General features: G+C 36.2%; 1 protein-coding gene across 5 annotated transcripts; it reads right to left on the bottom strand.

Annotated features, from left to right (window-relative positions):
• Positions 1–31,015: 31,015 nt before the first annotated feature.
• Positions 31,016–120,195, bottom strand: PTBP2 (polypyrimidine tract binding protein 2). 5 transcript variants are annotated; one of them, XM_039460859.2, is made up of 14 exons: positions 120,087–120,195; positions 118,356–118,386; positions 91,535–91,610; positions 75,416–75,588; positions 74,319–74,462; positions 66,791–66,955; positions 66,594–66,704; positions 59,031–59,226; positions 40,392–40,546; positions 38,891–38,924; positions 38,380–38,472; positions 33,147–33,363; positions 32,966–33,043; positions 31,016–32,795 (listed from the first exon to the last, which is right to left on the bottom strand). In XM_039460859.2, the coding sequence occupies exons 1-14, from the start codon at positions 120,092–120,094 to the stop codon at positions 32,663–32,665; spliced, it is 1,614 nt and encodes a 537-aa protein (XP_039316793.1). In that variant the 5' UTR covers positions 120,095–120,195; the 3' UTR covers positions 31,016–32,662. The 5 variants fall into 5 exon arrangements, with proteins under 5 accessions (XP_039316793.1, XP_039316796.1, XP_039316794.1 ...); XM_039460862.2 differs by having other exon boundaries at positions 31,016–32,792; positions 40,392–40,531; positions 120,087–120,175; XM_039460860.2 differs by having other exon boundaries at positions 31,016–32,792; positions 120,087–120,175.
• Positions 120,196–144,179: the final 23,984 nt, after the last annotated feature.

The raw sequence follows: 144,179 nt of genomic DNA on the forward strand, positions 1-144,179 counted from the left end.
CTACAAATTAGGCACTATGTTGAGTCTTTTACAAAAATGCTATCATTCATCCTTATATTGTTTTCCTTTTTTAAAAAAATAAATAAATAAAAGAGATGGCCCCTAACGTTCTCATGAAGGTTTACTAGAAGGTCTAAAAGGATGATCTCTGCATTGAATCTTAAAGACTTGTATGGGTTTGAATCGCTGTCTGAAAATTCTGATGCGAAATGCACTGATTTTTAATCACTTTCTATCTCGTGTGTCCATTCTGGCAGGTGGTAGAATCTTCACCTCAGTCAGCTTGGGGTTGTATCCACATTCTAGGTGTGTATGGTAGCATTTGGGAGCTTGGCATTTATAAGGGTATCCATCATCCCACCTGCTTCTTGGCTGGTCCACGCCAATCACACCCAGATCATCCCTCACATCCCGCAAAAGGCCGATTCATATCTAGCAACTCGATTCAGATTCCCTTTCTGCTGCTGCCGCTGCACATTCAAAAACAAGGGTGCTAAAATCTCATGGCACTTGCCTTCATGAGATCCTTCTGAGAAGTCACAGCTCCCAGAACTGGGGTCTCCTGACTGGAGCTCTAGGCCCATCTGCTTGGATGGGCCACGAAACCATTCCCTCTCTGAGGCTGCTTCTCCCAGTGTGGAGACACGGCCTTCGGTGCTCTCCAATCACACACACCTCCCTAAGACACCTGCCCCTCCCTGTCCCCAACCCAACCCACCGCCCCTGCTCACTCATTCCTCACGGCTCCTCCAGCAACTCCTCCTTCCTTAGAGCAGTAGAGAATTCACCTTCGGTGCTTTCATCTGTGGTGGGGGAAAAGCTGCTTTTATGCCTCATTATTTTCTCAAATCCATGGTCTCTCCTTCCCTGAGGGCCTAAGGCTTTTGAAAACTCAAAAGTCAAGGACAGATGTCTTTGTCTTCTGCCCACTGCTTTTCTTGAGACAATAAGCAGAATAACTACCCCAGCTGACTGCATGATGGAACCCTACAGCCTAAAATGGTGAGGAGGAGAGAGGCTATATTAGCTACTCTTAAAAGAATGAGAATTGCTCAGGTAAAACACGTTAAGGAAGAGATCCCAGGCCATGTAACGTAAGGTGTAAAAAGCCATCAGAAAGCACATGGCAAAGTGGTTTGGAATAGACGTGGGTCAGCCTATGAGGGGAGGGACGAGGTGCAGGGTGGGGAGAGACAGGCAGGGAGCCGTACATGAAAGGGTTTCTAATTCCACGTGGGGATATCTTCATTGACTTGAAGCTAGGAGGTTGTTATGTGCTGAATGTTTGTGTCCCCCACTAAAATTCATATTTTGAAGCCCTAACCCGTAATGTCATGGTCTTAGGAGGTGGGGCCTTTGGGAAGTGATGAGGTTTAGATGAAGTAGGGACAGTGGAGCTCTCATGACGGGATGAGTGCCCGCTGAAGAGGAAGAAGACATGCCAGAGCTTTTGTCTCTCTGCCATGCGAGGATACAATGAAAAAGCAGCAGTCTGCAAGCCAGGAAGCGGGCCTCATCAGAGCCTGACCATGCTGACACCCTGATCTCAGATTTGCAGCCTCCAGAACTGTGAGAATGAATGCCTGCTGCATAAGCCACCCAGTCTATGGCTGTTTTTTGTTTGTTTGTTTTGTTTTGTTTTGTTTTGTTTTTCTGGGAAGCTGCTCCAGTTTGCTAGAGGGTTTAAAAGAAGCCGTGGAGGAATCTGTATTTTTGGGAAGGTTGTACTGGCACCATGAAAACAGAAACTATGGCTGCAACCTCTTCTGGTTTTCCCACATCCTCAACGCTGATGTGTGAAAGTATTCGGTCAATAAATTAAAGAAGAGAGAATAGAGTTTCACAGGTTAAAAACCCTGCCAGTAAAACAATCCTGTTACTTACTTTTACTTGATCCCTCAAAAGTAATGCAGGCCTACGGGTCTGAGTAACACTCCAGAAGGGAAACTTTGCTACCTCAAACTCCATGCTGTGTCTGTCTTCTTCACAAATGTCTGTGGTGTCTTTTAGACCTTTTATTTATAATGGCTGTTATTATCCCCAATTTGACTTTCCAAATTAAAGACATTGAAATGTAGCAAATATCTAATCAGGGATGTGATTTGTTTCAAAAGAAATTTACATGCCTAAGCACTTAAATTAGTCAATGGGTGATTCTTCCCCCAGTATCGAGCCTTAATTTTTAATTAAAAAAACAAAACCCTGATTAGCTGCCCACCACATGTACTTAACTAAATCAGAAAAGGTATAGATAGAATCATAGAAGAATTACTGAGGAGGGATCCTATGAGTATGTATGGGTTATGGTTGACATAAAACCTTGATTTTCTTTTTTCTCCTTCTCTTTTGCATCTGGTGTTATTATCTAATTCGTAACACTCCTGTGTGAAAAATTTAGTTTGTGAAAATGGGCTGAATCAAACTGTTCTTCCTATAAAGAAGGATAATTTTTAAATTTCAGGGAAATGGGCCCTTTACAGAAGAACTGTTACAGCAGTGAAGAGGAATCACTGATCTCAGCCAGCAAATTTTGCAAAGTACCGGCAGAGGAGGCTGTGAATCAACACTGCCTTTCTTTGCAATTTCCTTTTTTTTTTTTTTTAAATCATTTCAGAAAATGGTAACTCATCTCCCTACTAGATTTCAGCATCAAGCTATCTAGTTTTAAAGCAGTTACTTAGAATTACGTCTACTGGATAGAAATGCTCTTAACTCTACAGCTGAAATAAGACCCAAAAAATGCAAGCAACGCACTTTTTCTAAATATACAATGTACATTGACTTAAATTTATACTATAGAGTTCATGACTGATGCCGAATCTTTTGATGAGTGCAGACTTTGATAGGAGGGGGGAAGGAAAGCCAAGATATTGGTTACTGAAAGCAGAGAAAGTTTGACAAAGTTTGTTGTTTTTTTGTGTTAATCTGAGAAATAACTAACTGAAGCATGAAAGGCTGACCTTTTTCACCAATCTGCCTGAAACAGGCTTAATTATTAGAAACACAAAGGTGTCCACAAACTGAATTTTCCTCCAATATGGTAAGTAGTTCATGTTGAAGTGTAAGCCATTGGCTGTGTCGTTATTATCTAGAACAGTTCCTGGTACTGGAGTCATGACCCACTAGTGCCAAACAATCAATTATAAGATGTTGTAAGTAACTTGTAACCTTTAATAATAATACTAAGATATAGGAACAAACACATTTTTCATATACATGGACCAGAATCAAGATTATCCCTGTAATAACATGAATTGCACTCATGTTCTTTTGAGCGATAAAGAAAAAGGTGGATTTAGAACTAAGTTGTCAAAAATTGCAGGTAAACTGCCCCAATCTAATTCTTGCCACACTGTATAATCTGGCTATAACCGCGAAAGTGTGGTGCAGATATAAAGACCGTAAGTGATGTGAGTCGCGGCCCAAAAAACTGGAGAGCCATTCATCTAGTGTCAGCAAAATACAAAGCAATCTATACTCTGAGTTCATTCTGTTTTTCTCGAGGCAGCCTGGCCCAAATGAAGGTCAAACAGAGACCCTCAGGGGCCCATGTCCACTACTTGACCTAGTTAATAAATATGGAGGCAAAGCAAAAGGTTACATTATACTTGAAACCTGAAAGACCGCTTGGATTTTCCTCTGGCTTTGACGAATTGCATAGATATTTTCCTTAATCAAGTCCCAGGGCCTGAGAAAAGGAACTTAAAGCAAACAGAGTCTGAAGACAGGCTAACAGATTAATGGAAAGGTTGAAGAGTTGAGAGAGAATAGCATGAGATAAAGTGAATAAATAACTAAAATGTAACCGCTGGGTGCTCTCTAATAGCCTCCTGGGCTGTACGATGGCTTTCAGCTGATTGGTCATGAGGACACTGCAAATACAGGGGAATTTAATTACACCTAAAGTAAGAGCTAAAACGCTATGTTCTAAGAATTTTTAATGTTCTTGCAATATCTTTGGAATTGTGACTCTGAAAACCACATGTGGTGTCCCCAAACAAATTGGATACACAATGTTAGTTTTCATGATGCATCAGTGTGCTGGCTGAATTGAAAGGGAAATAGGGTGAGTTTGGCACAATTTATTCTTAACAAGGTTGATTCCTGTTAATTATGATTCCTTTTCTAAGTATTTGTGTGTTCTAAAAAACAAATTACATTCAGTTTAATGACAATGTCCTGCATTGCCATTAAACTCATATGCTTGTGGTTTGAAAATGGATGCTTCTCTTTTTGAAAAGCTGCATTACCTTCAGTTTGGGGGTACCTCTCCAGGACTCCTCATTTCCTCAAAAATCACTAAGTAGCATTTGAATGCTGCACCTGTCAATTCTGAGAGTGACCTGGCATGAAGTTCATCCACACCAAGACACTTGAACGTCCCCCGCTCTCTGGCCTTAATTTCCTCACGCTAATGTCTAATCTAGCATTTCTGCTAGAGAATTTTCTTTGACAGGAAAATATAATGTGAGTTTAATGCTTCTTCCCTCTATGACTCTCACAGATAGACCCAATGCACTGGTTCCTCTCATTGCTTTCTTAACCTTCTGAGAGATAAAATTGTCAGTAGAACAAGTCAAGAATTTATGTTGTAATGTTTTCTTTAAATGTGTATTTCTTCTTTTAGGCCATAAGCAATCTGAAGGTTGAAACCATTGCTTATAATTTTTCTTTCTGTCTCTGACTCATGGTACTTAGCAGTGGTTGGTACAGAAAACTCAACGAGCGTTGAGTGTATCTCTGTGATAGAATTGAGTGTGAGTGGCAAATGTCAAGGGAGATTGTCCTTGTCATTCAGATTCTGATTCCAGTTCTCCCATCCATTGTCCAGGAGGATTTTTAAAAACAGAGAAGTCGCCGGGCGCGGTGGCTCACACCTGTAATCCCAGCACTTTGGGAGGCCGAGGCGGGTGGATCACGAGGTCGAGAGATCGAGACCATCCTGGTCAACATGGTGAAACCGCGTCTCTACTAAAAATACAACAAATTAGCTGAGCATGGTGGCACGTGCCTATAATCCCAGCTACTCAGGAGGCTGAGGCAGGAGAATTGCCTGAACCCAGGAGGCGGAGGTTGCAGTGAGCCGAGATCGCGCCATTGCACTCCAGCCTGGGTAACAAGAGTGAAACTCCGTCTCAAAAAAAAAAAAAAAAAACAAAACAGAAAAGTCTTGGGCTACTGAGGATTTCTGACTCAGAGCACTGATGAGGGGAGGGTCTCTTTATCCCAAAGAAGTTGTCTAGTCTTGACATGGTTCAGTAAGTATATATCTTCTGGATTCTTATTCATATGTGCATAAAGTAGGCTTGTGCAGAGACAACATGCTGTGTTAGAGGAAGCAGAAATGTTTCTTTGGCCTTTTTCATCCTTCCTGTAGCAGCCAACTGTAGCACTTGCTTTTTCTAATGATGCCCAACACACGTTGTTAAGGTTAGACAATCTTCAAAATAAGGTGAGTTGTTGCTATTTAAGGGTGTCTCCAGTTCTAATCATCTATGCGTTCATAAAGAACTTTCAAAAGTTTTCTGCTCCTCAGGATATCCTAAGACTCCCTGCTAACTGGAAATGGCTAGGGCAAGGCGTCTGTTGCTTTGAGTGTGCAGATGGGTCTGTTAAACACACAGGCAAGTAGAATGTCATCTTCACTTGGGTGACCTACGAGCACCACCAAGGCAACATGTCCAAAACCAATCGCATTTCTTCCCTGACAAACACTCTGCTTCCTGCATTCCCATCTCAATGACTGGCACCTCCAAAAGCCAAGACACTCAAAAGAGAAATCAGAGAGCTCTTCATAATGTTTCCGTTTATCTCACTACCAACCCTGCTTGTGCTCGAGACCAATGAGTCGTCAGTTCTTGTATACTCCCTGTACTTAGTTGCCAAAATCTGTCCACTTAAATTACCTGATAACTGTCACAGCCCCGTAAGTACAGTCTTATCTCCACTTACCCTTGATGCTCCACAACTAGAACTTTAGCATTACTTCCTCCATGCTGGCATCCTTAACCCAGCAGTCTAATTTTGGTGCCCCTTATAGCTCCATATGAATAGATTTATCAGAGTACTTCTCTCACTATTTTGAACATTAATTACCTTATGTCTCCTGTTACTTCATGAGCTCTTTTAGGGCAAAACCCACGAGAATATTTTCTGGCTGAATGAATGAGGTGTTTCTTGTTTTCAGATTCTTCTTACCATAAATTCTTGCTTGTACTTGAAATCTATTCTGTTAGAAAAGCTTCCTTCCGTGACAGGTGTCTGTGGCCTCAGGGGATACTAGAAAGCCAGGCTGAAGTCAGCTCTGAGCATGCACACTGGGGGCCGCCTGTCTACCAAACACGGTCCTCAGTTCTCAGCGGCAGTGTCAAGGCCACAAAGAAGGAACTCTAGTGAAAAAATAAAATTGAGAGAGAGAGGAAGAGAGAGAACAGGCTCTTGGGCTGGGTGAGGAACACAACACTGCTTGTAGCTATAGGGACCTCATCTATTGAAGCAGGAAGCAGAGATAGCCCTTTGTTCAAGAAATAGTAGAAACAAGTAATGGTGGAGACTGAGCAGCCCTAGTTCACACCCAACACCCAGAGAGTTACTGGTTTTGACTACAAATCCTTTCTGAGAGTCATGCTGCCATTTCTGGCTGTCCTCAGATAAGCAATGACTCCCCACCAGGCGAGCGATGAGTTATCTACTGACAAAGTTGATCCCCCATGAGACAAATCCCTTTGATCAGAAATATTGTTTTGTTTCAGCTCATGGAGACAGATCACAGTGAGGCATCTGAGAGTCAATAAGAAAATGTTAATGGATTTACTCTTGCTGGGGAGGCCAGCACCAGTGTTTTCATCATCTCGTGGCTGCTTAATTAACATTTTTTGGCATTATTTCTGCTACTGTTAGCAAAATGTAAATATTTAAGTGGCATGTATTTTTCATGAAGCAGGAGAACTGTGAGCGCAGAACTTGAGGCAAAGATCTGGCCTCATCTTCATCTCAGTTCTCAGAAAATACACTCTGTAGCTTTTGGCAAGTGTCTTAACTTCCTGACTTTTCTACCTCAGTTTCTTCCCCCATAAAAGAGAGATAATAAAAACAGTTCTAAAGAAGGTTATAAGGATTAATAACCAACTGTCCAGAAAAATTCTTTGAAGATGAAAATGGGCAAACATAGTATTCTACCTGTGAGCAAAAGGACTTAGCAGAGAGAGACCAGGAAGAGCCGTGGAAATGTATACTGACATTATTCTACATACTTTGCATTCACTCTGTTGTAGCTGCTCAGGGTACTGCATATTAAGTATATGCAGACCACAGTGAGAAACAGAATATTCAAGAGGATAAACTAGAATGCTCTTAAAATAAAGTTGTTCACGGAGAAGCTGTGTATTTCAAACTGCCACTAATGCCCAGATGGAGCCTATTAAACACATCCAGCTTGGCTTTTTTGCTTTAACTTTTAGCTGCAAACTGTTTACAAGTCAGGAGAAGAGAAACTGCAGAAAATAAGAATCTTCAGTGTCAGAGAGCTGAGAGTCCTCAAGGGAAAACATTATTGTTCATGTTCCGTCTATGAGAATAAGAGTTTTTAAATATTTTGAGAAGACTGCACGGAGATTGTTCATTCTTTAAGGGACTCCTGACCCTTACATTGAGCTCATATAATGCAGTAGTTTATATTACCACAGGTTACAGGAAGATGAAAGGGGGTAGATTGTGAAGTCTGGAACTTCTTACACTGTCTCGAATAGTAAAAAACTATCTTCATGTTAAATCCATTTTTATCCCCTCCTTCAGGTTAAACAAAGCTGCTTCTTACGGCTTCCATTTTGAGTTTAGCTAAAAACAGCTAGGTTTTAAAAGGGAGATTTTATGAGGTGAAAAGAGACAAAACTATGTATGGGTTATACTTCTAGCTTCATTCTTGAACAGCAATGTTGAAACCTCTGTTTTCTTCCATACCTGTAAAACTAGAGATACTCTAGGGGTATATGGTAGAGTGGTGAGTGTGCAGACTCCAGATCAGACCACTGGGATTAACGCCTGACTCAGTCACCTCCAGCTAATGAGTTATTTAACTCAGTGTGCTAACCAACAAGCAAGAATGGTGATCATAGCTGCAACCGGATTCTCCAGAACTTAGGTTCTTGGCCTCGCTAATCCGGAAGAATGGAGAAGGGGGCCTCGCGGTCGCGGTGAATGTTATAGCTCAGATAGAACTCATGGACCCAGAGTGGGCAGTAGAGCACTTTATCAGGCAGGGCGAAAGCACAGCTTTCCCACCGCGGAAGCGGATCCGGAGGGGGTGCCGCTGCAGGCTTGGGCGGCTGGGCATTACACCCCAAAGTTATTCCTTCCCCATTCTTGTTCTTGTCCAACGAGAGGGGTGGTTTCAGCCTTTCTCTGGATTAATGGATCTTTGAATCCTTTACCGGATTGGTTACTGTTTTCTTCTCTCTCTCTCTCTCTCTCTCTTTTTTTTCATCAGTTGTTAAATGATCCTTTATTGAAATATTTCCCTTTGTGCTTCGTAACTAGCTGGGCATTCCACAGCACCACTGTTGACCTCATCTATGCTGCCACGAGGGTGGCGGCCATCCGCATTACAGCCCACAGACTGGGCGGTCCCCAGGATCTCTTTAATGGTTCCGGGGAGTTACCTGGCTAAAGATCGGTGCCGCATCGCATCTCATCGCGCCACGGTGACCATCTCATCGAAAGTGATATTCCCGCTGTGTCTAATGCTTTTGTTTCCTTCTGTCTCTTGGTGGTTCCTGGAGGGCTTCGAGGATCAGGACAGAGGCAGAATGGTCAGTTTCACTGTCATCCTCAGGTCCTTTCAGCCACCCGTTGCCTTGGCAATGTCATCACCAACCTTTTTTGGAGACAGACCCAGGGGGCTGTCTTCACCCTCGGTGCACCTCAGGTATATACTGTGGTCTCGTTGGGATCAAACTTCAGCGGCATGGTGGAGGCAGCTGGTGCAGGATGAACCCTGATTCCAGGACGACCGAAGAAAGTTGCCGCTGCTGTGCCGGAGAGCACAGGGAACCGGAGACCCACCCGACGCTCAGCCCTAGCCCTCAGCCCACCCGTGGGGAGTTTATTGCCTGGGGACCCCCCTTGCCCATGCCTCCAGCTGCAAAACAATTCAATTGCTTTTTTTTTGGGGGGGGGCGGTCCAAAATAAGATCTCAGCTTCCTCGGAAAAAAATAGAAAAAGAAAAGAAAGTTGCACCTTGGCCTGCTCCAAGCCGAAAGCGGAAAGTTTTCAAACCCCGAGTTACTGAGCCTCCGCCTAGTCACTGCCTTTGAACAAAGCCCCAAAGAGCCAGAGACGAGAAAACTGGAAACGAAGCCCCTAGGCGGCCAGAGGCAGGGCCCTCCCAACAAAGCCCCGAGCCGACCAGGGAAGTTCCTCTAACACAGTCCCTCAATAGGGGGCTTTGCGAGAATAAAATGATAATATATGTAAACCACCTAGATCTGACAGAGGTCATAGCGATAAATTAAAGCTTAGCTGCCATCATCGTTGAAGTCGTTGTCATCATCATCATCGTCCTCATTGGCTGGGCTACCTCTGAAAGTTGTGTATAAAACCTAAATGAATATAGGAATGTATTGCCAACTGCAAAGTGCTGCAGGAGGCTAACTTATAATTATATTAAATTAAAAATTTAGACCTAAGAGTCTGAGGTAGCCTGGGCAATGTAAAGCCTTACAATCTACACATGGCTTCAGAGAGTCTTCTTGGTTCAAAGATAAGAACTAGGTTCAGGAAAGCTCAGCTGCCTCTTACAGCCCTAATGTTGGCTGCTAGGGAAACTCACCATTCTGTGCCTCAGGATCCTCTTCAGCAAAACTTCTCCCAAGTGCCATAGCTTCTCCAGCGTCTCCTGGTGGTCTGCACAAGCCAGGAGGCTGTGTGGGCCCTGGGGGAGGAGGAAAAAAGCATTTCCCGAGCAGCAAAGTGTGTGGGAAGTTGAGCAAGTGGAAGAGGAGAGTGAAGCATGATGCAATGTGGAAGAGAAACCTGGAGATCTGAAAGACCAAGGCTGCTTTTTCTTGCCGCAGACCTGGGGGAGGTGAGATATACTCAGAAAAATAGATCAACAGTTGAGACAGGATGGTGGGAGGCTACGGCAGGAAGGCCAGAAAAAGAGAAAATGGTGGGCTGGCTATTTTATTGGAAGAGCAGGTACAAATTTCAGTCTCAGGTGAGAAAGAAATGTAACCGTATTTTTCTCTGATTGAACTAATTGAGGAACCTTTGTTTCTAAAGGATGAAGGTACTCTCAGGCAATTCCTAGCTCAGTCTTTGTGGCTCTCACACACCCTTCAGAATGCTGCTTAAAGGTTCCTCTACTAATGAAGCCTCTTAATCGCATTATACAGAACAGCACTCCCTAACTCTATTCCAATCTCTTTCCAAATTGTGTGTGTGTGTGTGTGTGTGTGTGTGTGTCCCCACTGCATTTTCCACTATTTGAGATTATATAGTCGATAGATGATAGATTTAGATAGACAGATGTAAGTATAATTTGTTCATTGCCTGACGTCCCTTACTAAATGAAAGCTCCATGTGGGCTGTGATGAGCATTGAGGGCATCTGTGGTATTATGATTTAGATGACAGCAGACCCACATGAACTGCTTGTTCCAGAAAAATCTTTGCAAGGAAAAGGAAAGGCTGTTAGCCAATAAATAACTTCATTGTTTTCTTTAGGAAATCCCAAGAACAATTTATTAGAGACAATGAACTGTTCACCTCAACAAACAATTCACTCATCAAACACAGTTTACTTATCAAGATTCACTTCAAAATTCTCAATTCCCCGTGTTCACTAATCCTAAAACATTTTATAATTTCAAAATGGGCAATTTTAGGCTCCCACTTTGAAAGGCCTGCCATAAACTACTTGAGCTCAAACTCAGTCATTTAACCCTTAAACTTTTGACTTCTTTCTGAGCCACTCTTGAAACTCTATCAAGGTGGTGTTCTCCTTCATTGCAGTCACTTCTAATGAATTTATCTTTGTTTCATTGACAGGTTGTCGCTGATATTTTGGGGAAGTTCAACATTGTTTAAACTTCTTACACTGTCTTTCATAGTGAAAACAAGAGAAAGTTTTGTTTTGTTTTGTTTTAAATATTGTGCTTCTCATTCTTAGATCAATTCTAGGAAGACAATATGGGTTCTCTGAGTATTTGTTAAAGGCTGAATGATGAATCAATGAAGCAATGGATATAAGTCTCCACTCTCCCATTGCTGACATTCTTCAAAGAGACTTTGTGCATTGACATGGCAAGTGGGGAGTACCTGGCCTGTGGTGTCGGTTCTTAGTCCAGGCTAGCATGTTATAACATCAGTCATCCCTTTGGGTCCCTGGCCACCGGATCGTGAGGGATACTAAAGCATAGTGAGGGGCCGTCCTTTGTTCATTTCTGTGCTGGCTCTCCCAAGCTCTGAGGATATTCTTAGTTATTTCTACATAGTCATTGTTCTGCTGCATCCACGCCGTACATAAGCGGTGAAAAACTCACCTGTCTTGTCTTAGGCTTTACTTCACTCTTTTGCCACTCTGAGTGCATGGGAAATCATTTGCCTACTATGTGCTTAGTGGTTGTGTCAAGTCCCTGCACTTAAGCACAGCAGCCATTTCTTCTGCTCTCACGCAAGACCAGACTCAACTCCCTAGGCCAGGGGCTGACAAGTGTTTCTGTAAAGGACTAGACAGTAAATATTTTGGGCCATGCAAGCCATAAGGTCTCTGTTCCAACATTCAGCTCTGCCATTGCAACATAAAAGCAACCATAGACAGTACATAAGTAAATATGTATTTACAAAAAAGGAAGGCTGGTCTGTGGACCAGCCAGTGTTTGATGACTCCTGTCCTAGGCAATACCAGGATAAGAATATACACGTAATAGGATGTTAGAGGATTACATTCACTGATACATGTAAACCATTTGCATTGTAAATTTGGCAATTAGAGGTCATTCATAATTTACTGAGAGCAGTGTCTGTGGAATGTTGGTGGCAAAAGCCAGACTGCAGCTGACTAAAAAAGGAATAAGGTATTGAAATATCGAGTACAGATTACATCTATAAGCAGTTTGAATGAGAAGAGAAGGTGAAATTTAATTGTATTTAGAAGGAGAAACAAGACCAAAGAAGGTTCGTATGTGTGTGTGATTGCTTTAGGCAATTTGAACATGTTTATAGGCTGAGACAGAATCCCAAAGGACAATTTAGAGGTAGATGAAAGAGGGTGATTGACAGAAGAGTTCTCAAAAGGGTAGGAAGAAGGGCGTTGAGAGGAGCTACCCTTGTATAGAATGGGCTCATTCTCTGAGGCTGCAGAGACTGGCATACCTGACAGTGAGGTTGGCAGAAGGAAGTTGAGAGACTTACTTGATGTTTCCTATTTAGATTACAAATCTGGGCTGGGGAGAGAGGAGGGGTGTCACAGGATCCTTTACGGAGTGGAACCATACGTGTACATATGTATTATGTGTGTGTGCATGTTTATTCAACAGCAGGTTTGAGTAACTGTGATGAGAAGGAGGGGAGTAGGAGTTCATCGAGGTCAAGTAAAATGACTGACATGGAGCACTGAGGGCCAGGTAAGTGACGGGCGCAGTCTCACAGCTGTGAGCCTATCTTCATCTCTGGATCCATAGCCCAGATATGTAAATGAAGAAGTTCGATTCTGAGACTGCATAGACGGTACAGACAAAACATGCTACCAAACAACGGACATTTGCAGTAAGTTTTGGAGAAATGTGCCACTTGGATCCTGCCTGATGTACTCTTTAACGGACCCCATCTCTCTGAAACAATTGTGGTAATATTCCAAGGAGCTCTCCTTTATCATTTTATATTAAACGAATTCTAAGTCTGTGATGATCTTTTTTTTTGAGACAGAGTCTTGCTCTGTCACCAGGCACCAAGCTGGAGTGCAGTGGCGCAATCTCGGCTCACTGCAACCTCCGCCTCCTGGGTTCAAGCAATTCTTCTGCCTCAGCCTCCTGAGTAGCTGGGACTAAGTTCTGCAGAGATCTTCCAAGCAATCATGATTTTCAAGATAGAAGCACTGCTATTCAGAGTCCTTAAACTAGTTAAGATTAGATGCTACTTAGGAGCCTAGCTCTTTCAACTACACCACAGTATGATTTTTTTCAACTATATTGTGATTTTTTTCCCACTAGAGATAAACCCTACACTTATTTTATAATTAAAAACATTATATGTTGTCGGCATTCTTTAAAAAATGTGTAGCATTTCCTAGGAACACTTTTACACTGTTGGTGGGAATGTAAATAAATTCAACCATTGTGGAAGACAGTGTGGCGATTCCTCAAGGACCTAAAAATAGAAATCCCATTTGACCCAGCAATCCCATTACTGGGTATATATCCAAAGGATTATAAATCATTCTACTACAAGGACACGTGCACACGAATGTTCATTGCAGCACTGTTTACAATAGCAAAGACCTGGAACCAACCCAAATGCCCAATGATGATAGACTGGATAGGGACAATGTGGTACATATACACCATGGAATATTACGCAGCCATAAAAAATGATGAGTTCACGTCCTTTGTAGGGACATGGATGAACCTGGAAACCATCATTCTCAGCAAACTGACACAAGAGCAGAAAATCAAACACCGTATATTCTCACTCATAGGCGGGTGTTGAACAATGAGAACACATGGACACAGGGAGGGGAGCACTGCACACTGGGGTCCGTTGGGGGGAAATGGGGGAGGGGCGGGGGGGTGGGGAGGTGGGAAGAGATAGCATGGGGAGAAATGACAGATACAGGTGAGGGGACGGAAGGCAGCAAACCACACTGCCATGTGTGTACCTATGCAACAATCTTGCATGTTCATCACATGTACCCCCAAACCTAAAATGCAATAAAAAAAAATAAAAAAAAAATAAAAAGAAAAAAGAAATGGAAAGATAGATGAAAAGATTTTTTTTTCTATGTTAAGAGATATTTTAGTTTCTCCAAAACTGTATCCATTAAATATAGTAAATCTATTCATGAGAAAATGTATCCATTAAATAAATGATTTATTCAAGGTCAGATTTAAATCACTCTCAATACTGGCTCATTCTTCTGGACTTTTAAATGTGTTCCTTTATGTATTAAGTTTTAGCTTTAAAACAACAACAACAAAATTCCATGATAAAATGGACATTTTCTAGATGAAAAAACACAATTGTACTAAATAAGTGTAATGGATCAGATGTGAGACAGTCTTTAGGTTGTCCAAGCAGGCTTCACCATCAACAAAATAAATAAATTCTTATTTTTATTTAAGAAGTGCCTATTTACTTTTAAGTTCAAGTGACGCATTTTTGAACTATATCTTAGTAATCAACTGAAAGAAAAACAGTTTAGTACAATTATCTAGGGGAAAAAGATGTTCTCATTTTTCACTCTAGCTAAAATCCCTTTCAGTCTGTCCCTTCTTCCCTATTGACTTCAGAAACGACATGTTCATTTTACACTCTAGTACTCTATTATTTCAAATAAGTAGTCTATTTAGCTCTCACAAATTCTTGCCAAGTAAAACATAAATGGAACGAAACTAGCCTGCACCTCAGAAGAAGAGGTATAGCATTGAACAAATAAAACTTACACATGCTTCCAGGTATAAAAACAATTTTTAGATGAATACACAAAGAGAAATCCTATTTTATCTGCAATACTATGGTGGTGTATATTATCTTCAGATTAAAAAAAAAAGGTTAGATTCCTCAATTTAAGAATAAGATAAATTACTTTTAGAGTAATAGGTGCTAACACAAAAATTATTTAAATAATTATGCCTTTTTAAAGAAAAGTAGTTACATTTTGAGAAATTGATAAAAATGCCTTTTGTTTTCATGAAAAGATATTTTTGGGACAATCAATGCATGAGATTTTGAGCTACAAGTGAACATTTTAAAAGAGATATGTATTTGTTCTTATTTTAATAAATGATCTATCCTAACATTGTCAGGAATGTAGCAAGTATTGAACTTGGCATCAGTAAACCATGGTTCTTATGATAATCATAACTGCCAAAGTAACATCACAGTCATGTTAATTCCAAAGTGCAAAACATTCTTGTATAGCACATAGTATGTCTCTTAACCATTAAAGAGATGACTAACAATCAGCCACAACCACAGATTTTTGAGTTAACATGTATTGTCCTTAAATCCTGCTATTACCATGCCACCAAAGTCTGTGACATGTAGAATATGGCAAACTTCATGACGTATTTATAGTTAAATAAAAGAAGACACACACATGAGAAAAGTAGCAACACACAGGGTGCTTACCCTCAGAGAATGCTAAATTTAAATGTATATTAAAAATACATATATAATAGGCAATAAAATTTCTGTGATTGAGTGAAAGGCATTTCTCAGGAGTTATATGAATAAGTCTGAACTATAGAATCAAAGCAGTATTTTAGCACTGACTGATTTCCTATGATAAAATAGGTTTCCTGAGATTTAACTTGAGAATAAATGAAATTTCTAGCAGCTTAATTACAGGAATAAGGCAACTTTAAGACAGTGCTTCTTGAAATTATAATCATGTTTGTGAATTTGAAGCAAAGCTCAAGTTCAATATGCTTCAAGGTCATGATGACATCCTTTAGAGTAATTTTAAAGAATAAATGCAAGCCTGAAAGTCTGTGACCCGAATGAGATTTGTTGCCATAATATACGTTTAACAATAGAATACCCTGAGGAAAACAGTGCTGAGAAGGACCAGTGCAAAACTTTCAAATATTTCTGAGTCAGATCATTAATAATATCAACCAGGCACTAAGCACGAGCCGTCAATAGATGTAAGAAATGTACATCTGGCCTTCTGATTGGCTGGAAAAGTATGGGGTAACTAATGACATAAAATGGTTATTACGAATTTGATAGTTATACAGCTATATATTAAGATCTGGCAGTAAAATGATGAACTGAAACATAGAAAAGAGATTTTTGAAGCAATTACTAATCAGGATAAGATTCTAATAAATCAATCAGCGTTAAGGTTGCTCTTCATCAGCTGGATTCATGGTATTGCAAATTATTTACATTTTTAAATGGCTCACCTGGCTTAGCAATGATATTCAAATAATTTTCATAATGTTGCCTGACAAGGACACCTTAGAAAATTGCTTATTTAACTCTGAGATTTTAATGGAACAAAAAGAATGTGGGGAAAAAAAGAAAAGAAGGAAAAAAAACCCACCTCACCTAAGCCAGTTAGTAGAAAATATGAAGGAAAAATGCCAAATGTAAAGGAATAAAATTGTAATCTCTATCTACAAATATAGAGTCAGCCTACTGACATAGAATAAGATGCATAGATCTAGAACTGTTTAATCTGTAACAGCATATCTGTAAGTAATTTATATCATGATAGAATAAGCAGTGATAGTCTAGGCCCCTTTTCAAACATTTGGTGAAAATGTGTTTGAAAAGATATAAATAAAATATAAATAAGCCCTATTTTATACTGTATCCATTCCAATTAGCATATATTTTAGCTTCAAAGCAGAACAATAGAAGTTACAGCATCATCACTTTACAAAAGTGACTTTTTTATGTTCTTCAAAAATCTCTAAGGTGAAAAGAAACCCTGCCTAGAGTAGGTTCCACAGAGCATTCAAATTTGTCCCTGTGGTAGAATTTCATTATATTATGCACCTTGCCAGAAATTACTTTCTAAATTACTCTGTGTTGAATTGAACAGAGAGTGCATAAACAAAGAGAAGTACTTTAAACATAAAGGAGCGAAGAGGGAAACAACTTCTTAAGCAAATGTTTATTCACGTTGAAAGTATCATTTGCTGCTGCTGCACTTTTACAGGCATATAAAATTTGACTCAATCTCAGCCCTCAAGGTGCACATAGTCTATTTGGACAGAGACAAACTGATAGAACATAAAATAGATAAAAATGCAAATATCTACTCTCTCTCTAGAGGTAATCTTATCCACTCCCACTGCTTGAACTATTATATGTATGGTATGGCCAGTCTCTCTGCTATCTTTACTCTCACCTATTCTCTGTGATTCATATCACGCTTTTATAATCCGATAGATGTTTCAAAAGCTCTTTAAACTAATGTGCAGTTCACTAGCTTCCACACTCTTAGACTACACTATAAGAACTACTTCTTTCTAATTTTTCCCTAAAAAATAATAGTTTAACCTTCTGGTAAAACCAGCTCTTCCTTCTCTTTCACATCCCCTCATTTAGTCAAACCTTCAACCCATCTAACAAGTAGTTCTCAAATTCTATCCATTCCCACTGCCTGAGCTGATAGCATTATCTTTGGCCTGCACTACTCCAAGAGTTTCTCTGACTGATCTCTATTACTGCAGGCTTTCTTCATTGTAATTCATCCTCATCATTCTTACCAGTTCCCTTTCTAATATAACTCTGACCAGATAAAGCCCTTACTTAAATATTGACTATTTCTATCTATAGAAACAAGACCTATAGCTTTCCCTCTTTTATCTCTTGCCACTTCCCATGGGCCATCAATATTGAACTACTCATATGAGCTAAACATGTTTTCCCACTACTCTGCATATATTTTTTTTTTACTGTGTCTAACCAAGATGTTCGCATTTATCCTTTTCTCCTCTGGCAAATGCTTCCCTAACCTTCAGTACCCTAAGGAATACCACTGCAGCATTCTCCTTCCTCTGCAGCATTCTCCTTCCCATGTGCTCTCGTAACACAATTTATATGAATATAAATCATACTCCCATGGTTATATATATTGGTATGGTTTGTGTTTTCTTTGCTATACCATAGGCGATTTTTGTCATTTTTACTTGAATGAATTTGGAAAGTACAGCGATACAAATAAACAGAGTTTGTTAGTAGACTGCAAATTACCAAGGCTAGGCTGAGAAGTCAGGAAGGATTCATGTAAAATAATTCAGTCTTAGGAGTACATATACATCAGCAAGCTAGGAAAGAGTGGAGGACATTCCAGCAGAAGGACAAACGTGTACAAAAGGTCATGTTCAGTAATCCGTAAGTATTTGCTAGTGGTAAAGATGCAAATATGTATATATAGGCTAAGGGAAATAGGAAAGGAGAATTGAACCTGATCTATCAAATGTTTAAATGATGTTGCTAAAGACTCAGATGAGTTGAGCTCAGCTGCAAGGATATAAGATTTTGTTCAACTGTACCTAGGCATTCAAACAAAGAATACAGAGTTTAATACCGATTTGGGTTGGGATTTGTGGGGCACGTGTGGCATAAGTGGACAAATATAGGGAATGAAGATTTTACTAATGGTTCAGATAACCTGTCGTTCATAGGAAGTACCAGATTATGTAAAAGAACTGGGAGAAATCAAGGAAGACAGACTATGTTTTCAAAAGTCAGATATACTGGAATTGAAAAATGGGAAGTTATAAATCATGGATCCAGTAGGTTATTTACTAAGCACTTCCTATGGGCCAAGTGCTGTTTCAGCACTAGAGATACAACAATAAAAGGAAAGACACAAATCCCCAAGATGTTTGCTAATGTTCCAAGTTTCCAGAGATAAACCAGTTCTGAAAACACAAAGACCATGCAGGACTCAAGTGTGGTGGAGGTCTGGGTCCCTGGAGTTTAGGAGAACAAGGAACTTTAAGGAGAACATATGCCACAATAATATGTTTAAGTGATAAACAGGAAATCAATCAGAATAATCAGGACATCAGGACTTGGATGATACGGGACAAAAGGCTAGATGCAAAAGTCTTCAATGAATGTGGAGTGAACAGGAGGTTCCTGGATTGCAGAGATGAAAATGGGCAGAAGAGATCGTAGTCAGATGTGAATGTTTCATTGAAGTAAGAATTTTTACTTGAAAGTACAATATGATGAGAAGCAGCCAATGAGAGAAAGAACACGCACTAGTTCGCGGTCCTGTGGGACGCATACAAAAGGAGCAGAACTCGGTTAATATTGGTTAAGACAAGACCAAGGAAAACACGTTTTATGAACCTTAAGGATACATTTTGTTTACCTTGGCATGAGAGTTCCACAGGCCCACTACAAAGGTCAAGGAGATAGTGGCAGTGGTGAAGTTGGTTCAGGGGAAAAAAAAAAAAAAAAAAGTGCAGAAATGTATAGGGTTGAGTGTGAGGCAGAAGATGAAAAATGACTTGAGGAACTCACATTGTGACCAGTGATCTAAGAGTGCTCTTAGCTGACTCAAGTGTTACAAAGAGCATAGTGCAGATGAGTGCAGGTTCTAGAGACAGAATCACTGTTAGAATTACAGCTTTACCACGTATAGACTGTGACTTTGGAAACTGTATAAAGTAGTTTATGTAGAGCTTGCACAAAGCAATTCTTAAATAGTAGCTATTATTAATGTGCTAAAGCCAAAGGAAGTGTTGAAAGTTGAATGGAACTAGTCACTGAAAGCCTGGTTATAAGCTAGTGTAGGCTGAAGCCCTGAGAAATCAGAGGTCTGATCTGTAGATGTTTAAGTTAGTACAAATAGGTTCCCAATGGAAATGGAGGCGAACATATTGAAAAACTCAAGAGTGGACTGAGGCTTCACTACACTGGGGTGGGTAAGAGACATAGCAGGTGATCAGAGACTCACAGCCAGCACAGATGTAAGTGTTGAAAAATAGGTGGCCTTGTTACATAAGCCAATGATTCTCGAACTTTCAAGTCCATCAGCGTCATCTGCAAGGCTTCTTAAAAAATTGCTGAGCCCCACCCCTCTTAATTTGTATTTCAGTAGATGTAGGGTGAATCTTGGGAATATGCATTTATTCTAAGTTCTCGAGTAATGTTGATACTGGTCCAAGGGCCACAAATAAGAGAATAATAAATTAGGCCCTAATTACAAATGCATTCCTGGTAATCAGCAGTTATTAATAAGTCTGTTTTGAATGAATAAAGTGATCAGCTAAATAGTAGAGAGAAAGGCATGTAGTCTCTAAACATCAGAGAGGGCTTTAATGACTCTGGAAGGATATGTGGAGATCAGAGAGCTAGAAGCAAGCAAGCTGCGGGAAGGGAGAAACACAAACAAAAACCTAGCTCCGAGGAAAAATGAGTGTATGTTGTTAGAAAGCAGCTAGCCTGGCTGAGGCAGACTATAAATATTTTACATACCCACATATACATCTGTTCGTGAACACACACACATTCCTTTCAGGCAGAACTGACATTCTGGTGTACCTACCCAACTGGAAGAGTAAATAGCAAAGAATACTATCACCTGGTCTCTGCAACTGACTCGCCTTCATTGAAAAGCGAGCCCAGCTTTGTATTTACTTGTCCCTACCCTAGAGCCTGAAATAGGCAAGGGCAATGAGACAGGATAAATAATTGTGTCCAAAGAAAATTCTGCATATGTATGGAGGCATATGATAAAGTGTTATCAGTAAAAGCTTGTGGCCTGGGATGACAGAAGGAGATAAAATACAGGTTCAGGCTTTACCACCTGCTATACGACCTTGGTAGTTAACATCTACGGAACCTGCTTTGTCTAATATGGAAGTAATATTTGCCACAGGAATTAAATCAGCAAATACATATAGAGTTCGGCATAGTGAATGTTGCTAGAAATTATTCTCTAAGCTCTGGCTCTCACTTATTAGAAGACCACGAAATCCAGACCTACTGGACATTGGATTTGTTTTCCTGCTGCCATTGCTCCATCAGGAATGTCATTTTCTGAAGATTTACTAAAGCTTCATTATCTGAAAAAGGAAAACAGATGTTCCGATGCTGGTACTTCAGGACAAAGATGGGGGACTGCTGAAAGTTCTGACTATGTATTACAAAAATGCATTTAGATCTTATGATAAAAATGTGTAAGATTTATATCTAAAAGAAGAAATGTTAATATAAAACTGTGTCAGAAATAAGACAGCAAGATAAAGGGCCAGAACCAAGAAGGATAAAATTCAAAAAACATTTTTTTCTCCATCCTCTTTTCACTGAAGGACTACCAATGGCTCACTTTTAGTGATGGTTGTATGTACAAATTAAAGGAGTATGTCCTCTTCTTGCACTGCAAATCTAACAAAGCTGGATTAAGTCCACAGGCAGGAACACCGTTTTGATTTTGTCTTCATCACAGCAAATGAAACAGTATAAATTTAGCTTTTGTACTGAACCTCAAATTTTCAGCAAATTGTCAAGTAGCTGTTATTGGTTCCTTAGAAAATACTTCTTTCAAAAGAGGAAAAGAAAAAAATTCACCATGATTCCAGACCCCAATGCATGAAGAGTTGATTGAGAGAAGCGCAGATGTAAAAGGACATATGTAACCATGTTTGTGTTATTTCAATAATCTTCTTACATGTTAAATAATGTTGCTATGTTCTTGTCTTGTTTTATAATCTCAATTGCTTCCTATAGTTTGCTTCAACAGTTCTACAAGGAACCACATACTTCATCTTTCCAACGCCAACAGAAAACAAAATTCTAGCTATTCTTGAAAATAAAAAAAACAAATGGAAACTCTTGTTACTAACAGATTTGTATTCGTGTATATTGTGTTTAGATATTGAATTTTTTTTTTTTTTTTTTTTGAGACGGAGTTTCACTTTTGTTACCCAGGCTGGAGTGCAATGGCGCGATCTCGGCTCACCGCAACCTCCGCCTCCTGGGTTCAAGCAATTCTCCTGCCTCAGCCTCCTGAGTAGCTGGGATTACAGGCACGTGCCACCATGCCCAGCTAATTTTTTGTATTTTTAGTAGAGATGGGGTTTCACCATGTTGACCAGGATGGTCTCGATCTCTTGACCTCGTGATCCACCCACCTCGGCCTCCCAAAGTGCTGGGATTACAGGCTTGAGCCACCGTGCCCGGCCTTAGATATTCAATTTAATGAAAATATATGACAAGTGAAAACAAAATTCGGACGAACTTTGCCACTTCTTTTGCATTTATTAGGGACATGTGCTTGACGAAGAGGGTCTGAGATTTATGCAGTAAATATATAAAGTATAGATTGAATAAACTGAGAGTTCTTTTAGCTGCTTGGATAGGTCAAACACTATTAAACCAATTACAACTAAATTACACCTACTCACTAACAATTCATTTAAAGTATCAAAATCTGACAGGCTTTTGGAATTTCTAAATTGGGATTTGACCTAAGATATCAACTTCATAAGTCATCCCAGTTATGACTGATTAGTAAAAAGAAAGACACAGAAAGAGAAAAAACCTGAAGGAGACTATGGTATTGCTAACCTAGATTTCTAGGTTACAGTGATTTCAGTGAAATACTAACACAATTATTTTTGGGAAAACATGTGTATCTATCATAAAGCTAAATCTTCCCATAGATATTTTGTTCACTTGATTTAAAATAATTTTCGTGGCTGGGTGTGGTGGTTCACACATGTAATGCCAGCACTTCGCAAGGCCAAGGCAGGCGGATATCTTGAGCCCAAGTTTAAGACCTGCCTGGGAAACACAGCAAAACCTCATCTCTACAAAAAAATAGAAAAACTAGCCAGACATGGTGATGCATGCCTATGGTGACTGAAGTGGGAAATCTGTTGACCCTGGGAGGTTGAGGTTGCAGTGAGCTGTGATGGTGCCATTGCACTCCAACCTGGGTGACAGGGTGAGACCCTATCTCAAGAAAAAAATAAACTCAATTACAAATGACTTATATGTAAAATAAATTGAAGTAGATAGCAGGTGGAGAGACAGAGGTAGCAATGCATGGTGAATTTTCAATCATTAATCTGTTTCTGTGTGTGGTCACAAACTCAAGAACATATTGCATGTGTAATTCTACTCAAATTATCTAAAAAATATAATTGTTGCCTGGGTGACAGAGCAACACTCTGTCTCAAGAAAAAAAAAAATTCAAATCTTACAACTTACAAGCTTTATGTTTTGCAGTTTTCTAATGATATATCCATGTTTCATTTAAAAAATACTTCAAGTTACCAAGGAAAGATAATTCAAAAACATGCATGTTTCTTCCAAGGTTTTACCTAATCTTCATCATACAGAGGAGCATGGCCATGGGTTCAAACAGCCAAAGTATAATTCAGCTTTAACGACTAAGGGTCTTTCTTTTAGCGTATTCAACAAGATTCTTTTGGAAGTCTTAATCTTGTATTTTTTTAAAGAATCTAGTATCAAGTTTTTTTGTGTACAGCTTTTAGATGGGTAAGTTTAAATAAACTTATTTGTATAATCTTTTGGAATTATAAAAACAAAATCAATTCAAAAGGGGTACTTTAATGAACATAATAAATTCACTAGTTTTGTCACATCAACCCTGTCCCTTCTACTAAGTCCAATAATTGCGTTTAGAAACCCGAGTCTAAACACCTTAGCATAGCGCATAATCTGACCTTTCTATCAAAACATATTTCTCGATTTGTTCCTTGTCTCATAATTTATGACCTAGCCATGCTGAACTTTCTCCAGGGTGCCATAATCTTGATTCTGGTCCCTTCCCCACATCCCCTTTTAAACAACTGTTCTGTTTCCAATGCGTCTTCCACTTAACTCAAACCCAGGTAATACAACTACCTTCAAGAATCCTTTTCCTAGCTCCCAAGAGTTCCTCCAGAAAACTTATCAACCCATAGAGTTGTTTACTTATCTCACACTGAACTGAAAGTACCATGATAGGATATTGTGTTTTAGTTATTTAGGTTGGTGCAAAAGTAATTGTGGTTTTTGTAATTTTAATGGCAAAAACTGCAATTACTTTTGCACCAACTTATATTTCATCCACAGCATCTAAGTTGGCACATAGCAGGTGTTGATGTTGAACACAAGAATTAAAAGACTCTCAAAAGGTTAAATGTTAGGAAGTAGGCTAGGCATGGTGGCCCACGCCTGTAGTTCCAGAACTTTGGGAGGCCAAGCCAAGTGGATCACTTGAGGTCAGGAGTTCGAAACCAGCCTGGCCATCATGGTGAAACCCTGTCTCTACTAAAAATACAAAAATTAGCTGGGCATGGTGGCGGGTGCCTGTAATCCCAGCTACACAGAAGGCTGAGGAAGGAGAACTGCCTGAACCCAGAAGGTGGAGGTTGCAGTGAGCCGAAATCAAACCACTACACTCCAGCCTGGGTGACAGAACAAGACTCTGTCTTTAAAAAAAAAAAAAAAAAAAAAAAAAGGGTGGTGGGGGGAATAAACTCTAAAATGTCAACAACTTATGTGGCTAATAATCCATATTTCTAGGAGCTACTTTCCTTGAAAGTTAGTAGTAATCCATATTTTTAGGGGCTATTTTACTTGAAAGAATAATAATGGATGTTTTACACTGACATACAATCTTTAAAACTGAAACCAATCTCTTCTTAACCATATAAAGTTAACTGCAGGTATACTCCTACAGTTAACTTTATAGACTTAAAAAATTAAATGATTGTTTTACAAAACAAAAATGGAAAGTCGAGGTAATAAATTAATCTCAATTTATGTACACTGTGTTATTCACAATGGTGTAGAGAGAGAAGAGCAAAAACTTTGAGGTCGAAAAATGTCTCATAATTATTTCACCTTAAAATTGTCCCAAAAGGTGATTTTTGTACCACTACAGATATTTCCAACCCTTCATTTCTACAGCATTTGATATTTTGTAGGCTATCTTATTTGAAACTACAAATAACACAAGTCAGAAAGACATGTACTATCACCTCCTCCATTTTACAGATGAGAAAATGGACTCAAATAAATGAAGGGCCTTGCTCAAGCTACCATTTGTAAATGGTGATATGCTCAGCCTTGTTTTCCCTGATGTCCTTATTTTGCTATACTGAATACTGTCATAATGTGAGTCAGACTAAAAGTCAGACTATTTTAAAGTACTAAGTCAGTTGTACTATAACACAAGCATTTTCAAGAATTGCCACACTATGCAAAATCATACAATAAAAACCACAGGACTTATGAGGAAAATAAGGTTAGGGCACACTACTAAAAATCTTCATCAGTAACAGTAAGAAGAATAAAAACGTTGTAAAAGGCAGCACAGTTTTACATGCTAAATGGTTAAGAAATACATAAATACTACTATAAATGACTTTATCTTGAAAAAGATCTGAAGTTTGTTTGAAAAAAAAGAGGGTGTCAGATGTCTTGAAAACAGCTATCTAAAATTGGATGGGAAGTTATTAGCACCAGATGTGGATGAGTGTGGTGGCTCCTAACTTGTGTAGAACCGAGCACACTAATAGATGCCTGAGGTATGTACATGTGTGCATACCTGATAAATATATATTTATTTTCTTACACAGCCGGTTCGGCTGGTTGTAATTTCCTGCCGTCATCTGTTTCTCAGGATGAAAATTCACATCATGCTTAAGTTGTTCCCTAATATATTAAACGTACTAGAACAAATTTGTGTTTTCAATGTCTTATAGAACCAACTGTACTGTGGTTCTGTTTATTACTGCATTCTCTACAATGTACATAGCAAATGTCCAATAAACGTCTTTTGAGGGGTCAAAATGATTTCAAAGAAAAATATTCCATAAATGACAAAAACTGCCCCCATCCCCAATCAGAGGAAAAGAATAACTAATGGAGTGGAACAGTAGCTCACATAATCCTTAGCAGTTAACACATGAAGTAGTTCTCTCCATTTTACAGATGAGGAAATTATAGTTTTCAAATGTCTCTTATGTCAATGTCTATGCTTTTTCCAGAGTAAAAGTGTATTTATAATTAGAGGTACTATATATATTTCACACTATAATACTCCAAACTTAGGGCAAAGACAACTACAGCAATGTTACTATCTCTTTCTGTAGCTAATTTCTAAGAATCGTGACTATAAGAATCGAAGTCACATTTTAGAATTCTACAGATGTCCTTTTTAAAGGAGCTCTTTAACCATAATTCTTCACCAATTTCTTTCCTCTATAGTTGCATATACCACTAATAAATACATGAATGCTTCAAGTTTCTAAAGACTACTAGTGATTCCAACCATCTGAAACCACTGCAGTCTCCGAAGTTAAGAAGCAAAACAAAACAAAAAAACAAGCACGACACACACACACACACACACACACGCGCGCGCGCACACACACACACACACACACATACAGGGGCGGTGAGCAGGGAGATTTTGAGCTGAACTAGACAAAAATAGCAAAACACATGAATAGTACACAAAATGCACTATCATTTGTCATTAACCGCAAATAAAAATAAATAATCTACCTGGTTGATTATGGTTATAAAAAGTCTATGACATTTAGTTGCAAAGAAGAGAATGATGGAAGAAAAAGAAATAAACTGTCATGTGATGGCCAGCTAAAGCAACAACAAGGTTTAGAGAAAAATGGGGGTGGTAAGCAGGAAGTAGTGAGACATGACAATAGCAAAAATTGCTAGCCATATTTTTAAATTTTGCTAAGGTTATGGGGAATAGCGCCTGAAGCCATACTTTGCACAGGTAAATGTGTATTTATAGTACAGCTCTAACTCTAAGACAGAATATCAGAGTCATCATTCCGTAAGGCTTAGGCATTTCAACGGTTAGACTGTACTATGCAATAGTAGAGAGTGTTATTGAGGAAGCATTAATAGAAAAGCTGTCTATTTACCAAATTGACCCAAGAGCATCATTTTATTAAATCACAAGATGCAATAACCAAATCAGGGATTAAGAGTATTAATTTGTGGTCTATTTAAAAAATCAATTCAAGTGGAAATTCCTTCCCTGTCAGACTAAATTTGACTCGTAATACTAAATAATCTTACTGATTTCTATTATAAGCTATCTACTTGTACATAATCATTTAAATTTATGAATAATAGCAGGCCTCTATTTCTTTTGATCAGTGTAATACAGTGAAGACTGGACTGGAAAGCCAGGGACTTGGATTCTAACTACAGGTAAGTTACAATGAATATGTTGCTAAATTATTCATTTGATCTCCAGAACTGTTTCTCTTTAATAAAAACAAGAGGTTAAAACTAGATATCTGGGTTCCTTTTCAGTTCAATTATTTCTTAGTGTTATTAACTATATATCTGCATTTAACTTAAAATTACTAATAATTTTCACTCAGGAAAAAACAAACTTTGAAGCTCATTTTTACAGAACTGAAAAAATGCGTCTTATTAAGAGTGCTTCTCCAACTTATGTTCAAATGCATCACCTGCCAATCTTGTCAAAATGCAGATTCAGCAGGGCTAGAGATTCTGAATTTCTAATAAACTCCTGGGTGATACTGATTTGCCACTCGTCTGGTGACTGCATTTTGGATAGAAAGCTTCTAGGATTTGAAGAAATGTAGTATTGACAAGCTACGCTAGTCTAGATAGTAGAGAAAGCAACTATGACCAGGACTAAAACACCACAAACAAATGCCACAGAATTTCATGATAAAGTATGTTTGGGATTTGCATTAACCGGGAGATCAGAATTGGGTGGAGGAAACGAGAACCGTCTAGTTGGTAACTGAAGCTAACCGACAGGGGTTTGTTATATTGTTTTTTGTATGTTTGAAATCCCTAAAGATGTTCAAAATTCCTTGACTCAAAAACCTATACAGTATGCCAAGACAATAAACCAAGTGAATGAAAATAGAGATGCCACATAGTCTCGTCCATTGAAACGGAGGCAAAGAAGGGAGGAAGAAAAGCAGGAAAAGTGCCAAAGGGTGGTTGTAATGTGAAGCTAGGACGGGTATGTTTGCATTTAAGGATCTTACATATAATTCAGCTTCTAAAATATCAATGATAGCTCCCTGTTTATATCTTTAAGAGAGACCTGAGGCCCAAATAACTTATTTCTTAAACACGACTGAAAACTTTTCTCAAAAATTGGTTAAATATGAGAGTTGATAAGGGGATTATCAACGTTCAAACCTTCTAATGTTAAAATTAGAGTGTGTTTTGGACAACAAAATATTGTACTACTTAAACATCCAATATTATATTATTTGGCAGAACAACAAATTTAACCTACAGAATATAGGACAAATTCCTCTTGAAAAGCAACTGATGAATAATACTAAATTGAAGGTAACCTCTGGGAAAAGAATAAGGTTGGGATTAAGATCAGAAAGAGGTTCATAGAGGATTTCAGTTCATTCTGTAACGTTTTCTTTCCTTCAAGTAATACAGAATTACATTTAAAACACAGAAAATGTTAGGTGGTGATAGAGTTTAGTGAAGTGGATAGGTGTTCGTTATGGTTTTATTTTTCCACGTATTTAAACATTTCATTTTGGTTTTAATGTGAATAATCTAATACTCCATAACTTTAAAGTGTACACTTTTATTTGCAAAATCCAAAACTAAAAATTTTTTTAAAACACTATTCAAAATAACAATAACTGGAAAATTAAGGTTTTGAAAAACCAGTGAATATTACAGTTTAAAATTAAGACTTTGAGGATGGGCAGTGGCTCATGCCTGTAATCCCAATACTTAAGGAGGCCGAGATGGGTGGATCACCAGGTCAGGAGTTCAACACCAGCCTGGCCAAGATAGTGAAACCCCCATCTCTACTAAAAATAAAAAAATCAGTTGGGCGTGGTGCCGGGCCCCTATAATCCCAGCTACCTGGGAGGTTAAGGCAGAGAAATCACACGAACCAGGGAGGCAGAGGCTGCAGTGAGATGAAATTGCACCATTGCACTCCAGCTTGGGTGACAGAGCGAGATTCCAACTCAAAAAAAAAAAAAAAAAAAAAACCACCACCACCACCACCACCACAACTTTCTGCTGAATTCTTGCCATCAGATTTTCTAGTATATTGTTTCACTTAGTTCTGTACTTTCTTCTGAATAAAAAGTTTTCACATTTAGGCTCCATTTAAATATATTAAGGCAGCCAGAAAATCCTGTTTGAAGTTCAGAGCTGCTCATGAGAGTATGTCATCTTTCTTCTTTAGCCTTGAAATTTTTGTGTTAGAATTACCTCTAAGTTTCACAGCAACTTTTTTACACATATGAAATCTCATTTTAAGTGCAGTCTATAATTAAATATAAATATGTGCATTTTATGATTGGGCTATCAAGTTTAAAAAGAAAATAATAAAGCTAAATCCATAGTTTCCTTTCATTTGGCTTTGGGATGCTCTCTATAACTGCATTTCACATATTTTTGCTTTATGAAACTAGTATTTAAATAATTTTAAAACATTAATATTTCTTTGTAGCAAGAAGACCTATTAGGATAACATGTATTGTGGATAATGAATTTTTACTGTGGGCAAATCTGGTAGTCTGGGATCTCTGGCGTAACAGTTTACTAACTGCATAGCATTCCTTCACTTATCCTATTTGAGCCTCTTAATAATCCTGTGAGGTGAGCAGAGCAGAACTTACTGCCTCCATTTTACAAATAATACTGAGGCTCTGAAAAGTGATTTGTCCTTTCCCTACTAATTATATGGTGATCCAAATAGATGTACATGAACGAATTAAGCTAATCACCATAATTTCACTCTACTAGCCTTAACTCTAGGGGCTAAAATGCCTCCAAAGTGTTAACTTAATCTCTAATATGATTCATTACACTTCCTGGTTAAGCAAAAAATTTCTTAGTTGCTTTCAAATGCTAGTATTAAATATAAACCGTAGGAATCTCTTCCTTAAATAGCTGCTTTAAAATCCATTTCCAAATACATCTTATTTAAGATCAAAAAGTCATTTTTCTCTCTGATAAAGTCATTTCTAAATATTCAAGTTAAGACTTCTATTAACAAAGCATCTGTGTCCTAAGAATAGTTCATTGTTAGGTGGTTCACTCTAAGAGGCACAGAGTGCTGAAGCTGATATTATTTTTACCTTTTAATAAGCAATTCGCTATATGCCAAAGCCTGGGTTAATGTACAGAATTAAAAATATTCTAGAACATCAAAATTCACCTTTACTGACTTGGTGCTTTGGAAGGAAGGCTGTACTGGGGCATACTGTAAGACAGTATAGATCTGCCTTAGGCAGGAAGAGCTGGTTTCCAGTTATCTCCCACTGGGAAGATTGGGAACTCTCACCAGCTTAGCAACTAGAGCAAACTCAGTTCACAGACACAGCTCAGGACTTGGTTTCTCCTTCCCCAGGCAATCCCACCCACAATGAACTACCTGAAAAGGTGACAGAACCTACTTTGAAATACTATAACCACCACCACTAATTACTGAGAAAAACTTCACCTGAAAATCTTTGTTCAATTACTGTTACACTAACCATGGTATTGGTTTTTAAGACTTTAGAAATATCTCATGTTGCGAGTTCCTCTGTGCTACGACGTTATTTTAAGAAAAAAACAAGGATCACCTAGCTTCCAAATCATTCCAAACTGTTGTCTCTAACGGGTCTTCTTCAGACGACAACAGTGACACTATTGTAAACAAAATTATTTTACTTACTATATTCTTCTTTCTTGGAGGTGACTGAATTACTGTATTTAGTACATTTAAACATATTTCATGTTCCTTCATTTACTTTTTATCTTCTGTAGGGATATTTTATAACAGAACCTAAGGAACATGCATAACTTTAAAGTTATTTGATACCAATATATCTGTTTGGAAGAAGTGACCAAAGTATTTTGAATATAAATAGCACCTTAACTGTAACTAAGAAGTGAAAGTAACTCTTCAGTTTTTAAATGTAAATTACTCTTTAAGTCTTTAAACACCTGAATGTATATCATGCTTCCCACCCAAAACAAAAGCAGATGATATGTTGCTCTTTCTTCCCAGTAACATCAAGTTCTTTTTGTTAACTCACAAGATAGTCTAAGATTAGTAAGAAATCTTTAGCAGACACAAAAGATGAAAGATGAAACTGCAGCAAGAGAGCATGGCAAATCCAAAAGATCTATTAGTGCATAAATCTACTGGAAAAGAAAAACAACAACAACAAAAGAGATAGAATTAACAAGCTACAATAAAAGTTATGTCTTTAAAGCAGTAGATTATAACAGGGTGGGAAATGTTTAATATGTGTCCTCCTGAAAAGCAGTTGCCATCTTTTAAATTAAAAAAAACCAGCTGGTATATTTTCACAGCATCTAGATTTATTTATGGTATAAAGCCATAGAATTGTAATATTATTACTCCTTTCCCACCCTGGCAGAGAATAAACATGAATTCAGAAGCACAGTGGAGTGAAAACAAAGAAGAGGAGAGAGAAAAGGCAGCAGAGAAAGACAGAAAAGGTGAATATAGAGCTACAGAAGTGTTTATTGAGCATGCTACAGAGGTAAGCAGAGTACACACAAAATGAAATTAAACAACCATCAAACCTCCCAACTTTGTTAGAAAATTAATTTTTAATTGTGCCGCTTTCAAACTATACTGAATTTTACATTTCTAAAGATGTAAAAACTCAACTAATAGAAAATATACATGACCATTCTGTCTACATAGATAACAGAATCTATGAATCTTGAAACTAAGTACATCAATTTCAAAAAGTATTGGTCATTTAAACAGAATCAACAATTCAGATTGACAAGAACTGTTCAAATTAATTTGACCTGTAGATTCTGAGCCATGTTTTTATTAAAGTCAGATCTATTCCTAAATACAAAATATTTTGAAGATTTATTAAAACTGAATATTACAATGCAAGGTAAATTAAGACTAAAGGCACATAAACTTTGGTCCCACCTGGTTGTCAGTTTTAGAAAACTGCCACAAAATTAATCTTCCTGCATATTTTCGCAGTACACTTTCTTTATCTTTGAAAAATACATGCACCAGTTCCTGAACTAGCTAGACCAGTCTGCACATGCTCAGAAATCCACAACCATATTCCAAATCTTAATTACAAACTAAGGATGGCAATATATATTTAAATGCACGTAAGTCATGTCAACTTCAAAAACATCTACGAAAAATATTCAGCCACAAACAAGACATTACTTAGTGCTGACATTTATATGATACGTCCCACAAGAGTGTGTACAAAAAGGTTAAGATTCCACAATGCTTTCCACATAGGGCTCAAACTTACAGAAATCACTTTGCTGTCTTAAGAAATTAATACTCTGCATCTTGTTAATTTTAACTAATGCCTACATTCATAACTGAATCTAGACCAGAATTGTGAAATACAAAAGGCCAATGTTTTTTTAAAGCAATAAAGCCTAAGGTAGTAAAAACTAAAAATGCTGCTTTATTCTTTCAATATCATGTATCTTATTTGAGTAAATAGAAAAAAAGGTGACAAGCCAATAATTCAAAATAAGTTTCAAGCAGGAGAAACAAAAACTTAACCTTTTTACACACCCCTGCCTAAACATATTTTAATTCCCATATAACAGTGTGCCCTAAACAACCAATTCCTTTTTTCTAGTAAATGCACAATAGCAACACTAGTTTTCCTTTTTAAGGCACGTATGTCAACTAAGTTGAAAAAAAAAAAAAAAAAAAAAAGCAAAATTAAATTGAAATTTTAAACAGACAAAAATGGCTTTCCCATACAACAGATGAAATATAGCAGTTGACAACTCTGCCTTTACATATGCCATTTCATTTTATAACCAAGGAATGATAACAGCATGGGAGGAAAAAAAAAAAAAAAAGGAAACCCCAAAAAACAGAAAAAAAAAATCAAACTCTGGTCCCCACTTTTCTGAACAGTCAATAGGTGATGACACTGAACAATGTGATTCACCCCCAATCTTCATCTTCCCCTTTTTAAATTGTTGACTTAGAGAAAGACACTCTCAGATGATGGTTTTCTCCAAGGTTATAATTATGAAGATCAATCAAGGCCTGAATAGCTTCTTCCACTGTTGCCATCTGAAGAAGAGCCATTTTGTGATCTCTTCTGAAACAAAATTATAAAATTAGATACTTCATAAAAATTAGGAAGGGCTTATTTACTACTTGAATTTTGGCCATTCCAGAATAAAACATTTTTATAAACAAAAAGAATAAAAACTCCTTAAAGAAAACTTTTATCAGGTTACTTATTTAAAGATAAGGAAGCTTGCTTACTGAAAAAACTTAAATGCTTTCACCGTGCCCCCAGTGTTAGCAAACAGTGTTCGTAGATCCTCTTCTGCCACTGATGGACTAGGAAAATTGAATGGGAAGAAAAAGTAAAGATTAATAATAAATTTCGTATTTTATCAAAATAGAATGTATCTCCTTAATCCACTCTAGCTTATGTACTTACGGGATATTAGATAGGTGAAGGGTTGCAGAAGGAGGAAAAATGTTTTGAAAATTTTTGGATCCAGGTTTCTTAAAACGATGTAATGGGGAATTACCAAAATCTTTTGTTAGCCCTTGATCATCAAGTCCCTCTCGAGGTAGTTGTACAGTCTGATGTTTGGACAGAGTAACACGAATAATTTTTCCATACATTTTCTGTCCATTAAGATGATTCATGGCTATAAAAAAAAGAGATGTCTATTAACAAACAATACCAAACCTCAAAACAAAAATACTTAAAGTAACAGTTTAAAATTTTGAATTTTCTAATGATTTTAAAATAAATCATCAATTTACCATAGCCATTCGTGACAAGACCTAAGTGTATTTTCATTTGTACTAGATAAGGCATTCTAGCAAAAAAGCCAGCTGCTTTCAAAGAATGAAAATTCAGATAACGAGTATCTATCTTCCTCAACAATCCTGCTGATAAATCATATAGTTAGCTACACAAGGAAGAAACTTAATAATAATCCCTAGCTGTTTTTCTCCCTTCTGTTCCACATCCTAATTGCTAAATCCTGTGATAGTCTTCCTCCTAATTCTCTCTCAAATTCATATTCTATTTCTCTACTTTTCACTGCCATTATTTTTTATCTGGATAACTCAGTCTCCTCATTTGTCTTCCTGTTGGATAATTCTTTTTTCCAATCCAGTTTCTATACAGTAGCATGATGACCTTCGTGAATTACAAATCTGATCATGTCAATACCTACTTAAAACCCTTAAGGACAAAGTCTAAACTCATTATTTAACATGGCTTATACCTTTCCCAGTCTGTACAAGTTGAGTATCCTTAATGCAGAAATCCAAACATACAAAATTCTAACCTTTGTCTCTATCCCAGGACATAGTGCAGTGTGTGAACACAGAACATTACACGACTATTTCTTTACATAGCTGCCGGGTCATTTTTAAATTAAATGCACTGATCTGATACTAGAAACAATGATAAGTTTTACTCACCAGTCACAACAACTGAAAAGACCATTTCTAATATGTCATGCACTTTGGCTAAACCGAAGGTCTAAATGACTATAATCAACTAGGTACAAACATCAAAGTATTAACAGTAGAGATAAATGTGGAAGATCAGGAAATTGAGATTAGAACATCCACTTTCAAAGAGTTTCTAGTTTAAATGGTATACTACAGTACATTCTGACACAGAAGATACAAAGAATTTGTTAAATCCATAAATCTCACACTTACATGTATAAACAAGCCAATTAAATACAAAACAGATCTGAAAAGGATAATGCTGTCAAAATATGAGGTACCATTCAGAAAACAAAAGTAAATTCTTATTTTATCTACAACTTCCTTATTTTTCTTATTATAACTACAAGACACTGAACTTACTTCCCTAATTTCAGTTTTTGACAAAGCTTTTGTTTTCTTTTTTACTTAAAAACTCTGGTATTCCAATTATTATTTCCTTTCCCCTTTAGATCACTTCCAATCCTACTGTCAGCAATCATCTGGCTAGACTCTCTCTCATTACCTGGCTACTTCCTGAGGTAGCTGTTTGGCTATTTTGTTTTATTTTAATCCCATTCCTTGATCATTCATCTGTTCTGTATACAGTTACTATGCCTGGGACTTTTTATTTTCTTATTCCTTCCTTCCATTATCTCAAAGCTCAGCTGTTTGTGCATCTTTTTATTTAGACAACTTTTTTTTCCTGACAACCTTAAGTCTAGACAGGTATGGTGGTGCTTGGGAGGCTGAAGTCACAGGACTGCTTGAGCCTGGAAGGTCAAGGCTGCAGTGAGCCATGAGAGCACCACTGCACTCCAGCCTGGGCAACAGGGCAAGACCCCGTCTCAAAAAACAAAAACAAACCAAAAAAACCTTTTGACTCATACAATACTGAGACTTATTTTTAAGTTTCTAGATACAGATTTTAAATGCATCCTTTTGTTATTTATCAATTCTAACTTAATTGTGCAATAGTCAGAGAATAAGGTCTGTATGACACTCTTACGAAATTAGCTGAAGCTTGCTTTATGGTTCAGTATGTCACTGATTTTTAAAAAATGTTCCATATGTGCTTAAAAACTGTGTTGGATGCATACTGTTAGACACATAATTCTGTGCAGGTAACTATGTTGTATAATTTGTATCTTTGTTGATTTTCTTTTTTTCTGGTCAGTTTGACATGTACTTCAGAAAGGTGAACTGAAATCCACCACTATAATAGATTTGCTCAAGTTTACCTGTAGTCCCATCCATTTATTATTTATATATTTTGAGGCTATTTCACTAGGCACACATATACATAAATTGTTGCATCATCCTAGTGAACCAAATCCTTTATCAATTCTATGTCTTAAGTTAACAAAGGTATTTAAGTTTTCTTTTGCTTACTATATGCCCAAAATATTACTATCTCTTTACATCCCTTTCCTTTCAATGTTTCCATAACCTTCTGCTTTACATGTCTCTTGTAAAAATGCATATAGGTAGCTTTTTAAATATTAAGTCTGCCAATCTTTTTAGCTGACAAATTTATTCCGTCACATTTTTCAACATTACTGATGTATCAGAATTTGATTCTACTATAATTTCTTATTTTTCCCTATTTTTCTCTTTTTCTATTTCCCTCTCTTTCTTTTGTTTTGGGGGAGAAGATCTCTGTTTTATGAAAACCAGCAATGCCTCAAAGTGTAGCAATTACTCATTACTCATCATAGTGTAAGTGAAAACCAGTATACACAAAAATTGTTCAAATATCATAATCGCAGAATAATATGATTTCTACTCACTTTACAGAACATTTTGATATAATTTAGTAAGTAAAGGCTTATTATGAACAAGAACTAAGTTTATTTTTGAGATGTTGGCTATATATTAAATAAAAACTGAGGCATTTAAAAAATAATTCTTGAAAACATGAACTAGAGAAACTATATTACTATGAATAAACTACTCCAGTATTTTGTTAAAATTTATTTTAATTTTTGGAGATCAATATACTATCTTTAAAGATGCGAATTTACAAGTTATACAGTATTATTACCCAATAATACTCTAAGAATGATTATTTATATAGTATTCATCTTTAAAAACATCTTAATGTTTACAACTTTTAGAACTCTGGTCTGAAACAATTGAACATGGCCTGTAAGATTTGTAACAATTCCATTCACATTTAAACATTACTGAGTATCTCTTAATTATCTGCCTATAATATAAAAGCAATGAATACCCACAAAGAGTCCCCTTGAAAACCAAAAAGAGTAAGAACAGAGTCCAGAAACAAAAAAATGTTTTGGCCTCCTTTATTTGTTCTCAATGGTACACCATAGAGTTTGGTGTGTAGGGCAGAGAGAAAGCCAAGAGTGAGTCTTTTAAAGGAAGTGATAGTGTCAGTACATAGTTTTATGGTCACACAGTTTAAGAAAGCAAAATTTACCTAGCAGCAATGAGAAATGATGAATTATTTACCACTAGATACAGTCCAAAAATTATAAGGTCTACTAGCAAGTCAAAACTTTAGTGACAATATCTTATAAAATTGGGCATAAATGATTTATAACTATAAGCACTATAAATGAGATTTTTTTCTCCCAAAATTCATATGAATTCCTAATCCCCCCAATGTTTAAAAATAAGACCTTTAACGAGGTAATTAAGGTTAAATGTGGTCATTAAGGGTGGAGCCTGGACTCAACAGGACTAGTGTCCTTATAAGAAGAGACTCTTAATGTGCCTGCACAGTGGAAAGGCCACATAGAGAGACAAAGGGAAGATGGCTGGTTGCAAACCAAGAGAGACCTCACCAGAAACAATCTGCTGGCAGTTTCATCTGGGACTTCTAGATCCCAAAGTTTTATTTCTCAAAATTTTGAGAAAATAAATTTTTGTTGTTTCATCTGCTCAGTCTTTGGTATTGTGGTTACGGCAGCCCAAGCAGACTATAAGTATGGCAAAAAATTAAAATATTACTTAAAACAGTCTTCACATAAAACAAAAACTATCCAGAAGATCTGAGGTAATTCTACCACAAGTAATTATTAACCATAAAGACTCTGTATCCCTTATTTAAATGACACATAATGCCACCCATAACTCAATTAGCGAAAAAATGACACATTTGAGAATACTCTGAAGTACTGTCAAATGCTACTTATAGTATATATGAAAACAAGAGTAATGACTATTCCCACCAGAGTACAGAAGTGTGCACAAAGAAATAGGAAAATATATACTACGTATCTTGAAATGATCAGAACTTTCTTATCTCTTTAAGACACGTACCACCATTTTAAACATGAAGAGCCAGATGGATAGTTTTATACCTCATCTGAGCTGCTAAGACTATTGGAAAGGAACACTAAACTTCAAACTTATTTTCTGTTTGAAATTCAAAATTTTCTATGTGACGCCAAAGACCAAAATTGGTCTAGTATAATAAGTTGTTCATCTCTGAGTCTCAATACGGATATAAAAGCATAAATACATTCATCCTTACATCAAAAATGACAAATTTACAAATTAACAATGTGAATACAATCAATGTGAGGTACCACTATCCTTGAATCTCAATGAACAAAATCTAAGAACATCCTGGCACTTACAGTCAATCACTAGTGTGAATGTGCAGGTGTGTTTTAGATTTATGTATCTGACTATGTACGAAGCCAAATGACATGTAAGTTTAATTAAAATAACCAATTATTTATCTAAGTAATGAAATAAAGTATAACTTAACTACAGTACCTTTTAAGATTCCCAAAGGGATTAACAACAGTGTTTTTAGCACAAGTTTTTCATTTTGTAAAAACCTGGTATCTCAGTACTTTACAAGAATTAAAATAACACAGCATTAGGTAGGATTCTATGGCCTCTATGAACAATTAATTAGCTTCTACTACAAGGAGTAGCTGGAATAAAAATCACTATTGATTTTCAACATAAATGATATAATTCTCACGTGAAACCATTACAATTTGAAAATCTTTTCCTATTAGAGCATTAGAACGCATTTGAGAAATAGGAGGAGGATAGCAGAAAAACACAAATACGTTCATTACATACAACTATTCACATTAAAATGACATTTTGAGCACTGGCCATTAAAATAAGTAATTTCTTACTGATGTAAAGGGGTTTATTTTTATTTGCAGATTCACATTATGCATTTGAAAGCAGAACTAAAGATGTATAGATAAAACATAGTTTAATCTTACCAAGTTGTGACTGGTTTCCATCAGCCATCTGTATTAGAGCACTGTCTTTCTTATTGTACAAAATCTTCACACGCTGCACATCTCCATAAACACCTTTTTTTGGAGCCACAGAGAGGTAATCCAAAAATGGAATTAATTTTATGTGAAAGTCACCTAAAGATTATTTTTCTGACATATCAATGGAACATTCAGACATCAACATGATCACTCATTCAATCTCATCATTCTCACAAATGAATAAAGAAGATCAAGATTTTGAACAGTGAATTTTGAAAAGAATAATTTTTGATAAACCCTCAAAGCTATGTGAATGATATTAAATTAAAGACCATGCAAAATAAATTAGCATGCATTAAAACAAATTTTGTGTCTATGGAGAGTTTTAAATAGCAAAGAAAAATAGCAAAAGATTTACTATTCAACTTTAAGCCAAAGTGCTAGCTACAAATAAGAATTAAGGTGAAACAAAAATCAAATCAATAATAAAAGTATAGTGCTAACAATAACATACCGAAGAGGGTAAACAGACTTTGGGGCGTAACCATCTTTAGAAGGAGAGAAGAGCAAGCAGCGTAAGACAAGAAGAGAGAAGAGTCGAGGAAGAGCGGAGATGAACAGATCATCCATAACGAAGGGTGGTTCCCGCAGAATGGTGAGGTGGTCATGGATCATGGTTCAAGGCGGTTAATTGGGGCAAGTTGGTCCGAGGAACATTTGTTCAAGCACAGAAGCATGAACATAGGGAATGGAGACAGGGAATGAAGACAAGGACAAGGAAAATAAAGGATAAGACAGGGAAGGGAATGGGCATTTGGGAAAAGACAAGGAAAGGGAGGGTGAACACACAGGGAGAAGGATGAAATGGGGAAGGGAAACAGCAATGCAGAAGAAAAAAATAAGGAATTGGGGAACAAAAACAAAATAAAATATAGGTCAGTACATAGGAAATGCAGGAATTTGGTCAGAAAATGGTTGGTTTATGTACTGTACAAGAAAAACTGAGTAAAATGTAGTCATCCAAGACAAATATGGGTAAAGTACATCTATATCAAAGAGTAAATACAGCATTTCATCTCAACATAGGGAAGGAAAGCATGCATAGGAATTTTAAACTTTGAACTTTAACTGCATAAGCATGGCTGGTTATGAAATGCAGGCAAAAGTCTTAAAATAAAAACAAAGGCACTCTGATTCAAACATTTTAGCATGCAGAACTGTGAATGATAATAGTATTAAATGATAAAATAAGCTAATGTTCATATTAACAGAGGCCAATTAAAAATGAAACAAATATTCAAATTAGACATCATAAACTGATACACTGAGCTTCCCACATTTCATACCAGCGTTCATAGCATTCAAAATAAAATATACCAGACATAAAATGTACAACTAAAGAAAACAACTTAGCAATAAATTTTATTTAACCGGGGGTGGGGGGGGAGGTCAGGGAGGGGGATAAAGTTAAAAAATATTTTTAGAAGACAATGACTAATAACTGCAAAGAAAAAAATTACTAAGAAAGACTGGAAGAGTGCCTCGTCAAGATCTTTGGAAGAACCTTCAAAGAAAAATGTATTAGAGTAGTTCACATAAAAGATTTAAAAAAAATGCAATGACATATAAGCATGAAATGAACAAGCAAATAATTAGAAAAGGCAAAGAGCAAAATTGTTTTACAGTTAAATTTGCAAATTAGATCACATTTGCCTTTGATAACAACAAAAAGATAAGCCAAACTACAGTACTTCACCATATTTTTCTTAGGAAAAATAGGTTAGGTTAAAAAATATACATATATAGATATAGATATAAAGAGACATGACTGTCTAAGGAAATAAAGTATTACCTAAACAATACGTAGAATTTATTCAGAAGTAGAAACATACAGAAAATACTTTGACTAATGAATGTACATAAAAAGAAAGGCAAGGGCAAAATGAAATAAACATGAAAAACTTTCACAAATGAAATGGAGTTAAAGAATAAACGTTAGAGATTATTTTACTAACCTCTTCATTTAAATTGCTAACCAACAGGACTGTATTGCCACCAGCTGAGACTCCAGGCATACCCACTCGGCCAGCAGCAGCTGCAGCAGCTGCTGCAGCAGCATTTGGAATAGCCAAAGGACTCAGCGCTCCTGGAACAGCTGCAACAGGAAGCCCTAATTTTAAAATAAAGCATATTTTACGAAATACACACAAGTCGTTTACAAAAACCAATCTAAGCACGAGGGCTGCATGGCTTAGGGCTGACCATTCCAAATGGTTCCTGAAAGTTAATTTTTATAGTGTTTATAAAAATTGTTTGCTGATATGTAGTAGAGAAAAATAACTGATTTCAACAAAACCATTAATTATTTGAACTAAAGTACATACCTGTATTATGTTAAAATATCAAATACATAATACTCTATTTTCTCTGGAAAAGCAAACAAAGCATGAAGAATTTAATTCCAAGTCACAGGCTTGGAAATTCACTTCCATGATTTACAGTAATAAGCCAAATGTAAAAAAGTATCACTTTGACATAATGGTAATTCACTTTTTTCTGCAAGTGCTATCTTCTTCATAAACTCACACTTGAAATTAGATAAATAATTACAGCTTATGAAACAAAGATAGTAGTCTTTCACCTCCTAGACAAATCACTCTGATCATCATTATTTAATTCATGCAAATAAAGAAAATCTTAGCAAAATGTGCTTGCCTTCTTAATTATACACTCAAGTAATTACAATGAATACAAGTTTCTTCAACACAATACTCTCCCAGTTGAATGAACAAGAAACCATCACTATACAACACAGATTTTGTTTCAGTATTTTCCTATCCTTTCCCAATCTATTTTACCATTTCCTTCTTATTTTATTGTTGTAGTTTCCAGTCTTATTGTTGTTCTACTATCTTTAAGTCACCATATCTTCAGTCACTTATTCTAGAGAGAAAACCCTTTTGTGTTAGTACCCTTCATCTACTTTTCCATTACCAATCAACCTGGAATACTTTAATCTCTTAAATTCTTACATACTATCTTATTACTCATAAATATTGGTTTATTAAAGAAACAAGCTATATGTTCTTTTTTTACCTTCCCAGCATAAAGGAACAAACAGTCAAACTAAATGAAGTTGATTTCATGACATACCTGGATAGAACGGGCCCTTACCACTCTTGTTCCATAAGTTCACATTTTATTTCTTCTTTCTTTCCAGCTTTCGGGTGCATTTCATAAGAATCTGCTGTTATCTTTGGTTTTAGAGATCTTATTCTTTTAAGTCAAGTTTTTTATCTTTTTACTTTATAGAAACTACTATGACCTTTCACTGGCAGTCTGAAGTGCTCTTTAATATTCACAATCCTTAACCTAAGTTTTTGACTTATAAAACTTTTTCCTCCAATCGCCTTTTAATTCAGCCTTTCTCTCTTCTCTCTGAGAACTGTCAGTTAGGTATGTTTCTTATTTAACACTTTTGCTCTTGATGAGTCTTTTTTCACAGCTTTTTCCCTATATCTTTTTTTTTTTTTTAAGGATCTCTTTTTCTTACTCTGCCATCTTTTTTTTACAGCTTTACCTTTTGTTTGGAAAATTTCCAACACATACAAAAGTAAAGAGACTAGAATAATGAACCTCTACGTAGCCATCACCCAGGTTTAACAATAATCAACTCATGGCCAGTCTTGTTTCATCTCCTCACCCATTTTATTCTTAAAGTACATCCCAGAAATTAGGATCTAATTTTAAAGTAGAAAATTCTTGTGTTTAATACTTACTAATGCACAATAATAGTCTTCAGTGTGTCTTTGAATATACCAGTGTGGATCTTTTCAACCAAATATTCTACTGCACTATCCTCCCCGTAAGCTGTTCTCATCTAACATTCAATGGATATGTTCATTTGTTATCAGTATACATTCCTAATTCCTTTGCATGCATTCCTATACACAACACTTTTTTCTTGCAGTATTGAAAAGTGACCTCCCCACACTGTGACACTATTCTTCAGTATTTTCAGATAACTCTGACTGAATGCATAAAATATTCAACTAAAGTTGACAATACAATTATTAGTAGCAGAAACTCCAGATGTAGTCATTATATTGTCAAATCATTCACTTATTTTCCTGCCTTTAATTAGCTACCTTTTAGGGAAAACAGTAACTTAAAATTCTATTAAATTCCATAGTCTTTATGAGATCCAACTGATGGCAAATACAAAACCATCAACTTCTACACATGGCATGCAGAAGTAGTTCAGTACCAAGCCTCAAATTCCCTTTTTAACAATAAAAAGCCTGTTTTTAAAAAGTCTGTCAAAGATATTTGGACTGGATCTGCCCCACAATAAAAAAATTAAATCACTTTAATTTCTAGTTTCATTTTTAATTCTAACAGGAAGAAGCAATTATAAGGGCCCACTAAGACAAAAAATCTTAACTGAGTAATTATAATTAGTTACCAAAATTAAAATAATCTAAAAAACCTCCTAATCACTATCATCTTCTCTGTACACCTCTTGACTCTTATAACCTTCTACTGTTTATTAAAATACTCTGTATCTCCTACTTATTTACTATAATTATCTTAAACTTTGTATCCCACAGTGAAAAAGTTTTCAAACTTTTTGGTCTCAGGCTCCCTTTAAAGTCTTAAAAACTACAGAGGATCACAAGAAGTTTTTGTTAATTTGGGTTCTATTAATGGTTATCATTTCAGAAATTAAAATCAGTAACTTTTTAAAGCACACAAACACACTTTCACACATACTATTCGCCTTCAGAGTGATACCACTGTATGCTATTAAGACAAAAAGTCAAAAAGGCAAAATACATTTTAGTATTACCATGAAAAGTTATTAGTAAACTGTGTGGGCCCTCTATGAGGATCTCAGGAACTCTCACAGATCTCTGAACAACCAACATTTGCAAAATGCTACCAAATATATGCTTTGTATATATGGAGTGCTCAAAAATTACTAAGGAATTTAAAAGACACATTTACTCACTTCAAATAAAAGAAAATGCTGTTTTATATATATATATATATATATTTGAAATGCAGTCTTGCTCTGTCACTAGGGTGGAGTGCAGTGGCGTGATTTTGGCTCACTGCAAACTCCGCCTCCCGGGTTCCAGCAATTCTCCTGCCTCAGCCTCCTCAGTAGCTGGGACTACAGGTGCACACCACCACGCCCAGCTAATTTTTGTATTGTTAGTAGAGATGGGGTTTCACCATGTTGGCCAGGATGGTCTTCACCTCTTGACCTTGTGATCTGCCTGCCCCAGCAAAAATAGTATGGTGATCAATAACTCACCTGACCCCACCAAAAGAAAGACAACTGTTTTCAAAATACACTTTTTTTTCTTGAAATCAGGGTTTTCCATGCTGGAAATATCATTTAGAATAATGTCGTTTAGAACATCAAGTCTTATCATGGAAAAATAGTAATTGAGAATTAAAATAATTAGTTAATAATTAAAATAAATTTACAATGGTAGTTGAGAAGTATAAGTCTAGGCTAATGCTCCCCAACTCTTCATTTTTTGAGAAAAGGTTTGCTCTGTCACCCAGGCTAGAATGTGGTGGCGTGATCTTGGCTCACTAGTCTTGATCTTCTGGGATCAGGCAATCCTCCCACCTTAGCCTCCTAAGTAGCTAAGACTACAGGCGCATGCCACAAGGCCTGGCTAATTTTTTTTTTAGTTTTAGTAAAGACCAAGATCTCACTACATTGCTCAGGCTGGTCTCAAACTGCTGGCCTCAAGCAATCCTCCCACCTTCATCTCTCAAAGTGCTGGAATTACAGATGTGAGCCACAATGCCTGGCCTAAAGCCCTTTTTAGTGTGACAGACCTGAGACATTAAAAAATAATAATAATAAAAAGGCTGGGTGTGGTGGCTCACACCTATAATCCCAACACTTTGGGAGGCCAAGGCAGGTGGATCACAAGTCAAGAGATGAAGATATCCTGGCCAACATGGTGAAACCCCATCTCTACTAAAAATACAAAAATGAGCTGAGTGTGGTGCCACACACCTGTGGTCCCAGCAGCTCAGGAAGCCGAGGCAGGACAATCATTTGAACCCAGAAGGCAGAGGTTGCATTGAGCTGAGATCCAGCCACTGCACTCCAGCCTGGTGACAAAGCAAGACTCCATCTGAAAATAAATAAATAAATAAATAAATAAATAAATAAATAAATAAATAAACTGGCCAGCCAGCCAGCCAGCCAGCCAGCCAGAGAACACCATATTTTACTAAACAATCTTGTACTTTAGTAAGACTACCAATCTTCTAGTGAGAAAAATCTGGGTTCAAAATGGATGAATTTACCTCTTTCTAACTAAGGATTTAGTTAACAAAAATCTTACCAAAAAGGGGAATGCAAGCTGTGAGGTCCCCACTGTCTGAATGCTAATTCAGTCTCCTCACTTGTCCATTTACTTCCACCATTCTTTGCCACCCTGTCAGGTGATCTATTATGCCAAATGATGCTTCCTTTTACAAAGTTGATAGTATGTTCCCCCATTATTAGCACCATACACTGTAAGGTGTTGAAATTTGTTAGTTGTTGCAATTAATCAACCAATACTGATAAATCAAAAGTCCATTCTTGGCTAGGTGAGGTGGTTCACACCTGTAATCCCACCACTACAGGAGGCCAAGGCGGGTGGATCACGAGATCAAGAGATCGAGACCATCCTGGCCAACATGGTGAAACCCCGTCTCTACTAAAAATACAAAAATTAGCTGGGCATGGTGGCACGCACCTGTAATCCCAGCTACTCAGGAGGCTGAGGCAGAAGAAGTGCTTGAACCAGGGAGGCAGAGGTTGCAGTGAGCCAAGAGAGTGCCACTGCACTCCAGCCTGGCACCTGACGACAAAGTAAGACTGTCTCAAAAAAAAAAAAGAGTCTATTCTTTATCAGATTTCCTCAATTTGCATCTAATGTCCCTTTTTGTTGTTCCAGTATCTCCTATCACATTTAATCATCATGCCTTACTTGGGAGAATTTAATCTATGATTTTGAAGAATGTCAAATTTATCCTTCTACTTCCCATTCTAAAACTTCCATCCAAAGTAATTTACATGATTTCTTTTGGCCTTACTTCTTTTACCTGTTCATGACATCTGGCAGTTCCTAGTCTTGTGTACTACTGAACAGAAGAGGATTAGTGGTGGGATTCCTAAGTCCCTTCTAATTCTTTTTTTCTTTTTTGAGGGAGTTTTACTCTGTCACCCAGGCTGGAGTACAATGGCATGATCTCAGCTCACTGCAACCTTCACCTCCCAGGTTCAAGTGATTCTCCTGCCTCAGTCTCCTGAGTAGCTGAGATTGCAGGCGCCTGCTATCACATTGGGCTAATTTTGTATTCTTAGTAGAGACAGGGTTTCATCATGCTGGTTTTGAACTACTGACCTCAAGTGTCATCATGCTGGTTTTTGAACTACTTGGCCTCCCAAAGTGCTGGGGTTACAGGTATGAGCCACCGCTCCTGGCCACCCCATCTAATTCTTAAAGTATAGTCAGCCCTCTATAGGTCTGGGTTCCGATTTAACCAACCTTGGATCAAAAATATTTGGTGGGAAAAACGATGGCTGCATCTGTCCTGCACACGTATAGAAAGTTGTTCTTGTCGTTTATTATCTAAACAATACAGTATAATGACCATTTACATAGCATTTATATTGTTTTGGGTAATATAAGTAATCTAGAAATGATTTAAAGTACATATAAGAGGTTGTGCATAGGTCATATGCAAACACTATACCATTTTATACAAGGTACTTGAGCATCAGTGGATTTTAGTATCCAGGGTGTTTGTGGGAGTGGAAGTGGGGGTGGGGTGGGGCTGTGTGTGTCCTAGAACCAATCTCCCATGTATACCAAGGGGTCTGGAAGGCACTTTTTATATTTTATTTTCTGATTTGAAAATAAAAATTTTACTTTTCATAAGCATGACAAATGCTGTTCTTTCCTGAAACAATTCTCTTCCTCTTCCACCAATCTTCCCTTCAGTTCTTATTTTGCCATATGGAATCCATTCTCTTCTACCATAACTTTTATTCTACCTGTTCCTCAGAAAAACATTTTAATTAAAAACTTAAACTATTCTTCCAATGAAACTTCTACAAACCCCTCAAAAACTCATTAGTCTCCCTTAACTTTTCTCCAAAGAAAAGAATAAGGATTCATCACGCATCACTTTACCTCACCATCCAATATTACTTTCAAACTGCTGTTCTACCACCACCAATGAGGGTGACTTCTTATGTCAATGCCACCTAATCATAACACACTTTCTCCCATCAAAATAACCATTGGGTCACTGGGACATCTTCACTCATTACATAAAGACTTTAGCACCTGGTTTTATTTCCTTCTTCTCCATCATCCTATGACCTTTCCAACACTCTGGCCTCACGATTTCTTAATAATGTCTACTTTGATGGTTTTTACAACATCAATCCATATTAGCAACTTCTTTTGTTACATCTTTTTTTTCCTGTGTCACTTTCTGTAATGGTATTCATGTAACACTTACATCTCCTTTCCTAACTTCATTCTTCTTGATCCTCCTATTCCCACATAACCATTAAAAACACTCTTTGGCCTTTATGGTGACCAGTCCCTTTATATGCTCCCTTGTCTTGACTTTACCATATAGCCTAAGCTTGAGCCAACATGCTGCTCATCTGCTACTATTCCTTTGATGTTCTGTAATTTCAGACTTAGATAAATCCAGTCTTACATTCTGTCTATGCTTTCATCTGGGCTTAATGAAAGAGTGAAAACACATACACCCTACAAAGGCTAATTCTAGAAATATTTTGTTACCCACTTTCAGCTGAATTTTCAGTCCATTTTTGAGAGTTCCCCCAAATCCAGTAGTCTTGTCTACTTTCCTACTTTCAACTTGTTCAGCAAGTGTCTTACAATATTCAGATAAGAATTCTCTCAAATTTTTCAACTACCTTCAAAATCCTCACTGCTTTCAGCTGTTCTTCCTTCTCCCTTTCTTCATAAAGGCACATAATGGTGAGAGGAGAGAAAAAGATTATAAAACTGATTATTTCAGTTCTGCTTCCAGCTCTGCACCGAATTTTTTTTTTTTTTTTTAAGTGGAGATGGGGCCTTGCCATGTTGTCCAGGCTGGTCTAAAAATCTTGGCCTCAAGCAATTCTGCTGCCTCAACTTTCTAAAGTGCTGGGACTGCAGGTGTGAGCCACCATGCCCAGCTAATACACCTACACTTCTAAGTGAACTTGATAAAAAAAATCCCTTCTGGTTCTAACAATGGTCCTAAAAAGTATCTCTCTATTTAAATCCTAACATGTCCATTATACTACTATCTAATGCTTACAATCAATTCTAGGACTTAAACTAGTCTTAGAAACAAATACTAGGTTTGTTACTACCTGTTGGTAGCAAGCATTTACTATACGCCAGGCACTGTGCAAAGTTGTTTGCACATATTAACACATTTAATCCTCAAAACAGCCTTAAATGATAGGTGTTATTATCAGTATGTCCATTACAAGCGTGGAAATTGAGAGGATTTCAAGCCCATGTTTTAAATGATTATACATACTATCTTACTGCAAACAATTCCCCCTAATGGGTCCTGCTTTACTCCTGAACTACCAGCCTATTTCTTCTTCCTTTCTATGGCACACTTCTTCAAAGAGTAGTAGATACTTGTTCATCATATTTATATCCTTAATGCCTTGTAATTTGATTTAAACATGCTTGCAAATAATCTTATGTAACTACTGTACTCAACAATCACTACTAATTTTAATCCTATTTATCTGATCCCTAGATTTCTTTTTATTTTATCGGTAACATAAATATGCACTGCTTAAAGTTTAATTACAAATGCTTTAATCTTCTTGCTTTCTTATACCTGGGAAATCTTACACCAAAATTTTAAGTACCACATCTCTGGCCTCTGAATACACAACTCCACAGAACTCTTGCCCAAGTCTTCAGCTGAATTTCCTACTGCTCAGTGGACTCCTCCACATGCTTCATTTTTCTCATAAGCAATCATATCAGTAAGATGCCAAGTCCTATTACTTTTACATATAACTTTCCTCACATTTCTTACTTTGTATTCTCATTTCATGTTCCTAACTTAGATTTATACTTACATTTTACTTAGACGAACAGTCTCCTACCTAGAATGCCTAGTCTCCATTTTCACTTCTCCAACATACACCGTTGGTTTCTAAAAACTAAACTGGTCATTTTTACTTAACTGCTTAAAAATGGTGATGAATCCTTCACAGCAATGGTTCTTAACTCATCCCCCTTTGAAAATCTGAAAGAAGTCAAACATCTAAAACTTGGTTCATAACATCACCAAATGGTCACAGATACTCCTGACACTCATCTTCCAGCCATAAAGGAGTTCAATAATTCCCATGTAAAATTCATACTCCTTGGACAAACATCGGTTTTAAGATCTTGTCCTATAATGCTTTCTGGCATCATTACCTTTCATTTTTTTCCATTATCCTGTTTGTCACACGTAACTGATTGTCTGTCACTCCTAAAATAAGACATATACTCTATCACATTTAATCATGCTTTGTTTTTGGCCCATAAAGCACTCCCAATTTCTGCTTTTGTTAATGGATCACTCATTTCATTATGTGCTAATAATAACCACACTAACTCCACTATATATTTCACTTTCTCTCCAATTACATCTAACTCATGTTTGCTGTCTCCGATTATAAGCTTTATGAGAACAGAAACCTTGTTATTCTTCTGAGTCCCTGCAGTGTCTAGCATAATGTTAAAACAACTCCTGAATAATGCAATAAATGAATAAACCAGATGACACTGAAGTGAGCCAACATCCTTCTAGGGATATGAAATGTTCATGGTAATTAATTGAGACTAACAAGAAAACCTAGAAATTGGAGCCAAGAGAAAGGTAGATTCTGATAGAGAAAAAAGGTACCACTTTTAAATTAAAATCAAGATCAACAGAAAAAAACCTGAAAGGGATATAATTATGATGAGAAAAAAATGGGGGAAAAAAGGTCAAGAGATAATCTAAATGAAATTTCATATATGTAACTAACATCTTTTAGAGTTGCTAGTGAAAATCTTGTGCATAACCTTTACCTCCCTGGAAAGCAGCACATTTTATACTTTAGTAGCAAACATACATAGTTGTTTCTCTACTAAATGCAGAAGCAGCAGTATTTTCTTTGCTTTAGCCATACAATACATATCTGTTGACTCTTAAAAACACAATTTCTTCAATAAAATCTACAGTATGATTTGATTTAAACCTATCTTTATGTGGAAAATTATCATTATGCAAAGGCTGGGGTTGATTACCATAGAATTCAGGCTGTTTGGCCTTAAAAATACTAACTCTAAGATGAATATGAGAGAGGTCTTCAAGTATCTGACAGGTTGTCATAGAAAAGCAGAAGGTAATGGAAGGTAATTATTAATAAATTAAATTTCTTAAAACTACAGCTGAGAACAATACAAAAGGTAAACATAATGGATCCATTTAAGCAAGACTATATGAAAAGTTCTTAATGGATAATTACATAGTCTTAACTATCTGCCCTAGATAGTTAAAACTATGAAAAACATTTTATAGTCCTATAGTAATAAGTGTATTTCATTGAAAATGTTGGTCAGTATGTAAATAGGAACTGATATAGTAGCATTTCTTTCTCATCTGTAGCCCATAATACCTTCAAAATACTCAACTACCATCAAACGTATTTCTTTTACTGAGATGATAAAAATCATTCCAGATGTAAAACATTCATTTAAATAATACTTATAATGGAATTAAGAGTTGAATAGCTCTCCAAAAGACACAGCTTCAAATTAATTTGTGACTCAAAAGTAAAAATTTACCAGGCATGGTGGCTCGCACCTATAATGCCAGCACTTTGGGAGGCCGTGGAGGACGGATCACAAGGTCAGGAGTTCAAGACTAGCTTGGCCAACAGGGTGAAACCCCATCTCTACTAAAAATACAAAAATTAGCTGGGCATGGTAGTACGTGCCTGTAATCCCAGCTACTTGGGAGGCTGAGGCAGAACTGCTTGAACCTGGACCCGGGAGGCGGAGGTTGCAGTGAACCAAGATCGCGCCACTGCACTCCAGCCTAGGCTACAGAGAAAGACTGTCTCAAAAAAAAAATAGAATAAAAAAAAATAAAAGGAAAAAAAAATTTTATCCAGTGGTAAAAATTTTTAAATGAACAATTCTGTCTACTTCAGCTCTTCCAATGTTTGTTCCAAAAGACACATTTTAAAATTAAGAATTAACATTTTAAGCATTAAGCTATAGGAAAGTAGAGGACAATTCAAAAATCCAAATAACTCAGTATCATTTAAAGTTGTACACATAGAGAAGAGGCATGCTCCAACTAGTTTTTACTTCTTAGATATTAAAACATATGAAATGAGAAAGTCATACAGGACAGTTAGGATAGTTATTTTTGTGTGAACTCTGACCAAATATTTCTGATTTATGTTGAAAATAATAAAATACTGATTTTTAATTTACATGTATTTTTTATTTTGGTGTTACTATGGCATTCAGCAATGTGCTTTAAAATCTACGTATTTTTAATATTTCTGGGAAATACCTGTAGCATGTTTATGTCTGTGTGATTACTTTAGTCTTTCTTTACATAGCTTTCAAATATGACTGTAGTAGATGAATTTTTTGGTTTAATTTTATGGCTATTTGCTATAATTAGTCTTAATATTATAGAAGAGGATTTTGAAAAAATAAGATTTTGACATAAAAATTTTAATGTGTTTGATAAAAAATAAATTATGTTTTGATTTGCATATTACATATCCACCCCTAATATATACCCAGATTTGAATGAATATATGAACAATACTCACTTTTGGTTTTATAACCAATAAGATTATCAGACTAAATACTGAATGGACTTGGTAATAAAAAATATCTTAGTATGCAAAAAAAAAAAAAAAAGAAGAAGAAGAAAGCTAAAATGATGGGACTTACATTTTTACTACATGTATAATGTTATTATTGATAACTATTCTACAGGGTAGAAGATGACAAGCTAAAATGTCAAGCTAACCTAATTTTATTCCACTAGTTAGCAGTACGGGCTTTGGAACTAGACTACCTGACTGAGTGCTGGGGCTGGGCCACTTAAAAGTTAAGGGAATCTGAGCAAACTGCTCTTTGTGCCCTACTTTCCAAATCTGTACAATGGGGTTGATAATGGTTAACTACATTTAGAGATGATGTATTAAGTTACCTGTAAAGGGCTAAGAACAGTACCTGACATGGAAAACAAAATGGCTAGCTAGTATTAAAATTCATACACATCAAACTTTTGGCTCCTGGGATTGAGACAATTTCATTCTAAGCTATAGTATTTTAAATGTTTGTGCCACAAAATAATGACACGAAAACCCCTAAGCAACAGAGGTAGAATCTAAGTAATTAGTATTAAGTTAGTAATTTTCAAGTTATTCCTAGAGTGGCAACTGTTGCAAAGGGATCTAGCTAAGCATTTTGATAGTGGAGACAAGCTTTTATACAGAGATCCAATTGTGGCAGAATCTGTTCTACCAATACCAGTGATTCAAAAAGACTAGTTCTTAGAAACCAATATATATGTATCTTTAAAACCCCTTTTCACTGGGGTTTCTTTAGAAAAGTCTACTTAACAGACTACATCAGAATAATTAACTAAAAGTAGCCTTACTAAACCATGAAAATACCAAGCCATATTTTTGTTCATTCTAAGCTCTGGTTCAGGAAACCCAAAAACTTACAAGCAATACTCATCTTTGCAGGATGCTAAAACCCTGAACAGCCTAAATTTATTAAATTATATCTAAATGACTACAATGAATCTTGTTCTCTTAAAAACACATGCACACACACACAAAACTAAAAATATAGGTATCTACCTACATATGTTGTAAGAAAATATATGGGTATTGCTCTATTATCTCACTACTGTAATACTAACTAATTTACAATCTGTCTAGCTTTGGAATTTTTCCCTTCATCATTGTAGGTGAAATACAATATAAGGTATTTAACAAAACCACATTTCACAAAAGATGTTTAATTGTACCTATCATCCTATTTAAAAAAAGGTACACATACAACAACAAACACCTGAGGGATGTTAAGTCTCTCAGTGAATAAATAGCTAATATGCACACCTGATGGAGTTACTTTTCCCCTCACAATTATGTATACGACAAGAGTGATTTTTAACCTATTTTTATTTACTGAGAAAATATTAAGACTTCTTGGTCTTTATTTTATGGGGGTAAATTCCTTCTGACAAAAATTTCAAAATTTTAATTAATTTTGTTTAGTCCTTTATCCACCCCACCCATTCCTTTTTTGGGCCACTGGTCAAGGCCAAATTAAGTAATTATATGAATAAAATTGCATACTTCTGGGCTAAGGTCACCATTTCAAACCACTCTGGGGCTACTAGAACCTGCAAGCAACTGAGTTCCAAAAGTTTAAGGCAGACAGTGGGAAGAATCTATAATGAACCTGTTCATAAGCTGGTTTAAGTACTTACCTGAAAACAAAAGCTGAGCACCAACATAAAATTGGCAAATAAATGCAAGAATTTAACTAACTGTCCTGTACCAATTTAATTACAAGGGAGATAATTTTAGTTGATGAAGGAAAATTCTACTTTATAAAGATTTTCAGCTAATTAATGAATAGAAGGAATATGTGAATTAGGGGAGAAAAAGCATTATTTGCAACCCACTAATGAAATTAATTAAGGCAGCAACCATTAGTGAATATTAAAATCATTAGTAGAAAAAATTGTAATGAAAGGATCAGAATGTCAATACCCAAATCCACAATCAGTCTTAAAGCATCATTAAAATCACTAAAAGTGGGGCAACCAGATACTAGCTGCCTCCCACTGAGACACAAACGAAAGCACAAGAAACACTTAATAGTCCAAAGTAAAAACCACCACCACCACCAAAAAAACCAGCTTTAAGTCTTATCAAGCCTTTGGAACCGTAAGTTTATATAAAAAATGCAGCAGATAGAGGAACAAGTTAACATGACACTATAAGGAAACAGTCAGACTAGTCTAACCTGTGAAACTTTCTAAAAGGATAACCACATCACTTCATAAGTAATTGGAAGAGAGATTGGGAGGAGAAAGAGGGAGTGGACCATTACAGACTGAGATATAAACCAAATACCATGTGCAGCCCTCCATAGGACCTTGTTCTGAACAAATCAAACCTTAAAAGCATTTTGGGGATAATTGGGGAAATTTTAATGTGAGTAGGGTATTTGATGATATTAGGAAATCATTGTCAATTTTGATAAGTGTAATAATCATAGTATGGTTTGGTAAGAAAACGTAGTTATTTTAGAGAAACTATGGTAATATACGAGAAGACATGTCATGATCAAGGATTTGCTTTAGAATACAATAGAAAAACTGAATAGATTAAAATGTCAGCGCTACTGAACCAAGATGACAGGTGTATGAGATTCATTATATTAGTGTATAGCTAAAATCTCTGATAATAAATTAATAAATATTACCATATGAATAACCCATTCAAATGTAACAAAGAAAATGAAAGTAAGTTTACCAGTTAATTTTACATATCACAAACATATAAAAAATAAAAAATTCAGCTTAATAGCTAATATTGTGCCAGCAGAACTGTACCAAAATAGATTTAAATGACTTTAATTAAATTACGAATTCTTTTCTATAGCAGCAATTCTCAACTCTTGCTACCTACTAAAACCATTTTGAGATCCTAAAAACAGAGGAATGCCTGTGACCCACTCCAACTATTCTCAGTCTGGGGTACAAAGTTTGAGAAACACTGTTCTATAAGACCTACAGGTTTACTTTCATGAATAAATGTTGTATCTGTTCACAGTGATAACTTTTTTTTTTTTTTTTTGAGATGGAGTCTTGTTGTCACTCAGGCTGGAGTGCAATGGCACAATCTCAGTTCACAGCAACCTCTGCCTCTGGTTTCAGGCAATGCTCCTGCCTCAATATCCCAAGTAGCTGGGATTACAGATGCACGTCACCACAACTGGCTAATTTTTGTTAATTTTCTTTAGTAGAAATGGGGTTTCACCAAATTAGCCAGGCTGTTCTTGAACTTCTGACCTCATGATCTGCCTGCCTTGGCCTCCCAAAGTGCTGGGATTACAGGTGTGAGCGACCTCACCTAGCCAGTGATAACTACTTTAACATCAACCATTTTCTTCAAAAAGTCTGCTTTGTCTTTCTTTTAAAAACTTCATGTTGAGAATGGCTGTTATTCAATCTGAAATAAAAGAAAAGCTCAAAAATAAATACTCTTTGTATACAGTATCTCTAATTTTTAGAATGTAGACATGATCATGAAAAATTACTTCTAGCAATGTTTCTAAATGTGATCTACCCCTTAATAAATTAACTACACTTCCTAGCATGACAAAATGATCATTATAATGATGTCTCAATTTATAATCTCAAGGATTTTTGATTACCGTGTTCTTTGAAACAGAATATGTGAATGACTAATAGTCTGCCAGGTTTGTGATTATGTATTTAGATGTCAGATTTTAAACTCATTACAAAACACTCAGTCTCCTTTCTTTGAACAAATTACATTTTCTGAGACACTGTGACATCCAGCATTAAAAGAAACAGAAAAGCCAGATATAAATGTTAGTCTTAAAAGATTACTGTGTAAAATAAGTCAATTAAAATTTACAGTACTGATTCTAAAGTAATTAAATTCAGTCAAGTAGCTAATTCTAAAAATCATACAAGGTAAAGGGAAGCCCCGACTACAAATATTTAGCAGAAGAGTATCACCTTATATTTGTGTTCTTACAAAATCTTTGAAATAATCTATCATTTATTGCATTTTGAACAAGTACCATTTGAGGAAGACTCAGCAGGAAATTAATCCTACCACTACTATTTTGTTGAAGTCATCTGATTAAATAATCAGAGGAATAGAAACACAGAAAAGATTTAGTTATTATTCTAAAAGGCATGACCTCACTCAGGCCATACTGGATGTCACTGTAAACAATGTTTAAAAACTGTAACTCACCTACTTTTAACCTATTTTTGAGTATACTTAAAAAGTCCAGTTATAAAAAGCAAAAGAAAGTGGAAACTCAGATCAAAATATTCACCAAATGCATGAAGAAAATAGTGTCTTCATGTCCTACAAATGGATACTTTGAAATTGAGATTCTTTTAAAAGATATTAAAACTGCTTTGCCAAAAACTGACCTGTTTAACATACGTGAATAAAGTTAAAGGCTCAGCTCATCTAAAATACGCACATTAATATCCTAACTATGCATTTTACAAGAATTACTATACATCCTAATAGAAAGAATGCAGGCAAGCAATTTAGAGAATTGTGACTATCAAATAAGCATTTTAAAATTGCAAACTAGATCATAGCAAATTAAATAATAGATATTTTCCTATCGAATTAACAATCTTGTGAAATTAAAAAATAATATGCTGATAGGGGAAAAAGTAGGACATCCCGCCTCATATATAATTCATGTTAGTTTATGTTAATATCACTTTTATATAAAGAAATTTGCAAATAATGTAAATAGGCTTTAACATTTTTATTTCACCCAATAATTCTAAGAAATCTAGTCTAAGAAAATAATTTGAGAGGAGGCCAGGCACGGTAGCTCATGTATGTAATTCCAGCACTTTGAGAAGCCGAGGTGGGTGGATCACAAGGTCTAGAGATCAAGACCATCCTGGCCAACATGGTGAAACCCTGTCTCTACTAAAAAAAAAAAATCAGCTGAGCATGCTAATGCACGCCTGCGGCAGGAGAATCACTTTAACCCGGGGGATGGAGGTTGCAGTGAGCCAAGATCGCGCCATTGAACTCCAACCTGAAGACACAGCAAGGCTCCATCCATTTAAAAAAAAAAAAAAAAAAAGGAAAAGAAAATAATTTGAGAGGCAAAAAAAGTAGAAGTATGGAATAGCCTACATGTCCACTTTCAAAAGTACGATATATCTATTAGCATGTTATGCAAGTATTAAAACTATCCTTTAAAACAAATTCTGAGTAAAATGTCAATTGCAACAAAAGACAGTGCGAATCTTCAAATACAGAGCAATTTTAATTTTGTAAATAAACATGTATTTACATAAAATATGAAAATAAATGGTTATCTCTTGTGAATTATCAAAACTAGGGTCCATTATCTGATATTTAAAAGCTTTAACTCACCTACTTTTAACCTATTTTTGAGTATACTTAAAAAGTCCAGTTATAACAAGATGCAAAACATTCAAATAGGTAAAACATGAAGTCATTTAGGAAAGACTAAACATTTTTTTCCTTTCTTCTATGAGGCAGACATGCAGAAACAAAAATGCATTACAGTAAAAAATTCAAGACAGAAGTGAAAAAAGACATTAGACAATTTTTTTTTTTTTTGTTACGAAGCAATTTAATTTACATGCTCTTAGTGTAAAAATGTAGAACACTTAAAAAATGAACAAAAGCAGCCAGGCCTGGTGGCTCATGCCTGTAATCCTAGTACTTTGGGAGGCTGGGGTGGGCAGATCACCTAAGGCCAGACCAGCCTGGCCAAGATAGTGAAACTTCATCTCTACTAAAAAATACAAAAATTAGCTAGATGTGGTGGCATACACCTGTAATACTTGGGAGGCTGATGTGGGAGAATCACTTGAACCCAAAAGGCAGAAGTTGCAGTGAGCCAAGATTACACCATTGCATTCCAGCCTGGGCGACAGAGCAAGACTTCGTCTCAAAAAATAACAACAAAAGCATAGAGTAAGACAGAAGCTAGTTACGCTAGGGGTTCATAATCTTTATTTAAAATGACTTTATTATTGTTTTACAAGTTTCACCAAGGTCCGAAGATCACAAGGAAAATGGTGATGAATTCCCTAGAGGAATACAGGTGATTTCTAACCATGTCTCCCATCCACGATCCAAGCACATCTAAATATATTCAGATGGACAAATACACATAGCTCAGTAGGGTCCAAAGAAGTGGATTGTTGTAATCCATTGTTTATGCTAGCTGGAGTTTCTTGGTATTTTACTTTTAAATTGTTTCTTTAATGAGTTGCATATGAATTTTTCAACTTCTTAGAAACTATGTGTAAAATCTTGATGACACCACCTATTTTAATAAAGTAATGTATCTACCAAGTACCTAGCTGAATGCCTATGACCTAGAAGCTACTCAATAAATTCTGATTCTTTTCTATAACAACTTCAATCAGTAAAGAGTTTAATAATCTATAGTAATAATTATAAGCAAGGACCGTGTCTCACTGTTTCACTCTTGACTTTGCCTTTAAAAACTACACATTGTGAAATACTCAATTGTATTAACTTGAAAGAAAAATTAAGGGAATTAAGAATTAAGCTAGCAACACACAGAGATTCTGTCAGGAAAAAGTATAAGTGACTTAAAGCATCTACTACAGTCATAATAACACAATAAACACTATGACTTGTGCTAGACATACCAGAAAATTCGAATAAAGGGTCGGATTTATTTGAAGTTACTGGAATTAACACATACTGTAGTTAATTCTGATTAGTTACCAGAATCAAGTATCAACTGCCTTAGAGTATCTCTCTCTACATATATACCACTTACCGATTTCAGGTTCACAAACTGATGGCATGATTGTTATCTATTGGGAAGAAGTAAATATTTCCAAGAACTACATTATACTACTTTTTCTTTTTGAAATGATAGACATAAGCTAAGCTTTAAGAGCTTGTCAACTATCAATTATGAGTTCCATATGTATAAAAATCATGACTTAAAGATAATCTTATAAAAACTAGAATACATCAAATAAAAGGAAACTATAAAATTCCATCTTAACTTATAAATCATTATTCATTTTACTTACAAAAGATTTTCCTTTATTTTTTTCTTCATCGTGATTCCACTCTATCAACTATAAGTTGCATATGTTTGCACTGCATTTTTATTAGGTGGCTCAAATCCATTGTGGTACAAAGTAAAATATAAATGATTAAGATAAAATGCAAGGAAATAGCAAAATTAATTTTACAGAAAATTTATTCTAGTTTAAAATGTTTTTTTAAAAAGGGCACTTTAATATGCTTCAAAAAAAAAATTCCCTATGCCTCCATCCATTTTGTATGTTTTATATTTTAACATTTCACTGTTTCCATGCAATAATGAGTTAAAACAATCAAATCAGCACTGAAAAACACACACAAGAACTTCAGGTCTAGACTTAGACATAATGACATAAAGTTTAAAGTGTAAACATGGCATTAAGAATTCAACAGTAATTCTTCATTAAAGCTTTTCTTCTTTTGTTCTGGGAAAGCGGCACATGGAAGAAAAGGTGAATAAAAGGAACAAAACTAACAATTTTAATTACACTTATGAAGAACACTTTGGGTTTTTCTTAACAGTATTCATACGCCTGTCTCACTTGAGAAAAATAAAACTCATGAAACCAAACACAATTTGGTAAGGTCCAAAATGGGGTGATTCATTATACTTACTGGTATTTTTCCATTTGGCAAAATGGGAGAAAAGTGGTTAAGACAATAAGAATCATACCTAAGAGGGATGTCTCCTTGGCAAATGCTGCAGCAATAGCTGGGTCCAATGCAGGTTGTCCATCCCCAGAGGGAAGATCAGGTCGAGTATAATCCCTACTTTTATCATTGTTGTATTTTACATTCAAATTCACAAGTTTAGAAAAATCAATCCTTAGGGTACAGCAGGCATTATAAATATTCTGACCATCTAGGGCCTGTAAAAGTGAATGAAGTATATCAGCAATCTTAAAGGATAAAAATTAGTGAAAGTATAATTTTAATAATAAAACTCAAGAACAAAAAGTCAAACTTAAAAGCCACCAGGAAAAGGGTTACAATTTCCTATATCTTATTTTGTTGTTTGGCTGTGCATGTATTAGTTTCCATCAAATATTATCTTCCTTAAATAGAAAATGCTACTTCAATCTAAAATACAACCAGCTAAGCATCCATGCTAATACTTTTAATTTTTTTAAATTGCAAATAAGTTAATTTTTAAAATTAATAAGGGTCACAAACAGGAAGTTCTACTGAAGTAGTACCATATTACTTTGCTCAATAAGGTTAATTTTATTATACATATATTTATTGCTGGATGGCAGTACTTATATGAATCAGTACAGTTTTATGAAGTAACTGCTATTTGATGCTACACTGTACAAGGTTGCTTCAAACCAAATTATCCTAACACATAATAGCAATTCCTATAAAATGAGGTAAACGAGAAAAAAGCTAGTATTTTCCTTAACCTGAAATGTTCAACCCCAATCAGATTATCTTGATGAAATTAGCAAATCCAATGTCATTCCAGAAAAGTTTTGAAATTGGTGAGTGCCAGGTCTAGAATTAATTAAAAGCCTAGACTCTATTAGGTTATCTGAAGCAAGTTTTTTAACCTCTCTGAATCTCAATTTCTCAATCTGGAAAACGGGAATGATGACAACAGCTGTCATGCTTCTTCATAGGGTTATTATGAAGAGTAAATTAAAGATCACATATGTGAAAATACATCATGAATTTTAAAGGACTATGTCACTGCTATCATTATCTTGTATTTTTCTGCTCCTATATAATCATCATTTATAGTTCAGCTGGCTATAAGCTGTTAACAAACTAAAGAACAGGGGAACATACTGTTAAGTTTTCATTAGAAGAATGAACATGTCCTGTAATGGTGACAGTAAACCTCCACAGCTTAAGTATATAAAGTTTTAATTCAAATATTCTCACCTCTGGGACTATAAAACCTTTCCTCTTAATACACGAAATTTTTATGTGACTAATTAACCTAGCTAAAAACTAACCTAGAAAATAATTCAGCACAGGTTCATCCACTTAAATACAGCACTGATAAAAACTCAAAGGGACTTCATACACATCAGGATTTGAATTACATTCAGGTTAGGCAAAGTACCAATCATCACACAGAAGTGGAAGCCATGTTATCAACTTTATCAGCCAGAATAACATAACTATTAATTTAATACCCTGCTGTAAAGGCAAACAAAGCACAGAAAATAGGTATTCATTTACTAATGTAGCATTCCTATAGGGAAAATGTGAGGTAAGTAGTAGAACTGATGTTTCTACACAATAGATGAATATCAAGATGAGTAGCAAAATTCACTCTTAGGTGACTACTTCACTATTATCAAAGAGAAAATGATACCTTATGAGAAAAGACCTGGCTTTGAGTCACAGTATCTAGGTTAATGCTAAAAGTACTAATACAAAATTACTAAACCCACACTAAGTTTCTTAGGAGCTGAATTATTTCCCAGCAATACTGAGATTGACCGCCAAATTATCTAATGAATATGCCAATTGTTAGAAAGTCCTCCAAGAAGCTTTGAAAATTTCCCTTTGCATATTTAAAAAAAAAAACTTTATGTAGGTGGAAGATACACAAGTATATGTAAGGTATAAGAGCTAGAGAAATAAGCAAATAAGATGTAAATTAATCATCATTTAGCAAAAGAGGAAAGAAACAGCTGAGAGTGCATGAGAACAGAAATCTAGGTATAATAGTTGGCTAAAGCTGGTGACCATAAATAAGAAGGAGTAAATCAAATTCAAAAAATATATGCAAGTTCACGTCAAGCTCATGTATTTGCAAAATTCCAAGAAACAGCAGTAGCACACAAACCAGTCCTGTGATTCAGCAATCAGGAATGCAGTGACCTTGTTGGAGCAAAGATTTCTGACAATAAAAGCTCAAAACACTTTGCAGAACGCAGAAAGACCTTCTAAATGTGCCTACTCACAGTTAAAGTTTAAACAGTAAGCAAAAACCTTCAGAAAAAAAATTTCATGTAAATTTACAATTTATGGCTAAAACATGAAAATCAAAACACAGGAAAGATTAGGCACAGAAATCATAAGTAAACCAACACAATGCAACACCGCATATGGACTTTAGAAAACATGAAAAGCCATAATAAAACAATTTCCATTTTTCTCAATGTTTGCTTTTTTGAAGAGATTGTTGGGGATCAGATTTAACACATGCTGAGAGAAACCGTAACTTCGAAGTTCTTTAAATATCTACTTTTTAATTTTTGGCAAGTCATGAAAAATGATCAAAATCAACAACACAAAATTAAGCTTATACTACTAATACAGTGCTTTAGACTAATTATTTACCAATATCAAATAACCTGACCCTAGTAGATTATGCAGGATTTTCCTAAAGCATCTTAAAATCATTGATTTCATCATAAAGCCTCCATTAATATGAATGTAAAATATATAGACTATAAATTAAACATACTCAAGGAAAATCTTTGCCCAAGAAAATAGAAAAGGATAATTCCATTAGGTGTCTCAAAGAATCTGCATAAAACAATGTGTACTCTGTGAGAAGAAAATGAATAACATAATCTTACTGCTGCAAATACTTCACCTCATATTTATTTTTATTATGTTAGTAATGAAATACAATCTCCTAGAAGAAATAAATAATAAAAAACAACCCACTTATATGTTAAAATAAAATGATCATATAAACAGGACTTCCAAAAGACACAGTATCAATGTCCAGTGTCAACTAAATATATTCCTAATAAAGACATGTTTCTGAAAAGCGGTTTCTATTAACAAAAACCAAAAACAACAATTTCCTACTCATGGGTGTTGTAATTTAAGGACTACATAAAATAATTTTTAAATTCCAAGTGAAAAGGAGATTACACTGTGTCTTATTATACTATTAAAAAGACTGGTATTTTCATGTATCAAGTAATTACATTCCTCAACACTGTAAAAGCTGAATTAGAATGCCAAGAGAAGCCACATCCTTGCCTATTACTTTCCAAAAAATAAACAAGATTTTCTCAAAGGTATTAAGGTGTTTAATATATATGGGGATCACATAAAATACTTTTTATTGATAATTAGGGTTCTCACTATGATTTCTGTTATCACCATAAATGTCAATGCTTAATAAATATAGCAGAGAACAAAGCAGATATGATACTTAGAACTTACAGTCCAACAGAAAATATACACATTTAACAAATTATAAATTTTATGTGTGGTACTGAGAACTAAGGAAGGGATCTAATCTAGTCTTACAGAAGACTTTTCTCAAGAACTAACTTCTAAACTGATACATGAAAGACGAAGATGAGCAGAAGTTGGGCATAAAGAGATGAAGAGAAAAAATTGTATTAGCAAATGGAACAGCAATCTGTAAGATCGAGACATCAGAGACTTTACAAGACATCAGAGAAAATACGGTTTATGGAAGCTATTTAAAGAAGTCCAATACAGCTAAAACGGCATGAGAAGAGACTAAAAAGGCAAGCTGAGGACTGATTTCGAGTCTTGTAAGCCATGATAAGGACTGTGGACTTTATCGCAAGGACAAAAAAAGTAACTAAAGGGCATTGCGATTGAAAGCAATATGACTTGGAAGTTGAGATCATTCTTGGGCCTCTGTGGAAAAACAATGGAGGTAGAGGAAGATGTCAAAATGGTGAGTTCAGTCAGAAGGCCAGTGAAGTAGAGCTATGAAAGTGAATGATGACTACATCAGTGCTACTAAAATCATGACGCATGGTCCAGCAATCAAGGTTACTCTGCATGAATGTAAGAAGTTTGTGTCAAAATTTATGTCAATATTGACATTAAGCATACTATTGCTAGAAGTATGCTGATTTCAGTTTGACACATAATCCTACCTTGAGAGGCCAGCATCTTGAGTAACACTGGCTTAGACGGGAATGGTAACAAAAGAGTTAAGTGGAAAAAAAGGCCAGATTCAACAAAAACTTGGGAGGTATAATCAATACAATCTGAAGACAGATGGAGGGAAGGGGAAAAATATGTTTTTGGCTTGTTAATGAGACTGAAGTTGGTATCTTGCACTTTACTAACACAGGGGACACCAAAAACAGGAGTTGGACTGAACACACTAAGTTTGAAGATACTCATTAGTCTGCCAGGTTCCTAGTGTGGGTCTCTTAGGAGAGGTCTGAGCTAGAAAATGTGATGTGAACACTGAATGACAGAGGTTTAACTGACCTGTGAGAGCAGGTGAGGCCTCCCAGGCAGAAGGGGAGAATCTGACAAGGAAGAAACAGCCAGAGAGGTAGGGTAAATCTAGGTGAGAAGTATCAGAGACCAGGAGGAGAAAGAATTTTAAGACAATGGTACATAGCACCAATTATTATCTAAATATTAAGTAAGGTAAGGACTGAATCACATCAATGGCATTTAGCTACTCTAAGAATCACTGGTGACACTGGGAAGAGCAATTTGTGCTAAACCAAATTATAATAAGCAGAGAAATGAGGAGATAATAAACAACAAAGACAGCCTATTTAAGAAGTCTGGTTATGAGTGAAAAGGGAGAAGAGAGGCAGGGTGATATAAAGTATGTAGAGTTATAGATGGATGGATTCCAAGTTGAGGGTAAATTCATTTAAAATGAGAGAGGCTGAGAATGCTTGAAACTGGTGAAAAGTGGCCAATATAAAGAGAAATAAATGAGAAAGAGGGGATGACTGATAGTGCAGTCTCCTGAAAGGCAGAAGACGCTAGGCTTTGGTGTTTACTGGTCTTAGACAACTAAACATGTATGCCTTTTATTAGAAGAGAAAGACAAGTGTGAGTATTAGCAGATTTTGCAAGAAAAGCTGATGAAGGTTTCATGTGATTTTTCTACTTCAAGTGAGTGAGTGAGGAGAGATACGGTAGAAGGGAAAATTTCTATCTGATACAGGCATTATGAAAAACAAAAACATGCTGACTGAAGAAATGTGAAGAGATTTTTAAAGTAGAGGGCTTATTTGTAGTTGATGCTGATGGATTTAAACTGGTACCAACTGTCAGATTATATAATATTATGTGATATTCTCTAGGTAGAGCCCAGATGCAGGCATGTAAAATGACCATTACTCTAGTTATCAAAAATGTAAATTTTACCAAAGGGTCTAGATTACAAGGTAACAGGGCAAAACAAGTTTAGGAAACAAATTTCTTTCTCCTTCTCTAATAAGTGAAGTGTGAGTTCTGATACCAAATAAATACTTAATAAAACAATGATCTACTTTCTTAGAATTGTAACTGAAGATGTTTGTAAAAAAGACCTGAGTATATATTTGTGGACAAACATCAATATTATAGTTGGATGCTTATTATCTGTTCACAGAAGATTATAGGAAAATTTCAAAATTTCAGTTGACATAATTGAGGTACTATCTTTTATGATGAGATTAAATGTAACTATGTATTACTTCAGACAAGATACACATACAGACTATTTTCCCCATAAGAATTATAGCCCAAATACAGTACAATTCCCAGTCATATTTCATTTAATTGGTCCTTTAACAAATACTTTCCCTCAGGGTCAGAAGAGCAAGGAAAATATTCCACATCAAGAAAAATGTACACTATATTTAAATGTCTGAAGTTGGGAAAAATGCCACAGAAACCATGACTTCTAGATTGTCTCCTACTGATAAAACCTCATACTACATTGATTTTGGTAAGCCAGCCTGTGTGAAGAGGGATACTTATTTTTGGAAAAAAAGAATTCTGATTGTTAACCTATGCCTGAAAAGGAAAGTCTAGTAAGACTAGACTATACCTGAGAGCCAGTAAGGAGCAGCATACTGGAGAGAAAGGGTATTGTAAGGAAGACTGAAAAAATGTCGACCTTACAGGTAATATTCATTTTAAGTAATGCACCTCTTTAAATGTAAGCATCCCATTGCAACACAGGAAAAACCCCTCTTTTGTAGACAATACAGAGTAGTGGTCAGAAAAAAATGACTATAGCACTTAGTAAACTACTACAATTACGCTACTATTAATTACTTGTACAGCCTTTCTGCTACCTAAAACTAATTCTGTTCCCAAAATGACCTTGTGAGGATGGAAATGCAATGAAACAATTATTAAAAATGGTCTGGGCTCCACAGAAGTGATCTTGATCTGGAGGAGGCATCTGAGTATTACAGACAATAATTAGTCTGAAAGTAAAACAAAGAATGAAAGGAAGAAAACCAGTTAAGACAAACCCAGGAGGTGGAGGTTGCAGTGAGTCAAGATTGCACCACTGCACTCCAGCCTGGGTGACAGAGCAAGATTCTGTAACAAAAAAAAAAAAAAAAAAGAAAAGAAAAGAAAGAAAATAGTTCAAACAACTAAAAATTTAGCTGGGTGCAGTGGCTCACGCCTGTAATCCCAGCACTTTGGAAGGCTGACATAAGCGGATCACCTGAGGTCGGGAGTTCCGAGACCAGCCTGACCAACATGGAGAAACCCCGTCTCTTTTTATTAAAAAAAAAAAAAAAAAAGAAAGAAAGAAAAAGAAAGAAAAGAAAACCAGTTAAGATAAAGGTAAGCTTATTAAATGGTTTCATAATAATGTCTTAATAATGGAATAGTATTAATAGTGAGATACTATGGCACAAAAAGTTAGAGAGATAAAGCAAAAGCAGATTTAAGACATACAAACAGAAGATTATGATACTTGGAAGCAAAGATGTGGTATGCCATTTTTAGTGGCAGCCCTGACGGGAAATTTTACATGTCTTAATAACCTCATATCCTCCATATGACAATGACAAAAAAAGACAAATGATATGAATAAAAAGTTGACTAGAAACATATTCATAATTTCTTTTTAAAAAAAGACATTAAGAGAATACAGAGTTTTAAATAAACTGAGAACATATCATAGCATTTGAGCCACATTTGTATTGATGTATTTCAGTGAAATGGTCTTGAAAACTAATTACTTTGAAACTCCCACTAAAAGCCACTTCAAATCTTATGCAGATGTGCACCCACAATGTAGTCCTGTTTTTCTTAAAAGCACAAACTTTAGTCCTTAAATTTAAAACAGAAACATGAAATAAAAGAAGCCTACATTATGATTAACTATAACTATGATTTTCCTAAAAATAAACATTTCTTTTTTATGACAAATATTAAGGTTTCTTAATATTTTAATGCCATCAATTACTACTCTCTATAATGCTACAAGGTATCATTAAGTATATATACACATATATATTTTACATATACATCTCAATGAAAAAAACATCATTAGCTCAAAAGAAAGACTTACTAGTTTTGCTTGTTGAGCATTTACTGGATCACCATACTGGAGCAAAGCTTGAAACTGGTTATTTTTTGTAAATGTGATTATCTTCAGTACAGCACCAAACTTAGAAAATATCTGTTAAAACATTAAAATCAAAACATTATTTACTGAGTATATTATTATTTATCTAATTTATAGGTAATTACGCAGATTAAACTTACTTGGTGAAGAACATCAAGTGTTACAGGGTAGTACATGTTGTCAATAATTATTCTAAGTACTGGACTCTGGGCTGGAGTCACTGCACTCTCACTAACTGTGGTGCCACTAAGAGGAGTATTTGCTGTCTGGACAGCTGTCACAGCTTGAAGAACTGCTTGAGCACGCTGGAAATTAAGATTAAGTTGTTTAGAAACACATCTATTAATGTCACATACTCTGCTACCTGCTACACTACTAGTTCACTTTGTTCCTAGAACTTACACCGATTAAACAAAATTTAATGTCCACTCAACAATTATTTTTAAGCACCTGGTATTACGAGTATATGACCCAGGTATTAGCTGTTTAATGTATCAAATATTCTACTAGTATTTCATTCAAAAAAAGTATCCAGGCTTTGGGATCAATGTTGAACAAGGAAAAAGACAGGATATGTAATTCATTCTCAAAAGAACAAGACAGAGTTTTACAGACACCTCTATGCTCAGAAAATGTTTTAAACAGAAATTTAGAGAGTAACACTTTAATCACTCCATATAACAGATACATCGTAAATCTCAACAAGAGGGTTACTAAATTATCCAAAATAATTCCCAGAAAGCTTATAATTTCTAATACAACACTAAAATAGGAGCAATTAGATTATAAATTTTTCATACTACACTTAACTTCTGAGACTAAAATTTTTAGAATAGAAACTGATGTGTACTCCAGTCCAAAAACACAAAATTTTCAGGTAAACTTTAAGTTATAATATGAAGGCTATTTCTCATGTGTTTTATGGTATCACATACACCACCAATTATAAAATGCATTATTATTTTATGTACAACTAATAAGATGTTACCAACTCAAATAGACTATTGTAGGACACATCAAATTTTTTATTTTAAAATGTGAAAAAATATACCCATAAAATTGAATAAACACAGTATTTGTAGAAAAATCTGTCGATCAAATAATATGTTAAATGCTCCAAAAGACTGCCTTTATTACTATTATCCCTTTCCTATTATTATTATGACAGATTCTATGATAAGGAAATAATTTCTTTTTACCTTATCTGTGGCCAAAAAACATACAAAGGCAAATAGTTCTAAAATATACCAATGACAAGTACCACAAATACCTACACATAGCTTTACAAAGTTTGAAAAATCTATATTAACAGGCTAATGAAAGGAAAAGAAAATACAGAAGAATTAGGACACTTCGGAGAAAAAACAAGAACAGTCACTTTACTAAAATATTATAAAATCACAGATCACATGGCTTGAGAATGAAAGAGTCCACATACATATCTAAAGAATCATTTAAATGCCACTTAATAATTTTATGTATAAATGTACATATTAGCCAAAATGACTTAATTAAAACCCAACAATTTAAAATATGATATTGTTTATTTTAGTAGACATCTTGGTATTACTGAAAAATAACTGTAAATTGGTAAAATCAGATTTAGAGAGCAATATCTATTCAAATGTTTAAACATATTTAAATATTTTAAATAGCTCATTACAGTATTATCTTCATTAGTGAACATGTTCTTACCACATTTATCTATAATAACAAGTATAAGACTACCACAACTTAGAAAAACACTAACATCTGCTGCTTCAATAATAAAATGTGTTTTTAAAAATGGGAATCCATGATAATGATATGACAGTGGTGTAAAAGATTAAAAATTCCCCTGCAACTCTGTCACCCAGTCTACTTAGCCCTACCAACCTCTCACAGTATTATCTTAGGCATCCTTCCAAAGATGCTATCTACATCTGCAAGCATATATGTATTAATCTTATACTTATTCCATACTTTTTCCCAATACTATTTTTATTTTTATTCAATATTCATACTTTTTAATTCAATGCTATTCATACTTTTATTTAATACTATTCACTCTTCTCTATTTTCCTTTTATGGCTGAACTATCATGTTTTCCCACATCAGTAACAAATTACTTCATACATTTCTATATTATTTCATTTTTTAATGAGTTCATATATTTTTTCTATAATTCATGGAGCAGAGTTGGCTTGCCAACCTATATTTTAATAAAACTTCTTATCAAAATATTACACAGAGAGAAAAGGATATAAATCTTACGTGTATAAAACTCCATAAAATACCACAAATTGGGAATCTTTGTGAAATAACAACCCAGATAAAAAAACAGCTATTATCAACCCTCTAAAAGCCATACACATGCTTCCTCCAAGTTACATAAATGGAATCTTATCAGATGTGTTCTAGTTTGGTCTGGCTTCTTTCAATAAATTTATGATGTACACTACCCATGTTTTGCAGGTAGCAAGCAGTAGCTTGCTCATTTTTTCTTTTTAGACGGAGTTTCACTCTTGTTACCTAGGCTAGAGTGCAATGGCGCGATCTCGGCTCACCGCAACCTCCACCTCCTGGGTTCAGGCAATTCTCCTGCCTCAGCCTCCTGAATAGCTGGGATTACAGGCATGCACCATCACGCCCAGCTAATGTTTTATATTTTTAGTAGAGACGGGGTTTCAGCATGTTGACCAGGATAGTCTCGATCTCTTGACCTTGTGATCCACCCACCTCGGCCTCCCAAAGTGCTGGGATTACAGGCTTGAGCCACCGCGCCCGGCCAGCTTGCTCATTTTTATTATCATACAGTATTCCACTAAACGAATACACCACAAGATATTCTGCTGCTGTTGAACATTTGGATCATTTGTAGCTTTAGGCTATTACATACAGTGTTCCATTCACTTTCTAGTACATATCTTTTAACACACCTATGTATATGTTCTCAGGTATGTAACCAGGAGCGAGTTTACTATGTCAAAAATAGATATATGCTCAACTTTAGTAGATATTTCAAGTTTTCAAAAATGGTCCTTTCATCATATATATGAGAGTTAAAGCTTTTCTACATTGTCACCAACATTTTATTACCTATCCTTTTAAATTTGACCACTCTGGTTATGTGCATAGCAGTATCTCATTTGGAGTTAAGGCCTCAATCCAAACTTAATCTACTCTGCTTTTCAAGGGATAGCTTTCAGAAGAAATAGCTAAAGGGAGACCTCAAGATATTTAACACTGGCCATGTGAAATGTGAGGTGGAAGTGTGGGTGCACAAGGCAGGCCAACCCACAATATTCCATGCATGAGAGCAGTGACATAATGGCAGAAATGACTGACATCAGGAGAAAGCATGCAAGGTTACAGGATGCACCATTACTTTTGGGACAGAAGCATAAGCAAATAGCGTGGGAGTAGTCGTAAGACAGAAGACAAAAAGTAGTGATCTCAGAAAGGGCCTTTACCCTAAGCATGAACAGGATCTACTGCATGGGAGGAACTTAGATATGTGCACTTGAGAAAGATATTAACTGGTTGTACTAGAGAGAAAAAAATTCCAAGAGGGAAAAGAAAAAGAAAGCAGTTTATAAAGAGAAATGCTGTAGTAACATAGTCAAGAGATTAGTGTGTTTGAGCAATACAAGTAGCAGAAAAGAGGGAAAAAACTATGCAGATAATTTAAAAGTGTGAACTAAAAGGACCTGATGATTTCATGAAGAGATATGGAAGAATTCATGGTTAACACATATTCATCTGCATGTTTTCTATTACGAAACCCTATTAAAATGCCTAGAAGTAAATGAATGTAAAATAAACAAACACTGAAGGGAGTTAAGGTCATCATTAGCTAAGAATAATTTTATCAAATTCCTGGAACACAGAAAATAAATGGAACCAAATTGGTAACTGGCAGGTTCACAGGAGGAGAGAGGAGGTGAAAAAAGGATGAACCGAACGTCTAGCTCATTAACAAAGAGCTAAATTTTTCTTCTCCCTCTTTTGACCAACTTGTCCCCTCACCTATAAAAAATAACAGAAAACTCTCCCTTAAAGAAACCAGACTTTGGGAGGCCGAGGCGGGTGGATCACGAGGTCAAGAGATCGAGACCATCCTGGTCAACGTGGTGAAACCCCGTCTCTACTAAAAATACAAAAAATTAGCTGGGCATGGTGGCGTGTGCCTGTAATCCCAGCTACTCAGGAGGCTGAGGCAGGAGAATTGCCTGAACCCAGGAGGCGGAGGTTGCGGTGAGCCAAGATCGCGCCATTGCACTCCAGCCTGGGTGACAAGAGCGAAACTCCGTCTCAAAAAAAAAAAAAAAAAAAAAAAGAAACCAGAATTTCTTTTCTTCTCTCTCTTTCTCTTTTTTTTAAGAGACTGGGTCTCACTTTGTTGCCAAGACCGGAGTGCAGTCGTGTGATTACAGTTCACTGTTGCCCTGAACTTGCATCAGCCTTTCAAAGTGCTGGGATTATGGGCATGAGCCAAAGTGCTCTACTGGTACCAGATATTCTAAAGGGAGTTTTGTTGGCGCCCAGAATAAAGGCCTCTTTGGTATTTAGGGGTGGGGATAACAGCTTAGTACACATTCTTCAGTACTTTATCCTAGAGAAAAGCACACAACTCTTAACAAAGTCTAACTGTCCATTCTGAAATATGAGAAGACAACAAAGGGGGGACGAAAGAGAGTGAGAACAGGATAAACAGAAATGCTGACACTGAAAAAAATGATGACTCAGTATATACTGACGTATTTTTTAAATACTGTAATCAGTATCCTCAAAGTACCATTAAGTTGTAAGACATAACCAACTGCAAAAAAAAGATGACCAAAGGAGATTGAAAGGCTTTAGAAAAGGAAAAATGCAATTATAAAAGCATTTTTTTTTTCAACAGAAGGAACTTCGCATTGATTATTCCTTCTGTCTGGAATAAGTGGCTTATTCCCTAACCACTTTGAAGTTCATTATTCAAATATCCCCTCTCGATGCAGTATCTACCGGTCATCCTATTTAAAATTACAAGCCCCCCTCCTCCACATACATCTATGTAGGTGCTCCAGCTTTATTCTTTTGTTGGCTTTTTTTTTTTAAATGGAGTCTCACTCTGTCACCCAGGCTGGAGCACACTGGCACAATCTGGGTTCACTGCAAGCTCTGCCTCCCGGTTTTAAGCAATTCTCTTTGCCTTAGTTTCCAAGTAACTGGGATTACAGGCACCTGCAACCATGATCAGCTAATTTTGCTTTTGTATTTTTATAGAGACAGGGTTTTGCCATGTTGGGCAGGCTGGTCTCTAACTCCTGACCTCAGGTGATCCGCCTGCCTCAGCCTCCCAAAGTGCTGGGATTACAGGTGTGAGCCACCGCACCTGACCCCAAGCTTTATTCTTTACATGTTCCGTTTGTTTAATCTTTTAAAATCGGAATGTTTTCACAAATTACTTAAATAATAATGAAATACAAATAGGATATTACAGCATTTTAAGAAGACACTTGTGTATGCTAAGTGAATAAGCCAAGCAAATAAAGACAAATGCCACATTATCTCATTTACATGTGAAATCTAAAAAAGTTGAACTCATTTTAGTAGAGAGTAGAAAGATAGTCATCAGAGGCTTGAGGAAGGAAGGAGTGAACAGGGAAAGGGGAGATGATGGTCAAAGTACAAGTTTCAGAGGAAGAATGGGTTCTGGTGGTCTACTGCACAGCATGGCAACTACTGTAATGCATATTGCTTTGTTGTGACATTGTAAAATAAACATTTAGTCCTCAAACCCATTTCTTGGCATACAACTCTAAATTCCTAATAAATCTCCAAAGTGATTGATATATTTTGTATGCTAATGACTTGACTTACGGCTGACAGTCCCACATCAGGATGGGGGCTGGTCACCTCAAATCCCTAGGCATAATTAGAGGCATATTACCCTCTACAATATCCTATACAATAAGCTAGTAAATGTTTCCTTGAGTTCTGTGTGCTGGTCTAGCTAATTAACAAAATCCAAAAACGGAGTTGTGGAAACCCCAACTTGAAGCTGGTCAATGAGAATTTCCAGAGGCCTGACTTGCTGGTGTCTGAGGAGGTCTTGTGGGACTGAGCCCTCAACCTGTGGGATCTGATGCTATCTCCTGGCAGAAAGCATTGGAACTAAGTTAAGTTGGAGAACACCGGCTAATGTCCAGTGTAGTCTTGACTGCTTGCTTGGCATGTGGAAAAAAACTTGCCCACATTTGTGGCCACAGAAGTCTTCTGTGCTGACGGTTGTGGTGTGATAGCAGAGGAAAAAGTTTTTCCACATTCCACTGTATACCTCAAAATAGCTAAAGGAATTTTAAATGTTCTTAGCGTAAAGAAATTGTAAGTATTTGAAGTGATGAATATGTTAACTAGCCAGATTGGATCATTCCTCAATATATATGTATCAGAACATCACATTGTAAACCATAAGTACATACAATTATTTGTTAAAAGTAAGTTTAAAATGCCACACACAAAAAAATCTAAGTAAAAAGAAAGAAGAGCGGATACTTTTGGTATACTTAGTCTTGATAAATTATTAGATTAGAAGTGTACATTATTTTTCAAAAAAAATAAAAATTTATCAAATTTTTTAAAAAGCTGAAATTTTAGCCTTATCCTTCAGTTCAAAAGTTTTACAAGCTTATTTTTCATAAACTATCAACATGACTTTGTCACTGTAAAAAGTGACAAAAACCTATGAGGCATAGTTTTCCATTACATTTTTAAGAAATGTACATTTAAGAAAAACTTTGTATTTAACTCAACGAGAAAGCTATAATTACTTTTAAAACTATACTAAAAGAACTAAAGTTTTAGATCATTACAAAAGTCTTACAGTGTAGGTCAAAAAATATTCTAGGCCAGGCACAGTGGCTCACCCCTGTAATCCCAACACTCTGGGAGGTTGAGGTGGTCGGAGTTCGAGACCAGCCGACCAATATGGATAAACCCCATCTCTACTGAAAATACAAAATTAGCCAGGTGTGGTGGCATATTCCTGTGATCCCAGCTACTTGGGAGGTTGAGGCGGGAGAATCGCTTGAACCCAGGAGGCAGAGGTTGCAGTGAGCTGTGATTGAGACACTGCACTCCAGCCCGGGCAACACAAGTGAAACTCTACCTCAAAAGAAAAAACGAAAAACAAAAACAAAAGCATTTTAATACTGTTTTTTAGATACATGAATTTTAAACAGTATCTTCTACATTATATTTTTAAAACATCAATACATTCATATATTCTTCATTCTTAAGACTTCTTCTCCAGAAAAACCATTAGCACATTTTAAAAAAATTTTTTTCCATAAGAAATTAAGATGTATAAAAAGTCAAATAACCAAAGGCATCCAACTTCATACCTTAAATTCTAAGCAGGAGAACTGTATAGTTTATGCTACTAATAAATCCTACCTGATAGCTTCTACACAAAAATTTTAACTTGCAACAAGAAAAACTACATTTGACCAGGGCTTTAAAGGAATTCAAACTGACATAGTATTTAATACTTAGAAACATTCTGCACAAAAATACCTTAAAAAATTACAAGAAAATGTCTGTAAGAAACATCTGAATGGGTTAACATTTCCTTCCTGTTAATGTTTATGAGAGTCATAATACGTTCTAGGCCATTTTATTTATGTACCTACACATACTTACTTGGTTTAATGTGTTATCTGTTTTTAGTTCTTTGTGATTAGAGTACTGGATATATATCGGTTGGTTACGAAGATGAGGTGTCACAGCAGAATAGTAATTAACCATAGTAATAGCTGCTTCCTCGGTTGCTAGCTCCAAAAATGCCTGAAAATTTAAGTAGCAAAAATTTTAATACTATAAATTAAATTCAAATAAAAGCATCTGTGCAATCTATTCAGCTGATTTTAACCAATTATCTAAAATATTTTTCATGTTACTTTTAAATGTTCTAATAAGTAGAATTAGAAATCTCTTACTGAAGTTTAGGTATACAGTTAAAGATAACCTCAGAAGAAAACTAAGTACATAACATTTCTGCTTTCCACCTATGATTTTCACACCCACAAATCTATTCCCACAACAAAGGCTAGAGAAAATGTAAACATTTTCTAGCATCAGAATTTTATCACTTCTACCACTTTCTGTAGAAGTATTCCAGAGAATACAAGATTTCAAAGTCATTTCAAAAGCAATATAATTTTATAGAGACAAAGCAAACAATTACAAATTAAATGTCAGATTAACATTAACTATATAAAAGGGAGTGTTAAATTTCATACATTCCTCTAAATGGTATCACTTAAAAATTTTAAATAAAATTTCATATTCTCATAAAGTAAGCTTAAGGAAGGATGCGACTAGTACCTCTACTGACTTCTGATATCACAAAGAACAGAGCCACAGTCAAAGAAATACTTCATTTGTATTTTCCACCATTTCATAACAATTATTCAATTAGAGCCTTAAACTGAATTCAAAAGGCACAGTTTAAAAACTATGGTGACTCATTCACTTTGGCTACCTAGCATTTGTTTCCCACAGACATCTACTCAAAAAAGTGAGACTAAGAGTTCCGTTCTTTAAGAAAAATAACCTATTTTCTCCCTTTTACAATTAATTCACACTGCATTTGTTTCCCACAGACATCTACTCAAAAAAGTGAGACTAAGAGTTCCGTTCTTTAAGAAAAATAACCTATTTTCTCCCTTTTACAATTAATTCACACTGCTGGATATAGTATGGGGTTTAACATTTTATAAACCCCGAAAGAAGTGTACCTGATTTTTTCCTTTCAGCATAAGGATGTTGGTCACCTTGCCAAAAGGTAAGCCTAAAGCAATAACTTCAGTTTCTGTTACTTCCCCAGGTAATTTTCGAATATGAAGTACACGAGAAGGAGCACCATCCATTTTATCTTCTCCTTTAAATTTTTTACTATCATTACCATTGGCTGAAAGACATTAAAAAATAATCTTTATATAGCAACAATAAAAGAACGTATGATTTTCCTATTTTGTAAAAACCTACAAAACAAATTTCCAAAAAGAACTTAAAAACATAACTGGGAATACTTAAAATTCAAAAACTAGGCTTTCAAAGGAATAAAACCAAATCCACCTATTCCATAATGAAATTATCAATCAGTTAAGATTGCTTTTTATATGTTTCTCAACAACGTTGTAAAGAGTAATTATTAATAAGCAACAACATTAAAATGTAATCTCATAAAGAAACTGTCCAATGACTAAACAACACTATCACAGTCATGTAACACATGACTACATTTTGGTCACTGACAGGCCACATATACAATGATGGTCCCATAAGATTATATTTCACTATTTTTATTGTACCTTTTCTGTTCAGATACATCAATACTTCCTATTGTGTTACAACTGCCTCCAGTATTCAGAACAGTAACATGCTGTTCAAGTTTGTTGCCTAGGAGCAAAAGGCTACCTACATATACCATATAGCCTGCATGTGTAGCAGGTTTGTGTAAATGTACTCTATGACATTTATGCAATGACAAAACTACCTAACAATGCATTTCTTAGAGGGTATCCACACCACACTCTCCAAGAATTATGACTGTATACTGTAATTTAATCATCTTTTAATGGACTAACAAATACTTCTAAAAAGTGGAAAACTGGGCTGACAAAAATTAGGGAGATTACAATTTAACTGAGAAATTATAAACTGTTCGATTTGGAAAATGTACTTCAAGGTGGGATCAAAGAATGTAAAGTTTATAAAAACGATTTTGCAGTCAATCCATATTATGGTTTATCTACGATGAGCCTCTCCTAATATATTACTATTACCATCTAAACTACATCAATATACTCTAAATCACTCATGAACTTAATTACCTTAGTCTGTTACTGTGAGATTTAAACTAATATACTTCATTAATTAACTGCCTTCATTTCAAATATTCACCCAAAATAAAAATATTCAAAATGCCTATTAATTAGGTAATATTTCAATGGAGTTGTTTAAAGGAGTTGCAGTCTATCTACTATGCCAGATAAATGGTTCTCAATCTTTTAGCAACTCAAGATTTCTGAGACTGTAGCTAAAATGAAGGATCTCAACACATTCAGAAATAAACATGTATACTCCACTTTGTGTAAAACTTTAGGTACTTTATGGTATTTCCTAATACATTCAACACAACCTATAAGCAACATAATGTATTTGTGTATGTTCGACGATAACTGTAAGACTAAGATTATCTTGGTCTCCAAGTGTCTTTAAAATCAATTCACTCATTAATTCTTAAACATTTACTTACCGAGTATTCAGGAATGCGTCTAGCAATGTTTTACGTTCCGAGAGTACAGCAGAGTGAACAAGATGATGATGATGATTCCTGATACCCTACAGTGGGAGAGCTGGACTAACTAGTACATGAACCAGATACTTTCTTATAGTGAAAAGTGCTATGAATAAAGTAAAACAATGGTGTGATTAAAAGTGATTTTGTCTAGGACAGGAAGGTGATAGTGGTAATGACTTTATTTGATGACCAGAGAAGGTATCTAAGAGATAATATATGGACTCGAGCTATACTTAAGTCATATTTTACCCTAGGAGTTTCACTTAGGTTTATAGACTTGAATGGCTAGCCAATGCAATTAAAAATCCCTTTAGGTTGTCTTTGTACAGAAGAGTGAGCTCTGGCTTCTGAATACATTACCTTGTAAATCTTGGCTGGCTAGCTCTTCACCACTCCAGAAATACGAAAAAACTACAGCAAGCTATCACATGTCCTTTCACTACTAACAAAGATTTGTGTGTGTACAGGCACCCTGTCAAAAGGAAGAAGACTGAACTTTCTATTTTGTCGTATCTTACCTAACAAAATCATCTCTAGGCCCGTCAACTGAAATGTAAGCTAAAGCACAGAATTAAAAAAATACACATATACTTTAAAACATATAATAGGCACACACACACATACTACACATATTCTTCTGATGTAAGACTAAGACCTTTTCTGACAAAGTAGACTGAGTATAGAAACTTGATCGTTTGCTCTTGTTCATTATTTTGTTTGAATAACAACAACAAATACTTCACAATGCAACCTAAAGCTCCATGTGTTACAGGTTATGGTATCAAGATATTCAAAAAAGCAAATTTCAGTTTCTCCTAATTTGGTCTGTCCATTTCCTTCTGGAAGAAAGACAAGGGGAAAAAACACCAATAAAGATAGTATCACTGTACCCACAAGAAGAAACAAGGCTTCCCCTTTCAAATGATTTTCAGAAAACAATTCCCAAAAGGCAAAAACCTGCCTAAACCTATTATTAAGGAAATCAAATAATTTATTATTTTGGATTTGTGCTGGATGTTTTCTGGACAGTGGATGTTGAGCAGAAGTAAAACAGCTGAATAATACAGAAAGAAGGTAGGAGACCTTTAAGAATTGAAGGATAAGACAAAGATCTTGACTTCTTGGAAAAATATAGAAAAGATGTAATTTTATTTTGCATCAATATTTAACATTCACTGCAAATTAAATACATGCCAGGCAATTTACAACTCTCAGATTGCTATCATCATGACCTATCAACCACATTTACAGGTAACAATTAGTTAAATGTCCAAGATTAGTTACTAAGTGGTACATATACGAAGTAGTAGAGAAAGGATTAAATTCAGGGACTATGGTTTTCCATAGTCTCTGCTCTTTAACAACTACACTATAGAAGGATCTCAAATACAAACTTTACATTACATACATATTGCCTAAAAAGATCTGTCCTTTTCTCACAAAGACCAAGCCAGTTATATAGTTAAACTATTAACATTTACACTACCTGCCACTTAGTTAGCTAATAGCTTCAAGAGAGTGACTACTAAGCGTTCATATCTTAATGCAAAATACTAGAAAAGTCTTCATTTTTAATAAACGATACTATGAGAATGTGAAACTGGGAATGGGGACTCCATTACAATACAACAAAGCCTATTTTCAAACACAAAAACACTCCAGCAACACCGAAAAGGGGCCCAAAAATGTGTGGTTCACAGCTTATGAAACATTAGGTCTGACTGTGCTACAGCTCTATGATTCTTCATCATCTTCCCATGATCCTGAATGGGAAAGGTTTACTGTAGGGAGGAAAGATCTCTTTCATTCCCTCTGTAAACCTAGAACTTTTGTTTGGGTGTGTAAAACTAGTAATAATTCAAATGTTTACGTTCAGTTAAGGCATGAGGTAATGCTTTTATTTATGCATATAAATTTTATTCATTGCATATGAATGTAGAAATCTTTAAGCTCACCATTTTCCATATATTACTCAACTCTTTTAAAGCCTCTGCTAAGGGAAGATGTTCAGGTATTCAGATTCAAATCAAATAAAATAAACCATTTTAAAATGCTTTCTACTTGAACACTTCTTTTCCAAACTCAAAATCGGTTTTCTACCTCAATTCTAAAGCCAGCATCTTCGCCTCTGATCAGTACATCACTTTTCTCCTACTGACTGATCTTTGTTCTCCACTAGCTTTTACCTGCAATTTTTACATAAATCGGTGTCGCCAAGATCGTGGGTAATCTGTTAAATCACCACATCCATCAGTCAACAAGGAACTGTGAACCCTCACTTCCTCACCGAATTTCTCTGTTTCAATAGCACCCCTAGAAATTTCCACTTCTACTTTTCTCATTTCCCCAACTCATCTGATACTTGCTTTGAATCCTAATAACTTATTCCCCAAAACTGTTAGTTTCCTATGCTATTTTTGTTCCAATGCTCTACCTATCTTTACTTATTAAATTATAAACACTCTAGCACCTGGGTTTCACAGTATCTATCTATCTATCTATCTATCTATCTATCTATCTATCTATCTATCTGAGACAGTCTTGCTGGAGTGCAATGGTGTGATCTTGCTTCACTACAACCTCCACTTCCCGGGTTTAGGTGATTTTCGTGCCACAGCCGCCCAAGTAGCTGGGATTACAGGTGTGCACCACCACACCCAGCTAATTTTTGTATTTTTAGTAGACACAGGTTTATCATGTTGGCCAGACTGGTCTCGAACTCCCGGCCTCAAGTGATTTGCCCGCCTCAGCCTCCCAAAGTGCTGAAATACAGGCCTGAGCCACCGCACCTGGCACACTTTCTCACATAATTTGTAAATTATCTCAGTCCTACTCATTCATCATACTTTCAACTGTGTACCAATATAAAATACAATGTTGCAAAACCTTATACTTCTGTCCAACAAAAACTAGTGACAAAACTTAAGTACATCTTCATTCTCCAAGTCTTTCAGAGACTCATACATTTATAAAAGGTTTCCTACTCTGTCAAATATGAAACTGAGAGGCTAAGCAGTTTTAGACTTAAAGGCAAAGCAGTGCTTTCTAGCTTTAGAAAAACAAAAAACAAAATAAAAAAACTCTAAGCTAAGAAAAACAATGAATACTGCTACTCTTTCCTATATGAGAAACAAATTCCAAAGAAGATTTAACAACACAAAAAAAGCAGGTAGATGCAGATTGGTGATACTTCTGTTTTTCTGCTGGTTGTTAACTACAACAGCCACCACACAAAAAGCCTCACTACGTTTCCGTATAAGGTAACTATTAACTCTTGTATTTGTAAGTAGTTGTGTGACTTAGTTGCCAAAAGCATATTAGGCATGAGCTGGAAAAACACAGAAAACACCTAGAGAATGCTCTCACTACCTTTGCATGCAAGAAGGTTAAGTTGTTAAAATGCTCATAAATCTTAAAACTCTGAAATAATCTACTGGAATACTCTCAAAACATTGTAACAAAACGAAATGACATCACTGCAAAAATGTAAGTCTATAAAAGTTAAAATGAAAATCTTTAAAGAGTTCTACATAAAATGTTCCAGACTCTATGGAATGGTATAAGTGCTTTCCAGTAGAACAAAATGTCATTTTTAGCAATGATTTTTTTTTAAGCTCTGCTATTACAGAATAACAATCAGCACTGGCAGAAATATGTATACCTAAAGGGATATTCCATTTCCATGGCTACAACAAAATCACTAAAAAATTAAAAAGATTATACCTTACAATTGTCAAGCCTCCTACTCATTGCTAAATAGTTAAAAATTTAACAAAATCAAATTCTAATGCTACCTGGGAACAGCTGTATTTTTGAAATAGTTCACTTGTATATCTCCTGAAGGAACCAGCTTATTAGAAAATGTCCTTACTATATTAATTTATTAGACATTTATTTACCTGATTAAGTTTCTAATAACATGAATTTTTCTCATCTATAAAATTAATTTTTTTCTTTGACAAAAAACACCTATTCAATAGGCACAGAGAAAGAAAAGTCTTCACAGATAAGGTAACAACTGCCGAGACAGATCCTTTTGGAAACAATTCTACAGTAAAACCTATTAGAAGAAATATTTTAGATAAAGCTGGAAGCTGGAACATAAAAATGAAATCCTGTACTGTATCTGATAACTATCAAAAGTGTTCTTGTAACACTGTCTACCAAAGTCCTTTTGAGTCACCTGAATTATATGGAGTATTTTTCCAGACAAATATGTTACCAGTTTTTAAAGGTCTTTTAGGCTACTTGCTCTTAGAAGCAACAGTATTCAAATTGGTGACTCTTAGAATACATGCAGACTTTCATCTTTCTTTGTAAGAAAAAAAAAAATCTTATAACTCAATATTTTCTCTGTACACAAAGGTTAAATAAACTGATTTCTTATGTTAAAACAAGGCTTTAAGGAATTTTATGCCACCACTACAAAAAGATTAGATTATTTGGTCATGAAGTACATTATATATCATCCTTAAAGTGTAGTTAAAAAAAAATAGAACAGTAGCAAATTAGTCTTTCTTTCCACCAAAAACAAGTCTCCTTTTCCTACTTTCCCCCTCTTTGTTAATGGCATCATCTTCCACCAACCCAGTGATTCTAAGACAAAACTGTAATATTCTTCCAAACTTGTCTTATTCCAAATAACTCAAAACATCTCATTTCTTGACGTATATCATTTCCCGCATATTCTCTTTCCAAGATCCTAAAATTCAAGACCTTGATATCTTTGGCATAAACTACCGTAATGTTTTTAACTATTCTTCCCTCTATATAATACTGATCCTGCTTCTGAAATAAAATTCGAACAAAAATTATAAAATGTAAATCTGGTAAAGTCCAAGACACACACACCACACACACCACACACACACACACACACACACACACACACACACACACACACACACACACACACACACACATACACACCCCCCAAATCCCGTATCTAGACCCCTGCCTACATGGACTCACCTTTAGTCATTCCCAATCTCGTATTTCGCATTACAGCAAGACACAACTACTGGTAATTCAGAGTTCTCATACTGCTTCCACAAATTTTGGATGTGTTTTGCAACTTAGTTTATTAAAGTAGGAAGTTTCCATCACATCAGAAAATGCCACTGTATTGCCTTTCTGTTACGCAACATTCTGGTTTCCAAAGAAAAAAGTAATGACCTGCTCTTAACCTTTCAAGAAATGGAATCACACCACATACTCTTTCAGGTCTGTCTGGTTTCTTCTGCTTCATATAATGTTTAATATTCACCCAAGTTTTTGCCATGTATTACTAACCATTCTTTTGTTGGAAGTAGTAACACACTGTATGATTATACCACAATTTATCCATTTTCCTGTTGATAAACATTTGGGTTATTTCAAGTTTGGGACCATTATCAGTGAAGTTTTTGATACACATACAAGTTTTACAGCAAACATGCTTTTACTGGGTAAAAAACTAAAAGTTATGGATCATAAAGTAGGTTTATGTTTAACTCCTTAAGAAAATGGCACACTTGACCAGGCGTGGTGGCTCATGCCTGTAAATCCCAGCACTTTGGGAGGCTGAGGCAGGGAGGATCATGAGGTCAAGAGATCGAGACCATCCTGGCCAACATGCTGAAACCCCATCTCTACTAAAAATACAAAAATTAGCTGGGTATGGTGGCATGCACCTGTAGTCCCAGCTACTCGGGAGGCTGAGGCAGGAGAATCACTTGAACCTGGGAGGCGGAAGTTGCAGTGAGTCGATACTGCACCACTGCACTCCAGCCTGGCAATAGGGCAAGACTCCATTATCAAAAACATGAATTAAAAAAAAAAAAAGAAAAAAAAAAGAAAAACTACTTTCCCAACTATGTTATATACTGAGCAGTAATGAATGACAGTTCCACATCTTCATCAACATTCAGTGTTACCAATCTATTTTAGTTTAGCCATTCTAGTTGGTGTAAATTCTACCTCATAATGGTTTTGACTTGTGATCACCTGATGACTAATGTATCTTTTCATGTGCTTGTTACCCATTCTTATAACATCACTTCTTTTGCCACTTAAAAAAATTGGGCTGCTTATATATAGTGATTGGAAGAGTCCTTTACAAGTCCTTTGGAATATAGTCCTTTGTCACTGACATGGTTTGGCTGTGTCCCCATCCAAATCTCCTCCTGAATTTCCAAGTGTTGTGTGAGGGACCTGGTGGAAAGCAACCAAATCATGAAGGTTGGTCTTTCCCATGCTGTTCTCATGATAGTGAAATAAGTCTCACAAGATCTGATGGTTTTAAAAAGGGGAGTTTCCCTACAAAAGCTCTCTTCACTTTGCCTGCTGCCATCCATGTAAGATGTGACTTGTTCCTCCTTGCCTTCCACCATTATTCTGAGGCTTCACATGAAACTGTAAATCCACTAAATCTCTTTCTTTTGTAAATTGCCCAGTCTCAGGTATGTCTTTATCAGCAGCCTGAAAATGGACTAATACAGTCACATATAAGTATTGATACGTAAATATTATATTCTCCAAGTCTGTGCCTTGCCTTTTCATTGTCTTAACAATGTCTTTTAAGCAGAAATTTCCCATTTTGATGGAGTCAAGTTTATCTATACCTTTAAGATGAGTTATTTTTATGTTTCAAGAAATCTTCATTTATCCCAAAATTGCAAGAATATCCTAGGATTTTTCCTAAAAGCTCTATATATTAGTTTTTAGGTTAAGTTTTTATCTAATTAATCCCAGTGCTCTATATGGAGTAATGTAGGGTTGAGTTTCTTTTGTTTTGTATGTACATTCAGCTGTTGTAGCACGTTTCTTGAAAAGCCTTCTCTTTCCTCAATGAGTGACCAAGACAGCTTTAAACGCATGAGTTTATTCCCATTCTATGTCACTAACTATGCTAGTACTAAATTGTTTAGATTAACTACAGGTTTGTGGTAAGTCTTGAAAACAGTGGCACAATTTACTTTTTCAAAGTAGTTTTATTCTAGCTCCTTTTCATTTCGACATATATTTTAGAAAGTGCTCTCAATTCCAATTTAAAAGTCTGTTAGACTTAACGAATTTATAGATTCAATGCCATTCCAATTTAGGGAGAACTGGCATGTTAACATATTGTGCCTTGTAATTCATGAACATGGTCTATGTCTTCATTTATTTAAGTCTTTTTAAACTCCTCTTAGCAGTGTTTCATATTGGTGCAAATGTCTTACACATCTTTTGTTAAATTTTTTTCCTGATATTTTGTCTGATACTTTTACAAATGAATTTTTAAAAATTTAATTTTCCAAGAATTTGCTTTTAGTGTAAGGAGACTGTATTTGTACATAGAACTTATATCCTGTAATTATTCTAAATTCACTTATTAGTTCTATCAAATCTGTTGTAGATTACTTTAGGTATTCTATTTCAAAAACCATGCTGAATGGTGCATATGACAGTTTTCTTCCTTCCTTCCCAATCTTTATGTTTTTTCACCTGCCTTAATGTAAGCAAAAAGCTAGGGGGAAAAATTGTGAAAACAGTCATCCTTGCTTCTTTCCGTTTTTAAAAAGGAAACATTCACTATTTCCCCAGTAATATGAAATTTGTTGTAGGCATTTAGTAGATACCCCTTATATACTTTGTAAAAGGACCTGCTCTTACTAGTTTTCTGAGAGGTATTTTTCCTCCTCCATTCCAACGTTGTGACAAATTACACTGAGTTCATTTCCAAATGTTAAACAAATCTACAATCCTGTGGTCTCAGTTGGAACTGTCTCTCATATACTGCTGGAGGTGATTTACCAACATTTTAAGAATATTTGCATTAGGTAATGAGAAATATTAGTCTGAAATCTTTAACGTATTATCCTTGTTAGGTTTTACTGTCAGTTACAGTGGCTTCATAAAGTGAACAGGGTAGTATTCCCTCCTCCATTTTCAAAGACAGCTATTATTTTCTTAGTTTCATAAAGTTCAGTAGTGAAACCACCTATGTCTAGAGTAATCTTTTAATTATAAATTCCAATTCGTATAATACAGTAGTATACAGCTAATCAGATTAAGTTTTGGTAAACTGCATTTGTAAAGAAACTTAATCTCATTTAAGTTGCTAAATGTTAGCCTTAACAACATTTGTAACATTGCCTTATTTTCCTGTTATATTCTCTATATCTCCACTTTTATTGAAAGTGCTGTCTCCACTTTATATTATTTATGTTATACTACTATACTCCACATATTTCCACTTTCCTTGAAAGTCATTATCTCTGCTTTGATTCCCAGTATTGGTAATTTATGTCTATTTTCTTGGTCAGTCTTAAATAGGGAGTTTTAAACCTTTTTTTGTAATATAGGTATTTGAAGACATACTTTTCCCCATACATACCCTTGGGTCATATCCAAGAAATTTTGATATAATTTCTTTCATTCAAAAACATATCCTTATTATAATACTTCTATAATCCATGTATTGTTCACAATTGTGTAATTTCTAAATAGTTGGTATTTTCCTAGATGTCTATTTTTGATTTCTAATTTAATTCCACTATGGTCAGATACTATATAAGCTATCAATCATTTTAAATTTATTAAGTTATTTTATAATCCAATTATAATCCAGTATATGGTCTATCATTGTGAATAATCTATGTACACTTGAATTTGACAGTTACTGGGTACAGTTTTATTAATGTGAGTTAAGCCAACATGATAGCATTTTTCAAATTATGTATCTTCTTATTTGGGGGATAAGACTGTAACTGTCCTATCAATTACTATAAATTATGTTCCCAAAAAAATCTAGCTATGATTGTGGATTTCTGTGATGTTTTTCTTAATATACTTTAATTTCTGTTACTATTGGCATATAAATTAAGCAATGTTTTCTGATAAATTGACCCTTCAGCATTATGAAATATGCTTTTTTATATCTGGTAATACTTCTTGTCTTAAATTTTTCTGTCTAGTAATATAATCATATCAACTTTCTTGTGCTGTTTGCACAGAATTTCATTTTCCATGTTTTTACTTTCAATCTGCATCTTTGTATTTCAACCCGACCCCTGTATAGATGGTGTAGTTAGGCCTTGCTTTTTAATACAGTCTGACTATCTTTGTCTTTTAATTGTACTACTTAGACCAGTAATATCCAAAAGAAATGCAATGCAAGCACATGAATAAATTTTCAAAGACATTTTTCAGAGTAAGTTTAGGTACACAGCAAAACGGAGAGGAAAGCAGAAAGACTTCCTGCTTCCTGCCCTCAGATAGCTTCCCCTTTATCAACGTCTCCCACCAGATGGCACATTTGTTACAACTGATGTACCTACACTGACACATTATAATCAAAGTCTGTAGGTTACTTTGGAGTTCACTCCAAATATCTTACATTCTATAGGTTTGGACAAATGCATGACATGCATCCATCATTATAGTATTATGCAGAATATTTTCATTGCCCTAAAAGTCCTCTGTACTCCATCAATTCATCCCTCCCCCAATCCCCAAACCCTAGCAACCACTGATTTTCATTGTCGCCACAATTTTGCTTTTTCCAGAATGTCACAGAGTTGGAATCATATGGCATGTAGAATTTTCAGAGTGGCTTCTTTCACTTAGTAATATGCACTGAAGGTTCTCCATGGCTTGAGGGATAATTTTCATTTCTGGATATATATCACAGTTTAGTTGGCCATTCACCTACTAAAGGACTTCTTGGTTGCTCTGAAGTTCCAGCAATTACAAAGAAAAGTGGTATGAACATCCATGTGATGCTTTCTGCTCAGACTAAATTTTCAATTCCTTTAGGTAAATACCAAGGATCACAACTGCTGGATCATATGATAAAACTAAATTTAGTTTTCTAAGAAACTGCCAAATTGTCTTCTAAAGTGGCTGTACCACTCTGCATTCCCACCAGCAATAAGTGAGAGTTCCTGTTGCTCCACTACCTTGTCAGCATTTGATGTTATCAATCTTCCAAAGTTCGGCCATGCTAATATGCGTACATGTACTTAAAGTATAAAATTTGACAAGTTTTGACATACATATACATCCATAAAACCACCATCACAATACTATGTATGTCTATCACCCCTGAGTTTTCTAGTGTCCCTTTGCCACCCCTCCTGCCTGTCCTTTCCTACTCTTAAGTTCCTAGGAACCACAAATTTACTTAAATTAGTTTGCACTTCCCAGAGTTTTACGTAAATGGAATTATGCAGAATGTATTCTTTGTTTCTCCCATCTTTTACACAACATAATTGTTTGGAGATTCATTCTTGCTGTTGCGTCTATCAACGGTTCACTCTATATGGCCGTTGTTGTATTCCACTGTATGGAAAAGTATATGATTCCTATTTTTATTAGGAAAGCATATGATTCCACTGTATGGAAAAGCATATGATTTCTGTTTTTATTGCTTTATTAGTTCATCTGTTGATGAATATTTGTTTCACATTTGGTGATTACAAATAAAATGACTAGGAACATTAACATGAGAGTTTTTTAATGAAAGATGGCTTCATTTCTTGGGTAAATGCTTAGGAGACAAATAACCTGGATCATGAAGAAACTGCCAAATTGTTTCCCAAAATAGTTCTATGATTTTACATTCCCATCAACAGTATTGTGAATATTATGATTCTTCCACATTCTTCCCTACTCATGCTTTCAAAGATGGCCCTCTTTAATTTTAGTCACTATTAATATGTTTGTAATGTTATCCCACTATAGTTTTAATTTTCATTTCCCTAATGACTAATGATGCTGATCATCTTTTTCATATGCTTATTTGCCATTCGTATACCTTTTGTGAGCTATCTGTTCAAATATTTTAGCCAATTGAGTTGTTTGTTGCCTTACTGTTCAGTTTACATATATTAAATTTTTTTTTTGAGACGGGAGTTTCGCTCTTGTTGCCCAGGCTGGAGTGCAATGGCGCGATCTCGGCTCACCGCAACCTCTGTCTCCTGGGTTCAGGCAATTCTCCTGCCTCAGCCTCCTGAGTAGCTGGGATTACAGGCACGCACCACCATGCCCAGCTAAATATTAAATTTTTAAATATTCTAATAGAAGTCCTATATCAGCTCTATGTTTTGTTATGATGCTCTGCCAGTCTACGGCTTGTCTTTTCACTCCCTTAACAGTTTGGTTCGAAGGGCAGAAGTTTTTAATTCTGATGTCAAAATCCATTTTCTTAATAGATTATGCTTTTAGGATCATATCAAATACATTTCTACTTAATCCAAGGTCACAAAGATTTTCTACTATGTTTTCTTCTAGAGGTTTTATAATTTTTGGTTTTACATTTAGGCCGTGATCCATTTGGAGTTAATTTTCATATGCAGTATGAGATACAGATCCAAAATCACTTTTTGCATATGGACAGATCCAACTGCTACAGCACCCTTTATGGAAGTCTACTCTTTCTCCACTGAACTGACTTTGCGCCTTTATAAAAAATCAGTCATTCATAATTGTGTGAGTTAATTTCTGAACTCTCTGCTCTGTCTCACTGACCTATTTATCTTTATATAAGTCTGATGCTATTTTTAATTACTGTAGCTTTGCAGCAATTCTTGAAAACAGGTAGTAAATGCTTCAATTCTTCCTCTATTGGCTTCTAGCTATACTTCTTTCAATCTTTTTAAATGTGATTACACTTAGAATTTTGATATGCAACCTTATCAGAATATTTTTATGTTTAGCATTAACACTGTAACACTTTATGTAAAATATAAGAACCTTACCACTGAAAAATTCCATTTATCTTCACTTTGTACTAATTGTTGTCATATAAACATCCATTTACATACTAAATCCTGTAATACAAAGTTGTCATTTATACAAAGTCTTTCAAAGAAATTGAGAGGAAAAGACAGAGCCTTTTTAAAATGTATACATATATCTACCATTCCCAGTACTCCTCCTCATCTCTTGCAGAGTCAAGTTATCTAATGTCATCCCATTCAGTCTAAAGAAATTTGCTTTTTTTTTCCCCTTTTGTACAAGGTATTGGTCTCCTGTTAGATGTCTTTTTGTCAGCTATTTAGATTTGCTCTTCACTGCTAGTTTTCAGTATTTTGACTGTGTGTCTAAGTATGGTTCTTTTCATTTAGCCTACATGGGGAGTTTACCTGAGCTTCTTAAGATTGCAAATTGATATATTTTACTCAAATTGTAGAAGTCCTCTGTCATTACTACCTCAAAGAGATACATGCTTTTTTCCCCACATTCTCACTCTGAAGCTCAAATTATATGTCAGACTGCTTCATTGTCCATGAGGTGTATTTTCTCCTCTCTGGCAGATTTAATCACTGTATTCATCTACATTCAAATTCACTAACATTTCTTCTACTGTCTCCAATCTGCTATTAGTTCCAACCAGTGAATTCATCCCAACCATTTCAAATATTATTTTCAATTAGAATATATCTACATGCTTTATAGATTTTATCTCTTAAACACACTCCTCCATCACTCATTATTTCAATCTTTTTCTTTACAGCTTAAAATACTTATCATCCAATAAAATACTTGTCTGCCAATTCTAACTATAGGTCATTTTGGAATCTGTTCCTATTAAATGTTTCTTTATGGTTAATGTTTTATTTTCCTGCTTCTTCACATCACTTGTAATTTTTGATGATATGCTAGATATTATGGAAGACAGTTGCAGGAAAATTATATCATGTTGTCCTCCTTGAGGGTGTCATTTTGTTTTGGAAGGCAACTAAATTAGATTAACTGGTGAATCCTTCACTTCCTATTGGGTTAGGTTTTTGGTTTTTACCTTAGTCTTACAGATGGCACTTCCCATAGGGTGTGATCCTATCTATTCAGGCCTAGGCTTTCTGTAGTCTAAATGGAGTGTCTGAAGTACCCTGCAAGATGTCTGCATTCTGACTTCTCAGAACTCCAGTGTTGCAGAGTACTATGCAACTTACGGAATCACCATTTAGCCCCAGAGCAGACAATTTCTGATAGACCTGCACACATGTAACCCAGTCATTATCCAAAACTCTGAATAAAGCGAATGACCACACTAAATTCTGCCCCCTGCTGTATTCCTAAACCCCTAGACAGCTTTATTTTCTTCAAGACTTCCCCACAAATTCCAAATGATTGAACAGCTCTGATTCCCAGTCTTGGTCTCTTCAGCTCAGTGAGACCTGTATACTCTGGGTTCTCCACTTCTTGTGGTTTACAGCAGTAAAGTAGTCCAAGGCAAAATGCCAGGGTGTTTATGATACTTAGCTCAGGCATTACCCTTCCCTCAAGGATGATCTTATGCCATCTGCTCATTACTTCCAAACAACAGTTGTTCCACATATTTTATTCAGTTACATCGTTTTTGGTTTTGGGAGGAGACTGAAAAAGGGGTCAAGGCTGCTACTACTCTGTCATTAGCCCTAAATATTAATTTGGAAAACATTCCCATTATCAATCATAATATGCATTGGAAAAACAAACAAAAAGAGAAACTGACAAACCAGTTACACACTTAGGCCTATTCATTCAATTAGGTGTACACAGTACTTTGACTATCAAAATCATGCCCCAGTGATTTTGCTTTGTAATTATTACATAGCAAAATCAGTGATGATGACCTACTGTCAAATTTATCTTCACATCATGACTATATCTGTTAAGTCCTCATAATTTTTAGTTAACTGTCAGAGATGTGTGTGTGTTTGTGTCAAGATGTATGTATACATAAGCACGGATACCTAAGGGAAATCAAAATGTCTTCTAGTCTTTTACGATCCTTCTAATGCAAAATAAATGTGTTCCTCAAGCAAATAATTCAAAGTTAAAATACAGAAAAAGCAACTTTGGTTTCAGGTAAATAATGTAAAATGTTGAGTTGTGAGGTAAATTCCTTCGATAGTAATAACACTCAGATTCAAAATTTGTTCCATTCAGATGAGAACATGTAAGTTCAAACAAAACAAAACAAAATACTAAGAAAAAAAAATTGGTCCATCAGCCATATTTTGTCTACATTTGTTCACTGATACTAAAAACAACCAACACTGCTTCAGAGATATACAATTTTTTAAAATTCTAACTTTGAAGATTAAACAAATCATCTTAAATATGCAGGCAGACAACATAAAAGGATCAATTCAAAGAATTAACATATTGTTTCAGCAAAAAAATGAGTTTTCAACTATGTTGCTGAATTCTGTGGTTTTTACCAAAAATTTGAGTTTTAGGGTTTGTGGCATAAATAAATACTTAAAGTAAAAACATTCTACGACACAAGAACAAAAAACTAAAAATAACAGAGGGGCACTTGAGGGAACTATAATGTGAGAAAGAATTACATATTTGTGATTCAAAAATGAAAAGCAATCAAACTCAAGAGTAACTTGTTCATCGAGGTACCAACTTAAGTTTTTTTTTTTTTTTTTTTCCACTCAGCTCATATATACTCTAGTAAAATTTACTCTAAAATGTTTCAACACAGCATTTAAAAAGAAAGGCTCTTCTGGTAAAACAGAGTTAAATTTGAGTTTTAACATTCTGCTCCCTAAAACGGCAAATGACAAACTGCTAAGACAGTAATACTTACCTGTAACTACCATGCTGCTCATATTAGAGTTTGGACTACTGAGAACACTGCCTGAGAGTAGTTCGTCAGATCCTCTCTATAAAAACAAAAACAAATTAGCATAAGACATCTTTACATTTCAAAATATTAACCTAAAGCCTTTCACTTAAACAAATGTCTAATGTTACACTACTGGGAATAGATAAAACTGTCAATCTCTATAATGAAAAATTAACTTCAACCCCCTACTCTCCCATGTATCCCTCTCCCATTCTCACAAAAGCAACAGTGTTCCTTTCCATTCATTTTAATCTAAGTCCAAAAGACAATACACAGAAAAACTGATTAGATTCTATAAGCAAAAGCTTTGGAAAGCTATCTCAATTTTTTACAAACAAACCAAAGCCATACTAGCTAGACTTTCTCAGAAATGTTCTATAAATCCTCCATCCCAATGGCCCTTTATTCATCCAGATAACTCGGGTCTTTAGAAAATCAGAACTTCATTCTGGTGAGTTAGATATCAACATATCATCATTATTAAAATTAAACAGGTATATACTTCAATGGCTAGAACGTTGAAAGCAAAGGCAAAAATCTATGGAATGAGAAAAATTTTTTCTGCAAAAATAAGGTCATGTCTTAAATTTCTTTAGAGAAAGGATATACATTCATCTGTTTGGGAACCACACAGTTGTTCATACTGGCCATTGACATTTTAGCTGTTTTAATAATCTATGTATTTACAAAAATAAAAACAAATAGACTAGTATTTAAAGTAGCTAAAATCAACTGTTTTGCCTTTGTTATGTATATTTACATACATGGGTATTAGTATTTAAAATAGGTTCAATCAATACTGGCTGATTTAAACAACCAATCAATACAAAAAAGTTAAATGCAACCATGAAAATGAAAAAAATGTGCAAAGGAGATAATGAATTATCACAGCATTTCAGAAAATCCAAAAAAATCCAAATTAACCATAAGCTTTATGCTAATTTATATTTAAACTCATAATGAATAAATTGTATGAGAACAGTAAACAGATATTCATAGGTCGTCTCTCCTCAATATTTTAAGAGCTTTCTACTTATTAGCACCAAATGCACAGAGGAAAAAAAAAAAACAGAAAAATACAACCATAGTTTCAAGCCATATTAATACTATATTCACACTAAGTCTAATTTATTAACCAATTTCTAACCAAGATATGGAAGATTTGGAATGGTATAGTTTTATAAGGACATGATGAGCAGAACTGTATACTCCAGTGATTCTCATAGTGTAGTCCCTAAGATCTAATTGTACACTTTAGTGATTCCAAAGTGTGGTCCTTAATCCAAAGATCAGACCTGGAGACTTACTGGTAATACGTGTTCTCAGGTCTAATCCCAGACCTACTGAATAAGAAAGAGGGTATGGTTCAAAACCTCAGATTTAAAAATAAAAAAACCTCAAGTGTTTCTGATGCATGCTAAAGTTTAAAAACCACTGATACACGTTACTGGCTCCATATCAACAGAAGAAAATGTTTCCTAGCTTTCTTCATGTTTTCATGACAAGTAGACAATATGGTATTAAGAAAGGGTGCTCTGGAGCTCAGCTTCCACTTATCAGTTAGGTAACTGTACTTAATCATTCTAAGCCTAAAGTTCTTCACTTGTAAGACAGGGGTAACATCTACATCACAGCCCACAGGATTAAATATGGTAATACATGAACAGTGATTACCAGGCAAAGTGCATGGCCCACATCAGTAGTGTTCATTATAATATTCCCAAGTGTCAACCAAATACAATGTCCCCACATATATTTGACTAAGTAAATGAATTAATGCTATTATTAACAACTGTTACATATTTTTTGGCCTTTGCTCTTAAATCAAAAAAACTGAAGGTCAAGTTACTCCATATATAAAATCAAAGTTGGCCCCCGACCACAGGATACAGAAATAAAGCCAGCCCTTCCATAAATTCACGGAAGTCCAGATCAGATATTCTAAAAGTAAAAAAACAAACAAAAACAAAACTGAAGCGATCCTTGATGTTTTAGTCACCTGAACAAAATTCCTAGTCCCTTAAAATATTGTAAATGCCTTGTAGTTTCCTTATTTCACAAAAAAACACTTTAACTCTCCAAGTTTTCAAAAGTATACCTGACCTCTTTTCAAATGTATTACCAGTTATCAGCTTATTCTTTACATGTTTAACTATTTGTGAATTCAAATCCTTCCATACATCTACAGTATCCCACCGTAAAACTTGTGATTACAGTGGATCACAGGTAATTCTGGAAGAGATGATGGGTGGGGAATCTTGGATCTACTCAAATACAAAAGAAAGTCTCTAATTCTGACTTGTGGTGTGCTGTGCATGATGCTCTTCCTCCTTCCTGCAATGCATCTTTTTGCATGGAAAAGTCTTTCCACCTTTTTTTTTTTTAAGTTTATATTTATAACCTTTTTTCTTCCTCAAATGATTTCATACCTGCTGTTAAGAGAGCAGATTTAACAGTCTTCATTACTGAGAATAATGTCAAACTATTTGCAATTTTGAGATTTTACAAAAATTACTGGAGTATTTTTACAAATTACATTTTTATTTTAAAAAAGCAATTATGCCTGTCTTTCCAATGAGCAAAAAGCTTACCGCTATTATGTCCAAAAGAAATGATTCAGCACTACTGATATGTTAACATTACCACATTAACTGATAGAATAATTTCACTTGAACTATTTCAGCCTGGTCATTTAACTTAGAGTGTATATGAAATAAATGATCAATGGTAGTGATTAATGACTGCCCTACATTAATGACTGCTGAAGCAAATCAAATTAGCGGTACTTAGAATCAAAATATCTACTAAAGAATACATGCTCTTTAAAATTTTTAATTTGCCTAAGAACGTCAATCTTAGATTCAACTAAAAGAAATTAAATGTTAAGACTAGCATTGATGTCTCTTATTAAATCTGACAACAGAAACTTTTCTTCCTGTGTAACACCAATGACTATTTCAAAGTAACTAACATCCCACAGAAACAAGAAAATGCAGAAATAGGAAGATACACTCTACATGTCAGAGAAAGAAATGACTTTTTTAAAAAGTGCAAAAGTAAGTACAGATTAAATGCCATTTGGCAGTCACTTCAATGTTACAAATTTCTTTTTTCTTCTTAACATTATTAGATATTCTGTCATAATAGTTCAGTCCAACTATTAAGACCATGTATCACTTCCAGGTGGAAGTGCTGCTAGAGCTGCCAAGAAGGCAACCAAGAACTGAAGGCTCAAGTTGACAAGAGTCTCTGGGCTCTGCTATGATTTGGGACTGAGAGCTAACCAAACATTTTTTCCTCTGGAGATGTTAGCCTAGGGAACCATTACAGAAAGACACAGTGCAAGGACATAAATAGTAAGTTTCTGAGGCAAAGTAGATTTTCAGAGAGGAAAAAAGATACATCCCCAGGTGGGTATTTCTGTTCTCCTTAAACACAGAGGTGCAACAAAGGTGATGAAGAGGTGGACTAAATGCTACCTACCATCGCTTCTCGGCCTTTTGGCTAAGATCAAGTGTAAATGCTACCTACCTATTAAAGGTTTGCAAAAGCACTGACTCAGGCAACCAATAAAAAGAGAGAAAACAATGGGACAATGAAGAGGATCAATAAAATAAAAAACTGACTTTTTTTTTTTTTAAAAGACAACAAAATAAGACAATCACAGGGAAAACTTTTTTTTTAAACAAGGAGAGGACAATTACATATCAACAGACCACGAAGCCAAGAACAAAAGCCTAGGGATTAGTGAAGTAACAATATGAAAGAAACTTGGCTCAGTGAATAACCTTAGGAAGCAGATTGATACCACTTTCTTATCAGTAGGACTTTTCCTATGAGAGAAAAAGAAACAAATAAACAAACAAAATCTTCTCATCTATTTATGCCACTATGTTCTGCATTTTGTTATGGCAGTTTTCTCAGCCTTCACCTTATGATATATACACCTGTACTATGAAAAAGTCACCACAGAGATTTCCATTTAACTGACTATCTTAATCAAAGCAAAAAATGAAGCCAGATTCCTACCAAATACAATTCACAAAAATAAGTTTCTAACAGAGATAAACATAAAAAGCAAAATGTTTTAAAATTTCAGAAGAAAATATAATACCTTTATGAACTCTGAGTATGTAAGAATTTTTAAATTAAGACACAAGGAAACTGAGTATGAAAGAAAAAACTGATAAATTCTACTACAAAATTTCTTTATAATAAACTATCACAGCAACAGTTGAAAAGCTAAAAACTGTTATTAGGAATTTCTTTCAAGACTTACAGCAATCAACACTGAAGATGTCCAGAAGAGCAAAGGAAAATTTGGAATGTATAAAGAATGGGATCATACAAATGATTTTTGTCTAAGATGCAACAGGAATTTGTGGCCATATTAAAACTCTATATATTAAGAATATTTATTAATCTGCAACAATATATACTGGGAACTAGTGGCAGGGGTACGGGGGAGGGAAAAAGGATTGTAAATCTAACTATTGGGTACTGTGCTCACTATCTGGATGACAGGATCACTTGTATTGCAAACCTCAATATCATACCATATATCCATGTAACAAACCTGCACATGTAACTCAACATCATACCATATACCCATGTAACAAACCTGCACATGTAGGTAGGTAGGTAGAGAGGTAGGTACGTAGGTAGGTAGATAGGTAGGAAGGTAGGTAGGAAGATCTATCAATCTATCGAACAAGACAGGACAACATAAAGACTGGGAAAAGATACCAGCAAAACAAATAACCAAAAGACAACCAGTAACTGTAAAACACACACACTGTTTTTTTGGTTTTGAGACAAGGTCTTGCTCTGCCACCAAACTAGACTGCAGTAGAATGATCATAGCTCACTGCAGCCTCAAACTCCTGGGCCCCACAAGCAACCCTCCTGCCTCAGCCTCCCAAATAGCTAAGATTTACAGAGGGTACCGCCCCCAACAATTTTTTAAAACTACAAAATCAGTTAAATAATAAACTCAAATTTTTATCAAGCAAAACACACAAATACGCATTTCACAGAATTTCACAAAACAGAAACACCCACGGCCATAAAGGTGGGAAAAAAAGATGTGAGACCTCATTCATAATCAGGCAAAGACTAAGATCAGAGAAGATACAACACACCACATTGTTAAAAATTAAGAAATTAAATACTTAGCCAAGTGCTGGCAGGGATCTGAAACAGCAAGAACTAGTATGGACTACTGGTGAGAACATAAATAGGAACAATACATTGGAAAATAATCTAGTACTGTCTCGTGAAGTTTACTTTACACACTAGCAATACATTCCTATACCTTTAGATATATACTCTCAAAAACACTTGCATAAATGCACCAGGAAACAAGTAGAAAAAAGTTCACAGCGGTATTGTTCTTAAAGACAAAATCTTATTTTTTTATTTTTTATTTTTTGAGATGGAGTCTCATTCTGTCACCCAGGCTGGAGTGCAATGGGGCTGTCTCAGCTCCCTGCAACCTCTGCCTCCCAGGTTCGAGCAATTCTCCTGCATCAGCCTCTCAAGTAGCTGAGACTACAGGCACCCTCCATCACACCCAGCTAATTTTTGTATTTTTAATAGAGACAGGATTTCACTATGTTAGCCAAGCTGGTCTCGAACTCCTACCCTCGTGATCTGCCCTCCTTGGCCTCCCAAAGGGCTGAGATTACAGATGTGACCCACCATGCCCAGCCAAAGTCAAAATCTTTAAATATTGCAATGTCCATCAACCTGTATTTCCAGTAAAAGAGATAAAATGGGTATTTCCACAAAAAAGTATACCACAATGATTAGTATATAACTACTCACAAAAATGTGGCTATTTATTAGAATCATTACTGAATGAAAACACAAGACACAGAAAACATTATATGGGCATACCATTTCCATAACTTAAAAAAAAGAAAAAAGCCCTAAATATATTTTTGTCATTTACATGAAAAATCCATATTGAAAAATTAAGGCAAAAGTTGTGGTAGTCACCTACCCATGACAGGGTAAAAAGAGAGATTAAAAAGCAATATTGTTGCACATGGAATACACAACAATATTGGTTAACATTCAAGTTTTTTATTTGAGTAGCAGGTTCATGATGTTTGTTTTCTTGTATTTCATAACATTCTCACAAATAAACTGATGAATATAACAAAGAAGATTCTAGGGAGAAAACTATAAGGATAAAGTGATCAGGTATTTTATCATCTCAAATGGGATACATTTGTGGAAGGTCTATTACGCCTGAAAACAGATATAAACCATGACAGTAAGGAATCTGAGTAAGAAAGAATAACAATCAGAAAATTTAAATATGACACTTAAGTAAAACTAGGCATGTTATAAAATTCATCTTTATCAAAATGTAATAGGTACAAAGGCTTTACTAGCAAGTAAAAATAGTAAAAGAATGATCAAACCACAATCGAAATGGTAGATTAAGATGATCACATTAACTATTTTTTAAACAATGTACACAAAAAAATAAGATGAGGATAATTTAAATAACTTAAGACATTACACGGATAGCCAATATTATTACCTACAAAAAAGATAAGATGCTCTTTTAAACACTTTGCAATGACTTTTAATATTTACTGGAACATGGCACACTAAATAACACTTCCTATAAACAAAGCTATCCCTAAGTTATGGTTGTTTTGCTAGCTAATTTTCTCTGATCAAGCTATGAGACCTGGAGAGCTAGTATTCTGGTCCTCTTTTCTATGTAATAAGACATTTTTTAAAATAATATTTATTGCATATTTTAATACAGGCATATACACAATCAGAGGAATCATGGACTATAATCTTTCTGCACAGATAACCCCATTGACATTTTTTACATTAAAAAAATGCAACTATTAACTTGAGAAAATATTTAACAACCCAGAAAATATAAAGATGTTCTCGTTTACTTTCATTTATTCTGAATTTTCATACAATTATTTTCCTCAAACTTACATATATACGTTATTAACATTCATACAAAAACAACACACCATACAAGCTGCTTAGCATTGTTCTCTTTTCATTTAATAAAATAGCTTAGAAATTTTAGGAATGATCACGGCAATACACTGGAAAATAAATGTTATTAAAATCTTTGCTTTCGAATCCTCCTGCCATCGCCACCATCCTGGCCTCGGGGGTGGCGGCCTCCAGGACCCAGCGAGGAGGACTCCCAAGGTTACTAAACCCTCGCTGGCGGTGATGGTTTCTTACGAGGGGGGACGTGGCTGAGCACCGACTTTGGAAGCCGGTGCCGACTGGCCTCTGCGATTCGCAGAGGAACGTGATCGGCGGGAGTGAGGACGACCGGGCCTCTGCTGACTCCAGACGTCCAATGTCTAGTGGTAATCTGTGAAAATGGTTCGCTATTCACTTGATCCGGAGAACCCCACAAAGTCATGCAAATCAAGAGGTTCCAATCTTCGTGTTCACTTTAAGAACACACGTGAAACTGCTCAGGCCATCAAGTGTATGCATATACGAAAAGCCACAAAGTATCTGAAAGATGTCACTTTACAGAAACAGTGCGTACCATTCCGACGTTACAGTGGTGGAGTTGGCAGGTGTACCCAGGCACAGCAATGGGGCTGGACACAAGGTCGGTGGCCCAAAAAGAGTGCTGAATTTTTGCCGCACATGCTTAAAAATGCAGAGAGTAATGCTGAACTTAAGGGTTTAGATGTAGATTCTCTGGTCATTGAGCACATCCAAGTGAACAAAGCACCCAAGATGCCCCGCCAGACCTACAGAGCTCATGGTCGAATTAACCCATACATGAGTTCTCCCTGCCACATTGTGATGTTCCTTATTGAAAAGGAACAGATTGTTCCTAAACCAGAAGAGGAGGCTGCCCAGAAGAAGATATCCCAGAAGAAACCGAAGAAACAAAAACTTACGGCACGGGAGTAAATTCACCCTTAAAATAAATGCAACTAAAAGGAAAAAAAAAAAATCTTTGCTTTCGTGACAATACTAACAGCAACAAAAAGGAACTCATATTGGTTATACTGGAGGTTGTTTGTTAGGGTACTAACTCATCAGAAAACTTAGAAAGTTAAAATCTCTCCTGCTTTTCTTATAAAAAAAGGGTACTTAAGTATGACCAAATAGTTGATGGATAAAAGTCTTAAGAATTCTAATATCATGAAAAAAAGAAAAGCACCACTTTTGCAATACCCAATATAATTATGCAATCACTAGCTACTAAAAACTATCAGAAGAAAGGATGAGGCACTCTGTAACAGATGCATCAAGCTGACACCTGAACCTACTGATAAATGTTAACATCATGAAGAGGTAAGGAGACATTCTGATCCTCTTAGTGAGATACAATAGGAATTACACAAAGTATATCTGCAAAATATTCTGGATAAAAATTAAAACCAAAATCTGATCAACCCCATGTATTTCAGGTAAACTTGTCTACATAAGGAACATATGAAATGACAACATGGAGGTATAATCAGCAGAATCCAGAAAGTGGAAATACATATGACTCAGTTTAACAACAATAGAGAAAAGGCAAGAAAAAAAAAGTATTCCGAATACTGGAAATTAGGCGACATTAAGAAATTATTTTAAATTTTACAATGGTACCAATGTTACACTTAAAAGAGAAATTCTATCTGCTAGAGACACATTCTAACATATCTGAGGATGATATGATATGCAATTTGCATTAGTATTCTCCAAAAGAAAAAAATACATATACTATTCCCTCTATTTTTGTATAGCTTAAAACCTTTATAATAAAGTTTACAAAAAAGAAAAAACAGAATTCTAAAAGTTAAAAAAAAAAAAATTGCCAAAGCTATGATCACCTTTAAACTCAAATCCATTTTAAAACAAGAAAAGAAAGAAGCTGAGGATCAACTTAAAGTGAATCCCCCCCGACCCCCAACAAAAAATTAAATAAGTAAAAACGTTGCTTCTTTGAAAAGATCAGTAAAATAAATTCTATGACAAATCAAGAAACAGGAGAAAACATAGGTATAATTGATATTAGTGATAAAAGCGAGAATTTGAAAATGCTATAAAATTCTGAGAAATTTTAAGCTCTCAATAAAACAATTTTCTAGAAAAGTATAGTTTTAGAAAAATTGAACTATTTGTCAAAGTATGACTGTTCCCTCACTCCTTACATATGAGCTGGTTAAAATCCTTCTAACATTATTTTCTGCATTAAGCATGTCTCTTAGAGAAAATATCATGAGGAAGTGGAAAATTATTCAAAGAAATGTTATAGTTCTCTGCCTTTCCCCTCAAAATAATATCACCATTTTATTTTGATAATGCAAATATAATGTTCTCCCAATTAACTACTAAATTAATGCAAGTATAAATAAGACCCAAAAAGTCTTGACAAAACTTAACCAAATGATCTTAAAACACATACAGTAAAGAAAACACCAAGACAATTTCGAAAAAGTTTTGACACTCCCTGTACAAGATTCCAAGATTTACGCTGATGCTATAGTAATTAAGACACTGTTGTACTGCTACAACACATAGCACAGAAACAGTTCTGTGAATACATGGAAACTTGAAGAGCTGAGAATGCAGATCATTGGAGAAAAGCTGAATAATCAAGTGAGTACTAAACTTGCTATCCATATTGAAAAAATAATTAAACCTGTACCTTTTGCTACACAAAAAATAAATTGCAGGTAGATTATAGCCCTAAATGTGAAATAAACTTTCAAAATAAAATCCACAAGCCCATATGTAAGGCCTTAGGTTGAATATTTTTAAAAAAGAAAAACATAAATGTTACATTAGAATTTACAACTTCTATTCATCAGTGTAAAAAGAAAACAGGTCAGAGAGAAGGAGGAGTTATCTGCAGGACATATAACAAAACAGGCCAAGCACAGTGACTCATGCCTGTAATCCCAGCATTTTAGGAGATCAGTTTGAGAGAACTGTTTGAGCCTAGGCATTCACAATCAACCTGGGTAATAGAGTGAGACTTCATCTCTACAAAAAACTGGAAAATTTGCTGGGCGCAGTGGCTCATGCCTGTAATCCCAACACTTTGGGAGGCTGAGGCAGGCGGATCACCTGAGGTCAGGAGTTCAAGATCAGCCTGACCAACATGGAGAAACCCTGTCTCTACTAAAAATACAAAATTAGCCAGGCATGGTGGTGCATGCCTATAATCCTGGCTACTCGGGAGGCTGAGGCAGGAGAATCCCTTGAACCTGGGAGGGGGAAGTCGCGGTGAACTGAGATCACGCCACTGCACTCCAGTCTGGGCAACAAGAGCAAAACTTTGTCTCAAAAAATAATAATAATAAAGCATTAATAGGGAATACAAAAGCCACAAGATATCCTTCCCATATACATTTGACTGGCAACAATTAAAAAGTCCAACAATCCCAATTTTCAAAGAATGTATAGAAACAAGAATCTACATCCAGCACTAACAGTATAATTGGTATAATCGCCTATGAAAGCACTATGTTAATATTCAATCAATTTAAAAACATACACAATCTATGAGAAACTCTAATATTAACATGATAGAACATGCATATGAATGCCAACAGCAGCAGTTTGTAATGAAAAAAAATTAAAATATCTGACAAATCAATCTTGTCAAATATTACTTCATTTGTCAACAAGATAATAATATATTCATATATAATATACTACATGGCAATGAAAATTAGAGATATGTATATAAACTTAGAAAACAAAAATAACACTGAAAAAAGCAAGGTACAGAATACATACAGCATCACAGTAATCCATAGTTTAAACGTGCAAAACAAAACCATATATTGCTTAAGATAAAAATACATAAACATATAGTAAAAGAGAAATTTATGGGAATAGTAAACATCAAATTAAGGATAGTAATTACGTGGAGTGGAAATACAGGTCAACTACATGCAGAGTATTATGAACCGAATGCTTATGTTTCCCCCAAAGTCACATGCTGAAACCCTAACCCCAAAATGTGATGCAGTTTAGAAATAGGGCCTTTGGGAGTTAACTGGGGGATTTCATGAGATCAGAAAGTAGGGCCTTCATGATGGGGTTAATGCCTTTATGAGAAGAAACACCATACAGCTTGTGCCACCCACTCCCCCTAAGTGTGCTCACAAAGAAAAGATCATGTGAAGCACACAAAGTAAAACGGTGGCTTCACTTCAAAAGAAGTGGCCTCTGAAGGAAAACTGCCTTGCTGATACCTTGATCTTGGACTTCCCAGTTTCCAAAACTGTGAGAAAATAAATTTCTGTTTTTTAAGTCACTCGGTCTATGGTATTTTCTTATGGAAACCTGAGTTATGACACAGGGGGCCTCAAATGAACTTTCATGTACCACAATGGAATGCTATGCAACCCTAAAAGGGGAGGAAATCTTGTCACATGCTACAACACAAATGGACCTTGAGGATATTATATTAAGTGAAAATAAGCCAGTCACAAAAGGACAAACACAATCTGAGCATTCCTAATCTGAAAATCTAAAATCCAAAATGTTCCAATAAGTACCTCCTTTGAACATCACATAAGTGCTAAAAAGTTTCAGATTTTGTAGCATTCAGACTCTGGATTTTCAGATTAGGGATTCTTAATCTATATTGTATAATTCACCCTACGTGATGTATTTAAAGTACTCAAATTCATAGACACATTTTCTTATCACTGTACATTTGTTATTTCTGTGCTGGTTATCAGGGAAAAGGGAAAGGATAAAAGGGGAGTTTTAAAATGGGTATAGGGTTTCAGTTCTCCAAAATGAAAAACGTTCTGGAGATGGGTTTCACAACAATGTATTATTATTATTAAGTACATATAAGAATACATAAACTGTTCAAGTGTACACTTAGAAATGGTTAAGATGGTAAATTTTATGGTTTTTTAAACCACAAAAAGATTATCATATGCAAACTTTTTTAAAGAAACAAGAAAAAGAATGTTTAACCAATCAAGCAATATTAATAACTTAATCATAAAATACTTAAAAAGTGGAATATAGAGAAAATAAATAGAAAACAATTATTAAAAAATGAAAGGAATTATGAAAACTTAATCCCATCAACCTGAAGAAAACTACCCTATTTTGGCATACTGCCCTCCAGCTTTTGGGGACACATATAAATTGTATGTATTTGTCAAAGTTAGTTGTTTTTTTTTTTTTTTTTTTTTTTGAGACGGAGTTTCGCTCTCGTTACCCAGGCTGGAGTGCAATGGCGCGACCTCGGCTCACCGCAACCTCCGCCTCCTGGGGTCAGGCAATTCTCCTGCCTCAGCCTCCTGAGTAGCTGGGATTACAGGTACGCATCACCGTGCCCAGCTAATTTTTTGTATTTTTAGTAGAGATGGGGTTTCACCATGTTGACCAGGATGGTCTCGATCTCTTGACTTCGTGATCCACCCGCCCCGGCCTCCCAAAGTGCTGGGATTACAGGCGTGAGCCACCGCGCCCGGCCTCAAAGTTAGTTTTAATCCTACTTTTCACATATACAAAAAAATTTAGAAAACACCATTTGTAATATTTATGAACAGAATTTATCCATTTTCTTATCACTGTACATTTTTTAGTTCTACTATTTAAATAATGCTATAATCAGCATATAAAAAATACACTTATCTAATCATTTTTACTTATGAATTACTAGACATAAAATACTGGGAAAAGAATATGAAACAAAGCATTCTTTATTCTAAAGTATCTTAAGACCCACTGCTAAACAACAATCTCAAAATGAGTACTTCACTTCATAAACATATTTTTAAAACCTGCTAACAATTCAAAATCAAACCAGACAATTTGCAAACACACAAAGCTATAAAAAGCTTCACTGTGCATTTATTATACTATTATAAGACATTATATATGGTAATTTAAATATTTCTTAAATACTGCTACTACATAAAAAGTGTCCACTTCAGCCTAGACTTTTTAAAGAGGTATTTTGGTATTTAAACCCACATATATTTGAATTGTACCAGCTCCTACCAATATTATTGTCTTATTCCATCTTCACAACAATCGTGCAAGTTAGGAATTATTATCCTCAATATTACAATCTAGGAAACGGAAATTAAGAGAATAAAAGACTTGTTCATCATCACTTAAGGACAAAAGGGGCTGAAACCCAATCAATGCAACAATGCAAAGTATTTTTTAAAAACACCTTACAAATTCAAATCAAAGCCAAGCAAGAGTATATATACATATATATTATGTATCACTCCTTTTTTTAAATAGTTGAACTATTAAGATAAAGAACTGGAAATGGGTATAGTATGTGTTTGCTACAATTTGAGTAAATGAGGAAAGAGTTTGCTTAAAACAAATAGCAAACACGTATGTCTTACCTGAAGCCCTGGTAACAGCTTGCCTACACAACTATCTGTATCAAATAGCAAAATATCTTTTTGAGAAGTTAAGGAAAGTGGAACTATTGTTCATTAGAGGGAGTTCAACACTTACAAAACCTAACTCTTCCTCAGAATTTCATCACAAATGAAGAACAGAAGCCTTAAAATGACCCATAAATATTTAATCAATAGCATGGCTTGAAAGCAAGCTAGTAAAAAAAAAAATGCTACTATAACAGTAGTTATGAAAACATATATAACAATACTCACAAAGAATCGAGTTTATTTAAACATAAATACTGATAGGAGAACACGGATCAAATTTTCAAAGGTCCTCACTGCAAATCCTTTGCACTCAAAACTCTTCATATTACTGTCAAAATCTACTTTTTAAGTTTTGTCTTCAGCTACTCTAACTCAACCTACATACATTCCAACAACCTACTTACTTCCTCAACATATCCCAGTTTTCCCCATCATTACTTGTTACTGTAGCTTTCTCTACCCAAAATGAACAAGAACAATGCCACTCTTTCCTGCAACCTGACAAGGAAATCCTACCTTTAAAGGTTCTAAGGAACCCTTCACAGACCCTTTCCACACTCGTAATACATAAGCTCACTTGGTGTCTATATATTCTTTCCTTTTTTTCTTCCTTCTTTTGGATTACACAGACGTAATTTCAGTCAGCCCTCCTCTCCAATTCTTGGTGTTCTATCTCTATTGTGTTCACCCTTAGGATTTTAAAATGCAAGCTTATTTGATTCACTCTGGCACAGTCCAAAAGAATGTAATATGAACCATATATATAATCTCATAAATTTCTATTAGCCACATTTTGAAAAGTAAAAAGAAAAAGCTGGCCAGGCTCAGTCCTGTAATCCCAGCACTTTGCAAGGCTAAAGCAAGAGGATCACTTTAGTCCAAGAGTTTGAGACCAGCCTAGGCAACATAGTGAGACCCTGTCTCTACAAAAAACTCAAAAATTAGCCAAGTTTGTAGTGGCACACACCAGTAGTCCCAGCTACTTGGGAGGCTGAGGTGGGAGGATCAGTAGAGCCCAGGAGGTTGAGGCTGCCATGATCATGCCACCGAACTCTAGCCTGGGGTACAGAGCAAGACTCTATCTTTAAAAAAAGAAAAAAAGAAAGCAAAAGGAAAAGGCAACAGATAATATATTTCATTTAACCCAAAATACCAAAATACTATCAGTTCAACATGTAACCAATATAAAAACTTGGGATAAAATACATTCTTGGCTGGGTGTGGTGGCTCACACCTGTAATCCTAGTGCTTTGGGAGGCCAAGGTGGGCGGATCACCTGAGGTCAGGAGTTTGAGACCAGCCTGGCCAACATGAGGAAACCCCATCTCTTAAAAAAAAATACATTCTTCTTTCAGACTAAGGCTTAGAAATCTGTATTTTTCAACTAAGGTAGAAGATCAGCTTAAACTATGTACATGTCAAGCGCTCAGTAAAAATATGACAAGTAGCTACTGTAACTGACAACAAAGCTCCAAGCAATACTAGATCATCCAAACTTTACTCCAGGGACCCTACTGCTCTCTTACATATTGTTATAATTTATTATGTTGAATTCTATTTTTAAACCCCTTATCAATCACTGCTATTACATTCTTATATTGTCAGTAATTAGATTTACCCACAGGCACACCAATTTCTTAATTAGCCTAACTTCTACCTCAGACCTCCTTTCTTTTTTTTTTTTTTTTTTTTTTTGAGATGGAGTTTCGCTCTTGTTACCCAGGCTGGAGTGCAATGGTGTGATCTCGGCTCACCGCAACCTCCGCCTCCTAGGCTCAGGCAATTCTCCTGCCTCAGCTCTTGAATAGCTGGGATTACAGGCACGCGCCACCATGCCCAGCTAATTTTTTGTATTTTTAGTAGAGACGGGGTTTCACCGTGTTGACCAGGATGGTCTCGATCTCTTGACCTCGTGATCCACCCGCCTCGGCCTCCCAAAGTGCTGGGATTACAGGCTTGAGCCACCGCGCCCGGCTCAGACCTCCTTTCTAATGTCATTGGCTTTCTTCCTAAAATACAAACCCCAGAAACTCCTTCAGTGGGTCTGTTGATAAATTTCCTAAATTGCTTTTTAGGAGGCAGAATGAAGTGTTTCAAAAAGTGTCTTTATTTTGTTCTTCTTATATGATAATTTAGCTGCCTATAAATAATAGATGGACAGCTATTTTCACTCAAAACTTTGAAAACACTATTCCACTATCTTCTGAATGCCTATGCTGATGATATTGAGTCATTCTAGTTCTTACTCCTTAGGGAATCTGATTTTCTCTGGCTGCATTAAAGATCTCTCTGTCTTTCGTGTTCTGCTCTTTCACTGTGATGTGTCTACGTTTTTTTGTGCCTTCTAAATCTAATAACTCACATAGCTCACCAATTTTAGAAAATTATCAGCCTTTAGCGTTTCAAATTTTGCCTTTCAGCAATATTTAAGTTCTTTCTGGAACTCTAATTAGATGTTTGTTAGAACTTATCTTCCTTTCCAACATATTTTTAACCCTTCTGCTATTTTCATCTCTTTGTTTCTCTGTGCTAAATTCCGTGTAATTTTTATTTTTTTATTCATTAACAAAGATATTTAGTGCAGTCTGCCAGCTACTTTTTGTGAGACAAGAGTCTTGCTCTTGTCCCCCAGGCTGGAGTGCAGTGGCACAATCTCAGCTCACTGCAACCTCCACCTCCCAGGTTCAAGCAATTCTCCTGCCTTGGCCTCCCGAGCAGCTGGGATTACAGGCACCTGCCACCACACCGGGCTAATTTTTGTATTTTTATAGAGACGGGTTTCACCATGTTGGCCGGGCTGGTCTTGAACTCCTGACCTCGGGTGATCTGCCCGCCTCGGCCTCCGAGTGCTGGAATTACAGGCATGAGCCACCGTGCCTGGCTGGCAGCAATTTTTAATCTTAACTCCAGGATATCTTAGAAATTAATTGAGCATATTTGATTTCCCTAACGGTGTTCCTTTCAAATGTAGATTTACAGATTAAAGAAGTACAGTAACAATCATTCTCATTATTTAAACCCATGTTTTCCTTATCTCCTCTGATATTCAAAATAACTTTAGAGGTAGGTACAATTAAAACCATTTTAAAAATGTATAAAACTGAAGCTCAGAGGTTAATCTATCCAATGCTATAAAAGTCAAAACCTAACTTTTTCATTCCAAATCATATGTTCTTAACAAGAAAACATTCTTGTCCACCATCAAGTTTCAATTTACGTTGAATTTTAATATTGTATAGTATTACTATTCTGTGAATTTTAAGTTATATTTCTTTTCAGATACCCTTTAAGAATACTCATTAATAGTCATTTACTGGCCAGGCATAGTGGCTCATGCCTGTAATCCCAGCACTTTGGGAGGTCTAAGTGGGCATATCACTTGAGGTCAGGAGTTCGAAACCAGCCTGGACAACATGGTGAAGCCCCATTCCTACTAAAAACACAAAAATTAGCCAGCCGTGGTGGTGGGCGCCTGTAGTCACAGCTACTCAGGAAGCTGAGGCAGGAGAATCACTTGAACCTGGGAAGCAGAGGTTGCACTGAGCTGAGATTGGGCCACTGCACTCCAGCCTGGGTGAAAGAGCGAAACTCTTGTCTCTCAGAAAGAAAAAAAAAAAGAGAGAGAGACATTTATTAAGCACAGAGTATGCCTAGCACAAACAAGGCAAAGGAAAAGTATAAGAAATGTTCCTGGGAATAACACCACATACATGAAAAGTCAGAAACCATATCTAACAGAAAAAAAAAAACACTTAAAAATATTATTATCAAAATAATAAAGAGATCTTGACCAAGTCTCTCGATCTAACTAAAAATTTACTGGAAATATGGAGAACATACTAAATTACAAAATCAGAACGCAATCAGTAAACGTAGACAGTGGCCAACTGTGTAAGACCAACAACTAGTTTTTTTCAATGAATGAAACACAACTCAAAAAAAAAAAAAAAAAAACCCTGGAAGAGAGAACTCATAAAGTAAGATATTTAAGAGGTAATAATGACCTGTTAAATGTGTTGATCTTATTTTATCGTGACTCCCCCACTCACTTTAAAAAACCCTATAAAAACACATGACTTTTATGAGAAAATCAGAAATTTTAATACAAATTTGATGTTTGATAATATGAAGTAACTTAATATTTTCTGGTGTCCTAGCAGTCTTTTGGTTGTATTTTTAAAAAGAGAGACAGGAGAATCCTTATTTTTTAAAGATATACACTGAAGCCTTTACAGATAAAACAATATGAATAGCTGAAATTTGTCTCAAAATAACAGAAGTAGAAAAGCATAGTGTGGGTATCATTATTTTAGCTAGGGGTTGCTGATGGTTGTTGGGACTGAATGACAGATACACAATGGTTCATACTACTGTGTGTAAAATTCATCACAATAGTTATAAAAAGTAGTACAGCTCAAAAAAAATCTCTTTTGATAACTTTCTGTGACACCTTACTACTTTTAAAGTAAAAATATCACTTAACCACCTTATCCCCTACTGTAGTGTGCCTAGAATTCAGTTAAGAAAGCTACTGAGGTTTAGCAACACACACAGACCAAGAGATTAAAATAATGAACAATTACAGAGACTCAGGATTCTAATTCATAACACTCCATGAAATACTGAAGCCAATCTTTTTGGAGATCAGTCTCTACATTCTAAAGAAAACAGAATAATGAGCTTTTATGTGGAAATTTACAGGTATATGATGAAGTACAAATTTCACAACCTGTAATTGAGGCCTTATATAACCGATCTGCCATTCTATCTTTTCTCTCCTATCCATATACAAATTGTTAGCCATAAAAGCCAAAGAATTCAACTCCCTGCTCAATGGCTATAAACTTATGCCATCCTATAGACACAACTTTGGTTATGTCACTCTCTCAATGCCTATTGCTCTCCACTCCTTCCTCTATCACCCAGTCTATAACCAACAGCTCACAGACCACTATTCTGAGCCTACCAACCCAAACCAGTATTTTCTACTATAGCCATATAGCACTTACTTAAAACCTTGGGTCCATATTTCTCCAACAAGATGAGGTCCTATAAGACAGTCTTGGTATTTATCTTTTTATTGATAAATGGCTCATGAGATTATGAGCATATTAAAGCCTATGATACTTCTAAGAGTTATTAAATATTAAGTGTGTACATACTACTTAATATGTATACTATTAATGATGGAGCAACAAATATAACAAATAGGGTCACTGCCCTCAAGGGGCACGTATTCTGCCTTGAATATTTCTGAAACATCAGTTTTTAACATAGTACTGTCATTTCATAGACATTAAAATATCTATTAATTGAAATTCTAATAAAAACACCCCAGAGCAAGCATTTAGTAGCATTTAAGAAAAGCACTGTTCCGGGCGCGGTGGCTCAAGCCTGTAATCCCAGCACTTTGGGAGGCCGAGGCGGGTGGATCACAAGGTCGAGAGATCGAGACCATCCTGGTCAACATGGTGAAACCCCGTCTCTACTAAAAATACAAAAAATTAGCTGGGCATGGTGGCGCGTGCCTGTAATCCCAGCTACTCAGGAGGCTGAGGCAGGAGAATTGCTTGAACCCAGGAGGCGGAGGTTGCGGTGAGCCGAGATCGCGCCATTGCACTCCAGCCTGGGTAACAAGAGTGAAACTCCGTCTCAAAAAAAAAAAAGAAAAGCACTGTTAAGAAAAGTCAAAACCTAAACACCCAAAGGTTTGAAGACATCTATTATAAACAACCAGTTATACTCAACTATTACCAAAAAGTTACATTTAGCATTATTTGATTGTAATTTTCTGTGCAAGCCAATAACAGTGAATAGTCATAATTTAAATTGTGAGTTCAGCAATTTACAACCAGTACTTTCAGAATACTTAGAAAAAGCTAACATTTTAAGAAATAGGTTATTTTTAGCTATCCAGTTATAACACCTTGATATATTAGTAGTTAACCCACTAAAGAACACTGCTATAAATTTCACCATACTTTAAATCTACATCTAAAAAGGTAACATTTTACCATATTGGGGACCATCATGTATTATTCTATAATCATTTCATACAATTCTGTCTTCCCAAGCAACCGGCCCATTACTCTGCAAGGATTTCACATTGGCAAAACGGTTAACAGTACAGAAATGACACCCCTGAAATTACAAACTACAAAGAATATAAAAAGCCATTTTAAAGAAATGCAACAAATCTCCTGTTAAAAACTCACAAATATTCTTTCTTATAGTCTCACTGAGCGAACAACAACAACAACAAAAATCTAAAATCAAGAAGAGCTGAATAACTACAACAAATTTATAAAATAATGGAAAATGAGATTTCATGTGTATCCTAAAGACATAAAAACTTCGATAGTCTAAATGTAGTGTAAATATATTAACACTGAGGACCTAGTTTGCAGAAAATATTTTACGCACAATCACATTTAATATTCACAACTATTAAAATCCCAATTTTAAAGATGAAGAAGCTGAGGTTAAAAACTTTAATTATCAAATGGATTTTAAAAAGTGAAATCACTTAATTCAAATATATATATGCCTAAGACTACACAAAGAATGTCAAAAAAGTAAAAACAAAACAAAACAAAAAGCATTAAGGAAAAAGTATCTACAATGCATACAAAATGAATTTTTTTATACAAAGAACTGTGATTAAAGATGACCATTAAACTAGGTCCAGTAAATAGGCAGTTCACAGAAAATGAAATATAAATAGCCAAATTTGAAAAACTCATCCATTTCAAAATATAAATTATAAAATACATTTCAGTGTAAAATTAGCTAGTAAGTTTAATAAAACCTAGAATTGCCAAGGGCATGGAAAAACAGGCACTGCCATACACACTTGTAAAAACAAATGAATGTTCTGGCATTGTGGTTTTCAATCACTCTTTAAGAATAAATTTCATGGGCCGGGCGCGGTGGCTCAAGCCTGTAATCCCAGCACTTTGGGAGGCCGAGGCGGGTGGATCACGAGGTCAAGAGATCGAGACCATCCTGGTCAACATGGTGAAACCCCGTCTCTACTAAAAATTCAAAAAATAGCTGGGCATGGTGGCGCATGCCTGTAGTCCCAGCTACTCAGGAAGCTGAGGCTGGAGAATTGCTTGAACCCGGGAGGCAGAGGTTGCGGTGAGCCGAGACCGCGCCCTTGCACTCCAGCCTGGGTAACAAGAGCGAAACTCCGTCTCAAAAAAAAAAAAAAAAGAATAAATTTCATTTGACACAGCCCTTTTACTTCTATTCTAAATATTTCCACACAATCTAACTACAAACTGGACTCAAACCTAAATCTCCATCAATGTAGGAAACTAAATTGTGGTATGTCCAGTAACTACACTGTGGTGCAACCACACAAGAGTATTGTCCATTGTCATTAACAAAGAATGAGGTTGATCTCTAACTGCTGAGAACACATTACATAATTAGAAAAAAACAGTGGACTTCTACTTCCAGTCAAGATGGAATAAGATGACCCAGATTTGTCTTGCTGAAACAACAACAACAACAAAAATCAAACAAACATACAGAACAATGGGTTTTCAAGACACTGGACATCAGGCAATGATGGACAATAATCCCTGAAAGTCAGAAAACAAATTAAGTCCATCTCTGCCTCAGCTTACTCCCTTGAGTGTCCAGGCCATAGCACAGCTGTGAGGAAACCAGGCTGAGTCTCAAAGACTACTTTAATTGTGAGAGAAGACCAAAGTAACTAGAGTTTACATGTCAAAGTACCAGAGAAAAGAGTTGCACAGAGAGCTTTCCAAATCTGCAATCATCAGAATATTCAGTAAATACTTCATAAGATATATAATATTTAGATCATAAAGCAACTTTCCATGTTTACAAAGATCCAAGTCTTAGAAAATATGCTCTCTGGCCAGAATAAAATTAAAATTACAAATACATAACAGAAAGATATGTAGAAAACTCCAAATATTTAGAAATTAAATAACATGTTTCCCAATGACCCATGGGTCAAAGAAATTGTTTAAAAAAGTATTTTGAACTGAATGAAAAATTTATCAAAATTTGACGAATGCCACGAAAGTAGTACTTAAAAGGGAAACATATAGCACTAAACCCCTACGTAAGTATCAAGTTAGTGATATTAACTTCAATGTTAACTAAGTAGAAAACAAAGATCAAACTAAATAGAAAGCAAAACAAAATAAAAACAGCAGAAATCAATAACAGAAATCAGAAAAACAAGAGAAAACTTAATGAAACCAAAAGCTGTTATTTTGGAGACTAATAAAATCAATAAACTTCAATCCAGACAGACAAGGAAAAACAATAACACAAATTACCACTGTTGGGAATGAGAGAGCTGACATCACAAGTATCCAACAGATTTATCAAAAGTGTAAAAATGCAGTATCATGCCTGGGCACAGTGGCTCACGCCTGTGATCCCAGCACTTTGGGAGGCCGAGGTGGGCAGATCACGAAGTCAAGAGTTCAAGACTATCCTGGTCAACGCAGTGAAATCCTGTCTCTACTAAAAATACAAAAGTTTATCCAGGTGTGGTGTTGTGTGCCTGTAATCCCAGCTACCAGGAGGCTGAGGCAGGAGAATCACATGAACCCAGGACACAGAGGTTGCAGTGAGACGATATAGCCCCATTGCACTTCAGCCCAGGCAACAGTGTGAGACTTCGTCTCAAAAAACAAAGCAGTAGCATGAACAACTCTATGCAAATACATTCAGCAACTTAGAGGAAATAGCCTAGTTCTACAGAACCTCTAGCCCTGTATCTACTAAATAAGTTGAAGAAGTAGTTTAAAACCTCACAACAAAGAAAACAAACATCTGGCCCCACATGGCTTCACTTGTGAATTGTATCCGTTAAGGAAGAAATTTTAGAGTGTTCACCCTAATATCAGGAGCAAGGTAAAGATATCCTCTGAGCAGTTCTATTCAACATTGTACTGGATGCCACAGACAAGAAAAAGAAGACCAAAATGGCATCCAGGTAGAAAAGGAAGAAAACTGTCTGAAAACAATTGGGTATAAATTGTCTATGTAGAAAATTTAATGGAATAGGCTAGGGATGGTGGCTCACGCCTGAAATCCCAGCACTTTGGGAGATCTAGGCAGGCAGATCTCTTGAGGTCAGGAGTTCAAGATCAGCCTGGCCAAATGGGGAAACCCTGTCTCAACTAAAAACACAAAAATTAGCAAGGTGTGGTGGTGCGCATTTGTAGTCCCAGCTACTTGGGAGTCTGAGGCAGGAGAATTGCTTGAACCCAGTAGGCAGAGGCTGCAGTGAGCCAAGATCATGCCACTGCACTCCAGCCTGGGTGACTCAGTGAGACTCCCTCCTCAAGAAAATCTGATGGAATATATAAAACAGAAGAGCAATATGCCATAATCATTTCTATATACTAGCAAACAATTGGAAATTAAGTTTTTAAAATATTTACAGTAATATCAACATACATAAAATACTTATGGATAAATCTATCAATTAACAAAACCGGTGCACTGAAAAATAAAAACACTGCTTAAAGAAATTAAAGACCTATTACAGACATAAATTATAGTCTGTTAGAAAGACTCAGTTGTTAAGATGACAATCTTCCTCAAATGCTCTACCGATTCAAGTCAAATCCAGTAAAATCCAAGCAGTTTTTGTAAAAACTGAATCATGAAAATACCAAGGACTCAGAAGAGTTAAAAACAACTTGGAAAAACAACAGAGCTGGAGGTCCAAGACTAAGTGGTTTCAAGACTGCAATATAAAGCTACAATGATTAAGACAGTATGTTTCTGGCATCTAAAGGAAAATGGGTCAATACAAAAGAGTAGAGTTCAGACATATAATCATACATATAGAGATAACCGATTTTTCATGAATTTGCAAAGACAAGTGAATGGAGAAAGGACAGTCTTTTCAATAAACGACATTGTGAACACTGGATGTCCCCATGCAAAACTAAATACTTCTGACCCAAACTTTGTACCATATTCAAAATATTAAGTCAAAATGAAAGAGACCTAAATGTTAAACCAAGGTATAAAACTTCCATTAGAAAACAAAGGTGGCCAAGTGCAGTGGCTCATGCCTATAATCCCAACACTTAGGAAGGCTGAGGCAGAAAGATGGCTTGAGGCCAGGGGTTCAAGACTAGCCTGGGCAAAATGTAGAGACCCCAGTTCTATAAAAAAAAATTTAAAAATTAGCTGGGCTTGGTGCTGTGTGCCTGTAGTCCTAGCTACTCAGGAGGCCAAAGCCCAGGAGTTCAAGGTAATTGTGAACTATGCACCACTGTACTCTAGCCTGAATGACAGTCAGACCCTGTCTCTAAAAAAAAATATTATTATTATTAACAAACAAAAGGAAAAAATCTTCATGACTTATAGTTAGGCAAAGATGGTTCAGACAAAACCACGAAAGTATAATCCATAAAAGGCAAAATTGGTAAACTGGACTCCATCATAATTAATAACTGTTGTTCTTCAAAAGACAATGCTGAGAATGAAAATATGAGTGGCAGAAAATATCTGCAGGCCATATATCTGATAAAGGACTTCCAGAATGAAGACCTCTCAAAACACATTTAAAAATAACCCAATAAAAAATTGGGCAAAAGATATAAACAGACACTTCACCAAAGCTAACAGTTGACAACAAGCACATGAAAAGATGCTCAACATCACAGATATGAGAGGAAGAAAAATTAAAACCACAATGAAACTATTACTATATATATACTAGAATGTCTATAATCAAAAAGACAAGACAACAGGCACTAGAGAGGATGTGGAGGGACTGGAAATTTCATACCCTGCTGATGGCAATGTAAGACGGAACAACTACTTCTAAAAAGTTTGCAGTTTAAAAAGTTAAACATATGCCTACCATAAGATCCAGACTTTCCAATCACAGCTGCCCCATCAAGAGAAATGAAGCATATGTCCACACAAAGACTTGTACAGGAATGTTCACAACTATATATTATTTTTGATCTACGGTCAGACTCGTTACCCATTGCACCACTGGCGCGTCGACAACTATATTTTTAATAGCTCAGAATGGAAAACAATACAAATATCCCTCAAGACTTGAATGGATTAACAAACTGCTGTATAGCCATAAAGTGTATTATTACTAAGCAACAAAAGAGAATGGACTATTGAAACACAACGTGGGTCAATCTCAAAATAATTATTCTGAGTGGACTTACCTAGACCGAAAAAAGTACATACCATATGATTACATTTACCTAAAATTCTCAACAGTGTGAACTAATCTATAGTGACAGAAGGCAGATCAGTGGCTGCTAGGGGAAAGAAAAGCAGAAGAGAGGGACTACAAAGGCGCAAGATGATACTGTGGGCAGTGATAGATGTTCACTATCTTCATTGTGGTGATGGTTTCACAAGGGTATACATGAGACAAAACACTGTATATTTAATAAGGGCACTTTATTTTATGTCAAATTGTATCTCAATAAAGCTATTTTTTAAAAAGGCAAAATGTGGGCCAGAACAATAGTTTGAATCCAATTACGTAAAGATGTTTATATGGATGGTAACATATAAACTAATAATTTCAAGAAAAAAGGCATAAAATTACCCAGACCTAATAAAAAGAAAAAACTGTGAATCCGTTTGAATTTTTTAAACATGCACGTGCATCAGTTTCTTTAAAGCAAATTTACAAATGTTTTAAAGAACACTTAGTTACTTGTACATAGGCCTGACACCAAAGCAAAAATTCTTCACCATTATTCTAGAAAATTAAATTAACTTTAATTATTCAGACATTTATATTAAACAATGGATTTTTAAAAATGGTGTGCAATTTTTTTTATATCATCTTCTAAAGTATTCTCCTCAAACAACTAACATAAAAAACTGGTGTAACCAATGTGTTACATCTGGACATCCTATTCTGAGTCTCCTCAGTTTTCTTCCGTCTACTTATTCTGAGCCTTGCCTACAACCTCCTTTCCTTTTCTACTAATAGTGGACAAGTCACACTTGCATTATTTATTCTTTTACAAAATCTACATGAGAAATCTGTTTGGATGGTAACTACAACATCTACCATTTTGCACTCTTTAGCTATTCCTGATTTTAAATCCCATGACTATCTCAAGTTGGAAAATAGTATCACCACAAAGAGCTTGTTATTTTTCCCCCAGTCTGTGTGAACTATGGACTCAAGAAAAAAGCCTAGATATTAAAGAATGGACAACTATCCAGTTCACTATAGGTCAGTTCACAGAAAATAAGCAAGAAAACACAGTATCATCCCCAAAAGTATAAACATTACATCATTATGGGCGCAATTTCAAGAGTTCCAAAAAGTGTTTGAACAGTCAGCATCGCTGGACTAAGCCTCTCAAGGCAGACGGGCTTGCAAATGAAAAATTACAATATAGGCCATACACCATGGCTCACGCCTGTAATCCCAACACTTTGGGAGGCCAAGGTGGGGGTGGGCCGATCACGAGGTCAGGAGTTCGAGACCAGCCTGACCAAGATGGTGAACCCTCGTCTCTACTAAAAATACAAAAATTAGACAGAGTGTAATGGCGTGTGCCTGTAATACCAGCTACTCAGAAAGCTAAGGCAGGAGAATTGCCTGAACCCGGGAGGCAGAGGCAGCTGTGAGGCGAAATTGCGCCACTGCACCCCAGCCTGGGCAACAGAGCGAGGTTCAGTCTCAAAAAAAAAAATAAAATAAAATAAAAGGAAGAAAAATTACAATACATTATGACATTAAAAGCTGTGAGTACTAAAGGAAATGGTAAGCATTAGAACTAAAGTTTAAAGGATGAGTAGTTTTCTTAGTCAAAAAGGAAAGATTCCAAAGGATCTCTACCATAAAGCCTTTAACAGACAAACCAGCTCTCAACTTCTGATTCAAATTTGAAGCTAATTGCCTCAACAACTTTTCTTTTTAAGTATCAGGATAATTCATTTCTAATGTGGCCTATTATTGACCGAAATATATTCATTTTCATAAGAGAAAAAGTAAAAAAGAAAAAAAATCTCAGATTAACAAAACTATAAGATACAGGTCAAACCACTTACCATCCACTTAAAATCATTATTTCCCCTCAGAAAATTGGGATATCATTTTACATTCACAAGAAGGCATGTGTGAAAGCATTTTTAATTCCTTGATCATTCATACTTACTTTAAAAGGTTATTCTTATGCACTGCCAATTCTAGAAAAACTTACGGTGATTGCAAACTCTTTATATGGTCCAACTTTACAAATTAAAGGAAACATTTTACACTTGGGTTTTGTTAGCTACATTAGTTTTCAAAAACTAACTAAAATTTTCCAGTAATTATCATAATAACAGATCCAACAATCCCAGTTTCAAACATAATCTTTTCCTACCTTCACACCAACTGCAACTTCAGTGACGATTCTGTAAAGAAAAAATAAACAGTTTCAACTTCTTGTTATTCTTCTAATCACTGTTTGGCTCTAAAAGTTTTTAGGATAGTTCATCATTCCTAAGTCTTCCAGCCACTCACATACAGATGGGAGAAAAGAAAATACCACAGATGGTCAGTGACTTACCTGTACTGTTATCAACCCGGTTACTAAAAACAACTTTCAAACCTGAGACAAAATTCAATAAACTTGTGGTATTTTTTAACAACACATTCAATAGCCAAAAAGAACAAAACCCAAAACACCATGCCATTTCTACAATGCCAGTATACTGAGATTAATAATTTAACGCTTAAACTCTTTATTTGTCTCCTTAGGAGCCAGGAATCAGGAAACAGGAATTCTAGTTCAAGTTTTGCTATCAATTTCTGTGTTGATACTGAACTTCTCTGGATCTATGTTTCATCTGGAAAATAATCTTTAGATAACATCTAGGATGATTTAAATTCTGTAAGACAGTTAACTTTTAGAAAACCATCTTTTTAATATATTTTTTAAAACACCAAGGTCTAGGCGCTTAACCAAATTTTTGATTCTTCAAATACTGTCGCTGATTTCAATAAATGTGCTTGTTAAATGATACTACGTTTACACTCCCAAAAGAGCTGCATACTGCTGTGTTTTCGCCCGTAAGTGAGCCCCGTGTATAACGAGTTAAATAAATCACCCCTTTCAGGTGTGAAGCGGACCAGCGAGACATCATCGGTCCCTATCATTTCCCAGAGCTCTTGCCTCTCACCTCACTCAGCATTCTGTCTTCACTCAGGTTCGCAAAGATGCAGCATGGTTCTGGCTTTTTGTAGTCGTTTTTCCAGAAACTGACCAAAGTAGCTGAAGAGATGGCCCTGTGTTGACTATCTGCTCTTGTTTCTGCCATGGCTGTTGGCCTTTACCCATGTGACTGAGGTCGGCCTCAAACACTTCGTTTTTCAGATGGTTTAATTTCTGGGCCCTTTTGCCAAGCCTTGAATGTTTTAAGTCCCCACAAAAAGGCATTTTTCCTCCCTCCCGCCCCCACGACCAGACTCAAATGAAAACAAAGGAGTATGACATCTGCCCTCCCCCCCTCCCCCTTCCTCCCGCCGCCGCGCGAACTCCCCCCCTCCCCAGCGGCTCCCACCAGGCTTTCCCCGGAGCTCCCGCCACCCGCATCTCTCCAGACCATGGCGGGCCGGGAGCGGCCGGGGAGGCTGCGGACGGCTGGGGTCCACAAGGGGTGCCTCTCTCCTCTTCCCCGAGGGCCTCGCCCACCCCACGGGCCTGTCTCTGCCCGTCCCACTGGCTCTCACAGGCACCGCTACCCCAAGGGTCGGGTCCCAGGGTACGGATCGAAATGGCTCCTAGAGGGGGCAGGGACGGACCGGCAAGACGTTACGGGGTTCCCACCCCATCCCCCGCCGCCACGCCGGAGCCCGCTGCCGCTCCGGGAGCCTCGCCCCCGCCATCTCCCCAGTGCCTCCCCAGCCTCCAAGCCCGCTTTCTTCTCCTTTTCTCGACCGAAGCCCGCCGGGGGAAGCAAAGGGAGGGGTGTGTGCGATGGGGCGGGGGTTGGGTAACGGCAGCCCAGCCCTGGGAGGGGCCGCGGGAGGGTTTCTGGCCGGCCCGGGAGCGGGCCGGAGGACTGTCCAACTCCCTTCTCACGCACACCTTCTCGCCGGCCCGATTACATACCCGTCCATTGCCGAACCGGACAAAGCTTCGCTCACGAGAACCGAGCCACGCAGCCAGCGAGCCACACAAGCGGCGAGAAAATGGCGGCTAGGGCCCGACGGAAATTGCCGAAGGTGCCGAGGCGCACGGGGCAGCGCGCGGCAGCGACGGCGGCGGAAAGAGCCGAGCGCGCCGGCGCCCGGCAGCGGGAGGCGAGTGGCGGGTGGCGGGGCGCGGGGACCAGGGGGAGTGGGCGCCGCCGCCGCCGCCGCCGCCGCCACCACCGACGCCCCCTCAGCGCCTCCGCGCGCCTGCCTCCCTCCGCCCTCCGCCTGCCGCCCTCTGAAACCTGGCCTGCGGCTGCAGACCACGACGTCCTGGTTTCCCCTCCCTGGGGGGTGTGGGTGGGACACCTCCCAACAGCACTCCACACTCCCTGTGCCCCGGACCCGAGGGGGGTGACCCTGGCTCCGGGACGGGCCCCCAAGCAGCCTCCACTTTTCCCTCCAAGCCAAGTACCAGCTTGTCTACCGTCAACCTATGCGGGCCAAGGGGAAAAAAATGGGATCGCTTCTCCTAAGCCATCTTTTATTTGCAGACCGACTCCAAACTCTAAAACAAAAACCTTGACCCCATGGAGCAAGTAGAACTCCTCAGACTGAAATACAGGCTTCTGCTTCAAGACGTTGTAGTACCAAGCCAAGTGGAGGAAAATGGGATTCTCACTTCAGTTGGTGATGAGTGTGCACCTGTCGAACATAGTCGCAATAGCTGGGGTGGAAAAACGGGCACAACTGGAGCTCTGTGTTGCAATGCTACCAATAGTTGGAGTTTAACATTTAGGGACGTGAAAGGGAAAGTGAAGATGGGAGTGGGAGCAACTGAGTCTTCAGCTTGATTAAAGAGAGTAGAAGCATTAAAAGAGGCTCTGCAAATTGACTCCCTTTGCTAGATCTTACAGTCTCAATTTTAACTTGATGGACATGTTACTTTGACGTGTTTTTATCAGAGGCTCAATAAAATTGAGAGAGGAACCCACTTCTTGAAAATGTGCTCAGTGAGTAATGACTTTGCCAGTATCCGTCCTTCTGCACCCTTCACTTCCACCCCCAACAGACACAAGCACAAATGCACTTCTAATCCAGAAAAAGGACAAATAAATACTCCTGGGTCCCTCCAGCTACTCTCAATACTCACTCCGGGGTTTCTCATATCTCCTTCAGGCAAAGCTCTTACCCTTTACTAAGTGGAATTTCACTATACCAAATGGTATTCTGTATAATTCTTAAAATAATATTACTTTTAAATTGGATAGATCCTTAAAGAGGATCTTGTCGACACACGTTGTTAGAAAACTCTTCAAAGAACCCAAATTTTTACAAATTCTTGACTTGCCTCTGGGATTGTCAATCCAAAAAAAAAAAAAACACCCACGCGTCAAATCTCCTACAATAACCCCCTTCACCTTAAACCTTAAAACAAAGGATCTGTTGTTAGTGCCATTAATAATCACCTTTCACATATTCGTGCTTTTGTGCACCTGTTTTCACTCAATAATTAAATATGTAAGCTACCAAAGGGCAGGAACTGTGCTATTAATTCTCGGTATTCCTCACATTCGCTCTTTCAGTATTGATTGATTGGTTCTCACTTTATCTTGGCAAAGACAAACCGTTCTACAGTGTTCACACATTTTTCTTTTTTTTTTTTTTTTTTTTCCTAACACAGTACAGGACCACAGACATACAATAGTTAATCTGCTTGCTTATTTAAGCTAACACTTTCTTGAAAAAAATGCAAGGTGGTTAACAAGTCAAAGCACGTAACGTACTAGATTAAGACAAGAAGTGAAACAAGAATAAAACAAGAGGACAAAGCATAGCATGAGTCAGGAATGAGGCTAATGCAACAGTGCACACAGAAGCATACTCATCAAAGCCTGAGTTCAGATTTGAGCTCTTTCATTTAATACCTGTGTGACATTAGGCATGTTCATTAACCTCTCTAGGAAACTTTCCTTTGCTGAAAATAGGATTAAAAATAGGGCCTTCGGGCTGGGCACTGTAGCTCACACCTGTAAGCCCAGCACTTTAGGAGGCCAAGGCAGGTGGCTCACGAGGTCAGGAGATTGAGGCCACACTGGCAAACATAGTGTAACCCTGTCTCCACTAAAAATGCAAAAATTAGATGGGTGTGGTGGCAGGCGCCTATAATCCCATCTACTTGGGAGGTTGAGGCAGGAGAATGGCTTGAACCAAGAAATCGGAGGTTGCAGTGAGCTGAGATCGTACCACTGCATTCCAGCCTGGCGACAGAGCAAGACTCTGTCTCATAAAAAAAAAAAAAAAAAAAAAAAAAAAATAGGGCCTTCATTCTAGATGACTGAAGTCAATAACTTAATGTTTGTAAAGCACCTCCCTAGCTCAGTAACTACTTATGTACAGTAAATACTGAGCAAAGAGTGTTATTATCATACTTATTATTTTTGTTATTACTATTAGTCATTTGAGAAGGAACAGGCTACAAATTTGTAGCTTAGATTTTAACAGCCAACAATATTCATAAAAATAAATCTATATAGAGATTTTCACAAAGGTTAAACATGTCACTAAAGTAATTAGATTGGCTAGTATCTAAGGGAATAAATCTGGGAAAATGTCATAGATAAATTTCTAAACCCTTATCCAAATCTAAATTTGTATGATTTTATGAGTTAACCATAGGGTAGATTATTAATCTCAACATTAGCAGATGGCCAACCTTTGTAATATATGACAAGATTCTATTAGTGTTTATGGATTCCTAACAAAATAAGGCAATAAAAAGTGAAGTGCCTGTACAGTATTATTTTCATACCCATATCTTTTTGCAGTATAATGATTTGGTCTTTCCCATCTGAATGGTAAATATTTTGACCTTTTACAGAAATTTACACTTACGTGAACAATGATTAAATTTCAGTGTATGCTAAGCCAAAATGAGGTCTAATATGTATGCAATAAAAATAGGAAGCAGTATATGGTTCATAATGTTCCAATTTTATTCTTAGCCCCACCTCTTGACTGCTTATACTACTGAAGACATCATTTAAATTTTTCATGCTGTAGTTTGTTCCTTTGAGAAGAAATAATAATGGATCAATTAGATAATATTTTACTTTCAAAATACAAAACAGAGAAAAAATTCAAAAGACATGAAAGCATATACAGCATTTCCAGAAAAGACAAATATGTCTATACAGAAAGAGAAGAAGCAGTGGCCTAGAACTGGGAGTGGGAATGGAGAATAACTGTAAATGGGCACTAGTTTCTCTTCAGGATGATGGAAATGTTTTAAGACTATATTGTGGTGATGGTTGTACAACTCTGTAAATATATTAAAATTCATTGAATTAAACACAATACTGAGGAATTTCAGAGGATGTAAAGTATGTATTTTTTTTTTTTCTTTGAGACGGAGTTTCGCTCTTGTTACCCAGGCTGGAGTGCAATGGCGCGATCTCAGCTCACCGCAACCTCCGCCTTCTGGGTTCAGGCAATTCTCCTGCCTCAGCCTCCTGAGTAGCTGGGATTACAGGCACGTGCTACCATACCCAACTAATTTTTTGTATTTTTAGTAGAGACGGGGTTTCACCTTGTTGACCAGGACGGTCTCGATCTCTTGACCTCATGATCCACCCACCTCGGCCTCCCAAAGTGCTGGGATTACAGGCTTGAGCCACCATGCCCGGCGAATTATGTGTTAATAAAGCTGCTGTATAGCTATTGGCTTAGGGCTTCTTTCACCAATATGTAATTCTCTTCTGTACTGGATCTCTGATTTCCTGGATCCCATATCTTCTTCTTTCCTGATATATTCCCTCATGGGGAAATACATCTTCCAGAAGATTCCAGATTTTAAAAAAAAATCCATAGGAAACAAATTTTTTGATATTTTGCATGTCTAGAGATATGTTTATTCTATTTTCACATGTTATTGATAGTTTGGAAAGGAATGCCTTTTCTTAGTACTGTACCCTGAATTGTGCTATGTCTACCTGGAAGGGGTGTTTCAAAAAGAAAAATCATATACTTTTTACTCCTGCTCTCCAGCTACTGAGTTCCATGTTCCAGAGGCAACCCATCTTACCAGTTAATTGCTATTTTTTCAGACATGTCCAAAGACAGAGATATTCATTACATACATAGTTTTTATTTCGATTCAGAAGTGGTAACTGTTATGCACACTATTCTGTAACATATTTTCAACTTCAAAAATTTGCAACTCAGAGATCTTTCCTTATCAGTATGTTTAGAGCTGCCTCGTTCTTTATATACAGCTGCATAATATTCCACTGAATAAGTAAATCATGATCTATCTAGATCGTATTGATGAACATTTAGATTGCCTCCAATCTTGTTATTTATACACAATTCTGCAATGCATATCCTTGTTTCTAAGATGTTTTTCCACATGTGTGAATGTCTGCTGGATAAATATTGTAAATAAAAATTACTGGATAGGATATATTTTTTATTTTAAAAGAGGCAGTCAGGTTGCCTACATGGGTGTGAGCCTTGCTGTAAAATATTAGCAATTCCTTCCATTGAAAAAGGGAAGTAGTTGGGCGCGGCGGCAGTGGCTCACGCCTGTAATCCCAGCACTTTGGGAGGCCGAGGCGGGTGGATCACAGGGTCAAGAGATCGAGACCATCCTGGTTAATATGGTGAAACCCCGTCTCTGCTAAAAATACAAAAAAATTAGCTGGGCATGGTGGTGCGTGCCTGTAATCCCAGCTACTCAGGAGGCTGAGGCAGGAGAATTGCCTGAACTCAGGAGGTGGAGGTTGCGGTGAGCTGAGATCGCGCCATTGCACTTCAGCCTGGGTAACAAGAGTGAAACTCCGTCTCGGAAAAAAAAAAGAAAAGAAAAGAAAAAGGGAAGTATACCGATTTCTTTAATATATAAGGAGTTCCTACAAATAAAAAAATTAAAAGCTAATAATCAAATAGAAAAATAAAAAAAGTATGTGAATAGACTAGGACATATTACAGAAAAGTAAAAACAAATATCCTCAGCCTCATTTTGAAGTAATTGAAGGTGAAACTAGGATACTTTTTTCACTTCTCAATACTCCCTTTAGGCAGACTATCACAAAGCTTCTGAGTGCAGTACTGGGAAAAAGTATTCCTTTTCAAGCTATCAAAAATGTGAAAATAGAATAAACATAATTCTAGACACACAAAATGTCAAAAATTTGTTTCCTATGGATTTTTTTCTTTGGAATCTTCTGGAAGATGTATTTCCCAATGAGGGGAATTCACCAAGGAAGAAGATGTTTAACCCAGGAAACCAGAGCGTCACTACAGAAGAGGAGAAAATTGTATGTTGGTGAAAGAAGCTCCAACAGCTATGCAGCAATCCTACGATTACAATGGCATATGAGATCAGAGGGCTCAAGGAAAGATGTCTCTAAGAAAAACATGGAACTTTTTCATTTTTTTGAGATAGCATCTCACTCTGTCACCCAGGCTGGAGTGCAGTGATGCAATCCCAGCTCCTTGAAACCTCCGCCTCCAGGGTTCAAGTAATTCTTCTGCCTCAGCCTCTTGAGTAGCTTGGACTACAGGCTTGCGCAACCACTCCTGGCTAACTCTTGTATTTTTAGTAAAGACGGGGTTTCACCTTATTGGGCAGGCTGGTCTCAAACTCCTGACTTCGTGATCTGCCCACCTCAGCCTCCCAAAGTGCTGGGATTACAAGCATGAGCCACAGTGCCTGACACTGAAAAACATGGAACTTTTTTGGATGAAATATAATATGGCTATATATGTTTAGTAGAGGTTTGTGGCACTGTTGTCATGCTAAGGGAAAGCATTAATCAAAAACACATGAAATATTTTTTAAATTAACTACAGGTTAAGTAAAAAGTTGTAAAGAAATATAATTATAGCACATTCTATGGCTTGGTTTGTAAAAGTAATTACATCTTCATAACCATAGAAGCACTGAATACCAACAAAATTAAGATTGTGAAACAATTCTGCAGGAGGATGGAAGAGAAGTATGGATGTATGCATATGTGTATGTGGTAGGGTTATAAACTCTTATCTTCCAAAGTAGGAAGTCAATAGATAATGTCTAGAATTAATAGATGAGAAAATGACACAAGAACATATTTTTCAGACGAATGGAGGTAAATATCAGGGTGATTAGCGAGAACTGAAAGTAGCTGCTTCTGGGTCATGGTACACTGGGATGAGAAATAAGGAGATAGAAGAGTATAGTTTTGGATTTTGTTCTTGTTGTAAGCCAAAACTAAATTTTGAAGCCCCTCCCCTCCAACTTAATGGACTCCTCCTCTCTGCCAATGGCATTCCAAAGTTAACCCAAAACAGGAGTTCAGGCCTTGATGGGAATGGGTGGTAAACACCTCCCTCACCATACCCTCTTCTCTTCTGAATTCGGTTACAACAGACCAGCATTGATATTGAAACAGAGACCTTAACATAATCTATTCTCTCTGAAACCTGCTACCTGGAAGCTTTATCTGCATAATAAAAACCTTGGTCTCCACAAGCACTTATCTTAAACCAGCCACTCCCTTCTATTGATTCCAGGTATTTGGATAAACTTTTTCAACCAATTGTCAATCTTTGAATCCACCTAAGAGACCCCTGCTTAGAGTTGTCCTACCTTTTCAGATAGAGTATACATTAATTGATGTCTTATGTCTTCCTAAAACATATAAAACCAAGCTGTAGCCTGATCACATTGGGCACATGTTCTCAGGACTTCCTGAGGCTGACATAGACATGTCCCTAACCTTGGCAAAATAAACTTCTAAATGGATGGAAACCTGTGTCATATACTTTTGGTTTAAAAATGTCTTGGTAAATCTTCCAGAACTATTTACTTTTTGAGCTATGTGAATGTGTTACTTTGATAAAAATAAATTTTACATTAAAAAAGAGAAGGAATTAGATGGCAGTGAGCAAAGGACCGTTTTAGCACAAACATTGCCTCTTTTGTATTCAGCCATAGTGACTGCTTATCTCCATGTTTACTGAAAAAAGCTCAGCATAGCTGGCTGTCCTTCCTATATTGCACACATAATAAAGATTATTCTTGGAAGAGAACACAATAGTTTGAGTGGATCAGCAGTTTTTAGAATGATCATACATAAAGACCTAAACTAGCGGAGAAAATGAGAAAAGTAAAGAAAAATACACAGAAAAGTAAAAGATGGAAAAAAATGCTAAACGCAAAGGAAACAACATCATTTTGCTTTGTGATATTATCAACTATGAAATATAAAAATCTTATAAAATCCACATCATAATGTATGTGGCCTTATGCAAACAGCCACATCGACGAAAACAAAGAACAAGTGATTTTGCAAAGAAAAATACTGTGTTTTGGGCTGAGCACGGTTGCTCACCCCTTTAATCCCAGCATTTGGGGAGGCTTGTAAGGTCTGACAGTGCCATAAAAGGCATGGTAATCTCTGCGACCTACAGGTACACTCCAGATGAGTTCCTGGAAGAAATGATCAACTCCTGTGACACCTAACTAACCTGTGACATTCTTCTATTGTTTCTTATTCTGGCCTCAACTGACAAGACCACTGTCCTCTGTAACCAACTTGGTCAACCTCGTGACTCCATACCCTGCGACCCCCTGCCAGCTTGCAAAAACTGCCAACTGTAACTTCTGTAACTTTCCCCTGTTTACCCCAAACCTATAAAACCAACTCCTATCCCTCTGCCCTCAGCTGACGCCCTTTTTGGCTTCAGCCTGCCTGCACCCAGTTGAATAAACAGCCATGTTGCTCATACAAAGCCTGTTTTGGGGGAATCTCTTCATTCAGAGGCCAAGGCGGGCAGATAATGAGGCCAGGAGTTCAAGACCAGCCTGGCCAACAAGGTGAAACTCTATCTCTACTAAAAATACAAAAGATTAGCTGGGCGTGGTGGCAGGTGCCTGTAATCCCAGCTACTCAGGAGGCTGAGGCAGGAGAACCACTTGAACCAGGAAGGCAGAGGTTGCAGTGAGACAAGACAGTACCACTGCACTCCAGCCTGGGCAAAAGAGCAAGACTCCATCTAAAAAAGTATAAATACTGTAGTTTAAGTCAACATACAGGTTTTAAGCTCATACCTGAAATGATAACACTTCAAACCTAAATTCTTTGAAAATGTCACAAAGATAGGAACTACAGCAAATAAAAGACATCAGCCTTTCAAAATCTTTTAATATTTCTGAAGTTTTCAAAGTAGTTTTAATTCTTAACAGTAGCAATGAAGAACTAAGAAATAAAGCTGAAAATAGTTCCAATTTGGTTGTCTCTGAATTGTTTTGCAATAGATGCCTGTGGTGAAAGATTGTCATTTCAGACTATGATCACCTCACCCCCACACCTATTTTTAGTTACAGAAATAAAGTATCCTTTTAGGAAAGGGGCAGGGAATATGATCTTGTTCTTATTTAATATTTGCAGTGAAGTATGTTTACCAAATTTGCAAATGACAACTTATACTGGGAAGATAGAAGCAGCCTTCGAAATGATGTTGAAAGGAATATAAAATGAATATAAATGGAAAGTCTCTCATTTAGGTTAAAAAAAATTGAGCTACACTATTCATAAAGGCAAAGACATAGACTCAACCTTAATGCCCATCAGCTTATAGACTGAATAAAGAAAATGTGGTATGTATATGCTATGGAACACTATGCAGCCATAAAAAAGAATGAGATCATGTAATTGCAAGGACACCTGGAGGAAATTATCCTTAGCAAACTAACACAGAAACAGAAAACCAAATACTGCATGTTCTCACATATAAGTGGGAGCTAAATCATGAGAAAATATGAACACATAGAGGGGAACAACACACACTAGGGCCTTTTAGGAAAGTGGAGTGTGGGAGGAGGGAGAGGGTCAAGAAAAATAACTAAAGGATACCAAGCTTAATACCCAGGCGATGAAATAATCTGTACAACAAACCCCAATAACACAAGTTTACCTGTGTAATCACCCTGCACTTGTATCACTGAACTTAAAAAGAAAAATAACACAAAAAGAAATATCACAAACTATGAAGTATGCTCAATTTTCTTTTTTTGGAGACAGAGTCTCGTTCTGTCACCAGGCTGGAGTGCAGTGGCATGATCTCGGCTCACTGCAACCTCTACGTCCCGGGCTCAGGCAACTCTCCAGCCTCAGCCTCCGGAGTAGCTGGGACTAGAGGCGCATGCCACCACGCCGAGCTAATTTTTGTATTTTTTAGTAGAGACAGGGTTTCCCATGTTGGCCAGGATAGTCTCAATCTCTTGACCTCGTGAGCTGCCCACCTTGGCCTCCCAAAGTGCTGGGATTACAGGCATGAGCCACTGCGCCCAGCCATATGCTTAATTTTCTATGATATCAAATGACTTTTGTTATTTCCCATTTTTATGTATATGAATTATTTCTTGAGATTGTATAGCATTTTTATTCATTTATCCACTATATAATTAATTCATTAATTCCATCAGTACTTACTGAGCACTTACTGTGTGTCAGATACTGTTCCAGGCACTAAGGATACAATAGTAAACCAAACATAAAGACCCTTCTCTCATGAACCTTATGTTATAGTGGGAGAAATAAACTATGAGCAAGTAGACAAATTAAATGGTTTTGAGAATGGTAAGAGTTTTGAAGGAAATATAACAGCTTAAAAAAATAGCATCTCTGGGTGAGGGTGCTGTTTTATAAATCTCTGAACAACAAAAAGGATTCATTTTTCTTTAAAAAATTGAATGAACTTGTAGAGAGACAGTGTACTACTACGGATATATATACCCGTTCCTAATTCTGGCTTTTAGGAATTCTCTTGTTCACGTACCCTAAATTGAAACTTGCCAACTAAAAAGACCATTGATGTACACAATGACCCTATTGCTTTAGTCTTTTATTTTTATTTCCAATTGACAAATAAAAATTGTATGTACCTGTATTTACAATGAAAAAAGAAAACCAAGCTGCATAAATACTTTTTATATAAAGGGATGTATGGCTTGATAACAATCCCTGTGAAGAAATCATGAGGCATTGACCCAAAGCAATTACAATCTTACGCTTTGCTATTGAAGTTGTCATAGTCTCATTGTGTTCTACTCAATTTTGCCCACGTATTATGTTACAATACTCCTTATACCAGGATGATTGGGGAGGGCATTGTGATTGGTAGCTTAGTGTTCATTCTGTGCTCTTGTTGTGGAGTAGCCACGCAATTTGGGTAGTTTTGACCCTCTTTCCCCGATCCAGAGGTAAACCAATCAAAGTGATCATTCTCCTTTCGAATTAATAGTTTCAGGTAATTAAGACCTAAAATCAATCAAAACATAGCATTTTATTTAATCCAGGAGTTGGTTCTAAGGTGAGTCAATAACCATGAAATTTACATGTGATGATAGACATGAATGAATCTAATGGGAGCATATACCTCTGATCAGCAGCCACGCTAAAACACAAAAGGTGCTTACCTAAACATAAAACCATAGAAAGACGAAAGAAACTCTTGTGTCCCAACAATTTATTATTATTATTTTTTTCCCTGAGATGGAGTCTTGCTCTGTCACCCAGGCTGGAGTGCAGTGACTTGATCTCAGCTCACTGCAACCTCTGCCACCTGGGTTCAAGTAATTCGCTTGTCTCAGCCTCCTGAGTAGCTGGGATTACAGGCGCACACCACCATGCCTGGCTAATTTTTGCATTTTTAGTAAAGATGGGGTTTTACCATACTGGTCAGGATGGTCTTGAACTCCTGACCCCAGATGATCTGCCAGCCTTGGCCTCCCAAAGTGCTGAGGTTACAGATGTGAACCACCTCGCCTGGCCCCAACAATCTATTTTAATAGAAGGAAACCGAGGAGATTCTTTTAAAATTAGAAATCATGTTGTTCCTTTGCTCAGCATCTTGATATGGAATTTGCTTGCATTCTAAGTGAAATCCAAGGTCCTCATAAAGGCTTATAAACCCCCTCATCTCTCTGACCTTGTCTCTAACGTCTCTTCCCTTCACTCATTGCTCACCAATACACTGGCTTAGTTTGCTATTCCTAAAGCCTGCCTGCCACTGTCTTACCTTAGAACCTTTGTTTAACTTCTTTCTCTGCTCTTCCCTCAAACTTCCCTGCTCCCCTCTTCTCCTAGATAACTCCCTCATTTATAAGTCATTATTCAAGTCCTCCCTTCTCAATGAGAAATACCCTGGTCACACTATTGAATACAGCTCCTTGCTATTCCTCCCTGACAATCTCAAACCCCCTTTTCTTGCTCCATTCGTTTTTCAAAGCATATATTATACGCTGGTAATATGGTATATGATTGATTTAGTTTTACATTTATTGTTTACTGTCTGTGTCCTTCCTCTGGAATACAAGTTCTAGAATGACAGTTTGCTTTGTCCCTGGTGTCTCTCAAGTGGCTAGTACAAATGCCTGGCACATCGTAGACACTCCCTAAACATTTGCTGAAGGATGAATGAGTAACTGAGCTGCTGAATCACCCACTTTCTGAAGACTGACTCTGATATGAGCCAAGGTATTCCTTTACTGCTTTATACATTTAGAGTACCAAAAAATGTTTTTAGGCAAATGAAAGCCAACTGATTACTAAAATAGTGAAGCCTAGGGGATCCATGTCCAAGAAAGAATGTTTGAAGGAGTTGGAGATGTTTACCAGGGGGAAGACTAGTGAAGAGCATGCTATCTTGTCATAAATAAAGGGTTGTCATACAAAAAAAGAGGAAGTAGGCATATTTTTATTGTTCTACAAAGCAGAATGGATTAAAGTTACAGAGAGGCAAATTTCAGCTCAGCTTAAGAATGTATTTTCTAACAATAAAACTGCTTCACACTGGAATGAGCTGTCTCATGCTTTAGTCAGCTCTCTGCTATTATGTGTGTTCAAGCAGAGGCTGAATGCATCTGTTAGAGAGATGACAGAAGAGACACTGTACTGTGCACTAGATTGGACTTAGTGATTTTTTTTAGTCCCTTTCTACTCTAGAATTTACTATAAAACATGATTTTGATGTGGCCACTTAACGGTTTATCTGCTTAGCCCATTAAAAAAAAATTCTTTTTCTGTATGAATTCTCTCTTTCCTAATTCCTTGACCCTTTTCAAACACATGGGCTTTCAGCACCCATATTTGTTTTGTGCGAACCCAGTCCTTTAGGCTATAGCTGATTAGGCCAGGAATGGGCAGCTTATCGAAGTGTGCCAGTCAGATTCTTTCACCCGGAAGTTTAGAAATAGGAGAAAAGACTCGCAGTTGGCCTTCTTTTGCGATTGGAAAGGTAACATGTCAACTCAGAAATAATGGATAGCCAGTTTCTACAATGTGGGCTAAGTGGAGAGGTAACTGATCAAAAGAAGGGATAAAAGAATGAAGTTGACGGAGAGAGAACAAACCTAAGTGACAGAGACTGTATCTACAATGGCTTTCCAGTTCTTAGTTCCAGTATTTCCTAAGTAAGATCCAAAGCTAATTTCACCCTTGAGTCTCTGTCTCTCTTTGTCTCTGTCTGTCTGTCTCTCTCTTTTCTTTAAGCCAGTCAATTTATTACTATTACTTGCAACCAAAGATTCACAACCAGTGTATCTTTTATTTTGCTTGTAACCTCTTTTTATCTGTATCTAAGTATCTGAGTTAATAAATGGAGTCTTCTATCACTTATATAAAAAAGAGTAAAAATAAGATTCTCTCTACACATTAATTGTAGTTGTATACACTGTGAATTAATCAAAAACAGTGTCATATGACATTTCTTGCAATGCATTACTTGCTTTACCATCACTACCATCACACTCATAGCTGACACAAGGTTCTAACAAAATTGTGATAGCAGATCTACAATGCTGAGTACTGTATATTTCTGTTTGGGTACCATGAAGCCATTATTATGTCCTACTCATCTTGGCAGGTATTAGAATTTTTGATTCCTTCCCTTTCTCTAGGTTGTTTTATTCTTTCAGGTTTAGATGGTGGTATTATGAGCATGATAAAACCAATATTACAGATCAAAGGACGAGACTAAACATTTTTGAAAAGTAGGAATGACGCAAAAGTTCAAGAATGGGGAAGAAGACCTTTTTTCTTTGACACTCTTTGCAAATACAGAAAGCACTAACTATCAAGTTTGCTTCAAGTTTTGGGGCATAGGAGTTTATTAAGATTTATAAGGGAACAAATACAGTCATTTGACCAGGATTCCACCATGTGAGTTGAGCTCGTAGACGTCAGGTCTAAATCCTAACGAGATGATTTTGCCTTTACTTATCACCCCTTCTTCAGTGCACTGGAACAGAGGCAGTGGTGTGCTGGTAAAAGTTTAATAAATGGTTCTTTGGCAGAGAAGCACTGCTTTGTTGTGTCTGCTGATTTGCTTAAAGTAAGTACTCCCACTATGGCCAGTTTCAAGCTACAAATATGATAACACAGAGTTGGAAAGAGATGCACATAATTAGCCCTCACGGGCCAGTACTAGCTGTCTCCAGCGCACTGCTCATACAGGCCACCTTGTTATATCTAGAATGTGCTGTCAAGCAGATTAGCCTCCGGATCTACTTTTTGCCTTGAATGCCGATCTCTCACATCTCTGCACAGTTTCCTCTTATTTCACTTGGGTATTGCTCAGAAGTGACCCCCTCAGAGAGGCCTTTCCTGGTGGTTATATTTAAAGTGGCAACTATCCCATCACTTTCTAGCTCCTTCTTTATTGGATTTTTCTTCTTAGGAATAATCAACCTAATATTCATTGTCCGTGTATGTTTAGTTGGTTATTATTTGTCTCACTTCCCATCTCCTAAAATGCACACTACATTAGAGCAGTGACTGCATATTGCGTTCTTTGCTGTTCTTCCCTTATCTGGAACAATGTCTGACAGAAAGTAAATAGCCAATAAATAATTATGGAATGAATTAATAAACGGACTTTATTAAATTATCCAGCGGTAATCATCTCTGTGTCCTCAGTGCTTAGCCTGGTGCCTGAACCAGCCCAATAAATATCTTTGAATATTCAAAATAAGTAATTAGATATTCAAGACAAATGAGCTAAGGTTGGGAGTTAGAAGTTCACATAGAGACATTATTATTCCTAGCGATATGCCTAGGAATAATAATGTCAAATAACAAAGCAGATGGCAAATTTTTTTGTCCTTATCCTTTTTTATAGCTTAGGAGACTGAAATATAGAAAACAAACTAACTTTACCTAGGGACATAACGTATGTTGCATTTATACAAGGCTGGTAGGTCAACTCAGAAATGAAAATTTGGATTTGAATTGGTCTAATAAAATGGAAAGAACACTAGACTGGTAGATTAGAAGATCTGGCTCTTTCTCTAAAGCCCTGTCTGAATGAAGCATAGCGCAGCTTTTTTTTCAATAAAAGAAATGTCATCACTAGAAATTGTACAAATTTATTTCCAACTCAGGTGTCTTATGATCAGGTTACCTTCTTTAAGAATATAGAGTTCCAAATTATTTTTATATTAGCTGAAATATCTATTTCAGACAAAAGTAAGTTTCTATTCATGACATTTTCATTCACGTTGTTTCTAGTAAGCCAAGGTTATTTAACTAATTCAAGTTTATGTATGTATATATGTGTATACATTCTATTTGGTCAGCTATTTTACATACATATAAATGTTGTATATCTAATTCCTTATTATAATATCTAATTACTTATTTCAGCCTCTGCACTGAGGATATGCAGTTGATTACTACTGAAAATTTAATGAAGTCTATTAATTCATTCATTCCATAATTATTTGTTGGCTATTTATTTTGTGGCAGGCACTATTCTAGATAAGGGAATATATATATAAACATATATATGTAATAGCTGACCAAATAAAATAGAAGACATATTCATTCATTAAACAAATACTTATTCATTCATATAATGCATATTTATTTATTCAATAAATATTATTTATTTCTAAATATTTGACCACCCTATTTAACAGTGTAATCAGACCCCTTAGTACACCTGCTCCTCTTCACTGCACTGCATTTTTTCCATATGTCTTCCAATATAGTACATAATTACCTTATTTATTATATTTATTTTTATTATCTTTCTTCCACCCTCCTTACTCCCGCACTCCAGCAACTCAATGTAAACTACAGAGGCAAAGTGCTTACTCTGTTCACCAATGTATCCCAAGCACTTAGAACAATACTGGACTCTCAATAAATATTTGTTAAATGAATGAATTTTATACTTTCTATGTTTCGAGCACTATTTTAGGAATTAGGGATACAGCAGATAACAAAACAAATATGCTGACTGCTCTGAAGGAATTTACTTTCCAGAGAAAAAAGCAGGGAGAAAAAAAAAATATATATATATATATATATATGTCAGGAGATGATAACTATTACATAGAAACATAGCTAGACTGAGTAGAAATAGGGTAATGTGGTGAGAATCAAGCAATGTTTTTTAATGGGAAGATTAGGGAAGGCTATTCTGATAAGGTGGCATTTAAGCAGAGACTTCAGGAAGATAAAAAACAGTATGAGATTACAGGTATAATAATTCAGGCTGGTAAAGATATGGATATATATTAACTGTAGTTCTTCAAAATTCTAAAAAATTAAGTTATTTAATATATGTTTATTAAAAATCCAGCATGTCTCAATCTCTGTGTGATGTCCTAGAGTTGCAGAGATGAAACAACCACAACTGTCCTCAACCCGAAGTAACAATTTCTGGCAAAGAGAAGAAAATCAATGATTATAATTCAGTATAGCACGAGTATAACCTGAGAAGGACAAAGGAGAGAATCCCTATGCAATTTTTTCAGAATATGAGTTGGAAAGTGTTGGAAATACATGATCAGCTTTTATCAGTGATTTCAGATTCATTTGTCAGGTTGCCAGAAGGTACAGCAGGGAAGGGCATTACCAGTGGAGAAGGCAGCATGTGCAAAGTCAGGGAGTCATGAGAGAGGATGCAGGACTTGGAAGCTGTAGATAGATAATAATGGTGTTAAGAATTTTGGTAAGGACTGGACAATGAATAAGAAATCTGTCCCTGAAATGTCTGTATACGCCATACTAATAAATGTAAATTGTATCCTAAAGGCAATGCAGTAGAAGATTTTAAGCAGTAGCAGAACAATCATATGTACATACATAAGCATATGAAGCATATGAGATATTTAGGTACAGATTCAAAACAGACACATGAGATCTTAACTTTTTTTTTTTTTTTTTTTTTTTTGGAGACAGAGTCTTGTTCTGTTGCCAGGCACCAGGCTGGAGTGCAGTGGCACTACCTTGGCTCACTTCAACCTCCGCCTTCCAGGTTCAAGCAATTCTCCTGCCTCAGCCTCCCGAGTAGCTGGGACTACAGGCACATGCCACCACGCCCAGCTAATTTTGTATTTTTGGTAGAGACGGGGTTTCACCATGTTGGCCAGGATGGTCTCGATCTCTTGACCTCGTGATCTGCTCGCCTCGGCCTCCCAAAGTGCTAGGATTACAGGTGTGAGCCACCATGCCTGGCCGGCAACTTTTTTTAAGTTATAGGGTTATTTCATAAAACAGTTGGCCACTTGAGGTTCTTGATATCTCAGAAGAGAAGGGAAAAACCAGTACTGTACAATGTCTTACAGTTTCTTTGTAATATTGACAGTATAGAGGATATTTAAGTTCCAAGATATTTGTGTTAGCTGCTCTTTAAGGATGCTTAGCATGGCCTGGAAACTGTCTTTGATTTGAAGTTTCTATAGTAGGCCAGTAGGATATTTTTCCACTGATACTAATGTCAATACTATCACAATAGCTTTACCTTGGTTAATATAATGGATTAATACTTTTTGATAGTAGTCAGAAACTTGGCTTATTTACATCTCATCAAAAGCTATACTTTTCTCATGTTTTCCATCAAAATAGAAAAGTTTGTTGGATTTTGGCAGCAACAAGCAACGCTTATTGTACCCCATTGGTCACATGGCTATAGCTAAATAGAAGATACCAGCCTGACCACTCTGACATTGCATGTGCTTTGGAATGTAAAATGAGCAATTATGGTATATCTTAAGATAAACTGTTATTAGTTTATAATTTTATAAATTTTCTTTGGACTACTTTTTTTACTCATGTCAAATATAGGCACATCTTCTGGATTTCCTTCCCTATATTACTAAAAGAAGAAGAGAGAGGAGGAAAAGGAGGAGGAGGAGGAAAATATAAAAGCTACAATAAAATCTTTTTTTTTAAACTGCAATATTCAGATTTCATGATTATTTAAGATATCTGAGGTTGAACTGGTTTTAAAGTTTTCTTTGCCAAAAATAATTCTTTGCTTACAGACCATACAATTTAATTATAAGCAGAAGGTTTAAAATAAGGTAGACTATAAAGTGTTTCTAAGCACCTTCAACATCCTCAAGTAGAATACTTCAGAAGTAGTGAATTTACATACAATTGATATGTTAATTGTGATTAATTTATGAATAATTATTATCTATTCATTAAATCAGTCCCCTAAGGACTTCTATTAGTCAACATATTGTTAGCTTAAAGAGTTTGAGTTAGTTAAGACTTTAGAGCTGAATATGTAAGACAACATTGTAAACTATTTTCTGTCCTTCATCTTCATGAAATGAACTTAGTCATTTTCTTTTCCTCCTCAGTGACTGTCTCTACTTGTTTGGTATCTCTGTTTAAGAACCAACACCAATATGTCTTCCAATAATACCCATCTACGGAAGCCACAGAATAATTTTTGAAGATATAATTACAGATGAAAGTATGGTTTCTATCTTTCCAGCTTCCAATATAACCCCAAATCAAAAGAATTCCAAACCTTGCCCAATACATTTTTCTATAGTGATTACTTGGAAGTATTTCACTGGGGGAAAAAAAGTGACAGCCCTGCTTTGCTGACATACTATGCAGAAATTTAGCTTGATTATTGATTAATCCAGCATTAATCAATAATTTCTGCCGTTATAGTTACCAAACTGACAAGCTGTTTCCAGACAATGCCTTTTTTTGGACCAGCCAGAAGAGACCTGAAAGCCAGCACTTACCTTTAGGAACAGATGCCAATGGCTTTTGGTATGTGGTTGCCACTGGAGTGGTTTTACTTTTTAGCCCAGCCACAGGAAGGTACAATAAGTACTGAATGCACATATGTTTTTGGTTATACTGTCTTGCTCAGAAAACTTTCATGTGCTATCATAGTACTTTGATGTCTGAACATGTCATGCCCTTGTTATACGAAAATGACAGTGCTGAGCTGTGCTTTGAGTTGTTTATTCGGAGGCAGTGAAAGGTCAGAAATCCAGTCACTGTTTTCTTCATTTCCTCTTATAAAGAGTCGCATACATCCTTGAGGGGATGCTTCAGAATAGAGCTTAGCTATTGAAGACTTCCTATGTACACATAAGGCAGTCAGAGGGCACGGAAAGAAAAGAGTTTGAATCTCATTCTTGAGACGCTGTAGTGGGGGCCTTCCTGCCGCTGAAGGTAAACAATGCGAATCATCAATGTTCATTCCTACGAGGTCAAATTCTCATGAGCCCCTTTGCCTCCAGTTCCTGCATCTGTATTTTGCATCTGAAATTCAGTTTTTTTGTCTGGATTACATGAGAAATTAGTTTCTATCAGGAATTCATGAGTATGTCCCCAAATACTTAGGGGTGGTGATGAGGAGTCACATTGTACAGGAGTCAGACTTCTGCAACTTCTTTCTCTTCCTTCCATTTTTCTTGTTTTTATACTATCTCCTGTCTCTGTTGATCAAAACAAAATCCCCCCCCCATGCATATCGTGAGTATTATTTATTGCTTCAAAGTACCTTTAGGAAACTATGCCAGAAATAGTTCCTTCAAATAATAGTGTATATCGTTTTTCCCAAGAGGAACTCTGATAAATACAATTTTCCTCCTTGTCACAGGAGTACTGGACAGAAATTTTGAAAAATAGGTTTTGCTCACCTAAATAAAACTTTTGACTACTACTCAGAAAAACCTGAAACTTTATCCTCTCAACTTAGCTCAACAAAACCCCCAAACAGGGCTTTAATCTCCTCTTTCCTACACCCTAACAGTTGAGTGCTGCTAGTGAGAAATCTCCTAGTCTTTTAGATGCTGCCTCAATAAAGTCGTATTTTCAAACCTCAGCTGGATCCTTAGCTCCCATCAATTCTTTGATTTGTACTTAGGCTCCTCTCCCTCCGCTACTCTAAATCTATACACATCCAATGCTCCACTTACTTTCAGACTACTTTCATTGAGAAAACCAGAGCTGTAAAGTATAATCTCTCTTAATTTGCGGATCTTTTCCTATGAAATAATATACATAAAACACTCACACTCCTTTCCTCTAGTCTGGGTACCACTTCTAGTTCCTTGATGGTATATCATCTATATCACTGCTTCATCAGTTACTTCCTCTCTTCTATCATTAACCTTTGTTTAGGGGCAGGCATCATCTCTGAACTCAATTACCATAATAATCTTTTCACTCTTCTAACTCCTGTTCTTGTCCATATTAACTCCACATTACACCGTATGTAAAACACAGATGTGTTTATTGGACCTATTTTCTTAAAGTCCTTTAATGATTCACCTTTAGTATAGGCAAAGTTCAGGCTTGTTAACACGGTATGCAAACTCTTTGTAGTGTTAAGCCTCATTTCCAGGCAATCTCATTCTCTTACTCTATCCCCCAGGCAAATAAAACATCAATAGTTTCTGCATCCACCATTCCATTTCTTGCCTTAGTGCGCTTTTTTATGTCTGTTTATGATCTTCCCAACTTCCCCACACGTCACATCATATCACACATACCCTTTGCCTAAATAATTTCTGTTTACTTTATCAGAGTAAGTTAATGAGCCATTTCTACCTAAAAATCTTTCCCTTTGTGCTGTAACAATATCCTGTGACTATCACCCATTCTTTTCTGTTATTTCCTAATTATCTCCTTAAGCCTATGCTCCGTCCCCATTCCCCTGAATCTACTATCATACACACCTTTTAGGTCCTTGAGTGTAGAAACTACATTTTATTCACCTGGATGGACCAACTTTTTAGCACTACAATAGTGAAATATAGTTAATCAGGTTCCTCATAACAATCAATAATTTTCCCTGGATAACTTGTTTTTAGAATTGATGGAACGTTGCCAAATAGGTTTTTATTTCTTGGTTTGTTTGCTTGGTTGCTTGCTGTTTTCTGTTCACAATGTGTCCACAGAAATATGTTCACCTCACAAAGGCTAAAACACAAAATGTAAACTTCATAATTCCAAAGTTTCAACTTTACCGTAAGCAAAACTCTTAATTTTTACTGTGAAATATTTCATGCATACCATATATAAATGTTCACAAACACTCTAAAGAATATTAATCTGATACCACCTGGGTTAAGAAATAATGACCAAAATCCTGAGTGAGTCTCTAGCAGTGATAAGTTTCACCACAGTCTGGGCATCTGGAGACAAGGCCCTTGAGCTGCAGAAGACACAATGACCACAGGGAGTAGGCTGCTCTATATGTTTTCTTCAAAAATTACTATGCTCTGTCTCCAACTCTTAGAAGTAGATTAGACTTAACCCACTTCCATGTGGTAGAATCTAGGTTCATAGTTAACACAGCAGTAGTGCATGCAGGGGAAAACAAACTTTACTAGTAAATAGTCAAGACCAGTTGACCCAGACAAGAATCTGGGCCACACTCTTATGAACAATATGTTTGCTCTAACGTGCAATTAATCTGTCCTTAGTCATTAGAGAGTAACTGGGATTGGATCCTCCTCCAAATATTAAGATAAAAAAAAAATAGAAAACTTGAGAAAATATGACAGAACAACTGTGTATTATTGTTTTCACACTGCTATAAAGAAATACCAGAGACTAGGTAATTTATAAAGGAAAGAGGTTTAACTGAATCGCAGTTTCACATGGCTGGGGATGCCTCAGGAAACTTACAATCATGGTGGAAGGCAAATGGGAAGAAAGGACTTTCTTCACATGGTGGCAGGAGAAAGAAAAGAGAGCAAAGTCAGAAGAACCCCTTATAAAACCATCAGATCTCTTGAGAACTCACTCACTAGCACAAGAACATCATGGGGGAAACTGCCCCCATGATTCAATCACCTTCCCCAGGTCCCTCCCTTGACACCTGAGGATCATGGGGATTACTGTTCAAGATGAGATTTGGGTGGAGACACAGCACCAAACATACCAAACTGTTTTCCTACATTGGGCAACAAGCAGTGCAGGGCTAAGAGACGGGAAAAAAATGAGATGAGCTCTATGTTCTCTCTAATTTTGTGTCTTGAAGGCATTTTCTGCTGAGATGATGAGATAGTTAAGTAAAGCAGACTTGATGTCAAATATCAAATTTAGGAAAGGCAAAGTCACCTGAAATTTGAAGTACTGAGAGTTGAAAAAAAAAAAAGTGTAGAAAGAGCTCCAGAAATCCGCTAAAAGGGTTACCTTTAAGTCTGATGGCGAATAGAGCTGCATATGCATAGGCTGAAACTCCACAAGGATGATCAAGAATGACTGAGGAACTATACACTGAGAAAATCCCATTGCTCACACACGGTTGGGAGGTATTTGAATTCCAGCAAGCCATAGTAGAAAGTCCTTGTTGAACTCACAAGAAATTCAGCAGGGATCCCAGAAAGGTCATACCTTATGGTAGGATTACTCTTACCATCCTGACCAGGCTACAGAACAAATCTTGAAAGAATCAAGCTGATCCAAAAGTAACTTAGATGTCTACAAAACAAAATTTAATACAAAAAAAAAGAAAAAGAAAAAAAAAAGAAAACACACACACGATGTAACATTTGCAATGTTCAGAACTTTATCCAAAATTACAAGACATGCAAATAAGCAGAAAATGAGACTCATGTGCAAAAGATATATCAATCAATAGAAATATGTCCAGAAATTATACAGATGATGGGTTTTAGCAGATACTTTAAAACAGATTTTATAAGGCCAAGCACAGTGGCTCACATCTGCAATCCCAGCACTTTGGGAGGCCAAGGTGGGTGGAGCACTTGAGGTCAGCAGTTCAAGACCAGCTTGGCCAACATGGTGAAACTCTGTCTCTACTAAAAACACGAAAATTAGCTGGGTGTGGTGGTGCATGCCTGTAATGCAACTACTTAGGAGTCTGAGGCAGGAGAATCTCTTGAACCCAGGAGATGGAGGTTGCAGTGAGTAGAGATCATGCCACTGTACTCCAGCCTGGGCAACAAAGCAAGACTCTGTCTCAGAAAAAGTAAACATAAAAATAAAACAGATATTACAAATATGCTCAAAGATTTAAAGGAAAGCATAAACATAAGGAGGAAAGACATATAAGATATAAAGAGATTACCATATATAACATTATTACGTAATATATATGAGTAAGATATTAAAAGAACATAAAACTTCTACAGCTGAGAAAGATAATATCTGATATGAAAATTTTGCTAGGATAAGCCTAGTGAGGTTTAGAAACTGCAAAAGAAAAGATTGATGAACTTCTAGAGAGCGATCATTAAAAACTATGCAAACTGACATGTGAAAAAAATGTTGAAAATAATGAACAGAGCCTCAATGACCTGTGGGACAATATTAAACAGTCTAAACCATATAATTAAAATATTGGAGTTGGAAGAAAGGGCTAATCATATTTTAAAAAATAATGACTATAAATTTTCCAAATTTGATGAAAACAATACACTCACAGATCTCAGAACTCAAATAACATTAAGCATGATCAATACAAAGAAAACCACATGAAGCCATGTTATAATCAAACTGTTGAAATCCAATGATAAAGAGAAAATCTTAAAAGCAGCCAAAGGAAATAAAGATAAGAATGACAGCAGACTTCTTACCAGGAAAAATAATAATATTGATCCAGAAGACATATAATGGCATCTTTAAAATAACACACTTCGTAGTGAGTTTATCTTGTCTTATTAGTTGACTGACTGGGGATTTAATTAAGACATTGTAATAAAACACTTTCAAACCCAAGTAGCAGAAAACTAAATTCAACTGGTTTCAACAATAAAGAGAACAACGTACTGGAGCATCAAACTAAACAGTTCAGAGGTAGAGCAGAATTGATTAGGAATTAGACTCTTCTTCTTTCTGAGTTTCACAGCTTCATCTTCCTGTTATGTGTTGACTCTGTCCTCAGATTGATTTTCCTCCTGGTAGCAAGATAGCTGCAACAATTCCAGACCATATATCTGCATACCACATCATCCAGGAGAGGGAGAGGTTTTCTATTCACAATCACTAAAATAAAATTCTTATTTTTGCTCTGTACCAACTAAGGTCATATGCCTATCCTCAAAGTAACCACCGTAGCCAAAGGATTCCTTGTGCTTACCTCAACAGAAATAGATGAAGAGATTACTCCTACTAAAAATGCATGGCTAGCTGGGCACGGTGGCTCAAGCCTGTAATCCCAGCACTTTGGGAGGCCGAGGCAGGTGGATCACGAGGTCAAGAGATCGAGACCATCCTGGTCAACATGGTGAAACCCCGTCTCTACTAAAAATACAAAATATTAGCTGGGCATGGTGGCTCATGCCTGTAATCCCAGCTACTCGGGAGGCTGAGGCAGGAGAATTGCCTGAACCCAGGAGGCGGAGGTTGCGGTGAGCTGAGATCGCGCCACTGCACTCCAGCCTGGGTAACAAGAGTGAAACTCCATCTCAAAAAAAAAAAAAAAAAAAAAAAAAAAAATGCATGGCTAATTCACAGTGTAAGGCCATGCAGTATTTTCTGGAGACAAGACTGACAATATTTATTATACGGTTAACACGCGTGCGTGCGCGCACACACACACACACACACACACACAGAGGAAAATTTGAGGGTTAGTTAAAATTGTTTTGAAATGAGAAATTTTGCTCATAATTACTACAGTTTTTCATATCAGCCGTCTACTTTAAAATGCTTGCTGCTTCGGCACGAGTCTTATTTGCAAGTAACAGAAAACTCAGACTCTTTTAAACAGTGAGAGAGAATACAATGGCTCATGAAACTGAAATTGCAAAGATAGAAAAGGTCAGGTGAAGTTGGATTCA

Source organism: Saimiri boliviensis, chromosome 11 (assembly GCF_048565385.1).
Source record: "Saimiri boliviensis isolate mSaiBol1 chromosome 11, mSaiBol1.pri, whole genome shotgun sequence".
Classification (NCBI taxonomy): Eukaryota; Metazoa; Chordata; class Mammalia; order Primates; family Cebidae; genus Saimiri; species Saimiri boliviensis.

Coding starts and splice junctions, on each gene's coding strand:
- PTBP2 (XM_039460859.2), bottom strand. Junction 75,589..91,534: donor GAGCAGCATGGTAGTTACAG/GTAAGTATTACT, acceptor AATGTCTTTCAG/CCAATGGTAATGATAGTAAA. Junction 66,956..74,318: donor CAGATAACACATTAAACCAA/GTAAGTATGTGT, acceptor CTTAATTTCCAG/CGTGCTCAAGCAGTTCTTCA.